The 144,179-nt window shown below is 42.3% G+C and overlaps 1 long non-coding RNA gene across 2 annotated transcripts; it reads left to right on the top strand.

Moving 5' to 3' along the window:
* The first annotated feature begins 47,896 nt into the window (after positions 1–47,896).
* Positions 47,897–79,826, top strand: LOC138762691 (uncharacterized). 2 transcript variants are annotated; one of them, XR_011357058.1, is made up of 3 exons: positions 47,897–47,973; positions 50,577–50,797; positions 79,740–79,826. It is a non-coding gene; the product is annotated as an uncharacterized lncRNA (long non-coding RNA). The 2 variants fall into 2 exon arrangements; XR_011357057.1 differs by having other exon boundaries at positions 47,903–47,977.
* Positions 79,827–144,179: the final 64,353 nt, after the last annotated feature.

The raw sequence follows: 144,179 nt of genomic DNA, 5'->3' as shown, positions 1-144,179 counted from the left end.
GTCCTTTCACAACGCTCAAGGCCAACGGCTGCCTCTACCGTTCCCTTCAGATCTCATTCGGCCTTACAAATGGGGTGCTGGTGTTCCAAGGGGAGATGGACCATATGGTGGAAGACAATACATTATTGGGATAATGCCGCCATCTGCAACCATAACCAGGAGGAACACGACGCAAACCTGCAGAGATTCCTTGCCATTGCTAAAGCCCTGAATTTAACATACAACAAGAAAAAGTGTGTGTTCCACACCTCGCATCTGGAACTCCCATTACCCCAAAACCACAAGCCCTTGAATAGGTACCTGTGGTTCTTCTTGTACTATGCCTATTGGGTACTCAATTTTGTGGACATGTCCACCCCCTGGTGAAAACTTCCATGCTTTCCCCATCGATGGAGACCTATAAGGCCTCTGAGGGAGATTGCCAAGGTGGCAATCCATGCTATTGATGAATCCATCCTTTTCCAATTGGAGAGCGATGCCTCAATATCACCTTGGCTGCCATATTGAACTAAGCAGACAGCACCTTGTCATTCTTTTCCCGGTCCCAAGGGCCCCAAGCTCAGGCACATGGCCATTGAGAAAGAAACACAGGCTATAGTCAATGCTGTGCACCACTGGAGGCACTATTTGGTCACCCTGTTGACAGACCAGAGAGCCATCACATTTATGTTTAACAATAAACAATGGGGGAAGATTAAAAATGACAAGATCCTGAGGTGGAGAAGTGAAGGTCCACCTATAATAATGAGATCTTGTACCCGCCTGGGAAGCTCAATGAACCACTCGATGCCCTGTCCTGGGGAATCTATGCCAGGGCACAGGCATATTGCCTCCAAGCCCTCCACAATAGTCTCTGCCACCCTGGGGTCACTAGGGTGAGGGTCCACAACCTCCCCTATTCAGTAGAGGAAGTCAGGGAGCTGACCTGTAACAGTTCGGTCTGTGCAGAGTTGAAGCCGCACTTTTACCAGCTGGAGCCCCTTTGAAGATCTTCACCACCCCATCTGCTTGTAAACCCAATTCTCTTCCTCCAGATTGTGCAGATATTGTAAACCCCAAGCTTAGTTTTGGTTCTCATTGATGGCCTTCGTAATCTTTTACTTTGGTGCAAAGTTGCATTCCAACTTTTCAGATGGATGTAGTTTTTCAACACAGTTTCTTTAATTAGCTAAATATTGGCCTTGAAATAACTGCAGTTCGTATATCCAAGCTAGCTTACTTCATTCTCAATTTGTAAATTTGTCTGAATTAAAAATACAATAACTCAGGAATTTCATATCGAAAGTTGAAACCTTTGCTCAAAGTTCCTCGATGCATTGCTCAGTCAAATCCCATCTGTTTGCAATCAGAGCAGTGCAGAGATAAAAAATAATCATGGGATCGCCTCAGTGGATTGATGGTCATGGTCACGGTGAACTTGTATCGTGTTGAAGTAATTAAAAATATCAGTACACTTTGCCATCTATCATTCATCAATTTATTGCAATGGTAATGATAGAGAACTCCATTCTTGCTATCTCATACAACATTGGTGTTAACATAAATTAGTGTGAGGCTTTGATAAAATAATCAATTAATGCTGACATATTGAGATCTGTTTATCTTTCTGATGTCATGGTAAAACTGTCCAGAGTTGCTTATACACCTGTATAAAATTTGAATGTCTATAGATGTGGAATGTATATGTGCAGGTCTTCTCAACCATTGGTCTTCCAGAGTTTCTTCTTCTTTTAAGACATTGTCAACCAAATGAGGATACTGGAAGCAATAGTATTGATTTGTAGCTTTCTATCTGTCAAAGATCAAGGTTTTGATGAAACAAATTGATTTAAAAGATTAAGATGCAAAATAGTTATTTATACTGAAAGTACATAAATTTTTTTTAAAAGGAGGGAATATTTTAAACACCATTACCACCTCCAGGAATATTCACAAAACGTTGTAAGTGAAGGATTGCCATGTTTGTCGTCACTTGTGAAGCCATGGAGAGCCAGACTGCTGAAATATGGTATTTTTCAAAGATATAAGCAACTGAATATTTGTTATTCTTTAGCTTGTGACCATGAGTTTTCACTCTTCTCAACATTTGGTTGGCATTTTCAAGGCTCCTTGTCCATTTCTTTCTCTTAGAAGAAGATGTACTTCAATTCTCCCCACACCCACCCCTTACTGCATAATTCTCATCTCCCTCCCTCTCTGGGTCTGACCATTTCCTCCCATATTTCTCTGACAAGACTCTTCCCCTTCTCCCCTGCCCTCTCCCTCCCACCAGTTCCATCTGATCCCATCTTTTCTTCATTTCTCCCCCGACAGTTTTAATGATACCACCATAATCACCTTCTCTCCTGATCAGAACCAAGCCCAACAGCTTTTGTCTCCACATCACCCCCATCCCCATCCTGTATGATTCATCTTCCATCACCTCACCCCTCTGTTTCTCTTGCCCCTCTCTCCTTTTGTTTGATACCTGTCAATCAACTGCCTCTGCCCATTATCCTGCACCACTCCATGGTGCACCAATCTCCTACTGGTCTCCGTCCAACCCTCTCACCCTCTTAACATTTTTCAGATGATCTCCCCTTTGCACACTGTCTGGATGAAGGGTTCCAGCCTGAAACAGCCTTTCTTTTCTCCAAATGATGCTGCTTGACCTGCAAAATTCCTCTGGCAATGTGGTTGTAGCTACAAATTCCAGCACCTGCCATCTCTGGTGTGCAGAGTTCCTCCAATAGATACCTGCAGTCTCCGGTGTGCAGAGTTCTTCCATCAGATTCCTGCAATCTCTGGTCAGCCTCCTCATTCATGTTGCACTGAGACAATGGTACTGACTGATGATTTCAACTGCTTCTGAAGGTTTTTGACGGTTACAAGAAGATATAGACAAGATGGAGTGTTGGGCAGAAAAATGGCAGGTGGAGTTCAATCCAGTTAAGAATGAGGTGATGCATTTTGGAAGGATAAACCAGAAAGCTGATAATAGGGTTAATAGGGTAACTTAGGAGTATTCCTGACCAGAGGGACCTTGGGTTTCAAATCCATACACCCCTCAAGGTCGCCGCACAGGTTGATAGGATAGTTAAGAAGGTCTATGAGATTTTGGGCTTCATAAATAGGGGGATTGAGTTCAAGAGGAGAGAGGTCATGTTGCAACCTTACAAATCTCTGGTAAGACCACACTTAGAGTATTGTGTTCAGTTCTGGTTACCTCATTACAGGAAAGATGTGGAAATCCTGGTGAGTGTGCAGAGGAGATTTACCAGGATATTGCCTGGATTGGAAAGCACATTTTATGAGGCAAGCTTATCAGAGCTGTGACTTTTCTCTTTGGAGAATAGAAGGATGAGAGGAGACTTAATAGAGGTTTATAAGGTTATGAGAGGCATAGATAGGATGGACAGTCAGAGCCTGTTTCCCAGAGTAGGAGTAGCAAACACCAGAGGACATATGCACAACATGAGGGGAGATAAGTTTAGGGGAGACATCAAGGATAAGTTTTTAACAGAGAGTTGTGGGTGCTTAGAATGCCTTGCCTGGGATGGAGATGGAGGCTAAAACATTAGGGACATTTAAGAGACTCTTCGACAGGCACATGGATGAAGGAAAAATAAAGGGAGAGTTTAGTACATTTTTGGGGGGATATATGGGTCGGCACAACATTGAAGGCCAAAAGGCCTGCACTATGCAGTAGTGTTCTTTGATCTATGTTCAGTGCTGATGTTGCTGATCACCCCACGTGATGTTTGGTGATGAACTCCAGGAGTCTGACAGCGTTGATGGGAATCATCATCAGGTTGGAGCATGTCATGCAATGGTAGAGCACAGATAGACCCTCATCCCACCGAGTCCGCATTCACCACCAACTACCCATTTATACCAATTCTAAATTCATCTTAGTTGTTTTATTTTCTCTCATTCTTTTCAGCTCCCCCAGCCCCAGGTTCTACCACCACCTCTGCTCTTGGGGCAAGATACCTCAGTGATTTAACACATCGTTTGGCATATCCTTGGGGTCTTGGAGGGAACGGGAGCACTGAGAGGTCACAGGAAGAAAGTACAAAGTCAATGCAAGCAGTGCTGGAGGCCAGATTTGATCCAGGGTCTGTGAGGGAGCAGCTCAACGAACTGCACCAGTGTGCTGCCCTGTGTTCTTCCCAGTGACAGGTGTCAAAAGGCAGAGAGATCTTGCTGAAATTAACCGAATGTCGAGTTAGATTGGTGAGTTGCTGCAGTTCACCCTTCAATACAGTATCCTAAACTGGGTACTATGGTTAGCGACTAATCACCATTCAAGCAGACTGTCTGTCAACCACTGACTGGGGTTCGATGCTCTGGTCCAAGCTGGGACGGATATGTTACCATGCTTCCATCATTTACTCATTCAGCAACATTAGACAACCTCTTTTGCACACTCACTTTCTTCATTCACACATTCAGTACTTGAATGCACATGTACGCATGCCCACTCACCTTACTCACTCTCTCACCTTCTCCTATTCTCTCCTGCACTTTCTCTCTCACTCTCTCACATTCTCTCACACTTTCACACTCTCTTTCAAACCCTCTCACATTCTTTGTCTCACATTATCTCTCATTCTCTCTCTCACATTCCGACACTCTTTCTGTCACATTTTCACTAACTTTCTGCCTCTCTCCCTCCTCTCTCTCTCTCTCTCTCTCTCTCTCTCTCTCTCTCTCTCTCTCTCTCTCTCTCACTCTCTCCCCCACCACCTCTCCCCACCCCACCCCCAATCCCCTGAAAACAGCACCGAATATACCTGGAATTGTCTGATCTCAGAAGCTGAGCAGGCGCAGGTCTGGTCAGTACTTGCAGGGAAGACTGCCTAGGAACACCAGATGCTATAGTTTCTGTGAGGGGCACTGGACAAAGTGGCGACCCTCTGTCTGCCTTACGGTAGACAAAAGTTAAAGAATTTAATGTATGTTACATTCTAAACATAGTATTACATAGCAATAATGGAACCTTTACCTTTACCTCTGTAATGGAAGATTTAAATCGTGTTTTTTACTTTTGCAGCCTTTGCTTCTGGAAGGCTGCGAACCTGCTTGTTTTTTAGAATCAGCAGACATAAGCTCAATTCCACCAAGGGGCCAGAGATGCAGTTATCTGACGAAAGGACATCTGTGTACCAAAAGCATTTAATCTTCCTGCTTGTTTTGGTCACAGACTGTCAGAGGCCTAGCCTTGATGCAAAATAAACCATTGTATTCAAAGTGATAAGCTGAAAATTATGTTATTCGATAGAAGCCTAGCATGCTAGCTTGCTCGCTTATCTTTCTTGCTGTGCTGGGAATAGGTGCTTGGGTAAGCAGTTTTTGGGTAATATAAGCCAAGGTCCTGCTGCTGAAGTTTGAGACTCTCCGAGTGGTGGCAACATCTCTCAGCAAGAAGAAGAACTTCTAGAGTCCAGCCAACTTTCTGGTCGGGGGAGGTGGAGAAGCTGCTACCGGCGCCCTGACAACCCACTACAAGTGTGCAGTCGTAGCCTCGCTTCGGCAGTTGGGACCAGTCCAGGCGTTGATAAGTATAGTTGGGAAAGGCTTGCATATTGTAGTTTGAAATCAGCTTTTGAATTTATAATAAACATTTGTGTAAACTGAACTGCTCTCGGTGTGTGTGTCTATTTTCTTTCGGAAGCTCAAACACTGTGACCAATCTAAAATGAACAAAATGAGAGGTATAAGTTTACCCAAGACAACCTCCAGGTCACTTTTCGTACCATCATATAGATATAGACAGAGGAAACCAAAGCAGCGATGAGATAGAGCTGCAGGGAAACCCGAGGTTAAGTGGTTCAGGCACTTGGATGAGAATGAAAGAGGTGAAAACACTTACTAAAATGGTGGAAAAGGAGGGCAGAATGTGGAATGAACCACGAGCTACTGTTTCCAGTGAGCCTGGTGGCCTAGGCCAATTAGGCTTAATGCACAAGGCTGGTCTGAGAACATTCTGGAATGTACCGGGAGGAAGAAGTACTGACAAAAATGACTGGGCAAGGGACCAAAGAATTGCCTTGGAACCTCAATGGTTGAAGTACAGTGACACTTGTAGAAATGTCCCAAAGGTGAGAGTCAGCAGGCTTGACAATGGAGAAGATCCAGGATTGATATCTGGTTGTGGGTTGAACACCAACGGTGCCAACAAACTTCTTACTGAGGTCGCAGCTGAAGGCTTGGAGGAAACAAAGTTCAGGCAGGGGACTGACTGCAGCAATGACTTCACAACCTGTTATGATGTGTGCAAATCAGAACCTCTGCAATCTAAGTCCAGGATCATTTGGCATTATCATTCCCATTGATTTAGGAGTGGTCCTGTGAAGTGTGAAATATCCTTCATGAGTTGACCTGAATGCATTTAGAGAGAAAAGCAGAAAGCAGGACTGATGCTACCAAAGTCTTAACCAGTTATGGGAGCTGCAAATCCAGCCTGATTCCCAAGGAAACAAATTGAGGACGAGTGATGGAGCCATAGAAACAGAATCTTCAGTCAACCATTTACACTAATCCGACATCATTCCCAATTTATATTCTCCCCACATTCCCTTCACTTTATTCAGATTCACCACCACACTAGTCCAATTCACCAACCAATGTGCTCATCCTTTGAAGGCCAGAGTACCCAAAAGGAACCCACCCGGCCACAGGGAGGAAGTGCAAATTCTGTACAACACCTGAGGTAGGTGGAGGGAAGCTCTGAAAGATAATTATGATGATGAGTTCATTGTGCAATATGCACATACAACGAACTTCTTACTTGCTGCAGCTGAACAGGAACTTTGCAAAGAAAAACTATAATCATCAATTACTGGAATGTAATTAAAAGAGACAAAGGGGTAATAGGTGATATAGGTGCGAGTGTTCACATGGGATTGGGCAATGATGAAGGTGTTTTGGAGTGAGGGGGAGCCTTGGTTAAGGTGGTTTTTACTGTTTCTCCACTTACAGCTGTTTTGAGAGGATTAGTACTTTCTCAACTTGAAAAAGGTCACAGGTTCTATCATCTGCTCAGAATAATTCACAACGGATGGTGGGTACCAAGCTAGAAGGTGGCTGCACACAAGTGGATAATGTTTTGTATGTGGGGTTTGTGCCAAATGAGCTGATGATCATGGTGCCTGCAGATGTTTTGTGAGCCATTTCACTCACTGTCTCTTGGATTCAACACGCAAAACTAGGGTCTAACTGCAAACATGTGCGTGCATTTAAATTGAAAAACCATACCAGCCACAGCAGCCTGGAGCAGACTGCAGCAATTTTGTAAAATGAGCATCTTTATTATTTTTGTATTGCTAAGGCAAGAGAGGCTTTGATCCTACTTTACAGAAAGTTGGCACAAGAATCCGATTTTTCTGCCTTGATAATTTATCGTTGACTCAAATGCTGGGATAGAGCCATTTATCCTTTGACTGCAATCAGGAAAAAGAGCAAACCAGGAGCATCACAGTTTAGAAGTTGTTGACGCATTGCAAGTTCTTCTAGTTATTGATTGTGATGGATAAATAATTGAACATGCCTCTGACAGCTGGGTGTTGTGTTACTGAGTCACTCAGCAGCAGGTTACCTGATTTGATCCCCAGGCTTTGCTGTGTTAAGAGAATGAAGTGCTGTGACTCTACATGAGAGGAGAAGGATTTGTCCCGGTCCCATCCCTGATTGCAATTCAGTGTGTTCCTTTCCCTGCAAATGTTCTTGGACAGAAGCAGCATGAGTGGACTTTTGATTCTCAACATCTAACTTTCCATCAGGAGATCACTTGAATGAAGATCCCAGCCAGTTGTGCCAGAGAAGGAGGAAGAATGGTGATCAAATTATTTTGTTGGCAAAGGGAGTTTAACAGGTAGCGGTGAGGGGAAAGAGGCTGAGGTGAGAGCAGCAAACTTGTTCACCACCACACCATCCCCCTCACTTGCTGAGGTTGGAGCACATTCCACCTCCCGGCCTGTCTCTGCTGACCCCAGGAATGACCAGTAGCCTTCACCCAGCCTGTCCAGACTGAGTAAAGGGACTCCCAGTGCTCAGAAGGAATTGGCACTTACTGAGGCTATGCTTGATCCAGAGCATCTGCCATCTGTAAGAGCCACAGATCTGACAACTCCAGATTCCAGTGATTGCAGTCACTTGAGTGTATCCACTCTAGATTTTGTGGCAGCCCATGTTCTCAAGCCACACTCTCCACATCATCCTGGCAGCCAAAGATGGGAGGATCCAGCACTGCCAGAACGATTAGATGATTATTCTCTCATTTAACGCATTGCTGTGGTTTTGCTGATCCTGTTGTTTCTAGGACAACTAACTGTTTGTGACCCAGTTTTCACAGTGATAACACAGAACCCCACTGACAACATAGTCAGGGTTAGCAGTTTTAAGGTCCTGGTACATATAAACATACCAAAAATGACAGAAGACATTTCCAGTTTTCAAGTTTCCCATCAAGTCTAAGTGAATTCAAAATTCAGAAGTCCTCGTACTGGATACCTTAAGGGTTAACCTCCAGATTAATTCAGTGGTGAACAAGATTAATTCAATGTGGGCATTCATATCGAGAGGAATAGGATATTCAGTGAGAGTAGAGATGTGATGATGGGGCTTTCTAAGTCACTGGTAAGGCCTCACTTGGAGTACAGTGTACAGTTTTGGGCTCCTTACTTAAGAATGGATGTGCTGGCATTGGAGAGGGTTCAGAGAAGATTTACAAGATGATTCCTGAACAGAAGGAATTAGTATATGAGGAATATTTGAAAGCTCTTGGACTGTACTCTTTGGAGATCAGAATATTGAAGGGGCACCTCACAAAAGTAAAACGAAAGTCTGAAGTAAAAGCACTTATGCTGGAGAAACTCAGTGTACTTTATGCGTCAAAGATAAGATACATATCTTGTTGAAGGGCTCAAGCCCACAATGCTGGTTTATGTATCTTTATCTTTGCCACATAGACCAGTTGAGTTTCTCCAACATTGTGTTTTTACTACAAGCACCTCGTAGAAATATTTTGGATGTTGAAAGGCCAGGACAGAATAGATGTGATGTTGGGCACTACCAGTTGCTCCAATAACCACAAGGACAAAGACTGAGGGGAACGATAGGCTTTATTGTACAGAAGACTTGAGCTGGCCCCGATCCAAGCAGGGAAGTGTGGGGAAGGAAGAGGTGGCCCGACCTTAATGGCCTAGGTCCCTGGGAAGGAGTCCAGGTGAGTGTGTCATCAAGGGGCGGGCCAGCCCAAGCCAAATAGCACACACAATCCATGCCATTATATATGGCAAAGATGCTTCCCATGGTAGGGGAGTCAAGGATAAGAGAACACAACCTCAGGATTGAACAGCACCCATTTAGAACAGAGATGCAGAATTTATTTAGCCAGAGAGTGGTGAACCTCTGGAATTTGCTACCATAGGTTGCTGTGAAGGTCAGGCTGTTGGATGTATTTAAGGCTAAGATTGATAACCATTTGAGTAGTCAGGGTATCAAAGGTTATGGGGAGAAGGCAGGAGAATCCCGCGACCACAGGGTCTGCACCCAAGATGGAGGTGCCTCTGATCGGCAGCAGTCATGAGGGGTTGCAATCTCCAGGGAGCGGAGGATTGCAGCAGGGCACCAGAAAATGGGAGACCATCCCCTTTCTGAGAAAGAGAAGCAGAGAGACAAACCCATGGGACAGCGACCATGAGGGGGCTCCGTGGCTGAAAGACCAATGCATGTGGCGGGCTGCTGGGGACTTGAGATAAGGAACCCATGGAGGCTGTGGGCTGCTGGAGACTGCTGTCAGGAGACCCATGCTGGGCTGAGGACTGCTAGAAACTGCTTCAAAATTGGCTGAAGGGGTACCTGGATGCAAGGGGTTGCCGAAGGCGCTGAAGTGTTCCTGACCGTGTCAGAGGTTCGGATCTGGAGCTCGGGTTGCCAATGGTTTGGACTGGACTCTGTGCGGCTGTGGAAGCTGCAGAAGCACTGGAGGTGAATCTACAGACACTCGGTGACTCTGAGGGGAGTCTTCTTTGCTTCTCTTTCTCTGATTGAATTGTTCTGTCTGGGAAAAGAGCAATCAATAATTGGTGAGTCATCTTATGAAGGCATTCATGAAGAGATAGCACCAACAAGGAACTGAAGTGAAATCAGGAAGAATTTGAAAAGATTAAAGAATGATAGAATGTTGAGAATATTCATGTTCCCTCCCAAGAATGAAGCAGAATTTCTAGGAGTTCAGTTGTGCAGTGGCAACCCAAGCTCGAGACTGTCCTCAGGCAGTGTTTGCATGGTCTGTACCTCCTCTCTGTGACCTGCATCTCAACGATGTGCTAGTTTCAGGTCGATGCTCCTGGTGTCAGTCATGGAGAGGCACTAAGGTTCCTCACCATGGCATCATAAGATTGCTTTGGATTTTAATGCATCACAAGTGAATCCTGTTGACAGCACACACTATGGTTTATTAACTACTAATATGACTCCATGCAATTACACTACAGGTAATTTAAAATACAAGTCCTGACACTGACTATCTTCTTCCTTCATCTCCTGAACACACACAATCTATGTTATAGGATTTATCTGAAGCATTTGATTTGAGTTCAGCTGGTCAGGAGTTCAATGGCACTTCAGAAAAAGCCCATTCAGTAAAAGCCACAGGCTCATAAAAAATTATTGATATATTTCAGTTTATTTGCAGACTTGACACCATTTCTTGTTACCACTTTGCCTTGAATAACGTTAAACATTGTCTTACCAGTTAGGGAAAGGAGGCAATGCCAAAGGTTCAAAGTGAGCATTCCAAGCATAATTTTATTTCATATGCAAAAAGCTGTACAGGCCTTTTAATGATAACTCAGAATTCTCATTCAATTCTTCATCAGTGTTGACCAGTTCAAGTGTCTGTGAGCCTTCTTGATCTGTATTGATGAAATTTTGTGGGAAGTGCAAAGGAAACCCATTTATTGAACAATGTAGCTCAGCTGACTTTGTTCCTACCCAATCTTTGCATATCCAAATTTTGCAATCAGATTTTGGAACACCACCAACATGAGTAACCAGGATGGATTTATTCTCTACTCCCCAAGGATCTGCCATTCAAAATGGGATTTTCACTATTAAAAAGAACATTAAATTCAAACTGTAAAAATTAATGTCTAGAACATGGAGAGGTTCTCTCCATGCAACTCCTCCTGGTTGCAATATTTAGAACAATATGCGAGTTTCAAAAGGAATTCAAAATCCAAGACCACTTGATTGGTGTGATGACTACTTCATAAACACAGATTGGTTGTTTAAGCATCTTTGTTACATAGTGGAAAGGAAGGCATTTGTGGTGGGAAGAAGGTAGACAAAGCCCCACTCTTGAAGAGGTGGATGATGATATTTTGGCAGGACCTTGTCAGAACCCAGCTGACACACCTGCCAAATAACATGAACCTGAAATATTAACTCTCTGCTCATCTTCACAGATGTTGAATGACTTACTGAGCGTTTGAAGCATTTATATTCTTTTTATCATGAATGTATCAAAAACATACAAAAATTAATTGTTTAAAATCATATAAAGTTAATAAAATTTAGAAGCAGCAGAAATACAAAGGAACACTAACTCCAATAACTGAAATTGCATTATTTGAAACAGACAAAGGAACACTAACTCCAATAACTGAAATTGCATTATTTGAAACAGGGTAAAGTATTTGGTTCCTCGCAGCCCATCTACTCCATTTGATTGTGCTGAGATGGTGTTCTTGCATCAGATCTAACTTGCAAGAGATACTCAAGCACATTCCCAGCCAAAGAGCTAAGGGATTTCTGCAGCTGCTCATCCCATCACTCCAGGTCCATTAGAAGTTGACCAGCAAGTTTGGTTCTCCAATTCTTCAATGACATCCAATTCCCTGAATTTGACCACCTCATTTTAACTATGGAAATCCTCAAATTTGTTTTTTTCCACATTTACACACATACAATGAAGTCTTAAACTCCCTTTAAATTCATTTTCACTATGGAAATCCTCAAAGTTTGGTTCTTCCACATACAATGAAGTCCCAAACTCTCTTTAAATTTCTTGGGACTCCATTTATTAAATTGCACTGACAATAACCACACCAGCAGTGCGGGTATAAGACAGCTTTAATAAATTAATATGTACACTTCTCTCTCTAAAAGACAAACCTGGAAGGCTAGACTGTAGCTCTGGACTGCTTTATTTACAAGGTCATTGGAATGAGCCCTGGTGACCTAATGGTGTAATTACATATCACCATATTCACCCCCCCCTTAAAAAATTGTTATCTCCCCCCACCCCCTACCAGCCTCCTTCCCTTGTTCATAAGTTCACAAGTCCAAAATTTTTTGTGGCTTCTGTTGCCTTCTGGCCCTCCTCGGTTGTGGTATAGGGGTGGGGAGTGCAGTCTGCCTTTCAGCCTTTCTTGGTGGAGGTGTGGGAGTGGGAAGTACTGGTTGGTCATGTGGTTGTGTGGGCTGGGGATCCTCTTGTATGAGATTAGGTCCTGTCATCAACTCTAGGGTGGTGATATTTTGTGGGGCGGGCGTACCCAGGGTCCTGATTTCCGGGGTGGGTGGTATAGTCCTCTAGGGTGACTCGATGGACGACTGTTCTAGTGACTGCTGCTGCGCTCCTTGTTGATCCGTAGACATCTGTGTTTCCTCCTCGTTGTTCACACATCTGGCCGGCGCGAGGTCCCTGGTGGCCACTGAGTCTTCTCTCCCATCTGGGAATGTGATGAAGGCGTACTGAAGGTTCGCATGCCTCAGCTCCACTTGATCCACCAGCAGGTCCAGTTTGTGGGGTCCGCAGTGCTTCCGGAGGAGAACAGGTCCCGGTGTCATCATTCATTTAGGCAGCACTGTGCCCGTCGTGGCTTTTCTTGTGTTGTTCATCCACCTTGAAATTCACTCTGCTTGCTTTAAACTCACCAGTTTCCTGGTTCACACACACTGTTTGAACACATTAGGCCACTGTTTTACACACACCTTTGAACTCACAGGGACCCTGTTTCCATCACTCTCTTTAAACTCACTGGGGCCTAGTTCCCCATGTCCCCTTTATTGGAAAATGTATGAGACTGCAGTTTGATATCTCAACACAATATGTGCGGGGTGATAATAGAAATAATCTCCAGTAGTTCATAAAATCTACTCGACCAGCACAACCAAAGTCCCTGGGATGATGGGTCATCAGAGTTTTACTGTATTTAGAAACTATAAGGATCATTTTGAGTTTGCAAGTTTAATTGTTCACACACATTGCTCTGTGCTTTCAATCAAAGGACAGGAGAGTGTGGACTTGTTGGATTGCATGAGTTAAATTCACTTGATTGAATTGTACGATGAAAATGAAAAGCCACTTTATGCAGAGTTGGCTCATGAACTCATATAGATTCTTTTTTTTCATATTTTATTTTATTAGTACATGTAACAAAATTGCATACAGAACTAGAAAGTTCTATATATCAAAATCAATACATGCTTTTTTATCATTTTCTTCCCTCTCTCACCCATTCCCTCCTACACGGAAATATTCCAAGAAGAAAGCAAAGGAAAAAAGGAAAAAAAGAAAAAAAGAAAAAATAGACTGATTTTTAAACAATACCGTATGTTACCTTATGAATAAATTGTGACCTAATTATTGTCACTCTTACAACTACCATTATATATTTTAAATATGAAGTATATCATAAAATAAAACACTACTGTGTAATAACACTTAATCACAAATTAAGTATATATAAAAACACACAAACAATAACTAATAAAGTAAAATAAAATGAAGTGAATGGAGGTGAGGCCGGGGAGTGACAAAATTCATACCAAATTATTCCAATTGGCATATTATAATTACTTGTAAATTTATAACACTAATATTTTGCATATATGGAAACCAAATTTTCAAGAAATTATCATATTTGTTCCTTAAATTATATGTAATCTTTTTCAAAGTATACAACTTCACATTTCACCATGCCATCTATCTAATACCAAAACCATATCCAATTTCCATGAAACTGCTATACATTTCCTGGCAACCGCCAGCACGATCTTAAAAAATTATTTTTGAAACCAATTTAATTTTAAATCTGGACTAATCCTTAATATATCCCCCAAAAGAAACAGGATAGGTTTCTCAGGAGTTTAACACCTATTACCTGTTGATGAAAATCTATCAAATTAGTCCAAAAAGAATTCAGTTTGGGGCATGTCCATGTAGAGTGTAAAAATGTGCCTGTGTCCTGTTTACATTATCCAAAAAATATTGAACTTCAATCTATTAAGCTTTTGTGGTGTAATATATAAAATTGTATTGCACCATTCTATATCTAACATTTATTGTATTTTTCATACTATCATAACATATTTGTGTCCAATTTCTATCATTAATGTCTATATCCAGGTACATTTCCCACCTTTGTTTAGATTTATAAAAATCTTTCTTCTTTAGTCCCCTCAAAAGTAATAAATACATAATGGATATTAATTTAATTGTATTTGGATTTGATATTATTGTTTTTATTTCATAATCTTCTAACAGTAAATAAGATGTAGTTAATCTTTCTTGTAAATAAGCCTTTATTATTTTGTATTCCATGTTTATCTTTCAATTGATTAAATGTCATTAAATATCTGCATTGATAACAATTTTTAATAAATTTTATTCCTTTCTTTGAATAGTTAATAAAATTTATTTTATTCAATTTATTTTCCACCAGTGGCATCCTCATTAATCCATACCACTTAACTCCCATCAACATATGTACCTTATGCCACATTCTGACCAAATGTTTTAATATTGGTGTACCTGTTTCTCCAGTTAATAATACTTCATTCCATTTATATAGAAATTCTTTGGATTCTTTTTCACTTATCTTATTCATTTACATATTAACCCAAGCTACTTTTTCTCCTTCCTCAAAAAATGAAGAAAGAAATTGTAATTGGGTTGCTTCATAATAATACTCAAAATTTGGAAGTTGTAGACCTCCCGATTCAAATCTCCATGTTAATTATTTCCATAGAAATCCTTGAAATCTTGGCTTTTCACAAGATTCTTAAAAAAAACTTTTTAGGAATATCAATAGGTAAAGATTGAAATAAATATTACACCGATGGAAAAATCTTCATTTTGATACAATTTACTCAACCAGTTAATGTAATTGGTAAATCAACCCATTTTTAAAAAATCCTCTTCAATATTCTTAAACAATGGTTCATAATTAATTTTAAAAGATTCTCTAACTGGTTATCAAATCTAAATCCTAAAAATTTTATCCCACATTCAGGCCATTTAAATTTTGTATTTTGTCTATATTGGGTATAGTCACCAAAAGTCAATGGCATAATTTCACTTTTATCCCGATTAATTTTATTTCCTGAGACTGCTCCATATTGTTCCAATTGCATATATAGTTTATCTAATGAATTTTCCAGATCTGTCAAATAAATAACTACATCATCTGCAAATAAACTAATTTGATGTTCGTTAGAACTCAGATAAATTCTTGACTATCAATTAATAAATTGAGCCAATAGCTTTGACAGAGGAAATGGCATTGCTAACTTTGCAGAGGACGATATGAACAAAGCAAATGCTGCTTTAATATTTTGCCTGAAATGTTCATTTTAATTTAATTATTTTTTTAAATTTAGAATCACAGCACAGTATCAGGCCCTCTGAGATCACAAACCCAAACTGCCCAAATCTCCCATGTTACCAATGAACCCGCTTACCCTGGACGACTTTGGAATGTGGGAGGAAAACAGAGCACCCAGAGAAAACTGATGCAGTCACAGGAAAGATTTACAACCTCCTTACAGACAGCACTGAATTCAAACCCAGGTCACCTGCACTGTGGTGCAGCCGAGATAGGTAAACTGGTTGACCGTTTTGAGTTTTGTGTGCCCGATGGAGATGTGGGGGGGCTGGTAGTCATGGTGGGGAGCTGGCTGATGGAGGACCTCAGTTTTCTTCAGGCTGACTTCCAGGCCAAACATTTTGGCAGTTTCCGCAAAGCTGGCTCTGAATGGGCAACTAAAGCGGCAACATCTGCAAAGAGTAGTTCACGGACAAGTTTCTCTTGTGTCTTGGTGTGAGCTTGCAGGCGCCTCAGATTGAAGAGACTGCCATCCGTGCGGTACCGGATGTAAACAGCGTCTTCATTGTTGGGGTCTTTCATGGCTTGGTTCAGCATCATGCTGAAGAAGATTGAAAAGAGGGTTGGTGCGAGAACACAGCCTTGCTTCACGCCATTGTTAATGGAGAAGGGTTCAGAGAGCTCATTGCTGTATCTGACCCGACCTTGTTGGATTTCGTGCAGTTGGATAATCATGTTGAGGAACTTTGGGGGACATCCGATGCGCTCTAGTATTTGCCAAAGCCCTTTCCTGCTCACGGTGTCGAAGGCTTTGGTGAGGTCAACAAAGGTGATGTAGAGTCCTTTGTTTTGTTCTCTGCACTTTTCTTGGAGCTGTCTGAGGGCAAAGACCATGTCAGTGGTTCCTCTGTTTGCGCGAAAGCCGCACTGTGATTCTGGGAGAATATTCTCGGCGACACTAGGTATTATTCTATTTAGTAGAATCCTAGCGAAGATTTTGCCTGCAATGGAGAGCAACGTGATTCCCCTGTAGTTTGAGCAGTCTGATTTCTCGCCTTTGTTTTTGTACAGGGTGATGATGGTGGCATCACGAAGATCCTGAGGCAGTTTTCCTTGGTCCCAACAAAGCTTGAAAAACTCATGCAGTTTGGCATGCAGAGTTTTGCCGCCAGCCTTCCAGACTTCTGGGGGGATTCCATCCATACCTGCTGCTTTGCCACTTTTCAGTTGTTCGATTGCCTTATATGTCTCATCCAGGGTGGGAACCTCATCCAGCTCTAGCCTTAGGGGCTGTTGAGGGAGCTGGAGCAGGGCGGAATCTTGGACTGAGCGGTTGGTACTGAAAAGAGATTGGAAGTGTTCTGACCATCGGTTGAGGATGGAGATCTTGTCGCTGAGGAGGACTTTGCCGTCTGAGCTGCGCAGCGGGCTTTGGACTTGGGGTGAGGGGCCGTACACAGCCTTTAGAGCCTCGTAGAAACCCCTGAAGTCGCCAATGTCCGCGCTGAGCGGACTCCTCAGACTTGACATCGACATAGCCGCTCTCAGTGAAGTCCGCCTGGCAGATGTAGGCAGCCTCCAAGAACGCGGCGCGGGCTACACACTCTACTGGTCTGGCAAGCCTTCGGATGAACGACGCCTATCTGGTGTAGGCTTCATGGTCAAGAGCTTCATTGCCTCCAAACTCGAAAACCTTCCGACAGGCCTCTCGGACCGAATCATGTCCATGCGACTCCCACTTCAAAACAAGCGTCACATCACCCTCATCAGTGTCTATGCTCCAACCCTCCAGGCGGAACCAGCAGAAAAGAACAAGTTCTACACCGACCTGCGCAACCTCATCCAACGTACCCCTACAGCCGACAAGGTTGTCATCCTGGGCGACTTCAACGCTCGTGTCGGCAAAGACTCAGAAACCTGGCCAGGAATCCTGGGCAAGCATGGCGTCGGCAAGTGCAACGACAATGGGCGCCTCCTGTTGGAGCTCTGCGCAGAACAGCGGCTTGTCATTACAAACACCCTTTTTCAGCAGAGGGACAGCCTTAAGACCACCTGAATGCATCCCCGATCCAAACACTGGCACCTCCTGGACTACATCCTGGTGCGAGAAAGTGACAAACAAGATGTGCTCCACACCAGGGTCATGCCTAGCGCGGAATGCCACACAGACCACCGGCTGGTTCGCTGCAAGCTCAACCTTCACTTCAAGCCAAAGCCCAGGAACAATAAAGCCCCCAGAAAGAGGTTCAATGTTGGAAAACTGCAGTCAGACGAAGCGAGAGGAAACTTCCAGGCAAACCTCAAAGCAAAGCTCGACGTTGCAACCCGCCTCACGGACCCGTCCCCTGAAACCCTCTGGGATCAGTTGAAGACTACCATACTGCAATCCACTGAAGAGGTACTGGGCTTCTCCTCCAGGAAAAACAAGGACTGGTTTGACGAAAACAGCCAGGAAATCCAGGAGCTGCTGGCAAAGAAGCGAGCTGCCCACCAGGCTCACCTTACAAAGCCGTCCTGTCCAGAGAAGAAACAAGCCTTCCGTCGCGCATGCAGCCATCTTCAGCGCAAACTCCGGGAGATCCAAAATGAGTGGTGGACTAGCCTCGCCAAACCTGCACTGTAATAGCATTGCACTAACTGCTACACCAATTATGCCCAAGTCTCTTCACAGGAATGTAATCAGTTAAGACTAGAATGAGGTGAGCAAACCCTTGGAGACTAAGCAGCACCTATTCAGAGGAGGGAGGCAAAAATGCTTGTGCAGGGAATTCTGAAGCTTGGATATAAACTCCAGCAAGTGAAGAGTGCACAGAACGCCATTCCTGGAGAAAGATGATTCTTCTTGCAAGGATGTCAAAATGGGAAAGGGAGGAGCTACAGTGATTTCAGATTCAGATTTCAGATTTATTGTTAGAGTACATACATGACATCACATACAAACCTGAGATTCACTTTCCTGTGGGTGAAGAAGAATTACCACTTTTTCAGTATTACCAGATTTAGATCAGTATTCTTTGATTTTGTGAGGAGATTTTAATTGTTGTTTGAATATAACTTTTATCTAATTTTGGTATTACAGATGTTTTGCATTTTCTAAATCCTACCTGTAGAGAGTACTCTTTTTTAACCTAATTGACATCATTCATAATCAATGATTGATCATTTTTTAATTGATAATTAATTAATCTCTCTAACTAAATCATGTGAGTATCAAGGAGTTGTTATTTTTGATCATGCCCCAGTTATTATATCTTTGAATATCTATGATAATTTCCACGTTTTAAAAAATCAATGGGGATTTGATACTACTCTTCTTGCCGAAAGTGAATTTTTTAATTTTATGGAGCAACAAATTTAATTATTTTTTGCTACTATTTCTTCCCTAACTTTATCTAACTTTATTGTTTGGGATACAATGAAAGCATACTTAAAAGGACAAATCACTTCATATATGACAAACATTAAGAAAAAGACTAATAAGGAAAGGGTAGATTTAATTAATCAAATTAAGCAAATTGATCTACAATTTGCACGAAACAAAAATCCTGATTTTATTAGATAAGAGCCGAACTTAAAACCAAATTTGAATTACTTCTACTTATCCAATTGAACTGCAATTATTAAGAAATAGACATCTTTTTTTATAGTCATGGGAAAAAATCTAGCAAATTACTAGATGGACAATTAAAAGGAATAATTACTAAAAAACAGATAAATAAGATTCGTATGAGCAATGGCAATATGACATCAGACCATTCCACAATTAACGAGACCTTTAGAGAATTTTACTCTAACCTTTATATTTCTGAATTTAAGAATGATTATGTTTCAATGTCAGATTTCTTGAATCAATTGAATTTACCTGTACTTTCTCAAGAGAAATGGGCTAGTTTGGAGAAACCTGTTTTGCAGGAGGATATAGCTGTGACTATTTTCTCATTAGAGTCAGGTAAATCTCCTGGACCCGATGGATTTCTTGCAGAATTTTATAAATTCTTCTCTAACCAGCTTGTGCCTCACTTTTCTTTGGAGTTAGCTGATTCATTTAAAGAGAAATTACCCTTATCATTTAACAAAGCTTGCATTTCTCTTTTTTTTAAAATATTTATATTTTCACACAAGCATGTATAGCCATATACAGAGTTAGGCCAGAGCAGGCATTTCTCATTCATTTTTTAAAAGGGAAAGAATCAACAGAATGTACTTCTTATCGACCTACATCATTACTTGATGTTGATATGAAGATTTTATCAGAGGTTTTAGCACTTAAATTGGAAAACATTTTATCAAATATTATAGACTCATACCATTATTATTCTTATTATAATATGCAGTACATTGGTACATTGATTACTGAATATTCTATATATGCCTTCTACTCCATCGATAGAATGAGTTCTTTCATTAGATGCTGAAAAAGCATTTGATCAAGTGGAATAGGGTATTTATTTGCTGCACTGGGTAAATTTTATTTCATCAATGTTATTACATGAATGAATTTACAGTATTATATTCAAGCCCCAAAGCTTTTACAGCAATCATCTATGGTTAATCTTAACAGGGGAACACAGCAAGATTGTCCTTTAGGAACATAGGAACATAGGAAGTAGGAACAGGAGTAGGCCAAAAATGGCCCATCGAGCCTGCTTCGCCATTCAATACGATCATGGCTGATCTAATTTATGACCTAACTCCACCTACCTGCTTTCTCCCCATATCCCCTAATTCCTCTATCATGTAAAAATTTATCTAACTGAATTTTAAATATGTTTAATAAGGCAGCCTCAACCACTTCCCTGGTTAGAGAATTCCAAGCATTCACTACTCTCTGGGAAAAACTATTTTTCCTCATGTCTGTCCTAAATCTACTCCCCCGAATCTTGAGACTGTGTCCTCTCGTTTTAGTTTCCCCGGCCAGCTCAAAAAACCTTCCTACATCTATCCTATCCATACCCTTCATAATCCTAGATGTTTCTATATCAAGTCCTATGCTTTTTGATATAGTATTGGAACCATTAGCTGTTGCTTTCTGACACTGTAGAGAATTTAATGGTATAATTGGAGGAGGAATTGAGCATAAAATATCACTTTTTGCAGATGATTTATTGTTTTTTATTTCCTATCCTGCAATTTCTATAGCAAGCATACTAATCATTTTTGATAAATAGAGTCAGTTCTCAGGTTATAAGTTACATTTATCCTCAAAAGTTACTTTACCCGCAAAAGGTAAAGCAATTTTCTGCTTAAAATACTGAAAGAATATTTTCAATATTTAGGAATAACAATTAAGAAAAATTTTTAAAACCGAGGGAATCTCTGGTTAGATTGATAGGATTAAACAATCATTATCAGGCTGGTCTCCTTTATCTAGTACAATGATGGGACATATAATTCAATTGAAGTGACTATTTTACCTAAATTTTTGTATCTTTTTCAAGCATTACCAATTTTTATCCCCAAATATTTTTTCAGCTTGCTGGATTCGGCTATTTCTACGTATATTTGGCAAAGAAAATAAAAACATGTATAAACAAAGCCAATCTTCAAAAGACTACATTAAATGGAGGATTATCACTTCCAGATTTTAAATTTTAGTTTTGGGTGATTAATATACATAATTATAATATTTGGATAAATCAGTTTAACCTCCTTCCTGGATAGAAATGAAATTGCAGTTTACTAAAAAAAAACCTTTATGTTGGCAATTTTAGGATCCTTTTTACTATTTTCCTTTTCCAAATGAACAAATCATCCGTCGATGAAAAATTGCTTGGGCTCAATTTAGGAAATTCTTTGGGATTAATGGTTTTTCACTGTTAACCCAATCGTAGTCACTATTTTTCGATCATCTTTGTTGGAAGCAGCTTTCAAGGAATGGCATAGAAAAGGTATGCAAAGTTTCAAGGATCATTTTATTCCAAATAATTTTGCCTCTTTCGAACAATTATCAACCAAATTTAATCTTTCGAACATGCTTATTTTTAGATTTTACATTTTGTTCAGTCAAAGCTTTCGGATTTTCCATGAATTTCTAATACTAAGACTCTTGATCTGCTTTTTAATGTATAATTTTATTTTCATGTTGGATTAATAGCGTGTATTTATAATAATTTACTGGACATAAATTCAGTCCCAATGGTTGGGATCAAAAGAGATTGGGAAAGGAATATAACATTTTCAGATGAAGATTGGTACTCTACTCTCAGTTGATTAATGATTCTTCATGTTGTGCAAGACACTGCTTATTACAATTTCAGGTGGTACACAGAGCTCATATGTCTAAACTTACATTATCCTATTTCTATGCAGATATTGATCTTTTTTGTGAGAAATGTAAAATTTTTGAAGCCTCTCTGATTCATATATTCTGGGAATGCCCAAATTTAGAGAAATTTTTGAAAGAGATTTTTCAAACTCTATCTGCAATTTTCAAGAGTAATTTGGAACCCTGTCCATTAATTGCTCTATTTGGCTTTTCTCGTGATTCAGATGAACCTCCATCAGCAACTCAGAAAAAAGTCTTAGCTTTTACCACATTGATAGCCAGATGAGCTATTTTTATTGAAATGGAAAGGAGATTCATCCCCTACTCATACACAGTGGCTATATGATGTAATGTCCTATCTAAGTTTAGAGAAAATCAGATATAATATTAAAGATAGAAAGTTTTAAAATATGAAATTGTGAGGCCCATTCTTAGAATTTTTTTAGAATTGGAAGATTCAATCATTATTATATATTTTGGTAATTCTTTGTCTGTCCTCTGGGGGTTTCCAGTGATTCCACATCATTATTGAATTTTTTTTCTTCATTATAAAAAGAGGTAACCTTTTAGAGGGAGGGGATAGATTAGTTTAGTCCATTGGTTTTTAGTTTTTTCTCTAATTCTTTTTATTTCATCTTTATTAATATAATGGGTCTGATGAGGTTGCATTCATTATGTTTATTACTACATTGAGTTATTATAAGTAACTATTAATGTAGATATGCAGATATGCATATTTTATTATTTACCCATTATTTTTTCTCTCCCTTTGTATGTTTTTAATTGTATACAATTTATCCATTATGTAATCCTCATTTATCATGTTTGTTTATATGTTAAACTCAATAAAAATATTTCAAAAAAAGAAAACAATCTACTGGAGTGAGTCTTATGGCACCTCTACCTCTTTCTTGATGGTAGCATGAGAACAGAGCGTGTGCTGGGTGGTATGGATCCTTGATAATTGCTGCTGCTCTCCGACAGCAGCATTTCCCATAGATATTTTTGATGATTGGGAGGCTTTGCTTGTGATATTCTGGGCTGTGTCCATTACCTTTTACCTTTTACAGGGCTTTGCGTTCAGGGTTATTGGTGTCCCCATACAAGACCATGATATAGCTGGGAAGCACCCTTTCCACCATACATCTGTAGAAGTTTGTAAGGCTTTCTGATGTCATACCAAATCTCTGCAAACTGCTGAGGAAGTGGAGGTGCTGACATGCTTTCTTCATGATTTTATTAGTGTGTTGGGCCCAGGAAAGATCCTCCAAGATAGTGACTCACAAGAACTTACCTACTCCATCTCTGATCCCTCAATGATCACTGGATTGTACACACTTGTGTTCCCTTCTTGAATTCAAAAATAATTTCCTTGGTTTGGTGAAATCGAGTGTGAGGTTGTTGTTAGTGCAATCTCCACCCTGTATGCTGACTCATTCCCTTCCTTTATATGACCCACTACCATGATTTCGTCAGTAGATTTGTAGATAGTGCTGTTGTCGTACTGACACACAGGCACATGTGTAAAGCGAGTAGAGCAGGGAGCGAAGAATGCAGTCTGGTTGTATTCTGGTAATTATGGAGATTGTGGAAGAGATGTTCTTACCAATCCTCACTGAAGGTCAAGGTTAGGAAATCAAGGATCTAATTGCACAGCATGGGAACTGGATGAAAATGTCAGCATTGATGATTGAAAGCAACATGGGTGGATAGATCTCAAGTGAGCAAAAATTGGACACCAGACTTTGGAGCAATCTCATTTGTGGAGTTTTCTTGATCAACTAATAGCTGAAGATAATTGAGAGAAATTTTAGTGTGTGGATGATTTTAAAACATTTGTACCATTGATAACAAATGTCAAACCCTATTGACTTTAAGATCAATCCTGCCAAACTTGATTCTATTACCATATGACAAACGTAGCACTCCCCATCTCCCTCACTTGTACACTGTGGCCAACTTCCAGTCACCTCCCAATTTTCACATCTTTGGGATATTGGAGGAGGCAATACCTGGGAAGGATGATGCAGTGGCAGGGAGGATGTGTGAACCCCACACAGCGAGATCTCAACTTCAGAGATAAACTATGGTCAGTGGATTTACCCAGCAGCAGCACTATTTGTTATGCTACTCTGCCACCCAACGAGGTACCTGGTGCAGACTAGCTGATGTTACTAAGAAAATCAGCCCCTGACTATCTGGGTAGCAACTGGGTAAAAGCACATGCATTCATGTCTTGTGTTCAATCCCTTATTCACCTTCATCCATACCTGACCTTGTAACATCCACCAATCTGACAAGCCTCTGAGGTCACATTCCTTTAGTTTGGCCAACTTTCCTACACTTTACTGCTGGCATCAGTGCCACAAACTCTGGAAATCCCTTCTGAAATCACATTGACCCTTTAGCCTAACCAATTCTTCCTTCAGACTGACCTTCTTGCCACTTGGCCCTGTTTTCTGAAAATGTACACTTGGACCTGGTCTTTAGCAGTAGACATCATTACAATGCAAAGTGTTCAAAGGAGAAGGGATTGGCTGTGAAACCAAAGCATCACAAGCAGCGGCCACATCTAGTCGGACTGCTGTCCGATGCCCTGCTCAATCTGAAGTACATGGACTACCTGTGCTGCCAAACTGGGTGAACACACAACATGGGTCTGCTTCCATTTTGATGTTGTTCTTCCTGTGTGATCTCTGAATCACAGCTGGTTTTAGTTCTGTTACAGGTGTGTGCTTCTGCCAAAATTTCAGAGACGGAGAAGGTAGTCATATTGTTTATCTGCACCAGTGCTAACTTGGGGAATCCATTCTGCTCTATGTTGGTTCACCTTGTGGAATATAGACAACACAGGGAAGCAATCCAGCCTGAATGGAATCATCGTGAAAGACCTCTGCCCACTCCTGGATGACATCAAAGCCAATGGTACCTTATTCTCTTCTAACTCAATTGCATGAAATGATTAGATCTAGGGTCATCACCATCTGTATTGGCCCCATCATTCACCATCATACACAGCAGTATTTACCACCCCTTGAGCACTGCTGTTGATTGATCAGCAGTTGGAGAGATATTTCCATTGGATTATTTGCCCCTATCTAATCACACATGAATGTGCAAAATAGCAGGTCCCTCAGTGTCATTCTTTGCAAGATGTCTCTGGGGAAACATCAAATGTCACCACATAATATACTTCGTGAAAAACTCACGGAACGATCATCAGATAGTAAGCAGGCAGAAACAAGTGAGGTAAATTGCACAGGACAGATAAATGAAGAACAGTAAAGCATCAGACAATGAAATTCACAGTTCTCCACTTGGGTTGATCAGAACAATAAAGATGGCACGCACTTTCTTTTTGAAAGCTGACTTCAAAAAGAAGCTTCCTGGCCATAGCTTCCATCTGGCAAAGTTCACCATCAGACTCAGCATCAAAATTTAAACCATATTACTCTTCAAAGTGTCAACAATGAATGCAGACTGCTGTCCATCAAGGCCTCACAAAGAGGGAGAGTGTTCTCTCGCTCATTTGATTGGGAACAGAGAACTTAATAGCATAGTGCAGGCCTTTCAGCCCACAATGTTGTGCCAACCTCTGTAAACCTACTTCATAACAATCCAATCCTTTCTTACCTCATACCCAGAACCTTTGATTTTATTCCAACTTTTCTGGACTCCTCTCAGGGACGGGTTTTCATGAATGTTGGCTGGCTTTCAGATGAAAGATGAACCTTCTCATCCAAAACACTGAACTCAAATAACTCCTTATCTCATTCAAAATAGCATTGTCACGTTCAATACAATGGAGAACCATGTGCAATACAGTGTCTTTGACCCCAGCCAGTACAATCTTCTCAACGTGCAAAATGTGCTAAATCTGTTGAATTTGTTGACACAGGCAGTTGTAGAGGCCAGATTTTTGGGTATATTTAAGGCAGAGATTAATAAACTCTTGATTTTCTAGGGCATCAAAGGTTATGGGGAGAAGGCTGGGCAATGGGACTGAATGGGAAAATGGATCAGCTCTTGAATGGTGAGGCAGGCCCGTTGGGCTAAATAGCCTATTTCTTCTACTATGTTTTATTGTCACCCAGTATCTGCAGTTTTGGATGCATCACTCAGTTGGTCACAGCTACCTTGAACACTCTCTGCCTTTCCTCTTTGTATATGTACAAATTCATTAAAAAATCCTTGGGATGATCGGGCACCAGCAATGGCACTAAGGCTCAAAGGATGGTCAAGTTGTCTTTGAAACAGGTACCTGTGGGTCAAAAATTACACCAGAAAAAAGAGGTGATTGCATAAAAACGGCTGCACTGAGGTGCTACTGCCTTCCAAGGTCCCCAGTGTTTTGGATCTTGAAGCACATTCTGAATTTGGAGCAGTATATTTCCAACCACAATTCCATTCCCATGCCCCTGATGCATGATCTCAAGGAGTTGCTATACATGTTATGACATGATGTGTAGTGATAGAACCTAGAACATTACAGCACAGTAAAGTCTCTTGAGCAAAAAAAAATACAGATACACTGGGCCTGTACAAACACTGTCAGGGGTGAAAGTTGAAGGTGCCCGTGTGCCTGGTCTATTGAAGGAAATGCAGGTGACCACATCCATGTAGCTCCTGTGTATAATTTTCAGGCAATTGCAGATCAAACCCCTGGGACTATCATGGCCAGTATCTAACTGGGTACCAGTTAGTGCAATGTGATTATGGCTCCAGAGACCCAGGATTAAATACTGCTTTCTGTAAAGAGTTTGTACATTTTCCTTATGACTGTTCTGGTTTCGTTCCAAGTCCCAAACACATCTGGGCTTAATGGATTAATTAGTCAAATGGGTGCATTTGAGCAGCATAGACTCATAGGTCAAAAGGGCCTGCTACTGTAGTCACCACCCTGACGCCCCCTGCTATTACCCCACCATGTCTGATCAGACCAGTCTCCACCCATAGGTCAAAATGGCCTGCTACTGTACTGTCACCACCCTGATGCCCCCTACTATTACCCCACCATGTCTGATCAGACCAGTCTCCACCCATAGGTCAAAAGGGCCTGCTACTGTACTGTCACCACCCTGATGCCCCCTACTATTACCCCACCATGTCTGATCAGACCAGTCTCCACCCATAGGTCAAAAGGGCCTGCTACTGTACTGTCACCACCCTGATGCCCCCCACTATTACCCCAACATGTCTGATCAGACCAGTCTCCACCCATAGGTCAAAAGGGCCTGCTACTGTACTGTCACCACCCTGACGCCCCCCATTATTACCCCACCATGTCTGATCAGACCAGTGTCCACCCATAGGTCAAAAGGGCCTGCTACTGTACTGTCACCACCCTGACGCCCCCTACTATTACCCCACCATGTCTGATCAGACCAGTGTCCACCCATAGGTCAAAAGGGCCTGCTACTGTATTGTCACCACCCTGATGCCCCCCACTATTACCCCACCATGTCTGATCAGACCAGTGTCCACCCATAGGTCAAAAGGGCCTGCTACTGTACTGTCACCACCCTGACGCCCCCTACTATTACCCCACCATGTCTGATCAGACCAGTCTCCACCCATAGGTCAAAAGGGCCTGCTACTGTACTGTCACCACCCTGACGCCCCCTACTATTACCCCACCATGTCTGATCAGACCAGTGTCCACCCATAGGTCAAAAGGGCCTGCTACTGTATTGTCACCACCCTGATGCCCCCCACTATTACCCCACCATGTCTGATCAGACCAGTCTCCACCCATAGGTCAAAAGGGCCTGCTACTGTACTGTCACCACCCTGACGCCCCCCATTATTACCCCACCATGTCTGATCAGACCAGTGTCCACCCATAGGTCAAAAGGGCCTGCTACTGTACTGTCACCACCCTGACGCCCCCTACTATTACCCCACCATGTCTGATCAGACCAGTGTCCACCCATAGGTCAAAAGGGCCTGCTACTGTACTGTCACCACCCTGACGCCCCCTACTATTACCCCACCATGTCTGATCAGACCAGTGTCCACCAATAGGTCAAAAGGGCCTGCAACTGTACTGTCACCACCCTGACGCCCCCTACTATTACCCCACCATGTCTGATCAGACCAGTCTCCACCCATAGGTCAAAAGGCTCTGCTACTGTACTGTCACCACCCTGACGCCCCCCACTATTAACCCACCATGTCTGATCAGATCAGTTCCACCCATTCTCAGCAGCTTCCTTGGGTCCCAATCCCACCAACTAATGTCTAACCATCATACCATCACCTCTGATCTTCTCCGCCAGCAGCCACCCTCTCAAGTGCCGCTTGCATTCAGCCTGAATTCCTCATTCATCCACCACTAATTTTCTCCCTCACTTCTAACTATTTTCCATTGCACTTCCTCAATTTCGGAAGTTTGTGGAGGAATGGTTTCCGCATAAATGCTGGTGCCTGAAGAACACTGGAGTCTTGCAGATAACTAAGGCAAGAGTGGCAGCATTCCAGTGTATACCATTGCCCGCAGGATAGAAATCACTGCATTCAGCCCAGTCCTCTATCATCTTTTTCCTTTTTCAACATTTTTATCGAACTTTTCAATAATGCACGAATGTAATCCATATATCAAAATTAATATGAAATAAGAAATACACAAAGAAAGTCTAATATAGGAATACTATTACATACGAACTAGATATCATATCAGTCAAACCGAAAAAAAGATAAACGAATGAAGTATCCATTTAAACAATAATAATATATGGCTAATTGTAAAAGATTCTTCAAAAGGTAATACTATATTACACCATAAATTCTATCCCATTCCCATCCAAACTTATTAGTTCAACACACTCAAATCCACTTAGGCATAAAAAAACCACAAATTCATAAAGCAGGATCTAACGATCTTATAAATTATGAAAAAAAATTGATAACAGGAGCCCACAATCTTACAATTTTTAAATCTGTTACATTGGTTGAGCTTCTGATTTTTTCCAAAGTTAGAAATGCCATCATGTCATATAACCATTGAGTATGAGTAGGACTCGATGCTGTCGACCTCTGCCATTTCGAGTACTTCCACGTTAGGGATGAATGTTGAGGATGGAGCGGAGACAACGCTGGTGGAAGCGTTCTAGGAGCCGTAGGTGATACCGGTAGAGGACCCATGATTCGGAGCCAAACAGGAGTGGGTCACGTCTCCAGAATGGAGGACCATCGCCTTCCCAAAATCGTGTTAATATGGCAAGCTCTCCACTGGCCACCGTGACAGAGGTGCACCAAAGAAGAGGTACAAGGACTGCCTAAAGAAATCTCTTGGTGCCTGCCACATTGACCACCGCCAGTGGGCTGATATCGCCTCAAACCATGCATCTTGGCGCCTCACAGTTCGGCAGGCAGCAACCTCCTTTGAAGAAGACCGCAAAGCCCACCTCACTGACAAAAGACAAAGGAGGAAAAACCCAATACCCAACCCCAACCCACCAATTTTCCCCTGCAACCACTGCAACCGTGTCTGCCTGTCCCGCATCGGACTTGTCAGCCACAAACGAGCCTGCAGCTGACGTGGACATTTACCACCTCCATAAATCTTCGTCCGCGAAGCCAAGCCAAAGAAGAATGAATAGAAGGGACAGCATCTTTCCATCTCATCAATATTGATTGTCTAGCAATAAGGGAAACAAAAGAAACAACATGGGATTGAGACACAATTAATTTCAAAACCTCTAAAATGAGCAATTAAAGGATTAGGTGTAAGATTTACATTGAGAACTAAGAATAAGTTGTGAAAGATATCTTCCCAAAATGCTTGTTAAGAAGGACATTACTGCCTTGAGGTGGCAGGATGGTATGGAGGGATCGTCCAGTGAGGCTGTTTGGGTGGAATTGAGGGGTGAAGGAGGCATGAGGGTGCTAATACAGACCACCAAATGGGCCAAGAAAATTAGAGGAACAAATTTGTAGGGAGATAACGTATATGTGTGAGAATCATAAGGTAGTGATCATGGGAGATTTTAACTTCCCTCACATTGATTGGGATACCCATACAGTTAGAGGGCTGGATGGGCTAGAGTTCGTTAAATGTGTTCAAGATTGTTTTCTAAATCAATTAGTAGAAGAACCGACTCGGGACGGTGTAATACTAGATCTCCTGTTAGGGAATGAGCTAGGTCAGGTATCGGACATTAATGTTGGAGAACAAATTGAGTCTAGTGATCATAACTCTGTTAGTTTTCGGGTAGTTTTAGGGAACAGCAGGAGGGGCCTAAAGTTGAGGTTCTGGATTGGAGAAGAGCAAATTTCGAAGGAATAAGAAGGAATTTGGGGAGTATTGAGTGGGACAGGATATTTTCAGGTAAGGATGTAAATTAAAAATGGAGGATATTCAAAAAAGAAATTTTGCGGATACAGAGTAAATATGTCCCAGTGAGGATCAAAGGAAAGGCTGGAAGTCATAGGGAGGCTTGGTTTTCGAGGAATATTGGAAATTTGGTTAGGAGAAAAAGGGAGGTGTACAAGAGGTATAAAGAGCAGGGAGCTGAGAGTTTGAAGGAGGACTACAAGGAGTGTAGAAGGAATCTTAAGAAAGAAATTAGAAAGGCCAAAAAAAGGCATGAAGAGGCTTTGGCAGACAGAGTAAAAATAAATCCGAAGGGTTTCTATAGGTACATTAAAAGTAAAAGATTAGTGAGGGATAAAATTGGACCCCTTGTAGATAGTGAGGGTAGGCTGAGTGAGAAGTCAGAGGAAATGGGGGAAATTTTGAATGATTTCTTTTCCTCGTTATTCACTAAGGAAAAAAAATGTTGAACCAGTTGAAGTAAAGAAAAATAGTGGGGAGGTCATGAAGCATATAAGGATAACCGAGGAGGTAATGATGGCTGTGTTGAAAAAGATAAAGGTGGATAAATCTCTGGGACCAGACAAAATATTCCCAAGGACACTTAGGGTGGCTTGTGGACAGATAGTGGGGCCATTAACAGAGATATTTAGGATGTCATAGGTCACGGGGATAGTGCCAAAGGATTGGAGGGTGGCGCATGTGATTCCTCTGTTTAAGAAAGGGTCCAAATTTAAACCTGGGAATTATAGGCCCGTGAGTCTGACGTCTGTGGTGGGTAAGTTGATGGAAAGTGTTCTGAGGGATGGTATTTACAAATATTTGGAGGTACAGGGATTGATAGGGAGTAATCAGCATGGTTTTGTCAGGGGTAGATCATGCTTGACAAACCTGATTGAGTTCTTCGAGGGGGTTACAAAAAAGGTTGATGAAGGGAAAGCTGTGGATGTTGTCTATTTAGACTTTAGTAAAGCTTTTGACAAAGTTCCCCACAGGAGGTTAGGAAAAAAGGTGGAGGCATTAGGTATAAATAAGGAGGTAGTGAAATGGATTCAGCAATGGTTGGATGGGAAGTGTCAGAGAGTAGTGGTAGAAAATTGTTTGTCCAATTGGAGGCCGGTGACTAGTGGAGTTCCACAGGTATCGGTCCTGGGTCCACTATTGTTTGTTATATATATTAACGATCTGGAAGTAGGGGTGGAGAATTGGATAAGCAAGTTTGCGGATGATACAAAGATTGGTGGTGTTGTGGACAGTGAGGAAGATTACCGTAGATTAAAGGGTGATTTAGGAAGGCTGGAAGTGTGGGCTGAGAAATGGCTGATGGAATTTAATACAGATAAGTGTGAGTTGTTACATTTTGGAAAGGCAAATCTAAATAGGTCATATGTATTAAATGGTAGGCTATTGAGATGTACAGAGCAACAAAGGGATTTAGGAGTGATGGTAAATAGTACCCTCAAGGCTGATACTCAGCTAGATGGTGTGGTGAAGAAGGCATTTGGAATGTTGGCCTTCATAAATCGGAGTAATGAATTCAAGAGTAGGGAAGTTATGATGAAATTGTGCAAGACATTGGTGAGGCCAAATTTGGAGTACTGTGTACAGTTTTGGTTACCAAATTATAGGAAAGATATAAACAAAATAGAGAGAGTACAGAGAAGGTTCACAAGAATGTTGACAGGATTTCAAGGTTTGAGTTACAGGGAAAGGTTGTGCAGACTAGGGCTTTTTTCTCTGGAGCGTAGAAGATTGAGGGGGGACTTGATAGAGGTGTTTTAAGATTTTAAAAGGGACAGACAGAGTAAATGTGGATAGGCTTTTTCAATTAAGAATGGGGGAGATTCAAACGAGAGGACATCGTTTAAGATTGAAGGGGGAAAATTATAAGGGGAACATGAGGGGAAATTTCTTTACGCAAAGGATGGTAGGGATGTGGAATGAGCTTCCGGCAGACGTAGTTGAGGAGAGATCATTGGTTACATTTAGTGATAGACTGGATAGTTACATAGAGAGGAGAGGACTGGAGGGGTATGGACCAGGTGCTGGTCAGTGGGACTAGGAGGGTGGGAATTTGTTACAGCATGGACTAGTAGGGCCGAACTGGCCTGTTCTGTGCTGTAAGTGGTTATATGGTTATATGGTTATATGTGAAAAGAAAAGAACAAGACCAAAACATGTGTAACAAAGTACCTTCCTCAGTCCTACAATTTGAGGAACTATTAGGATAAAATTTAGCCAAATGAACATTTGAAAAATAAGCTCAATGTACAATCTTAAATTGCAAAAACGAATGACTCGCATACAAAGAAGAGAAATTTACCCATTTTAAAATAGAATCCTATGTAGTGTCCGAGAATGAGAGCTGAAAATCTTGATCCCATAATTTTTTAAATCTTATCTATGGAGTTATCCCTAGACTTTAATAGTAAATCATATATAGCTGATATCAGCAATTTTTGACTTGGTTTAAAATTATAAATCATCCCTATCATATTTATAACAAGGTTTTAAGGGAGTCTCAACAATAATATGTTCAAAAAACTCCTAATTTGTAAATATCTAAAGAAATGATCATGTAATTTAAATTTCAAAATAGCTCTTCAAATGAAACTAAGCTATTATCAATAAATAAATCTTGAAAAGATGGATCCCCAAGTTTAACCATTCAAGCAGAATTTTGCGGAGAAGGTGGGATAAAAGAATTATGTAATGTAGAGCTAGCAAGCAAAAACCTATAATATCCAAAATATTTGCTAAAATGAAACCAAATTCTCAAAGTACGTTTGACAACAAAATTATCAGTTAGTCTAGAAGCAGAGAAAGGTAATGGCACTCCAAGTAACAAAATAAAAGAATATTTTTAGTTGAATTCATTTCTAAATTAATCCACTTTAAGGTGTCCTTTCTGCCCTTATAATGAATCCAAAAAAGAATACATCTGATATTAGCTACCTAATAATAAAATCTAAAATTAGGTAAGGCACCTTCCTTTTTAAGGTTTTGAAGGAAAACTTTATTAAGACAAAGATGTTTATTTTCACTGTCATTTTCATATTAAATAAAATTCCATCACCAGACATACCTTACCCTCCCCTTCTGTTTCAGCTTTTCAAAAAGACTGTTCGTTCTATAACTCCCTCATTAACTCTTCCATCTCCCCCTTCTCATTGCACTTTTTTGTGTGACCCTGGTACGTTCACCATGTGCCGCGTGACCTCGTTACGGGCCTCTCCCCCACCCCTTCCAGCAAACACCAACAGTTTTCGAGGTGAAGCAGCTCTGCAATTTCTCTGCTGACATTTTAATGCATTCATCTGATGCTCACCATATATCCTCCCCAGCACACGAGAAACTCAGCACAGAGTGGATCCCACTTGGCGGACACCTCCATTCATTCTTCAGGTGTGACTCTTGGCTTCCAGGTCACTATTCCTTCAGCCTTCCATTCCAACTCCAGACCTCCTGCAGTGTTGTGTCCGAGCCCAATGTTAACTTGACAAATGGTATTTTTAAATTTTAACTTTTTAAAAATGTTTAAAATGTAGACATACAGCATGGTAATAGGCCATTTCGGCCCATGAGTCCGTGCCCAATTTACACTCAATCTACACCCCTGGTACATTTTGCATGGTGGGAGGAAACTGGAACACTTGGGAAAACCCATGCAGACAGGGGAAGATACATATAACCTCTTTATAGACAGCGCAGGATTTGATCCCCTGCCCTGATCACTGGAGCCATAAAGGCTTTGCGCTAACCGCTACGCCAGCCGTGCTGCCCATTATTCTTGTCTTCTCTCTTGGCACATTATTATGCTCAGGATTTGATATTCAATTCAGAAGCCAATGAATTAGCCATTCTGTTTGTTTCCGAACTAGCCAGTTCTGATGTGTGCTCACACACTTGTAACCTCCATTTTTCTCTCTCCACCTGAACCTCTGCATATTCCCATCATTTTTTATTTCAGATTTTAGCGACTGCTGCCATTTACACCCTCTCAGTTCCAGCAAGGTTTTTTTTACCTCTCTCACTGACCTCTTTCATCTTCCTCCATCTCTGCTGCACCAGACTCATCCTTCTGCTGGATGGCACGAAAAGATTCTGTCTCCTGGACAACTCTGGGCTCTAGCCAATCACAGGCATTCTGCGTGTTTTTTCATTCTTCCCCTCTGTGCATAAGTCAAAATTTATTTTCACGCTTTCCCCCTTCTGATGCCTAGTTGTTGATCAGAACATTAATTCTGTTTTGCTCTCTATGAACACTGATTCACCTGTTAAATACTCTCCACAATTTCTGATTATAAATTAAATTCAGCCCTCTCTCCCCTGCAGCCTCCCTGTTCCTTGACAAAAACATTGCCACTTCTATTCAAATGATGAAATCTAATAGATATCTTTAAAACATCAAGTATCATTTTATTCTTTTTAGGTTGTAGTTTATCTAAAGCTTTCATTCTATTCATTTGCATTTTGCAAACATTTTTTGTTTCCTCATTCTCTCCTATTAGCTCATTGACTTTGATCTCTTCTGCAAAAATTGCTGATAAAATCTACAACTTGATCAATGGCTACATGAGTGAAGAGGAACAGCAAATAGCAGACAACACACTGATGGATCTGGGCTCATGCTCTCTACATTAAGTCAATTACTATTTTTCTTCTTTTTCTTCTTTGGCTTGGCTTCGCGAACGAAGATTTATGGAGGGGTATGTCCACGTCTGCTGCAGGCTCGTTGGAGACTGACAAGTCCGATGTGGGACAGGCAGGCACAGTTGCAGCAGTTGCAAGGGAAAATTGGTTGGTTGGGGTTGGGTGTTGGGTTTTTCCTCCTTTGTCTTTTGTCAGTGAGGTGGGCTCTGCAGTCTTCTTCAAAGGAGGTTGATGCCCGCCGAACTGTGAGGCGCCAAGATGCACAGTTGGAAGCGATATCAGCCCACTGGCAGTGGTCAATGTGGCAGGCACCAAGAGATTTCTTTAGGCAGTCCTTGTACCTCTTCTTTGGTGCACCTCTGTCACGGTGGCCAGTGGAGAGCTCGCCATATAACACGATCTTGGGAAGGCGATGGTCCTCCATTCTGGAGATGTGACCCACCCAGCGCAGTTGGGTCTTCAGCAGCGTGGATTCGATGCTTGCGGACTCTGCCAGCTCGAGTACTTCGATGTTGGTGATGAAGTCATTCCAATGAATGTTGAGGATGGAGCGGAGACAGCGCTGATGGAAGCGTTCTAGGAGCCGTAGGTGATGCCGGTCGAGGACCCATGATTCAGAGCCGAACAGGAACGTGGGTATGACAATGGCTCTGTACACGCATTACAATCAAGATTATAGCACTTCTGAGAATTTACTTGGCATTGCAAAGATACATTGGGACCAAGCTTTATGCAATATGACCAGTTATAGGGTTGACTCATCTTTATTGCTTGAGACATGTTTAGAAGTTGATCTCAGGGAGTGATGATCTGATCCATGAAAGCAGGGGCTAGCAGTGATGCAGGCAGCCAGAGCAGTTTGTTATTCTTAAAAATAATATGCATTCACAGTGACAGACCACCACAGTCTGCAGAAACAGGAACTTGTTCACAAAAGACTTGAAAGAAGAAGATCAAGATGAAATTATTCAGACCACCAAATGAATATGATTCTAGCTGGTGTACAAGGAATGGCCATTCATCATTTTCAAATTAAAAAGAAATGAAATAAAATTCTCATTCCTACATTTGCCTTGACTACACCTCTTCACATCCTGTCCTCTGAAAGTATTCTATTCCTTTCTCTTGATTTTTCTGATTCCATCGCATCAAATTTGGTCTTCCGTTCCAGAACATCCTAGGATGTCCTCCTTCAAAACAACATGTCTTCCCCTCTACTGCCATCAACTCAGCTCTTATCATCCTGCACATCCTGCCTGGGCTGCCTCTGCCCCTAGACGCAACAAGGACAGGATTCCCCTTGGCCTCACCTAAACTGCATCCAGCATATTATCCTCCTCAATTTCTGCCACCTACAACGTGCTCCCACCACCAGACACATCTCCTCTCTCCTCCCCTCTCTACATGTGGCAGGGATTCCTCCCTCTGTGACTCTCTTGTCCGCACAAATTTTCCACAAATTGCCCCGAGTACCTAACCTTGTGACTCCAGAAAATGCTGCACTTGCACCCACACCTTTTCACTCACCACCAATCAGAGACCCAAACAGTCTTTCCAAGTGAAACCATACTCCACAACATACTAACACTTCCTTTCCTCACAACTAAACCTTATTTTCTTACATCCATTTGCCCAAGTGTCTTCTGAATGACCCTACTGCACCATCACTCCCAGAAATGAATTCCAGCCATCCACTATTGTGGTGCACAGTTAGCCAGAATCAGACACACACAAGGTAAAGACTGTATCCACAAAGACTTCCACAGAGCCAGGCTGGCTGTAGCTGCAGCAACTCTGTTTGAGGCCTTGGGAGGCTAGCACAGGCTTATAATCCTGGAGGGTGATTGACACACGACTGGGTGGGGCTTGATCCATTCAGGCCAACTGATTGACAGCCAGCCAGGTGTTGTCTTGTCTCCTTAAACTCCTGCAGGTACAGAGGTTGCCCCCTGCAGTAGGCCGGTGATATACCACCACATTCACCCCCTTCTTTAAAATTGTCCCGGGGTGGGGGCAGTAACAAAGAATCGTACCCACTATACAAAATACAATATTTACAGATTGAGATGATCTGGTGGCCGCTGGGGTCTCTGTGACCGTCGTAGGACTGGCTCCTGGTCACTGGTTGGAGGGGAAGTGGGGGGGCTGGCGGCAGGGGTCTGTGTGACTAGTGTGGTGCCACGCTGAGGGGTGGCCAAAGGGGCCAGGGTCGACGTGTGAGAGTCATATTGGATGTGCGGTGTGGGGGGAAGGTTCATTCCCCAGGGCTGAAGCAGGCCCCTGGTGGTCAAGGAGGTCCTGCGCGCCCCATAGCTGCCTGGGGACGTGGATGCATGCCCAGTCAGCGTCGTCCTGGGCTGAAGGATGCCATGGAGTGATGCGTGCTGCTGCTGGAGCCAAGTCCCTGGTTGAGATGGTGTCCTCCCTGCCACTGCCGAACATAACATAGGCGTAGTTGTGGTTCGCATGTAGGAGGAAGACCTGCTCGACCAGGAGTTGAGCCTTGTATTTCCGCACATGGTTACGCAGAAGCACCGGTCCCGGGGACGTGAACCATGATGGGAGGGACATTCCAGTTGCTGACTTCCTGGGGAATATGAATAGAGCCGTAGGTGAGGGGTCTCGTTGGTAGCCGTACATAGCAGCGACCGAATGGCATGGAGCGCCTCAGGCAGGGCATCCTGCCAGTACTCAACGGCCCACCCTTTCGACTTGAGAGCCAGAAGGACTACCTTCCAGACCACCCCATTTTTGCGTTCCACTTGCCCATTGCCTCTCGGGTTATAACTCGTCGTGTGGCTAGTCGCAATGCCCCTCGCTATCAGGTACTGGTGCAGCTCGTCACTCATGAAACTAGACCCCCAGTCGCTGTGGATGAAAGCGGGATAGCCAAACATGGTGAAGATCTGCCCCAAGGCCCTGATGACGGTGGCCGTGGAGGTGTCCGGGCAAGGGATAGCGAAAGGGAAGCGTGAGTACTCGTCCACTACTGTGAGGAAATAGGCGTTTCAGTTTGTGGAAGGCAGTGGCCCTTTGAAGTCCATGCCGAGATGCTCAAAAGGCCGAGTGGCCTTTACAACATGGGCCTGGGGCGGGCGGAAGAAACGGGGTTTACACTCTGAGCAGACCCGGCAGGCCTCAGTCATGTCCTTGACCTCCCTGATTGTATACGGCAGGTTCCGGGACTTAATGAAGTGGTACAACCTGCTGACACCTGGATGGCAGAGGGACTCATGCAATGCCTGCAGCCTGTCGTCGTGCATAGACCCGCAGGTTCGAGGCAGGGTATCGGGGGAGTCGTTAAACTTCCCGGGACAGTACTGGATGTCATAGCTGTAGGTTGCCAGCTCGACTCTCCAGCGCAGGATCTTGTCGTTCTTGATCTTGCTCTTGTGGGTAGTGTTAAACATGAACGCCACGGCCCGATGGTCCGTGAGGAGGGTGAATCTCCTGACATCCACTTAGTGGCGCCAGTGGCGGACTGCTTCCACAATCGCCTGGGCCTCCTTTTCAAAGGCGGAATCCTTAGCTTGGAGCCATGGAGGATCTTAGAGAAGAAAACGATGGGACACCCCCCTTGGTTGAGGGTAGCGGCGAGGGCTAACTCGGAGGCATCGCTCTCCACCTTGAAGGCACAGTCCTCATCCACGGCCTGCATCGTGGCATCCATGATGTCCTGCCTGATGCAGATCAAGGCTGCCTGTGCCTCACGTTGGAGGGGAAAAGTTGTAGCTTGGGCCAGTGGGCAGACCTTGTCCGAGAAGACCAGGACCATCTCATGGTTGGAGTCATCGCTCTCTAGTTGTGTGTGGTGATTTATGGCATCCAGAGGCATGGGGAGGGTCTGTAGGACTGCCTGGTCATCACGTGTGTTGACCACATCGTTCTCATCGTCGTTGGGGGCACTCCATGTTGGCTGCTGCCTGACCCAAGATGGCGGCGGCACAAGGGGGCCCGCTGCTTGGCTGGCCTCCTTCACCAGTCGTGTTTATTGTGCCAGGGGAAGTGACATCGTCTCGGCCGGTGGCAGTGATGTCATTACGTCTGCCAGAAGTGACATCACGCCGTGAGCCAGATGTGACGTCGCTGAAGTTCTCGGCAAGTGGTGCTGACGAGGACTGGGGCTGGTCTGGGTGCTCGGAGCAAACGGTGTGATCGTCGCTGGCGGAGCCAGATGCTACACCGTCAGAGTCGGGGAAGGTGGAAGTTGTAGTGGGGTCAATGACACCACCTGGTACGTGCACGTGGAAGGGTCCGCGTGGGAGATGGGGAGGTCATAGAGGGTCGTTGAGCTGCCAGCTGAATTTGAGAGGCAGACTTTAGCAAAGTTCCTAGCCGGGCAGTTTCGGCGCGATTGTCGGTCTGACCCACACCAGGACCCACAATACTTACAGGGGCTCCGGGCGCTTGCCGCAGTGACTTTCTCCTCCCCAGCTCAGTCTGGGGCTGCAGCTGCAGTGTGAGAGGCCCATGAGGGAGCCTGGGGGAACCTGGAATCGAAGGCTTCGATGTGCAGGGCTTCCGCTTCCATGGTTTGGACCACTTCCACTGTCTTGGTCAGGGCATCAATACTATCTTCCAGCAGCTTCTGCCGGATGGCCCTCGAGCATAGCCCTCGGACGAAGGCATCCCGGATCAGCCTCTCGACCTCTTCTGTGCCTACCCCACAGACATGGTCTGGCCAACTCTCTCAGGTGTCCCAGGTAAGACTCAGCCGTCTCCCTGGGTTGCTGGGCTCAGGTGTTGAGGAGGTACCTTGCACAGACCGCATTCAAGGGGGGTTTGTACAAGTTCTCAAGTGTGTCCATTGCGCTCTTGTACATGGAGCAGCCTTTGGTTGCCTGGAAGGCACGGGTACCCAACTTTGACTGGAGTAGGACCAGCCTCTTCCGATCTGAGTCCAGTATGCTACCAGCATGCGCCTCGACGATTGCCTCGACCGCGTGCTGCCAGATCTCGAAGCGTGTCTGGGTTTCCGGGTGGCGTGGGTCGACTTTGAGGCTCCCTGTTCTCAGGAGTTTTTCCACTGCAGCCATAGGAAAATATTGTGGATTAAATTGTGGTGTGCTGTTAGCCAGAATCAGACACACACAAGGTAAAGACTACAACAGGCTTTAATCCACAAAGACTTCCACAGAGCCAGGCTTGTTGTAGCTGCAGCAACTCTGAGTGAGACCTCGGGAGGCCGGCACAGGCTTATATCCCGGGGGGTGATTGACACCCGACCAGGTGGGGCTTGATCCCTTCAGGCTGACTGACTGACAGCCGGCCAGGTGTAGTCCTGTCCCCCTTACTCTCCTGCAGGTACAGAGGTTTCCCCCTGCAGTAGGCCGACGGTGTACCACCACAACTATTCTTTGTGCAAAAAACCTATATAAATGTTCTTCCACTCACCTTAAACAGCTGTCCTCTAGTATTGGCCATTGCCACCCTGAGGAAAAGCTTGCTGGCTATCCACACTATCTCTGCCTCTCATTATCTAAAACTCTCTAGTAAGTCACTTGTCATTCTCCATCCCTCCAAAGGGAAAAGCCTAGCTTGGTCAACCTTTCCTCATAAGACATCCAGGCCGCATCCTGGTAAATCTCCTCTGCACCATGTCTAAAGCTTCCTGGAATGAGGTGACCAGAACTGAATTCAATATTCACCTTGCCACCATCCACATGATTGTTGCTGTAAGCAGTGCTTCACTAAGGATTGAAAGGCCATTGAAATAGGATACTTCTGCAAGGCTGGCTTGGTTTGCAGCCTCTTAGTGGAACTGTTTCTATCATCATAATGTTAACAAGTACAGCTCATGCTGAAGTTTTGCCCGTGCATGTCATTTAATTCACCTTGCTTTAGTTTCATCCAATTACATTTCTCTGCAAAACTCACCCTTCCAGAAGGTACTTTCATTCTTAACTTCCTGTTCTGTGGCTGATGTTTTCTCATATGTTCCCGTGGGCCAGTGGCATCCAAAATGACATTGTGATGTATCTGCAGGTGCGTGGTGATGTGTATGCTTGTAACTACATCTCTGGTTCCCAGATCTATTATAGGATTTTCAAGTTACTCTTTCTTCAGATTTGTATTACTCAAAGCATCTCATTTCACACAGACCTTTCACTCAATCAGGAAGATTAAATGAGTAAAGAGTGAATTCTGGAGCAGCACAGTATAGATGTGGCCAGCTTCTGTTTCGTTGGTTTGAGTTTTCAGTTAGACATTTCTAGAAACAATACTATAACAAGAAATGTTTCCCAGCATCTTTCAGTCGTGTGAGGGTTTACAGAGGTATAGGGGAGATTGTTTGCCTTGTGTCAGCGCAGCTTGTTTTAGTACTCGGCACTGTCCAATGGGAAATATCGCCTTGTAAAGTAAATGTCATTCCATATTTTCCAACTTAACATACATCAGGCTCCGCACAGTCCCTTCCCCTTTCTCTAATTCAATAAGCCACAAGAGCATTGTTGCACCACCCACTTTAATGAGCAGAGTGTGCAGAGCCAAGTCGTCTATTGGTGGCACTGTCATATCAATGCAGGTCTTGCTATTTAATGAGTGACAGGATTAACAGTCTCTTGGATTTTGATCTTTAAACTGTCTCTGTAATGTTTTATTATTGGGCAACACAATTAGCACAGCAGTTAGAACAATGCTGCGACAGCTCCAGCAACCCAGGTTCAAATCCAGCACAATCTGTAAGGAGTTTGTACATTTTCCCTGTGTCTGTATGGGCTTCCTCCAGGTGCTCCAGATTCCTCCCACCCTCCAAAAAAGTCTGGGGTTTGTACATTAATTGGGGTGATGCAGGATCGTGGGCCAGAAGGGCCTGCTTCTGTACTGTATCTTGAAAATTTACAAATATTTATTTTTAAAAAATCACAATTCTACAATTCCAGAGATACATGAGGGCACCATGCACTGCACAGATTAGTTAGGTACTGAAAGAAGTGAACTGTTGTACAGGAAGATTGGCACGGATTATTTGCAGCACAAATAGGCAATTTCCGTCACCCACTGCATACATCCACTTACACATTTCTGAAGAAAGCACGCTCTGACATTACCCTCTAAACCCCAGCATCTGGCACCTGTAGGGATTGCTAGATGCTGGAAAAGTTAATTTTCCGGATGCTTGAGATTCAGGATTGAGAGATTGGTGAACTAACCACTCGGGGGTGCCACTTTTAAACTTTAATATTTTTCACCTATTTACAAGTAATTTCTGTGATTTTTTTTTGCCAATTGCTTGTGACTGCGGGTTGTTTGCATTCTGGATAACGGGGATTTTACTGTATTCAACAAATACTGCAGTTAGCCTTGATAGATTTAAGCCCAAGAATCTAAGATAAATTATCAGCGAATATTTTCATTAAGGGAATTTCTCTTCATTCAGTTATTGAAGATTGGCAAGATTGTAAACTGCATGGCTCCATTATGAATGTGCATAGGGTATCACTGAAGGATCTGGGTGTGCGGGCTCCTGGGCCACCGTCTCCCAAGGCTTTTGTTTTGGGCTGCTTTGCAGAAGTGGACAGTGAGCTTTCATTGATCAGGCTGGCTGCCTCTTTCTCAAACCTGCAACACTCCTGAACCTTGAAGTTGTGAGTGAATGTATTGCCATTTGCATTCAAATGCACAGTGGTGTTATCATGGTGTTTATGTCTGTTAAATCCTGAGGCCAAATAAAGTCAACACTCATAGGTTGAGTTCAAACATTCTCAATTTTATTCCACCATTACTGTTTTTTACTCCCTTGTGGTCCCGTGCAACATGCCAGCCATTACAATCGCTAACCAATCTATATTATCCTGCAAGGCATTATAGTTGATAACTGAACTATATTATTTATCGCCACAACAATGTCCTCAGAGTTTTGATAAAACAGGTTTGCAGTGGTATATGTGCTGATGTAAAATGAGAGTTTGTGATCTGAAAATGTCAATCATTGTCCTCTTAACTCCATTGGCCATCACAACATAAAGTATTGATTCTGATATTGGCTGGTCTCTAATTTCTTCTTTGCTGCTGATCACAGCGCAAAAAGCTCCAACTACGTCAGGCCTTTCCCAGGAACCAGATGTAAATGTGAAGTGGGAAACACAAGGGAACAGAGCAGAGTTTTCGATTGATCTGGAAGCCAGCACTATTCTTTGCAGTTAAACAAGAAAGTCTCCAGATGTTGGGATGGAGTGCAATACACAAATGTGCAATACACAGCACCCATAGAAAGTCAAGGGCAATGAGCCTTTTGGGTTTGGGCCCCTTGTCAAGATACGAGCAAAATCAAATTCTCTCATCACGTTTTTATTCATGCGCTTGCTGTTTTTTTGCTCATATCTTGACAAAAGTATACAGACTTAAGTATGTTTCTTTTAAATGCTTTGTGATCTCCTGAGTTTCTCAGCGTGTTTGAGCATTGGTATTTTTCCATCCTGCTGGTTGGGAGTTAAATTTTGCGAAGACAGATCATTGATTTGGGAGGTGAATACGGCCCCACCAAAATCACCAGCTGAGATTCAGAAACTCGCAACAGAGCTGTGAGAGAGGAAGAATCAGAGTGTGTAAGAGAGAGGGTCAGTGAAAATGTCGATGTCTGCATGAGAGCGTGTGGTCATTGTATGTGAGGGAGACGATGTCTGTGTGAAGAATGAGGTTAATCAGTGTGTGTGAGGGAGACCATGTCTGTGTGAAAGAGTGTGGTCAGTGCATGTGAGGGAGACCATGTCCGTGTGACAGTGGGGTCAGTGGGGTCAGTGTGCATGAAGAAGATGTGTGTGTGTGTGTGTGTGGGTGTGTGTGGGTGTGTGTGGGTGTGTGTGTGTGTGTGTGTGTGTGTGTGTGCGTGTATGTGTGTGTGTGTGTGAGAGAGAGAGAGAGAGGGAGACATTGCATGAGAAAGTAGTCTGGGTACCTGCGAAAATCAGTGGGTGTAAGAGGGAATTTGAGTGAATGTGAAAAGAGACTCCAATGCCAGTAAGAATGAGAATGATGGTATGAGTGATATATGCATGAGAGAGGGTCAATGTACATCAGCAATGTGTGAGAGTCTCTGCCTGAAGAAGCCTTTTGGATTGATGACGGGGGTAAAATTTGGTGGCTAAGATGTGGTGATACAACCACTACACTGGGTGCACTCCTATCAGCCTACTACAGGGGGCAACCACTGAACATGCAGGTACATCCGGCTGGGAGCAGCGACTTGGACCCCGAGGTGGTCCTAGCATTCACTATGCTATTAGAGGACATTCCACATGGACTCGGGTGCTCGATGATGGACATTGCTGTTGACAGCATGGTCATAAAATGCCTCTTTGATAGTGGTAGTACTGAGAGCTTTGTGCACCTGAATGTAGTCCAAAAGCTGGCGCTCAATGTATACCCAGCAAACTTCGTTATCGCCTTCATGGTGCAGGACCACTCCATCATGGTACTAGAGTGCTGCTCGGTGAACTTGATGGTTGGAGGAGAGATATACCAAGGGTTCAGGCCACTGGTCATGCCTAAGCTCTGTGCCCTGGTTATCCTGTGACCTGACTTCCAGTGCCACCTCCACAGCCTCACCTTAGTCTTCGGTAGCCCATCCCCCCACTCACCATCCACAGCACAAAGTCCACACCCGGGATAAACCTTATATGGCCTTTACCAGTTCCGCCAGGTCCCATTTGGGGTCATAAATCTCCAGCAGGAGATTGGACTGTATGGTAGACTGGCACGACCTATGAGCATCCTTCCTGAACCTGGACAATGCCACCATTTGCAACCACGATCAGCAGGACCACAATGCCAACTTGGAGAGATTTCTCCAGACAGCAGAGGCACTAAACCTCACCTATAATAGGGAGAATTGCGTGTTCAGCCTCACCATCCTGGGGTGCACCATGGATCATGGTGTCATTGGTCCCGACCCCAAATGCACGCATCCCCTAATGGAACTGCCCCACCCCCACATGCTCAAGGCCCTCCGCAGGTACCTAGGGCTCTTCTCTTCTACTCCCAGTGGGTCCCTCCACATTTTAGACAAGGTCCATCCACTGGCCCAAGCCACCACTTTTCCCTCCCTGCTGAGGTGTAAGTGGCCTTCGCTCACATCAGACAAGACATCGGCAATGCCACGAGGCATGCCATGGATGAAAACACCCCATTCCAGGTGGAGTGCGATGCCTCTGACATTGCCCTTGGTGCCACTCTCAACTGAGTGGCAGACCCATGGCCTCTTTCTCCAGGACCCTCTACAGTTCAGAGCTCGGACACTCTGCCATCGAAAAGGAGACCCAGGCAATCGTGGAAGCGGTCCGCCACTGGCACCACTATCTGGTAGGCAGAAGGTTCACCCTTCTCACAGACCAGTGCACAGAGGCATTCATGTTCAGCAGCACCCACAGAGACAAGATCAAAAACGACAAGATCTTGCACTGAAGAGTCGAGCTGGCCACATTCAGCTACAATATCCAGTATAGGCCGGGGAAGCTAAACAACTCCCCTGATGTCCTGTCTCGGACCTGAGCCAGTGCACAGTCCAAACAACTGTACAGCAGGGATCATGTGCCTAAACCACTTTATAAAGTCCCAGAACCTCTCTTTCAACATCCAGGAAGTCCAGACCATGACTGAGTACTGCAGGGTCTGTGTGGAATGCAAACTGTGCTTCTTCTGCCCACCACAGGCCCACGTAATAAAAGCCACTCAGCCCTTCAAGCGACTCAGCGTCGACTTTAAGGGACCACTGCTTTCCTCTCGGTCATAGATGAATACTCTTGTTTTCCCTTCGCCATCCCTTGCCCTGACACCTCTACTGCCTCTGTTGTCAAGGTGTTGACGCCGATCGTCACCATGTTTAGATTCCTGGCATTCATCCACAGCGAATGGGGGTCTAGCTTCAAGAGTGAAGAGCTGCACCAGTACCTGGAGGTGTGAGGCATTGCATCTAGTCGTACGACTAGCCACAACTTCAGTGGCAATGAGCAGGTTGAACATGAAAACAGGGTGATCTGGAGGGCAGTCCTCCTGGCCCTGAGTCGAAAGGATGGTCCATAAATTATTGGCAAGGCCCTCCCCGAGGCACTCTATGCCATATGGCCGCTCTTGTGCACGGCTACGAATCAGAGCTCTCATGAATGCTTTTTCTCCTTTCCTTGGAAATTGGTGACTGGCATTTCCCTGCCAGTGTGGCTGATATTTCCCAGACCAATACTCCTCCATAAGCACCCATAAATCCTACCCTCTGGTCAAGCAGTTGCACATCCTCCATTCAAACCCAAATTGGTCCTTAGTCAAGTACCCCGATGAATGTGAGGACACCGTCTTAACCAGGGACCTGGCACCAGCAGGGGCCCAGCTCTCTTACCCTGGGAACCCCTGGCCCATCCAGGAATCCCCTGGGGCTGACACCCTCTCTCCACCTCTCCAGAGGGGCCCACTCCCTGTGGACCCACCTTGTACCTACAACCCCACACTGGTGGACACCTCCACTCTTCCCGCCCACACCACCGGCTCTCCTGACCACCCTGGACCCAGCCAACCTTCAGGCGCCCCTGCTCCCACCGACCATTAACCAGGAGCCTGTCCTGCGATGGTCCCGGAGAAAAAGAGAACCACTGGACCGCCTAAACATAAATATGCCTTTGGACTAATTGGTTCTAAGAACACTGCCACTCCCCCACCCCTGGGACTATATTAAGAAAGAGGTAAATGTGGTGACACAACCACTACACTGACCGCACTCCTTCCAGCCTACTCCAGGGGGCAAGCACTGTACCTGTAGGTAGGCAACCTGCCAGCTGTCAGCCACCAGCCCGTATAAAGACAAGACTCTAGCCAGCCTCTTAGGGAGCAGTTGGGCACGTGGGGCCAGGGGCTACAGAGACCTGATGTGCAAGTTTAAGCTGATTAAAGCCTGTGGCACAGTCTTCTCATTGTTTGTGCTTGTTTGTTCACACTGCAGCGCACTACATAAGGTTAATGCTTCAGAACTTCAGATGAAGTTAACATGGAAGATAGGATTCTATTTCATGGAGGTGCTCTTTGTAAGTGTGGAAGTCAGGATATGCTTTCATGGTTCTGCCTCAACATGAACACAACCCATATAACACATCAGGGGATCAATTTCAATGCCCAAACCTTTTTTAATATTTTATTTATAATTTTAAAACCACAATATATTTCAATGAATAATGAATTATATATGTATAAGAAAATACATGTGGTACATGAACCTAATCCCTCCCTACCTCCCCATCATCCTTTCCCTCCCAAGTACCCCTTAGAAAGAAAGAAGAAAAGGAGATATATAAATTCAAATTGACCGCAGTGAAACCGAGAACTAACAGCAGGCCAAGCTATTGAGAGCTTAAATTTTCAAACTAACATGTTGTAAATATAGGCTTCATATTTTCAAAAATAAAAGACTGATATTTATTACATAAACTATGCTATTTTTTTCAAGAGGAATTCAAGATCTCATTTCAGTATGTCATTTCTGCATGCCTAAATCCATATCTGAATTCCAAGTAATAACTATACATTTCCTTGAAACAGCTAAATCTAATCATAAAAATTCAATTTGCTACATAGTTAATCTTAATTTTAAACTAAACATCTTAATATTTCCCAACAAAAATAATATTAGATCCAATGGAAGATTAATCTTTAATATTTTCTCCAAAAAATACTTTAATTTGTATCCAAAATGGCTTAATCTTATGGAATGAAAAAAGAACCTGTCTCTTTATCATAATATATGATAAAGCCTGTAAAGCCTTTAAATAGAATTAATGCAAACAATTACGTTGTACTAATCTATACCTTACATTAATAATTTTAGTCATATTAACTTTACATAACATTCTCCAATCATCTTGATCTATTGTTCAAACTAAACCAGTTTCCCACCTTAATCTTGATTTATGATGTCCAACCTTGATCACTTCTATGGAGATAACTTTTTGCTAATCTTCCATGGCTGGTCACAGCTGCCTAGATCTAGCTTGCTTGGTGCATCCTGGTAACTGAACATAGAACAATAGGGCACAGTACAGACCCTATGGTCCATGATGTCATGCATTTCATCACAGTAGATCTGTGTGCAGCTGGATGATGTCATTGAGACAACTCACTCTGCTTGTCTTAGGCACCAGCATGATTGATGCCCTTTTGAAGCAGGTGGGAACATCCAACAGTAGCAATGAGAGATTCAAAATGTCAATGAATATTCCAGCCAGTTGGTTGGCAGATTTTCAGTAACCTGCCAAGTACACCATCTGACATGATCACTTGTAAGGGTTTACCTGCTTGAAGGATGTTTTGACGTTGGCCTCAGAGACAGATATCACAGGCTGGTCAGCTTCTGCAGGGATTTATTCATGACTTTGTGCTAATCAATGAACAGCATTGTGAAGATGGAAGGACAACTGCTACCATGCAATGGTTCATTGTTTGGTGTAATACTGGATCTCCTGTTAGGGAACGAGCTAGGTCAGGTAGCGGACATTAATGTTGGAGAACCAATTGGGTCTAGTGATCATAATTCTGTTAGTTTTAGGGTAGTTTTAGGGAAGAGCAAGGAGAGGCCTAAAGTTGAGGTTCTGGATTGGAGAAGAGCAAATTTCGAAGGAATAAGAAGGGATTTGGGGAGTATTGAGTGGGACAGGATATTTTCAGGTAAGAATGTTAATGAAAAATGGAGGATATTCAAAAAATAAATTTTGAGGGTACAGAGTAGTTATGTCCCAGTCTGGATCAAAGGAAAGGCTGGAAGTCATAGGGAGGCTTGGTTTTCGAGGAATATTGGAAATTTGGTTAGGAGAAAAAGGGAGGTGTACAAGAGGTATAAAGAGCAGGGAGCTGAGAAGTTGAAGGAGGACTACAAGGAGTGTAGAAGGAATCTTAAGAAAGAAATTAGAAAGGCCAAAAAAAGGCATGAAGAGGCTTTGGTTGACAGAGTAAAAATAAATCCAAAGGGTTTCTATAAGTACATTAAAAGTAAAAGATTAGTGAGAGATAAAATTGGACCCGTTGTAGATAGCAAGGGTAGGCTGAGTGAGAAGTCTGAGGAAATGGGGAAAATTTTGAATGATTTCTTTGCCTCGGTATTCACTAGGGAAAAAAATGTTGAACCAGTTGAAGTAAAGAAAAATAGTGGGGAGGTCATGAAGTATATAAGGATAACCGAGGAGGTAGTGATGGCTGTGTTAAAAAGGATAAAGGTGGATAAATCATCTGGACTGGACAAAATATTCCCTAGGACACTCAGGGAGGCTAGTGGACAGTTAGTGGGGCCATTAACAGAGATATTTAGGATGTCACTGGCCACGGGGGTGGTGCCAAAGGATTGGAGGGTGGTGCATGTGGTTCCTCTGTTTAAGAAAGGGTCTAAATGCAAACCTGGGAATTATAGGCCTGTAAGTCTGATGTCTGTGGCGGGCAAGTTAATGGAAAGTGTTCTGAGGGATGCTATTTACAAATTTTTGGAGGTACAGGGATTGATAGGGAGTAATCAGCATGGTTTTGTCAGGGGTAGATCATGCTTGACAAACCTGATTGAGTTCTTCGAGGGGGTTACAAAAAAGGTTGATGAAGGGAAAGCTGTGGATGTTGACTATTTGGACTTAAGTAAAGCTTTTGACAAAGTTCCCCACAGAGAGTAGTGGTAGAAAATTGTTTGTCCAATTGGAGGCCGATAACTAGTGGAGTTCCGCAGGGTTCGGTCCTGGGTCCACTATTATCTGGAAGTAGGGGTGGAAAATTGGATAAGCCAGTTTGTGGATGACACAAAGATTGGTGGTATTGTGGACAGTGAGGTAGATTAAAAGGTGATTTAGGAAGGCTGGAGGTGTGGGCTGAGAAATGGCTGATGGAATTTAATACAGATAAATGTGAGGTGCTACGTTTTGGAAAGGCAAATTTAAATAGGTCATATACATTGAATGATAGACAATTGAGGAGTGCAGAGTAACAAAGGGATTTAGGAGTTATGGTAAATAGTACCCTCAAGGCTGATACTCAGGTAGATGGTGTGGTGAAGAAGGCATTTGGAATGTTGGCCTTCATAAATCGGAGTATTGAATTCAAGAGTAGGGAGGCTATGATGAAATTGTACAAGGCATTGGTGAGGCCAAGTATGGAGTACTGTGTACAGTTTTGGTCACCAAATTATAGGAAAGATATAAACAAAATAGAGAGAGTGCAGAGAAGGTTCATGAGGATTTCAGGGTCTGAGTTACAGGGAAAGGTTGTGCAGGCTGGGGCTTTTTTCTCTGGAGCGTAGAAAATTGAGAGGGGACTTGATAGAGATGTTTAAGATTTTAAAAGGGACAGACAGAGTAAATGTGGAAAGGCTTTTTCAATTAAGAAAGGGGGAGATTCAAACGAGAGGACATGGTTTAAGATTGAAGGGGGAAAATTATAAGGGGAACATGAGGGGAAATTTCTTTACGCAGAGGGTGGTGGGGATGTGGAATGAGCTTCCGGCAGACGTGGTCAAGGCGGGATCATTGGTTACATTTAAGGATAGACTGGATAGTTACATGGAGAGGAGAGGACTGGAGGGGTATGGACCGGGTGCTGGTCAGTGGGACTAGGAGGGTGGGGATTTGCTACGGCATGGACTAGTAGGGCCGAACTGGCCTGTTCTGTGCTGTAAGTGGTTATATGGTTATATGGTTTTATATGATTTGAATGCGGACAGGAATGTGAGGAATTGGCAGCTCAGTTTCATTTGGATTGTTTGCAATTACTGTGTTGTTTTCTATCTCTTCCGCAGGTGCGGAATTGCCTGGGTTAAGTTCCTTTGGACGACTGGGTCTGAACATAAATCGCAAGGACCGTAGATGATCTGTGCTGGGGGGGAGATGACAGTGAATGAAGAGAATGTTACCTCATCTGGATCAGTTTGGTACTTGCTAACAGGTCGACATCTAATGATTAAACATAGGAGCTTGTGAATTTGAGCACTTTTTGAAGCACCAAAGGACACTGTTCTAGGTAAGAGCAGAATAACAAGCAAATAGTTTTCAATATCATTTGAAAGAGTCCCTGTAAAGAGGTTATGGTTGTTTTGAAAGTCTGCATTGCATAAGCATGACAGGAATTTCATGCCTCATCATTTCTGGGGTGAAATTGCAAAGGGATGAATAAATCCATCTGACTAACACATCAGATGAGGTGCAGTCTCAGGATGTCATTTTGAAACAGGAAACTGCCCTCAGCACTTCTCTGTCAAAGACACAGACTTGGATCCATTGCAGTCTTCTTCTGATGCGTTTGCTTTGTATCCTTGTAAGCAACACTATCCAAAAGCACTGTCTTTGCACGCAGATAGGAAAAGAGCACCATGGTCTGTCTCGAGCATTTCCACATTCTTGAGATGCAGCACATTTCACAACCATTGTGTTTCAGTTGCAGGGTAAGGCCTTGTTGTTTAAGCAAAGAGGGAACGTGACAATTGGAAGTAACTATTGATGTAGCTTTATATACTCTTATTTTTTTCTGTATGTTTATTTGTTTACGAATTAATTACTATTTAATTGTCATTTTTTATGTATGCTTATATGTTAAACAATAAAAATATTTTAAAAGAAAAAAAAACTCCATCCTCATTCCCACTGTTGGATTGCAGCCAGAAACACAATCCCAGTAATTGACTATTCCCTCCTATTGATGATCATATCCATAGCAACAAATTACTAAATCAGAAAGGTGGCAAAGCAGAAGGAAAACTAACGTGGATGTATATTATTCTCCATTATTGATTGATCTTGATGAAGTTCCATTTTTGACATTTTTAATGCAGTTTTAATGCAGTAAAATGTCCCAACGTGTTTCACAGGATCAAGAAGTCCAACTTTGAAATAGTTAAAGAAAGATCAGAACTGATGACCAGTCGCATAGTCTGAGAGGGACTTTAAGATAAACATTGACTCAAGGGGGAATTCAGGACCAAGGCAAGGTCATCAATAACAAGGCAAAGGAAATTGGACAGACACAAACCAGTTGGAGGAGTGCTGGGATCTTGGAAGGGTGTAGGTCTGGAACAGATCCAGTGACAGAGAAGAAGGAGAATGTGAAGAAATTTATTAACGAGTTAATGTTGAGGCTTTTTCTGTTCCAGGAGCAAGTGTAGGGCAGGTTCAGAAACAACTGTCTGTACTATGCTGAGGCAGAACAGAGTGTCCAATCTCATGGGATAATGGACTGTGAACTAATGCCAGCCACCGAAACTGTTGCTATTTATGCCCATATCATACCAGACTCCCATTCATTCCACACGCAGGGTCAGGTCTCAGTTGAAATGAAACCAGACAGACTGCTGTTTCCAAATCTGCTAACTGAATGTGGCAGAGTAGTGTTGCCTTTGTTGGAGACTTACTGTCCTGGAGAAGAGATTGCACAGCTAAATTGTCACTGATGGGACTGGAAGGGCACTGCTGGTGATGTGACAGCCAGAGTACCATAAACATCTTAGCTAAATGAGTGTTTGTTTCACCAATAACTACAATAAAACTGAAGGCAAAGCAAATGGAGAGACAGGAGATAGAGCAGCTGGGATAAAAAGCACAAATAATCATTGAACGGAGAGGGGCAGGCCACAGGATTGCCACAAATTTGATTCAACTGTGGTGTTTGCATTTGATCTCAGTGCTTTCTTGAAGTGTAGAAGAATGGTGGGAGATTTGATGAAGGTATACAAAATAATGAGAGTTAAAGATGTGTAAAGGCAAGCAGGCATTTCCCATTGAATTTAGATGAGGCAAGAACGAGAACAAGGGTTAAGGATAAAGGGGAAATCTTGAAAGGGCACATTTGGAGGAAAAAGAATCTCAGGAGTGTATGCGATATTATGTATATACTCTGATAATAAATGTGAACTTTGAACTTCACGCAGAGTGTAGTGGGAGTGTGAATTGAGGAACCAGATGAAGTGGTGACTGAAGGCTCAATTTTGAAATTAAAGCAAAACCTAGATAGGTACATGGATGGGAAGGGTATGGAAGGATATGGACTGGATGCAGTTCAATGGGACTAGGGACAATAATAGTTCAGCAGAGACTAGATAGGCTGAAGGGCCTTTTTATGTGCGGTAGTGTTCTATTGGTGGAATCGGCTTGTGGGTGGTCCAATTGCAGATGAATTTGGCACTTGCCCTCCAGTTGCAGATGTCATCACAACTCAGGTTAGGTTTGGAACATCCTTGAGTGAAGTTGGTCAGGCCCAAAATTCCCTTTGGAACTGATTCACATTGAGAACCGTTCAGGAAACCTGAATCCCTACCCTTGAAAGTGGTTCAAAATTTCACAACATTGATTATGAACCCACAGTTGATTCAGTGATATCCATATTATACTTTTAAAATACAGTCTTTATAATGTGGTGTGGACCTGCACCCCAACCGGTTTTGTCCCCTACCTTCATTACAATGATAAGGTGGGTAAACGTCGGCTCAGAAGCTCCTCTGGATTTGCACACTTCACTTTGCAATACTGATTTCGAAGGTCCACTCCGATTTGATGTGTACTGCCCAAACCAGAAGGTTTTTTTTTTGACACACCTCTATGTTGAGTGTCTGCTTGAAGCATTGATGATATGTCCCAAGCTCAGTTGGGAAATATAATATACCATGAGGGGAGCTGAACATCCAACAGGAAGACTAGGAGAAAGGCACAGCAACATTAGTATTTCTCCAGGATGAGGAACTGCATTGAGGTCTGACCACAAACGGTGACTTTCGCCTCAGGCTGGACATTCTCATGTTGCCAAGTCAGCAGTAGTAGTGAAGAAGAGCCAATCCAATACAGGGAAGAAATGTGTTCAACCCCCTTCCATTCTGGATGCTCCCTCCATTCAATATAACTTTCTGGTGCAGTAATTGAACCAAGCGGGATGGGCATCAGGCAAACTGACAACAACAGAGAGCAAAGACTGGGCCTGACAGTGACTGAGAATGGGGGTGCAGGGAGTAAAATGGACAGCTCAGTTACCATTTTGTTCTTATTCTGTCCGAAGGAAGTTAATGTTTACAGGGAAGGAGATGAGTGGGACCAATCAAATCACTCTTTGGGACCGCTAACAAAGGAATGTTGTTCTTCTGTCAGGTATCCGCTTCCATGAACTAGGTTAGTGGTTTATTGACATGTTTGCTTTCTTCAGAGGACTTATCCTACTCCACTATACTGATATTATAATGAGGATCAACACCTGTGCCAAGGTTTAGACATCCATTTGATGCTGGTTTTGGTTTGACAAATGTAGGTGAAAGAGTACAATTTAAATATTGCATGTCACTATTAAATCTGGCGGAAAGGTCATTAAAGCCGTGGGCAATATGGGATTGCAGTCATTATCCTTTTGAAGGGCAGTGCAGACTTGAGGCTCCAGTTCTTCATTTGTACTTTCCTAGGTATGCAGTTGTACTGCTGTTATCCCTCAGTATTCTGCCACAGCCACCCTGAGAACCACACTAAATGTCAGCACTTGTTGGGAATGAAGTGAAGAGAACCCTGTGAGTGGACCTTTTTGCATTGGATGTGAATGACACTTGTGTTCAAGGGTGAAATGCCAAAAGCAATGGTAACAACTCACTGTACCAGCCGATCACAGTCAATTTTTAAATTTGCCCCACAACTCTGCTCTTTCCTAAGATCACCTCATCCTTTCTTTGGTACATTTAGCAGAAGATTATCTAAAAGCAAGATTAACTAAATGGTGTAGTTTAAAAAAGGAGGGCAAGAAGAAACATGGGTGAATATACAAAATAATAATGAAACTGGAAGGATAAAATGATGAGACGAAAACTGAGTGGTGCAGTCCTCTATAAACCAGCAGGCAGGTCTCAGTGAACTCTGTATCAAAGACATGAACAGGTTTCAGAAAAGACCTAATGCATGCAGGACCACAGATTAAGGACTTTGTTGGAGACCCTGGAGATTGGTGAGGTTCTGTCTGAGGGAAGTTCAAAGGTTTTGTCAGGTGTTTCAGAATTGTCAACAGCTTGAATGCAGTAAACGAGGAGAACCTGTTTTTCCTGGCAGTAGACAGGACATTTGTACAATGATTTCTGATGGAGCTGAGTCGACTGAGCACAGCATGTGGTGAGCTGATATGATCTAATCTGTGCTGACTGAAAAGGAGCAACATTGAGAGCAAATGTTAGAAGCAAATTGTTGAGTGCATTTGTACAGTTATGAATGGAGAGGCACAGGATGATGAATCGGATACTTCAGCACTGAGCATGCTCAAAGACATAAAGCTGAAGAGCCCCTTCTGTGCCATGTTGTTTGACAGCTTGACCCAATTCCCATGTTCAGATCTGCATTGGCGTGGTTCGCTGCTTCTCTTTCTGCTTTTTCAATCAAAAGGCTTCAACGCTGGAACATAAAGAATATAAATGGAGAATAAGAAGCCAATTAGTTACTCTGGTAAACAAAATCTGGAACAGTCTTCATACATTCTGTGGAGAGTGAAGATGAGCTTGGCCCATGGTTTTGGGCAGGGTTTTTAATTATTCATTTCAAATGCATTTGCCAAGTTGTTTGTGAATATGATGGAATTAAAAGCTGCTCCTGGTTGTAACCGGCAAATTGGTATTTTTATCAAGAATAGATGCAAAACTAGTTTGAGATGCAGTGGCATGTCTGAAGAGGCTTTCATCTTGGTTTTGTATTTGTCACCCCGATCAGGTGACTGCGCTGCCACAACTGATCAGCCATGGAGCACAATTTGTGGCATCATCGAAGACTATTAGTTCCCCAACTCGGATGAAGGAAGGCAGTGAGTGAGATTGAAAATTAATCAGGCACATTATTGGTAAGCAGGAGTGGCAACAAAGCTTGTCCTGAAAGTGGGCAAGAAGTCCAGTGGAGGTGAGGATTTTGACAGCGGTCTTGGGAAGCAGAAGGAGAAGATGTGTGGTGAGCAGCGGTGATGTAAATTGGAGAGGGGGGGGCGGCAGGAGGATCATGAATCAAATAAAAAACTGGTATTGGATCTCACGCAAATAGTCTGAGCAGCGACAGTCTGATTCCTGCACTGACTGGCCTCTCGGTGTCAGAATGAAACTGTTCCATTAATAATTTTTGTGTCCATTGTTAAGACAGTTTATAGCATTTCTCACCCTGACCTTCCCAAATCCACGGAGAGAAAAGATTGTTGCTCTCACACCTCCTGCTTTCATTGAACGGAATATGTTTGTGACATTATAGCTAGTGTGAAGCCTGGACTCTCCTGACTGGATGAGATGTCTATTCCTCTTCCATGTTAATGGAATTCATCTCTCTGAAGGTTCTCTTCAGTACTAAGGACCCAGCAAGTGCATTCATCCTCACAGTTAGCAGCAAAGGGGATGACCTGCCGGGAAACAATCAGAAAGGGAAGGATTGAAGTGGAAGGATTTAAAGGTCAATAACAACAAAACCACAGAGCAGTGAAGCATGTCCAAATTTGGGCTGAAGCAGAGAAACACAGATGAGGAAAGTCTAACCAGCATTTATTTTGAGACCATGCTACTTCAAACAGGAAGAAGGTTCCAGAAATGTCAGGCATTCCAGAAATGTCAGTCCTGTGGGAAGGGAGTATGTTACAGGGCATTTTTCTGCACTTGGCCAGGATGACACTGGGGGAAAATTGAAGGAGAAGCATTGGAGATGATGAATTAAGCTTTATTCAAGGTATCCTGTCAGGAATGATCCATTTGGAAGGGGAGGAGAGGGTTTGAATGATGGCACCTTGAATATATTTCCAATTTTTGTGTATTGGAGAAACTATGAGTATAGTTTAAAGTTCCAGTAGCCAATGTACACAGTCAAAAAAACAGAGACAAGGCACACATGACTTAATAGAGTGAGATCTAAACCTCAAGTGGTTTATTCACATAGCACATGGACCAAGCAGTGGTCAAGTCACATTCCAATGCTGTCCATTCATAGCTGTAGAGAGCTTACATTTTACCATATATGGTCATAGTGGACATTCTTTGATACTAATTACGCAACAGGTCATTGATAGATCATTGATATAAAACAATGAGGTTAATGACTTAGCATAATTGCATATTCATGAGATACTTATAATATATCAGCATGGATGCTGACATAGGATACTACATTCCTCCATTCGAGATCATGACTTCCATAACTCTTAAGTTATGCGTCTTCAAGAAAACACATGATCACATTTTTCAACTTGGTACAAGTGCGGCTTTCGCGCAAACAGAGGAACCACTGACATGGTCTTTGCCCTCAGACAGCTCCAAGAAAAGTGCAGAGAACAAAACAAAGGACTCTACATCACCTTTGTTGACCTCACCAAAGCCTTCGACACCGTGAGCAGGAAAGGGCTTTGGCAAATACTAGAGCGCATCGGATGTCCCCCAAAGTTCCTCAACATGATTATCCAACTGCACGAAAACCAACAAGGTCGGGTCAGATACAGCAATGAGCTCTCTGAACCCTTCTCCATTAACAATGGCGTGAAGCAAGGCTGTGTTCTGGCACCAACCCTCTTTTCAATCTTCTTCAGCATGATGCTGAACCAAGCCATGAAAGACCCCAACAATGAAGACGCTGTTTACATCCGGTACCGCACGGATGGCAGTCTCTTCAATCTGAGGCGCCTGCAAGCTCACACCAAGACACAAGAGAAACTTGTCCGTGAACTACTCTTTGCAGATGATGCCGCTTTAGTTGCCCATTCAGAGCCAGCTCTTCAGCGCTTGACGTCCTGCTTTGCGGAAACTGCCAAAATGTTTGGCCTGGAAGTCAGCCTGAAGAAAACTGAGGTCCTCCATCAGCCAGCTCCCCACCATGACTACCAGCCCCCCCACATCTCCATCGGGCACACAAAACTCAAAACGGTCAACCAGTTTACCTATCTCGGCTGCACCATTTCATCAGATGCAAGGATCGACAATGAGATAGACAACAGAATCGCCAAGGCAAATAGCGCCTTTGGAAGACTACACAAAAGAGTCTGGAAAAACAACCAACTGAAAAACCTCACAAAGATAAGCGTATACAGAGCCGTTGTCATACCCACACTCCTGTTCGGCTCCGAATCATGGGTCATCTACCAGCACCACCTACGGCTCCTAGAACGCTTCCACCAGCGTTGTCTCCGCTCCATCCTCAACATCCATTGGAGTGCTTACACCCCTAACGTCGAAGTACTCGAGATGGCAGAGGTCGACAGCATCGAGTCCACGCTGCTGAAGATCCAGCTGCGCTGGATGGGTCACGTCTCCAGAATGGAGGACCATCGCCTTCCCAAGATCCTGTTATATGGCGAGCTCTCCACTGGCCACCGTGACAGAGGTGCACCAAAGAAAAGGTACAAGGACTGCCTAAAGAAATCTCTTGGTGCCTGCCACATTGAACACCGCCAGTGGGCTGATAACGCCTCAAACCGTGCATCTTGGCGCCTCACAGTTTGGCGGGCAGCAACCTCCTTTGAAGAAGACCGCAGAGCCCACCTCACGAACAAAAGGCAAAGGAGGAAAAACCCAACACCCAACCCCAACCAACCAATTTTCCCTTGCAACCGCTGCAATCGTGTCTGCCTGTCCCGCATCGGACTTGTCAGCCACAAACGAGCCTGCAGCTGACGTGGACTTTTTACCCCCTCCATAAATCTTCGTCCGCGAAGCCAAGCCAAAGAGAAAAAAGACAAGTGCATACAATAGATATTGTACCTTATCCTTTTAACAATATTAAAGTCTTAGTTTCTGCTGCTTCAATTCCAAATCAATTACTCAATGATCGAGTATTATTGCTTATTACAGTACATTTTTATTTTATGTGGGAGTGTACTGGATCATTTCAGATCTTACTTTAAATCTGGAATTATTACATAACAAAACATACATAGGCCGATCATTACACAGTTCAAGGTTTAATGACTCTGCCTGACTATGAGCGGGATTTCTTTGTTGACTTGAGCTGGGAGTGATTGGTCACTAAGATCAGAATTAGGATTTGAGGGTGAACTGTGTGTCGGGACCGCATCATCATCTAAATCGATAAGTGTGTGGTTCAGACGAGTCGTCTGCAGGTTCATTACTCCTAGAGCCATCAGGGATCAGATGATCTTCATCTCGAGTCCTAGAGTCATCTGGGGTCAGATGATCTGCATGAACAACTCTTCTAATTTTTTTCCTGGCTCTCTAACCAAATATATGTGTGGCCCCTTTATTGATACTATAGTCCCTGGTAGCTATTTATCCTTCCCTCCTCTCATGTTTCTACTCTAACTGATTGATAAAGATCAAATGATTGCATTTTGGGATGAGCCCCATCTCTTTGATCTTAGGTTGCAATTGGTTTCTCCTCTTATTTCTGTTTGAGACTGGGCTTCACTAAAGATGGTTGAGATTGCGGAGCGAGCTTGAGGAATAAATCCGCTGCAGTTTTTCCAATGGTTGTGTGCGGTGTATTTCTGTAATGAAACACATGTTTGCTACCTTATGTTGGATGGGTAGCTTCTTGTCAGATTTTTCAAGCAGCCGCTTGAAAGTCTGAACATGCCTTTCGGCTAAAGCATTGCTGGCTGGATGTTATGGCGGGCAAAGGGTTTCCTTGATGCCATTACCCTTGAGGAATGATACAAACTCCTCAGATGTAAACTGCAGGCCATTATCACTTACTACCTGTAAGGGCAATCCAAAATGGGCAAATAGGTATTGCAGTGCAGTGATGGGAGCAGCTGATGTAGTGCCACTCATAAGAAATGCTTTCAGCCACTTAAAATAGCTGTTTACTACAAGTAGAAATTGCTGACTTCGGCAAAGTCAATGAGAATTCTCTGTCATGGATCCATGGCCCATGACCAGAATAGCAACAGAACTTGTTCAGGTGTGTTAATGAGTTTCAACACACATGGAACAAGTGTGCACTGTGTCTTCAATATCCTGGTTGATACCAGGCCACGAAACAAATGATCATGTGAAAGCCTTCATTCGGCTCATGCCAGGATGACATTCATGTAACTTATTGAGTAGGTGCTGGCGTTGCACATCTCGGATGACAACTCGCCTACCCCAAAGAATGCATCCATCTTCCAAGATAGCTCGTGTTGATGTGTGAAATATGTTGCAGCAACACATCTTCACTATGAGTTGCCCGTCCTGACAGGGTGCATTCATTCACCTTTGCAAACACCTGATCTTTTCTCGTTCAATCTGCAATTTGCTGCACAGTTACTGGTACTTGATCGACATCCGGATGAGGAGTAGCAGTAGTTTATTGCAAGACCAAGATTGATATTCAATCTGATATCGATAGCCAGAGAGGAGCAAAGCCCATCTCTGCATGAGAGCAGCAGTCAGAGGGGAAATCCCGATTTTGGATTGAAAATGCTGGTAAGAAGCTGATGGTCAGTAACGAGAGTTAAATTTCTACCATAAAGCTAGAGGTGAACCTTGCATGCGCTGAACATAATCAACAAGCCTTCCTTGTCTATTTGCGCATAGACGTTTTTCAGCAGTGCTCAGCGTTCTCAACACATATGGCTTTTCTGAACCGTCACCCAATTTGTGACTTAAGACATCCCCTAGTCCATAGGGACTTGCATCCACACTCAAAACTAGTGGTTTGACGGAAAAGTCCTCCTCAGCGACAAGATCTCCATCCTCAACCGATGGTCAGAACACTTCCAATCTCTTTTCAATGCCAACCGCTCAGTCCAAGAATCCGCCCTGCTCCAGGTCCCTCAACAGCCCTTAAGGCTAGAGCTGGATGAGGTCCTCACCCGGGAAGAGACATATAAGGCAATTGAACAACTGAAAAGTGGCAAAGCAGCAGGTATGGATGGAATCCCCCCAGAGGTCTGGAAGGCTGGCAGCAAAACTCTGCATGCCAAACTGCATGAGTTTTTCAAGCTCTGCTGGGACCAAGGAAAGCTGCCTCAGGACCTTCGTGATGCCATCATCATCACCCTGTACAAAAACAAAGACGAGAAATCAGACTGCTCAAACTACAGGGCAATCACGCTGCTCTCCATTGCAAGCAAAATCTTCGCTAGGATTCTCCTAAATAGAATAATACCTAGTGTCACTGAAAATGTTCTCCCAGAATCACAGTGCGGCTTTCGCGCAAACAGAGGAACTACTGACATAGTCTTTGCCCTCAGACAGCTCCAAGAAAAGTGCAGAGAACAAAACAAAGGACTCTACATCACCTTTGTTGACCTCACCAAAGCCTTCGACACCGTGAGTAGGAAAGGGCTTTGGCAAATACTAGTGTGCCTCGGATGCACCCCAAAGTTCCTCAACATGGTTATTCAACTGCACGAAAACCAACAAGGTCGGGTCAGATACAGCAATGAGCCATCTGAACCCTTCTCCATTAACAATGGCGTGAAGCAAGGCTGCGTTCTCGCACCAACCCTCTTTTCAATCTTCTTCAGCATGATGCTGAAACAAGCCATGAAAAACCTCAACAATGAAGACGCTGTTTACATCTGGTACCGCACGGATGGCAGTCTCTTCAATCTGAGGCGCCTGCAAGCTCACACCAAGACACAAGAACAACTTGTCCGTGAACTACTCTTTGCAGACGATGCAGCTTTAGTTGCCCATTCAGAGCCAGCTCTCCAGCGCATGACATCCTGTTTTGCGTAAACTGCCAAAATGTTTGGCCTGGAAGTCAGCCTGAAGAAAACTGAGGTCCTCCATCAGCCAGCTCCCCATCATGACTACCAGCCCCCCCACATCTCCATTGGGCACACAAAACTCAAAACGGTCAACCAGTTTACCTATCTCGGCTGCACCATTTCATCGGATGCAAGGATCGACAACGAGATAGACAACAGACTCGCCAAGGCAAATAGCGCCTTTAGAAGATTACACAAAAGAGTCTGGAAAAACAACCAATTGAAAAACCTCACAAAGATTAGCGTATACAGAGCCGTTGTCATACCCACACTCCTGTACGGCTCCGAATCATAGGTCCTCTACCGGCATCACCTATGGCTCCTAGAACGCTTCGACCAGCGTTGTCTCCGCTCCATCCTCAACATTCATTGGAGCGACTTCATCTCCACGATCGAAGTACTCGAGATGGCAGAGGCCGACAGCATCGAATCCACGCTGCTTAAGATCAAACTGCGCTGGGTAGGTCACATCTCCAGAATGGAGGACCATCGCCTTCCCAAGATCGTGTTATATGGCGAACTCTCCACTGGCCACCGAGACAGAGGTGCACCAAAGAAGAGGTACAAGGACTGCCTAAAGAAATCTCTTGATGCCTGCCACATTGACCACCGCCAGTGGGCTGATATCGCCTCAAACCGTGCATCTTGACGCCTCACAGTTCGGCGGGCAGCAACCTCCTTTGAAGAAGACCACAGAGCCCACCTCACTGACAAAAGACAAAGGAGGAAAAACCTAACACCCAACCCCAACCAACCAATTTTCCTGTCTGCCTGTCCCGCATCGGACTTGTTAGTCACAAACGAGCCTGCAGCTGACGTGGATATTTCCCCTCCATAAATCTTCGTCCGCGAAGCCAAGCCAAAGAAATAATGGGCTAAAACGTGGTGACTAGCTGGCATGTTGTTTACATACTCAAAGGCTTCTTGACATTTTATGCACTATTTCCCCTCTGTGGAGTAATACAGCAGCACATAGAGTGGGTGTCGTTTTGACCTCCGATTCAGAATGAATTTCCCATAGTAATTTGTCATTCCGAGGAAAGATTTCACTTCAGAGACATTCTCTGGTCTTCTCGTGTTTTTGATCACCTCTACTTTGTCCTGCAATGGCTTAAGACTGTCGGCAGTGAGAATGTGTCCAAGGTAACTGATAGTCAGCTTCAGAAATTGGCATTTCTCATGATTGAGTTGCACATTATGTTTGTCCAGCCAAGGAAATAGCTCTGCTAGCACCTTCATGTGCTGGTCGTAAGTATTGGTCGCGATCAAAATGTCATCGACTTAGCAAAAAACATTCTCCATGCCTGACAAAATCTTGTCCGTAGTTGCTAGGAACAAGATTGGTGCAGTTTTCACTCCAAAGCACATGTGTTTGGTTGCAAACAAGACTTTATGAGTGTTGAGCACGATTTCAGCCAACGCCTCATTGAGAAAGAGTTGGTTAAACGCATCAACTTGGTCATTGACATAGTACCATCTTCTGCAAGTTTCACGAACAAATTTTGCGCAGTGGGCAGCTTCCAGCCATTATCCTTGATGACCTCATTCACGTGCTTGTAGTCCCTTGGGACTTGGGAACGTGAACTGCGGGTGAGGCTCACTCACTATGTGCAACAGGTTCAGTATGAGTGACCTCTTCAAAGGAGGTCACTCATACTCTTTATTTATGGTTTCCACCAGTGCATAGGGCACGGGTCATGCTTTCTGAATCGTCGTTTTTGCACCTGGCTTGCATTTAACTGAAGCAGTAAACCCTTTTATGCTCGATCCTTCATTCCCGAACAATTTGTCATGCTAATTCCAGTTGGAGTCTAACTCCAACTGGGCAGAAGATGTGGCAACCCATTTATGGTGTGATTTATGGGTTGGCTTGGGATTAAATTTGGTCTCATTACCCCAATCCCTAACCAGCAAAATGTTATCCTAATTCTATCTGATTTTGGTAAGCCAGACTCTCCCAAAGAGAGCTGGACAATTTCCTTTCACAATCAACAATTCCAGCCTGAATGTTTCACTATTTTAATAGCGCACTGGGACAGTTATCTTACCGAGGAGTGGTACTATCTCCCCACAGCAACTCCTAAGGATGATATTTGTTTCCTCTAATGGAAACTCTGACAATTTTGTATAGTACACCTTGTCAGACAGGGTCGAGCGGGAAGCTCCTGTATCTACCTCCATCTCAATACATGCATTTCCTACATTCATGTTAACCTTATATGGTAAAAATGTACGGTAACATTCACCCTCAAGCTGAAACAAACCAAATGCCTTGTCCGTTTGTATACTCTCAGTCTTCGAGTCATCATCAGAATCAGTTTCAACAAATGTTGTCTTCCCATGGCCGTGTTTTGAGGAGAAACACACCAAACGAATATGTCCTCTCTTATTGCATCTGTGGATTGTAGCACCTTTGAATCAGCAGGTGTCAGCCCAATGGTTTCCTCAACAGCACTTGCACTACATCCCCTTGTTGAATGAGTTAGAAGGGAATTTTGACATCTACTTCTTCCTCCCATGTCCTAGCCAATGTGCCTCTCTGCTGCTGGCTGCTTTCCCCATGTAGTCCTGGTTTGCTGCCCCTGCCATCTCATCAGTGAAGCCTTTAGCCCTTGCACCGTCGAACATTAAATCACGTACTGAAAGAAGATGCCACTGAGTACGGAATATTTTGTGATGTAGTCCCAAAACGAGTCTGTCTCAGAGTGCCACCTTCAAAAAGGAGCCAAAGTAACAAGTTGAAGCCAACTGTTTCAGTCTGATGGCAAAGTCTGCCACAGACTCTCTATCTCCCTGTAGTGCCATCCAAAACTTATGCCTCTCTGCAATGACAATAGGTGCCGGGTTAAAATATTCAGTAAGCAGCTCGTCCCACACTTGCAAGAAATAAACTTGCTCTCTTGCCCTCAGTAATGGTATTGGCCTTGAAAAAGGCAGCCATGTGATCAGCATAGTCTTCAAAAGACTCCACAGTCTCCGCAAAAACAGCAACATTACTGAAAACTGCCATTGTGTGTACTTTAAAAGTCCTCGTCGTCAATTTTGTGGATGGTTTGAAGTTCCAGTAGTTAATATACACAATCAGAAGAAAAGAGACAAGGCACACATGACTTGATAGAGTGAGATCTAAAACTCAAGTGGTTGATTCACATAACATATGGACCAAGTGGTCATCAAATCGCATTCCAAGTCATAGCTCTACAGAGCTTACATTTTACCATATATGGTTGTAATGGACATTCCTTGGATACTAATTATGCAACAGATCATTGACATAAAACAATGACAGCATTATTGCAGTCACAAGGTATTTATGATATATCAGCATGAATGTTGACTTATTGGATACTACACCAATGAAGATGTTGGCAGAAATCCACAAGTTTGGGCTAGATCACAGAATCTGAAGCAAGATCTCAGCATGGATTTGCTGTGACCAGAGAGAGTTTTCTCAGCTGCCAGTTTCTCTACTTCTATGACTGTTTCTATTAGAATATCTGTGTGTGTGTTGGAGATGGAAGTCCAATGATTTGTACACCACATGGGATAGGACGAAGATGAAAACAAAAAAACCTATCATTTTTTTCTGGATGAGAGGAGAACTGGAAGAAACCTTGGGGTTCAGCACAATCAACACTGCCTTATTCCGGCCCCAGTTGGTTTGCCACAGCAAGAGGCAAACATACCATTTTGCACCAAGCATTTCACACTAAGTCTTCCTGATCCAAGGCTAAATTATTCCACAATGCGAGAACTTGAACTGCAAACTGGAGTCTGTTCTCAAGTGAAGCACCTGAATACAAACTACTCAAGTAATGGAATGCCATCTCAGGATAGAAGCAAGTTCATATATATTTTCAGGAAATATGTTGTTGCTGAGTTGATTTGGCAACCAGCTTAAAATAAAATTTGTCCAGAGCCAAAGCATTTGAGATATTTCAAAGACTGTGCTAAGTCTTGGAATTTATCTCATTGGTAAGACATGTCTCGTGTTGGGTATGAGAAATTCCATTTCTAACTCTCCTTAAGATTCAGGTTTGCCCAGGCTACAGAAGATACCGTGGGTTAGAACATAAAAGCACATACAGGCCCTTCAGCCCATGATGTTGAGTCAACCTATTCCACAACAATCTAATACTTACCTGCCTCACACACTTAACCCTCTATTTTTTTTATATCCATTTGTCTAAGAATCTTTTAAGCTCTTTGCCAAATAAACCATCATTTGAAGTTTTCTTAAAATAATCAAACCATAATGAGCTGAAATTCTTTCCCAATAAAGAACAACTAAACTGGAGCAATCTGTGACAATCCTGCAGCCGTGAAGTCCTGCCTGATTGCTCCTTTGCATTTTATGTGTTTCACTTTGTTAGAAACAGAATTTACCTTTAAAGAAATTGCTCGAGACAAAAATTGAGAACAAAGAACATTTATTATAACAGCAATGCAAAGTTGGGTGCTTCCCCTTACCTTGGGAATACACACATACACTGGGGCTCACCCAACTTTTATACAGTCAATTTCAGTATCAGAATACTTTCCCCCTTACATTCTTCTGCCCCCTGGATGGGTTTGGCATAGGCAATCCTTCCTGCCTACATGCAGTTTCAGTATACTTGGAGGACCAGGGGGTATCCTTGTCGGTGTCCCTTCATGTTATTGTCCTTATTCACACCTTCCTGATTCTCGGGGCTACAGTCTCTTGGTATACAGAGTTGGCTCATCCTGTCTAGGGTTGGCTAATTTAATATTTATAAATCTGTGAAAGGTTAACTAATTAGATATGTAGGACTTGGTACTTCTGTCTAGGGCTAGGAGACCCTTATCTGATCCAAACTACCTCAACTTCCTACATTCTATTGTTCCTTACCACTCCTTATCTTAGTCTTATGGTGGCTCTTGTCACAAAGACTAGAAGATTCTTATGTTAATCATGCTGACTCTGCTTTCCTGCATCCTAATTCCCAAGCTCATCCTGCTTGTACCTGTTACAGCCATTAACTGATGTATGAATTTTAGTTTCCTTCATGTTCATAATTTTAGATCAGTTTTCCCATCTCTCACAACTTGATAAATATTGTTGCCTGAAACTCAGTCCATAACTTTAGTGCCTTAGAGATTGGTTCACTGAATGAAAGCCACACAGCCTCAATTCAAAAGAGATCAACATTTCATATGTGGACCCGGAGCTCCTCTGCAGCAGACCCAAGATCCTTGAGATTGGAAGGTCATTCTGCAGGAACCAGAGGCACTGGAGGAAACAGGAAGCAGTTGATGTTGAGGTGATCCAAGTGCAAGGCAATGAGCAGTATTCTCCTTTCCTCCAGCCACCTGTCTCAACACTATCCACACCACCTCTTCCTCAGTGAGTGTGTGCATGATACACTCTTCTCCCCAATCTTGTACTAGTTCTGTCTCACTATTAGCAATGCTCCCTTCCTCCCACTCCAAGCACCTTTGAAGGTAGATGCACACCTAGTTTTATGTTGTTTTTTTTTCAAACTTTATTTATTTGAAAAATTATTGGTAATCATACAAAATACAAACAATAACAAGACATTTATATATATATATTTAAAAAAATTAAGAATTAAGAATAAAATAAAAAAAGAAAAAGTAATCTAAATTTTTCAAAATTAAATTCTCACCCCACCCCCACCACCCCTTCAGCCAGCTCTCTTAAGGAGAGTCCAAAAAAATATATAAAGAAAAACTAAAAATAAAATAAATCTAAATGCATATAATCCAAATATGGTAACCACTTATTAACAAAAAAGTAATTATCATGCAAAACATATGTAATTTTTTCCATAACAATATAAACTTTCAATTCATTTTGCCATTGCATTATATTACTCACTGTATTATCTTTCCATGTACTTGCTATACACTTTCGAGCTATGGACAATGCTAAATATACAAATGCAATTTGAAATTTATCCAACCCCAATCCCTTTAAAGGAATCACATAACCCAATTAAAAAAAAATGGATGGATCTAATGGTAACTTAAACTTATACAATTTTTCCAAAATTAACTTAATTTCTTCCCAAAATGGTTGTACATACATACAGGACCAAACAGCATATAAAAAAGTTCCAACACATGTACAACATCTAAAACAAGAATCTGAATTACTAAAGCCACATTTTTTCAATTACTCAGGAGTTAAATTTAACTGATGCAAAAAATTGTAATTAACCATTCCATATCATACATTCGTCAATCTAGTAACACTATCATAACACATATCCGTCCAATATTCTTCAGGTTAAGCTTAGATTTCTCCCATTCCAGCTTATCCATATTATCTTGTAGTACTTGATACATAACAGAAATATAGCCCTTCTTTGGTATAGAAGAAATCAAAGACTCAAATTCAGACAATACAGGTAAAATCATCTCTCTACCATACATATTTTTTGCCAATGATCGGTTGATAGTAAACAAACGAAGAATTTTCTGCGATACCAAAACATTCTATCATTTGATTAAAAGAAAGAAATTGTCTTTCTACAAAGCAATCCTGTAATGTTTTTATACCCTTAAAATCCCAATTCTTTAAGTGACTATTAAATAATGAAAAAGGAATAAGCTGATTATTATATAATGGCGTTAAAATAGATAATTTACTTTTTGATCCTATAATCTTATTCTTTTTTGTCCATAACATCAATAAATGTTTTAATATCGGCATATTATACTCCCGTAACAAATTTATATTCCACCGAAATATAAATTGATGTATTGCAGTTTCAGAAATACATGCCATCTCAACTTTAGACCAACTTGGAGGCCGATCCAAATCCATTAAACCACTAATAAATTTAAGTTGGGCTGCTTCATAATAGTTCTGAAAGTGAGGTAATTGTAATCTACCTAATGCATACTTCCAGGTAAGTTTATTTAATGCTACCCTTGGTAGTTTACCTTCCAATAAAAATTCCCTGGTGATTTTATTTCAGTCGTGAAAAAAGTTCTTTGCAAGAAAACATGGTATTGATTGAAACAAATATTGAATACGTGGAAAATATTCATGTTAATACAATTAACCCAGCCAATTAGAGTTAACGGAAGGTCCTTCCACTTAATTAAATCTGCTTTAATATTTTTCAATAATGGAACAAAATTTAATTTATATAAAGATTGATACTCAGTATTCACAATTATTTAATTTTATCCGACCATTTCAAATTAGTAACATTTTTATTAACTGAATGATCTCCTTCACCAACTGGCAAAATTTCACTTATATCCCATTTAACTTTATATCCAGACAATGATCTGTACTGTGTTGGAATCTAGGGGTTAAAACAGTAAGAAATAAATGATTAATTAATAAGTTTATTTGTACTGCATGAGTCAGGGAAAGAGGAATGTGGCTAAGTGGCTGTCACAGCATGGAGCAAAGTTGGCTGAACAGAAATTGGCCGCTCCCAAGATACAGGGAGAGGATATGCATAAAACGATTTAGGAGGTATGCTCAACTGAAGGAGGTGGGAAGTAGCACAGGAGACACAGGCCAGATCAGAACAAAGAATGGCCCGCAAGAATCAAAGGGAATGGAAAACCAGTCTAGGAAGAAGATTAAGGCACGAGGAGGTGTTAAAGAGAACAGCAGAAATTGGCCAGACAGGGACCAAATGGTGATTAGAAATATCTGGGGATGAATTAATTTCAGATCTAAACAACAGGATAGTCTGGCCTGGAGGATTAACATGGGAAGGCTACACCCCAGAAATCTGCAAAACAGGAGATGACTTGTGATAACCCTTATGCAAAAAGATCTAGCAGGGAAAACAACTTTTGTTCTGTGTGATAAGATTGACCTATATAAACTGTGCCAACTGGACAATAGGGGTCAGTCTCGGGGAGTAGCTCACTGGCAGGTGACCTATGAACTAACAGACTGACCCAGAGCTCTGATAAGTTTTATTCTTGTGCTGTGCTGTGCTGTGTGGTGTAATAAACTGACTGTTGAACCGAATACCTTCTCCTATCACTTCATTCAACGAACGCGCTGGACTCAGCTCACACATAGACTAAATTAAGAGTAAATAAATTAAAGCCAGAGTCCAACAACTGTAATAAACATTTGTGTAAGTGTGGCAAGGATTGTTCTGGGTTTGTTAAATATATCAAAACATCATCTGCAAATAAATTAATCGTATACTCTTCATCCAGAACTCTCATCCCTTGTATCTGTTCATTTTGCCTTATTAATTGAGATAATGGTTCAATGGCCAATGAAAACAGGGCTGGTGACAATGGACAATCTTGTCAGGTAGAACGTGTCAATTTAAACGACGACAAAACTTGTCCATTTGTCACCACCCTAGCAGTCGGGTTTGTATATAAAGCTTTAACCCCAACCAATAAAAAAAGGGCCAAATTTAAACTTTTCCAAAACCTTAAATAAAAAATCCCATTCAACCCTATCTTTTTCTGCATCAAGTGGAACCACCATTGCACTTGATTGCTGCTGATGTGCATTGACCAAGCTAATTAATCAAAGAATATTATCTGAAGCATGTCTATTTTTAATAAAACCCATTTGATATACATGTATCTTTCTTTTTTTTCTCTTCTTTCTTCTTTTTGGGCAGATTAGAGGTGGGTGGGTTGGGGTGTGGGTGAGGGAAGGGGGGTGAGGGGTTATAGGGGGTTTGTTTCCAAATATCATGTATGTATTTTTGAATAGTTTTTAAGTTTTATTTATTAATTGTATGTTTCAATAGATGCATTGTGATATAATAAATAAATTGTTCAAACAAAAAAAATTGCCTTCCGTCTCACATGCAGCCATCTTCAGCGCAAACTCCGAGAGATCCAAAATGAGAGATGGACTCGCCTCGCCAAACGAACCCAGCTTAGCGCCGACATTGGCGACTTCAGAGGTTTTTATGAGACACTAAAGGCTGTGTACGGCCCCTCACCCCAAGTCCAAAGCCCTCTGCGCAGCTCAGACGGCGAAGTCCTCCTCAGCAACAAGATCTCCATCCTCAATCGATGGTCAGAACACTTCCAATCTCTTTTCAGTGCCAACCCCTCAGTCCAAGAATCTGCCCTGCACCAGCTCCCTCAACAGCCCTTGAGTCTAGAGCTGGATGAGGTCCTTACCCGGGAAGAGACATATAAGGCAATTGAACAACTGAAAAGTGGCAAAGCAGCAGGTATGGATGGAATCCCCCCAGAGGTCTGGAAGGCTGGCAGCAAAACTCTGCATGCCAAACTGCATGAGTTTTTCATGCTCTGCTGGGACCAAGGAAAGCTGCCTCAGGACCTTCGTGGTGCAATCATCATCACCCTGTACAAAAACAAGGGCAAGAAATCAGACTGCTCAAACTACAGGGGAATCACGCTGCTCTCCATTGCAGGCGAAATCTTCGCAAGGATTCTCCTTATTAGACTAATACCTAGTGTCGCCGAAAATGTCTTCCCAGAATCACAGTGTGGCTTTCGCGCAAACAGAGGAACTACTGACATGGTCTTTGCCCTCAGAAAAGTGCAGAGAACAAAACAAAGGACTCTACATCACCTTTGTTGACCTCACCAAAGCCTTCGACACCGTGAGCAGGAAAGGGCTTTGGCAAATACTAGAGCACCTCGGATGCCCCCCCCCCCACCCCAAGTTCCTCAACATGGTTCATCCAACTGCACGAAAACCAACAAGGTCGGGTCAGATACAGCAATGAGCTCTCAGAACCTTTCTCCGTTGACAACGGCGTGAGGCAAGGCTGCGTCCTCACACCAACCCTCTTTACTATCTTCTTCAGCATGATGCTGAAACAAGCCATGAAAAACCTCAACAATGAAGACGTTGTTTACATCCGGTACCGCATGAATGGCAGTCTCTTCAATCAGAGGCGCCTGCAAGCTCACACCAAGACACAAGAGCAACTTGTCCGTGAACTACTCTTTGCAGACGATGCCGCTTTATTTGCCCATTCAGAGCCAGCTCTCCAGCGCATGACATCCTGTTTTGTGTAAACTGCCAAAATGTTGAGCCTGGAAGTCAGCCTGAAGAAAACTGAGGTCCTCCATCTGCCAGCTCCTCACCATGACTACCAGCCCCCCCACCCCACATCTCCATCGGGCACACAGAACTCAAAATGGTCAACCAGTTTACCTACCTCGGCTGCACCATTTCATCTGATGCAAGGATCGACAACAAGATAGACAACAGACTCGCCAAGGCAAATAGCACCTTTGGAAGACTACACAAAAGAGTCTGGAAAAACAACCACCTGAAGAAACACACAAAGATAATTGTGTACAGAGTCGTTGCCATACCCACGCTCCTGTTCAGCACCGAATCATGGATCCTCTACCGGCATCACCTACGGCTCCTAGAACGCTTCCATCAATGCTGTCTCCACTCCATCCTCAACATTCATTGGAGTGACTTCATCACCAACATCGAAGTACTCGAGCTGGCAGAGTCCGCAAGCATCGAATCCACGCTGCTGAAGATCCAACTGCGCTGGGTGGGTCACGTCTCCAGAATGGAGGACCATCGCCTTCCCAAGATCGTGTTATATGGCGAGCTCTCCACTGGCCACCGTGACAGAGGTGCACCAAAGAAGAGGTACTAGGACTGCTTAAAGAAATCTCTTGGTGCCTGCCACATTGACCACCGCCAGTGGGCTGATATCGCCTCCAACCGTGCATCTTGGCGCCTCACAGTTCGGCGGGCAGCAACCTCCTTTGAAGAAGACCTCAAAGTCCACCTCACTGACAAAAGACAAAGGAGGAAAAACCCAACACACAACCCCAACCATCCAATTTTCCCTTGCAACCGCTGCAACCGTGCCTGCCTGTCCCACATCGGACTTGTCAGTCACCAATGAGCCTGCAGCAGACGTGGACATACCTCTACATAAATCTTCGTCTACGAAGCCAAGCCAAAGAAGAAAGAAGAAGAATCATATATGTATCATGTATGTATTTTTGAATAGTTTTTAAGTTTTATTTATTAATTGTATGTTTCAATAGATGCATCGTGATATAATAAATAAAATGTTCAAACAAAAAAAGTTAGTCAGGTTCAGTTCTTTATTGCTGGTTAGAGGATATACCGTCTTTGTCATGGCCCTGCATAATTTCCTTCATAAAATGTCAGCCTCTGGTCCTTGCCTTTGTGCTCACTACCCAACATAAAATATTTTCATTACAAAATTATTCAAGTGATTATTTCCATAGGCCAATGTTTCTGAGCAAAAATGTGTCCAACTATGTGCTTCGTTAAATGGAATTGTCATCCAGCTAGTGGGTGGCAGTGGGATTCTAAACTTGAATGCAAAGCTCAGACGTACTAATGAAATGTGGAGTGCTGCAGTTACTGGCCAGACAGCATGGAGCTTCAGTTGCATTTCCCTGAGTGTTCCCCACTGTGCATGCAAATAAAACAGTCACAATAAAGAGCATTACCATAAATTTAACTTCATAGCTTCAGGCAACACCCAACTGGGCAATCCTTCAAAACTTAAAAATTAAGGCTGAAATAAAAATAGTGACTCCACACTGAAGATTTCCCTGCTTTCTTTGCTTGATACCAAAAGTGGGAAAATTACATCATTGTTTTTATGAATGGATTGATAAGCCTCATTTTAAAAGTTCTCTGTCCTCAGCAGCCTCAGCTGGAGACGCAACATTGGCTGCACCCCCCCCCCCCCCCCCCCCCCCCCCCCGAGAGGGCTATTTGCTTTGCATTCTGATTGCTCATCATCAGGAAAATACCAGACCCTACTCAGGTGATGACTGCTTCAGAGCAGGTCAGTGATCCAACCAACCTTTCACATCTGTCCACTTGACCTTTTCTGACCTCCTGACATTGCTTCCAACTGGTCAATTCCTTCCACAGGCATCAACTCAATCTCTGTGCTTTCAGGCATGCTTTGCTTTAGTGCTGTACATATTACATTTTGGTGAACATTGCTCTGTCAGACATTCCAGCGCAAACTGCCTGTTTCCGTAAGGCTTCTAGTTCTAAACTTTCCAAAACAACCTGAACTAAAATATGGAGAATGTATTTGTGGGTTAGATTTAGTTTAAAAATTATAGTTTTGCAAACTGTCTTATGTATTGATTACATAAAGGATGCTGCTTGAACAATGAGACTGTATTAATTTAGTTCATTCAATTAATATAGTTTTTTACATCAATTGTATCTTGAATAGATTGAAATCAGATCTATCATATCAATGTTTTAGGTGTGTTGAAGATGCAAGATCTTTTTATACAATCAATGTGGTCTTCTCCCAATGTGAAACCTCTATGGGTGACGATACATAACTTTTTGGAACAAATTACAGGAGTTGATTTTCAGCTAAATCCCAATTTATTTTTATTAGGAAATATTGAGGGTACAAATTCTAAATTAGCAAGAAATGTATTGCAATCACTTAGAAATTGGATACATCTTCAACCATGCCAAGGTGGCATGCTGAAATTCAAAGTTGTATTCCTTTGGAAAAATTTAATGATAATTTAGGAAATAAGTACTCTATTTACAAATTTGGCTCCCATACACTCAATGAGATTAAATTTGTTTTGATATCTTTTGTGTCCCTCTAGCCCTGTGGAATTCTCTGTATGTTTATATTAGAACTGATGGGTTGTACTGCACGACATCTCTCTCTGCAATCCGAAGATCCTTTTTTACCTTCTTTTTCTTTCTTCTTGTCTTTTTGTTCCTATAAATGTTTTTTTTTTAACTTTTTTTCAATTTGTATATATTTTTGGGGGGAGGTTGGGTGGGAGGAGGGGTTTTGGGGTGGGATGAAAACCATCATGTATGTAATCATCTGTTTTTTTATATCTGTAGTATTATATAATCATTGTAGTTACTGCATGTATGGAATATTAAATAAAAACAATGAGGCTCTGTGTCGATCCTGATATTGCCTACTGTTAAGCAACTGCATAGAGAAAAACAAAAGCTGCAGATGCCAAAATCTTGAGCAAAGACATGCTGGAGAAACTCAGAGGGACAGACAGCATCAATGGGTAGAAATGATTCATCAGCATTTCAGTTTGGGATAGTTTATCAAATCTAGTCAAGTTTATTGTCATTTGTTTGTTCAAGTACATTCCAACAAAACAGCATTCTCCGTCCTCAGTTCTAAACATGCAGATGCATAATCAAACATAACACATATACAGACAAGCAATACATATGCAAGGCAAGTATTTAATCTATACAAATAAATATTGTTTCATGAATATGAGTCTCGGATGGTTAGTGTGGGTTGCTCAGCATTCTCACTGCCCGTTGGAAGAAGCTGTTCCTCAGCCTGGTGGTGCTGGCTCTGATACTCCTGTACCTCTTCCCCGACAGGAGCAGCTGAAAGATGCTGTGTGCAGGTTGGAAGGGATCCTCACTAATTTTGTGCACCCTCTTCAGACCACGATCCGTGTAGATCACATCGATGGGGTGACAGGGAGACTCCAGTGATTCTCTTTGCCTCTTTTATGGTCCTATGGATTGACCCTTGATCCATTTCTCAGTGGCAACACTGTGATGCAGCCGGCCAGGACACCCTCGATAGAGCTCCTATAGAATGTTGACATCATGGTGGCCGGAAGCCTTGTCCACTTCAGTCTGCTCAGGAAGGACAGTTCCTGATGCACCTTCCTGACAAGTGAGTGTCCACGATAAGTCACTAGTTAAGTGAACTCCAAGGAACTTGGAGCTCTGCACCCGCTCTGTTACAGAGTTGTTGATGTGTAGAGGAGGGTGGTCGTTCTAGACCTCCTGAAGTCCACAATCATCTCTTTCATCTAGTCCACATTGAGATTTGGGTTGTTACTCTCTAACCATTTCACAAGATCATCCACTTCTTCTCTGTAGTCTGACTCAAGATTGTTGCTATCAACACAGAGTTTTGACAAAAGGTACAGACAAAAATATATTGACTGACCATTTTGAACCATGGATCATATCTGTCCTGCTGAGCTCCTACACCAGTTCTTTGTCTGAAATCAATTGCATCTGTATTCAAAATTGGACAGTAGAGTGGGTCATAAATTTGTTCAAGAACAGAGTACAATTCTTGTTTTGTGTGTTGGCCAGCTTTGCTAGCAGAACATCTCAGGGATCAATGCACAACATTCAGCTCTTTAAAATCCACACTAATCTCAGAGATGGAGAATGCAGTGTGCAATGCACCCAGGGTTACTGGTGAGGTGAATCTAAGTGGAAAATTGAGACATGCAAACTTTGGACAGTAATGATATCAAGTAGGAGACCAAGAAGGTGGCAAAAATTTAACACATTTGGTAATGAGACAACATGCAATTAAAAGGTCCGCTCAGGGCAAGATGAATTTGGTTTCATTAAAGACACCATTAATGGCTTACCTGTACAACTTATTTCATCAGCATTAACTTTCAACTTTGTTTAGGGCCAGGAGTTTGAAAAAGTTAAATTTATTATATTCATTCTTTATTATTATGGCTGTGCTTTGGGAATTCTTATGTCTGGTTATTCTCACCATGCTTTTCTTTGACTTTTAAAAAAAAATCTGTAGCACATTCCATAATTGTACTGTACAAACATTATTACTGAAAATCAATAAAAATATTTTAAAAAGAAAACCCATCAAGACTACGCTCAGGCCGGGAAATGAAATGGGAAAACGGCACTTGGGAGTATCTCATTACTCTCTAGACCAGAAGATTTATATGCTGCTAAAAAGCAATAAAAGAACTGTTTATGTTCCAGAGTGGCAATTCATTTTGATTTCACAGATATTCTATCCATCGATGTCAAGATACAGTTTCCTCTCAAACACAGTCCCTTTGTAGTGGTGGATTTTTCAACTCCACTCACCAGCGGTATCCAGTTCTGGTGTTAAACAAGAAAATCTGTAGATGCTGGGGTCAAGTGCACCACACAAATGTGCCGAGAAACTCAGCAGGCCACACAGCATCCATAAATAGTAAAGGGTAACCAACACGCAGGCCCAAAACACTCGGTTATCCTTCTCTTCCTGTGGATGCTGTACGACCTGTCGAGTTTCTCTAGCACACTTTTGTCTCCGGCTGCCATGCCAAGATTTGGGGTCCTGCATCTCCTCCTCATCTGCATTCTGCAGCAATGTGGACTGCATGAATTGTGGTCCTCCTCCCACACATCATCAGCTTTTTCGACTCCCCACAGTCTGCCTAATGTTCACTTTCTGTCTGACAAGTTGAAAAGGGATGAAAAGAAAATGGACCTGACCACATATTTCATTTGACATGGATATTCATCTACTATTAACAAGTTGATGGCTTATTCTGGAACTTGCTTGGTTGTTATTTCAAGACACCTCAGCCCTTTTGATGTATTTTCTGACTTCTGTCTGCGGACAGAATCCACACAAGAGTCATTTTGCATTCACAACACAATGTCCTTCAAATCAAACTGGAGTCAAACTTTATTGTTGCTGTCAACTAACAATCAGTAATGATAAATACAAGATGGATTTGCATTGAAAAAAATCACACTGAATTGTAATCCAACAATCCTGAATGGGAATTTGACATGAAATATGTAGGAATGTAAAATATTTTTAAAAATCTAGTCTTGTTCAACATCTTCATTCAAAACAAGAAATAAAGTCAAATGAACACAATGAGAAAACAATGAAAAATTCAGCAAATCAGACCCATCTTTTGATTTCTAATGCTGAAATTGAACTGTATATTTTATCCCAATTATGGGATTGCAGGGCACAAACACTGGAACAAGAGATTACCTCAGCAATGAGGCATTGTTCGAGTTTTGGGAGAAAATGAGAATACATTAAAATGTGATATGCCCTACAAAAGGGAATTCCGAATGTGCTCTTAGCTGATGCTGATCACAGACAGAGATTTAGAAAGCACCATCCTCCCTGGGTAGACACTCGGACGGCAGATGCTGGAATCTGTAGCAGTGAGGGACTCAGCAGGTCAGGCAGCATCCATGAAGAGAAATGGACAATGTTTGGGTACTGAACCCTTTCAAGACTAAAGTGGGAAGGGGAGATGGCAAGCATATAAAGGTAGAGGGGAGGGAGAAGATGGGGAGTGGCCAAAGTGAGAGGTGATGTGAAGGGGGGGGCAAGTAAGATGGAACAATGAGTAGAGGAAGAGATTGTAGGTGAGGAGGGGCGAAGGCTTGAGGGAAAAGTGAGAATGGGTGAAGGACAGACAAGAACAATGAACCTGAATTTACGCCCCCGCTCTGATCGGGGGCGTAAATTACCTGAAGTTACACTGCCACACTGATCAGGCTCCATTTTGACTCCACAATCAAAATAGTCAGTATTGACGTGTCCATTACTAGATTGAAAAAGATTTTGTGGCCTTGTGATAGTCCAGACCTATCACCAATGTATATAGTGTATATAGTTACAGTATCTAGACTGTGCTTACAGCGATTGGCTGAGAGCTAAGCCATGCCTACTGTTTGGGCTTTAAAGGGTTGTGTCCCTAGCCAGGTCGGATCATTCCGGACTGGTCGCCCACCTGTGAAGAGCTCCTGTCTTTTGCTAATAAAAGCCTTGGTTTGGATCAACAAGTCTTTGATTCTTTCGACGAGCTCTACAGGCCTAAAATACATTTGCCATCCAAAATCTACAAATCCTGCTTTCCATCCCAGTGTCTATTCATTGTGTATCATGTCACTATGCACCATGTTCATGCCAGTGTCACTGAATTATTTTTAATTCTGTCATTCACATTTATTGAAAGAAATCCTTATCTCACCATTATTTTCTCCCTTCTATCTGGCTACATTCAAAATCAAACACATGTTTCAAAGCCACAAAATATCAACACTCACAGTCCAAGTTAAACAGCCTCTTCACATGTAAACCATCCAAATCTCTCAGCATTTAAAATAATCTGGATCATGTTCAAATTCAGTCCTTTCTCTGATGAAATCAAATCCCCCTTGGCCCATTTTATAAACAAGAGGCAATCCCTAAGTATCTGATTCATCGCTGTTGCTAATCTAGAAACATTTGCCAGTGCAATCGTCTCCTTTTGATGCTAGGGTTTCCAAACTGAAAATCAATTTCCCAAATGTGCCATCACAGAGACATCTGGCTCACAAAACAGAAGGTTTCGAGGCACTTCCAATTCCCAATTATACTTCCTGATAAAGGAACACATTGACTGGCTAGTTAACAAATACCCTGTGATCATGACCAATAATTCAACTCCATGATGGACACCACTTTATTATGTGCATACCTGAGACTTTGAAAGTGTCTCCCCTACACCCCCATTTGCTTCCTGCTATTTCATATTGACAAATAATTTGTTTCTGTTCAATTAACTAAACTTCCATAATTGCAATACGTCACTAACATTGTTGCTTCACATTACAGAGCTTTATTCTGGAGGCCTTTTCAAATTTGCATGCATCTATCGTCTTGTTATTTAATCTCATTGCTTTCTCAAGTTACTTTGAATAATTTAACACAAATCTGATTTGCTGACAAGAGCATACTTACCACAACAGGCACGTTCCACTCCAAGTTGATGCTACTCATGTTCTTGATTATTGCTCCCTGAGAATTTGGGGTCAAGTGTGTTATAATCCCTTAACTCCAGCCTCACATTTCTGACTATCTGGTTAACATCAGCTTTTGAAAAGAAAACGGCCATGGAAGCTGAAATTGGAATAAAAGTACACAAAATTCTGGAAATACTCAGCATTGGTGTGGAGAGATGCATGTGTAATATCTCAGTACAATGGCCTTAGTGTTAGCAAGCAATTTTTGGAGAACAGGGTGTGAGTATGGAAAACAAAATGTCTACCTGTGATTGAGAGGAAATCACCAGTGTCACCGGTGGTGTTGGTGCTCGCTGATGGTAAGGCTCATTCATCATGGCTCATCTGTCCGGAGGAGGTGAGATGAATGAGGGCAAAATGTGAGGTAAAAGACATGCAGCGATTCTGGGATACAGAACGCGGCAGCTGAGGAAAGTCTGATCTGATAATGCTGGAAATCCCCAGGTCAGGGACCATCCATGGAGAGAGAGAAAAATAAAAGTTAATCTTAGACTAATTGCATTTCATTACAAGTGGTCAGGTTCAGAAAACAAAACAAATAATAATCTATGAATAAGAAGCCTTCACCATTCACCTCCTGTGATGTTCAGTCTCCCTTAATTGACAACCTGACATTCCCTTTATTCTTTCCATCCTTCCCCCTTTTCTGCAATTTAAAACCACTTTGATTTCTGACTTTTTCCAGTTCTAATCAAAGATCATTTAACTGAGTTATTGACTTTCATTTTCTCTCCACAGTTGCTGCTCGACTTGCCAAATATTTCCAAAATGTTCTGCTGATATTTGTGCCCATCTTTGGACCAGAGTTGCTGTCACTTTAAGAGTATGGAGTATATTCTAAATATTGCATGTGTTGTCCAGATGTTTAAGTTTGATAATCTTAATGAAAATGCTTCATGGGTCAATACACTTGAGAGTTGCCTCTACCAAATAATTACAATTAGGAATCTTTCCAGACTTCAATCAAGGCTCAGATGAACAATTATTTTTTTAACACATCTATTATTTCCTCATCAAAACTCATGGATCTGCCCAACATGACCCCAAAAGTTAGGACAAAGGAAATATGAAATTATGGATTTGAGGTGGATCTCAGTTTTTTTTAAAAAAATGCAGATAAAAGAGAAGTACCGTCTTCTCAGGAATTGTCAGCATGGATTTGTGAGGGGAAGGCTGTGCCTCTCAAGCTTAACTGAGTATTTTGTGGAGGTAACAAAAGATAATGTTGAAGGTAGGGCAGTAGATGTGGTGTATATGGATTATAGGGTCCCCCATGGTAGAAAACAGAGAGCAGTTATGGTCAGAAAGTAATCTGCCTGGATGTCAGTGACTAGTGGAATTCTGCAGGGATCTGCACTGACAACATTGGTCTTTGTGAATTTTTTTTAATGACCTGGACAAAGAAGTAGAGGGATGGTCAGTAAATTTGCAGATGATATGAAGGTTGGAGCTGTTGTGGGTAGTATTGAAGGTTGCCACGGGTTACAACAAGATATAGACAGGATGCAGAGTTGGGCAGAAAAGTGGCAGATAAGAGTTCAATCTGGATAAGTGTGAGCTTATACATTTTGAATGGACAAACGTGAAGGCAGAGTACATGGTTAGTGCTAGGATACTTAACAATGAGGCAGATCAAAGGGACCTTGGGACCAAATCCATAGATCTCTCAAGGTTGCCGAGCAGGATGATAGGATACTTAAGAAGGCCTATGGTATGCTGGACTTCATTAGTCAGAGGATTGGGTTCAGTAGTTATGAGAAAATGTTGCAGCTCTATTAATCGCTGGTGAGACCAAATTTGGAATATTGTGTTCAGTTCTGGATGCCTCATAACAGGAAGGATGTGGAAGCTATGGAAAGGTTGCAGAGGAGATTCATCAGGATGCTGCCTGGACTGAAAAATATGTCTTATGAGGCAAGGTTAACAGAGCAGGGCTTTTCTCTTTGGAGGGAAGAAGGGTGAGAGGTGACTTAATTGAGGTCTACATGATTTTGAGAGGCAGAGACAAAGTGGACAACCAGCACCTTTTTCCCAGAGTGGGAATAGCAAACACCAGAGGAGATCTCTACTAATTGAAGGGAGGAAAGTTTAGTGGAGACATCAAGGCTACATTTTTTGTAATGTCTTGCTTGAGTTTGGAGAAAATTAGATATAATATTAAAGAGATCAATGTTGAATTTGACAAGACACGGGCCCCATTCATGGACTGCTATCATAATTTGATTACATGGGCAGGGATGCTCTGGGGGTTTTCTATCTGATATCCAAGAGCCGATATTCGATTCTTTACAATTTATTTGCTGGTGACCGTGTTTAGTGGGAGGGGTTAGATTAGTTGGGGTTTTTTCTTCCCTTTTCTTTGTTTTGTTCTTATTTTTTTTTCTCCAACTAGGTCTATTTAGATAATCACAACGTATATCTCGGTATTACAATATGTGGTGAAATTCTCATAAGGATTTTTCACTTTTTTCAAGAATTATGTAAGTAATGTATCAATTATATAAGACTCATTCTGTATTGCATTATATAAAAGCTATATAATTAATTAATGGCTAAATCATATACATGTAATATTTCTCTCTATCAAATTAGTAAAAATATTTTTTAAAAGGTACATTTTTGCACAGAGAGTGGTAGGTGCCTGGAATGGATTACTGGGGTTGGTGGTGGAGACTGGAACAATATAGGCACATAGATGAAAAAAAATAGAGAATAATGAAATAGAGAGGGTTTAGCTTTTTTGTTGTATAGGTATATATAGGTCAGTACAACATTGTGGGCTGAAATGCCAGTACTGTGCTGTAATATTAACCATATAACAATTATAGCATCGAAACAGGCCAGTTTGGCCCTTCTAGACTGCACCGAACTAAGTACTCTCCTCTAGTCCCATCTACCTGCCCCCTGCCCATAACCTTCTATTCCCCTCTCATCCATATACCTATCCAATTTTTCCTTAAATGGCAAAATTGACCCTGCTGCCACTATTTCTCCCGGAAGCTCATTCTACACAGCCACCACTCTCTGAGTAAAGAAGCTCCCCCTCATGTTACTTCTAAACTTTTTCCCCTTAACTCTTAACTCATGACCTCTTGTTTCAATCTCTCCTACTCTCAAAGGAAAAAGCCTATCTACATCAACTTTATATATCCCTCTCATAACCTTAATTACCTCTATCAAATCCCCTCTCAACCTTCTGCACTTCAAATATTAAATACCTAATTTGCTCAATCTTTCTTTTTAATCTAGATGCTGAAACTCAGATAAAATCTTCGTAAATCTTCTCCTGGGAACGATGAACCATTATTCCTAGATCTTTCTGCTCCACTGCATTCTTCAATGCCCTCCCATTTACTATATATGTCCTGTTTTGATTATTCCTACCAAAATGAAACACTTCACATTTCTCACCATTAAACTCCATCTGCCATCTTTCAGCCTACTCTTCTAAGCAGTCCAAATCCCTTTACAATCTTTGAAAACCTTCTTCATTATCCACATTTCAACCTATTTTAGTATTACCTGCATATTTACTAATCCAATTTACCACCCCATCATCCAGATCATTAATGTATATGACAAACAACCATACAGATCCCTGAGGGACACCACTTTCACTGGCCTCCAACCTGACAGATAGTTATTCACTACGACTCTCTAGCATCTCTCTTCCAGCACTGTTGTATCCATTTGATTATTTCAAAATTAATACCTAATGACTGAACCTTCAATGCGGAACCTTGTCGAAGGCCTTACTGAAGTCCATATAGACAACATCCACTGCTCTACCCTCATCAACATTCTTAATCTCCTCTTTAAAAAATTTAACAATATTGGTCAAACATGACCTTGCATGCACAAATCTGTGTTGAGTGCTCCTGATCTAGACCCTGTCTATCCAGATACTTACAAATACTATCACTAAGAACGCTTTCCTTTAATTTACTTACCTCAGACATCAAACTTGCAGGCCTATAATTGCTAGGTTTGCTCCTTGAACCTTTTTTAAACAACAGAACTACATGTGCAATACGCCAATCCTCCGGCAGTATACCCATCTTTAATAACATTTGAAAATTCACTGCCAGAGCCTCTGCTATTTCCTCACTAACTTCTCTCAAGGTCCTGGGGAAAATCCTGTTGGGACCTTGAGATTTATCCACCTTTATATGCTTCAGAAGCTCCAGTACTTCCTTTTTCTTAATCACTATAGTTACCATAATTACCCTCTTTGCTTCCTTCACCCTGCATAGTTCAATATCCTTCTTCTTAGTGAATACCAAAGAAAAGAAATTGCCCAGGATCTCCCCCATCTCTTTTGCCTCCACACACAGTTATCCACTCTGATTCTCTAAGGAAACAATTTATCCCTCACTTTCCTTTTACTATTAACATATTTGTAGAAATACTTTGGATTTATTTTCACCCTGCTTGCTATAGCCAGCTTGAACCTTCTTTTAGCTTTTTCTAATTTCTTTCTTGATTCTTTTTACATTCAATGTATTCTCCAAACAACTCCTTTATTCCTTGTTTCTTATATTTATTGTTGGTCTCCCTCTTTTTTCGAACCAAGTTTCCAATATCCCTTGAAAACCATAGATTTCTCAAACTTTTGACACTACCTTTTCAACCTAACAGGAACATAAAGATTTTGCACCCTCAAAATCTCACCTTTAAAAGACCTCAATTTCTCTAATACATCCTGCCCATAAAGCAAATTGTCCCAATCCATTCCTTGTAAATCCTTTTGCATCTCCTCAAATCTAGCTTTTCCCCAATCAAAAGCCTCAACCCTAGGCCCTGACCTATCCCTTTCCATAATTACATTGAAGCTAATGGTACTATGATCACTGGACCCGAAGTGCTCCCCAACACATAGCTCCATCACCTGACCTATCTCATTCCCCAACAGTAGATCCTCCACTGCCCCTTCTCTAGTTGGTACCTCTAAGTATTGCTGCAAAAAACTATCATGCACACATTTTACAAACTCCAACCCATCCAGCTCTTTCACAGAATGGGTTTTCCAATCTATATGTGGAAAATTAAAATCTCCCATAATCACAACCCTGTGCTTATTATAAATATCTGCTATCTCCCTACAGATTTGCTCCTTTAGTTCTCGTTCCCCATTACATGGTCTATAATACACCCCTCTAAGTGTAACCACCCCTTTCCTATTCCTCAATTCCACCCATACAGCCTCCCTGGACGAGCCCTCTAATCTATCCTGCCTAAGCACCACTGTAATATTTGCTCTGACAAGCAACACCAACCCATCTTTCCCCTATTTTGGGATCTGTAATGAAGAACATGGATGGCAACCAGGAGAAAATAAAACAAACACTGAAGAAAGGGAGCTATGGAGAAGAATATTTGCAAAAGTATCAGAAGAAAATACATCATGCATTTTTGTATGGGCAAAGAATGCCAACATATATATATATATATATATATAAATGCCAGTAGCAACTTCATGAGACTTTGATTCTCATCTCCAAGCAGGTGATTTTAGTAAAGGGTTGGTCTCATGACATTTGTTTATGGATTTATCACATATGTGCACACAAAACCAAGTAGCTCAATGCTATTACCGCACCAGTGGCATATCTGGCATTGTCTGTAGTACGTTGTACATTCTCCACATGATCATGTGGGTTTCCCCGGGTGCTCTGATTTCCTCCAAAACACACAGGATTTGTAGGTTAATTGGTATATTTGGGCAGACTTGTGGGCTGGAGAGGCCTTCTGCCATGCTGTATCTCTGAAATCATTCCGTTAAAATCACAAATGAAATATGGTACACCACCGGCCTACTGCAGGGGGAAACCTCTGTACCTGCAGGAGTGTAAAGAGACAGGACAACACCTGGCCGGCTGCCGATCAGTCAGCCTGAATGGATCAAGCCCCACCCGGTCAGGTGTCAATCACCCTCCGGGCTATAAGCCTGTGCCGGCTTCCCAAGGCCTCACACTGAGTTGTTGCAGCCACAGCCATCCTGGTTCTGTGGAGGTTTTTGTGGATTAAAGCCTGTTGTTCAGTCTTTACCTTGTGTGTGTTTGATTCTGTCTAACAGCGCACCACAAAATAACTCAACCATGAGCTGCTGCTCTGCCACTTTTCCAACTTTCTCTGGTTTCTCAATAATTTTGTAATCAAATTTTCTCATTCTTGGGAAGGTTTCTGCAGCCTGTCTAGGATGTATACCTCAACTACAAGTGGAGTGAAGAAAACCAGTGCAATACTGTGGTTGTGGCCAAACCAGGATTTAACAATGATTCATACTGTTTACTTGGTTCTCTACATTAAAGTCTGCAGGAGCTGTGATTATAGTGCAATACACACAGACACACTGGGTAAATCAGCAGGTCACACAGCATCTATCAGAAATAAAGGGTAACCAATGTTTCGAGCTTGAGCCCTTTGTCACTCTATGAGCAAAAAGCAGGCAGGCACCTGAATAAAAAGGAATGGGGAGAGGAGAGGAGGAAGGAAAAGGCAGGGGGAGAAGTCCAGTCTTACAGGTAGGAGGTCTCAGATGGCTTAGTCCTGAAACATGGTTACCCTTTACTTCCTATGGATGCACCATGACCTGCTGAATTTCTCCAGCACTTTTGTGTATTCCTTTAGTTAGTGCCTTGAACTCAGGATCCAAGATTCTTTATTGACTGATTTCTGCCCTCAAAATATGAAAGGGTTATACATGAGTACAACCTGTTTCCTTAGCGTCTGCACTCCATGTTCTATAATGTCTGCACAATCTCCACCCTTGTTCTTCTTGCCAAGGTGTCCCTTTTCACACATCTCAAAAGTATTAAGCAAGTGATTATTGAAAATAAACATTCAGATTACATTTTTACGTGAAGTACCCACCCTATTCACAAAACGTACAGAAAACATGTCTCTGACCCAGTGATTTAACAAAATATTGTCATACTTCAAATGTTTTCTCAACTGCACAACCAGTGATAGAGCACAGACAGCATTTGTACTGGCGCTGTTATGGAAATGATGCTCCAAAAGATCAGCTGCAAATCAATGCTGATTAAAATAAACATATTCTAAATTACACCGTATCTTCACACTGGGATCATTTTTTTTTTAAACGAGAGACTGATATCACTGGCATCTGTACAATCACAGCTTTTACTAAAAACAAAAAGTCTGGAAATTCAATCTCTTGTAAATGCCAAACATAAAGACTGCAATGCGTGCTCGTTGATCTCAGAGGGACTGAATTGACAAAGCATCGTTCATCGGCAGAGGATGAGCTTCCCCAAGTGCCTGGTCAAGCTCAATTGACACCAGTTTTACTATCAGTTGGTGTGCCTCCTGACCAACTCTCATTGACAATTTATCACCAGAAATACTTTGAGGAAAGTAAATGATGTGCATTGTAATTCAAACTGATCATTGAGGTTAAACAGAACGCCAAACTTGTGTCACTAAAGATAGGCCTGATCACAAACCAACCCACCACCTTTAAACCTCTCAACAAAACAGCAACCACATTTGACAGTTATTGCAATATTACAGGCGCAGAGCTGCTTGGAACAGCCAACTTAGGTGGTCAAGATGATGAATGTGGTGTTTGGCCAAACTTAGAGCACTGTGTGCATTCCTAGTCAACCAGCAATTGGAAAATTTTCAATAAATTAGAAGAGGTGCAGACACCCTATTCACAAAACTGTGAATAGGATGTCCAAGTGGATAGGCAGGGCCTTTATTCCCTGGAGCGATGGAGGCACAGTGGTGATCTCATGGAGGTCTATAAAATCAGGAGCATGGATAAACTGAATCCCCACAGTCTTTTCCCCAGGAGAGAGCATTCTAGAACCAGAGGGCATGGGTTTGAGGTGAGGGAAGAGATTTAAGGAGGGACATGAAGGCAACCTTTTCATTCATATGGCCTGTATCTAGATTGATCTGCCCAGGGATACTGCAGGAATGTGCAAAATTCAGACATCAAAAGATATTTGGACAGGTGTATGGCTGTTAAGACCCTTGAAAGAAATGGACCAAATGCAGGTAGGCGGGACTAGCCCAGAATGACAACATGGTCAGCATAGATGAGTTGGGCTGAAGGGCCTGTTCCTTGCTGGGTGGTTCTACGGTTATAACTGAGTTATCAAACAAGCAACATGCTGCCCGTTTAATCATTAACTGCTAATCAAGTTTCTTGGCATCAGGCCAAACATGTGCAAGTAAACATAGTATGTGCTCTCCAACAGGCAATAAGTAATTCTTCTTCATGATCACCAACTCTTAGAAGATCCGAGAGCAAAACAATTAAACATCCATCTCCAAGCAGGGCTTGGTAGCTCCACCACAGACAAAGCCAATCTCAATCTCCAAGGACAAGGATTTCAAACACAGTTGGAGACCTATACCTACATGTTGGAGACCTATACCTACATGTTTCCCTCTCTTGGAAACCCATCACCACCCCTATATCATCTAAATACTGGAACTCCTTCCTCAACAGCACCAGAGGACACAATCACAAAGGAATCTGCATTCATTCAAGTTGACACATCCTCCAAGTGCAATTCAGGTGGACAAGAAATGCCAGCAGTGCCAGTGAGAAAAAATTGACTGTGGTAAGGACTGACAGGATAGTTGATACATTGCCTAAGGCAAGTCTGTGATCTTGAGTAATAGCTATTTTTTCTTGATTTCCTTCATGCATCAGATAAGATATACTGGTCATCGACACTTTAGGCATTGATTTTATTGCAACTAAAAGTCACTATGTGGTGGCCTAAATTGAGGAAACAGAAACTATTTCCTTTCATTTTATCTTTGCCTGTACTCAGACTATTTCTGGAATATCGTGTGATCCATTAATTGTATGAAGTATGTCTGCTGGGCTCCATAACTCAGAGCAGAGAATCAGTGGAGACTGACTCTCTCTCTCTGCTTGGTACCAAGAAATTAAAGCTGATCAGGCCGAGTATCGGAGTCGAGCGATGATTGTACAGAAAAATTATTCGAACACCAGTGATGCCCAGTCCCAAAAAAATGTATGGGGTTTGTAGACTAATTGGAGTATATGGGTAGCATGGTTCGTGGTCTGGAAGGACCTGTTACCATGATGTATCTCCAAAAATAAAGTTAAATGCATAACTAAAAATAGACTCTGGAATTTTCTCTTTGTAGCCAAATGGAAAGGTATCAAACAGCAAGTTGTTTAGATCCAAAATGCATTGAAAACTTCCAAGGTTTTGCATTATTGAGAACAGTAACCCAGCATCATTCATAGACAATGAAAGACAACGTTTGCTGCCTTCTCAGTAGTATCTCAGTCAGATTCAGCCAATAATTTCTTATTCCCGAATCAGGATGCCATAACTTGAGTATTCAGAACTTTAAATAAAAGCACATCACCATTAACTTAAATGTTTGTTAAGCTCCAAGGCACAGAGCTTATCTGATTACTCCACCCACCACATTTTTTTTTTGCTTTTTTAAAATTTTTTTTATTTTTCACACTATAAACCATATTTGATGCAATTGTGATGACTACAAAACTACCAAATTTACCTAAAACTCCATCAGTTTCACAAACATTCTCTGGAAGGAAATCATCCATCCTTGCCCAGAATGACCTACTTGCAACTCAAAAAAAAACTATTTATTACCATTCTACAACTCAGCAGGATATTCATCCCTGAAAAATGTGTAATATTACAAAATTATTCTTTATGAGCTTGCATTTCATATTTCGTTGATCTTGGTTGTTGCTGCTTCTCAGGTCACCTGACCTCTTTTGCTCCAATCAGCTTCTTCCTCCAATCATTTTTTTTAGCTGCTGCCTCATGTCTTTTTAAATTCTAGCTGCTGTCATACTATTAGCTTTATTTTCATAGTATTTACATCATATACTGTATAGAAGAATTAGTTTAAATTCACTTAGGTTGAATGTGTTGTATGAGCTAAGCAATTTTTATTTGTCATTATACAATTAAGTTGAGTAAAGCTTGGAAAGCAGCCACCAAGTTTTTAATTCTTACAACAATTTACTCATCTTAATTATCAAGCATGGAGATGGCGTGGAGGCCCAAGTGCTTAGACATCAACCCCAGCTCACCAACAGCTGCCAAGGAGTGGTGACACTGACATTTGATTTTCATAAACTACCTTGGGGACAAGATAACAAAGAAATACTAAACACTATTAGGCTGTGTGTGTTGCAACGTTTTCAAATGCATAGAAGGGTGTGAACATTTTGACTCAGTTATCTCTAAGTTTATATGTGAAGGAACCCAATGAGGTTTTTGCCAGATATTTACTGGTTACCAAGCAGCAGAAGCCAGGAGAATCAATAGATGATTTATTCAGGGAGTTGGAAAAGTTAAAGAGAAACTGTAATTTTCGAGATCATAGTATGGAGCAGTGTGGAAATGAGGCAATGCGTGATGCGTTCATTGCTGGCCTTGCCTCACCTGTAATACACCAGCATCTCTTAGAAAACAAAACACTGGGCTTACAGACTGCTTATAACCAAGCTTCTGCTTTAGACATAGCACAACGAAATAATGATGCATACGTTATCCCAGCGACCCATACAGCTGCAGTAGTGAACCATGAACCATTAAAGGTACCACATGTATGTGAGAAGGATTCTTTGTCAGGGCTGCCTGATAACCTTCAAGTTGCTCTTGAGAAACCAGCTGTGGCTGCCACTTATAAAACAAAACTGAAATATTTCTTTTGTAGCTTCTCTTACCATTCACAGGATAATTGTCCAGCACGCAAGGCTACTTGCAATAAATGTGCCAAGAAGGGACATTATGCCTCGATGTGCAAATCCAAGGCCTCGTCAAGCTCAGTGGCACCAGTGGTCAGCTCTCATGTACTGGCTACACTTACTGATGTACCACAAGGACTCACTCAAGCCGCAATCTTTGTGAATGTGAATAGTGAAAGGTTATGTGCTGTATTAGATTCTTGCAGCAGTGATAGTTACATTAGTGAGAAAGTCTTGTGGGAATTAAAACTAAAAATTCACCCATCCAGTAAAGACATTACTCGGGCTCAGGAAACTTTAAACATTAGTTCCCAAGGATATGATGTTGATGAATATTTTATTTAAATTTTTTTCCATACATGTAATTAATAAACAATCATATAAAACAATAAGAGTTAAATTTAAAAAGATTTCAATCATTACATGATGGTTATTCCCCCTCCCCTTCCCTCCCATATCCTCCCTCCCTAAATCTCCCACCAACAAGAAAAATATATAGAAAAAGAAGAATAGCTTCCTGGATTGCACAGAGGGTTACTTAAACCCCAGCTCACCAACTTCAACAAGGTTTATATGATCAATTTAGGGAAGAAGATTAATACAGGATTCAGGAGGCTGGAAGAACACCTCTACATATTTATACCTAAAATTTGCATGTTCAGGCTCCAAATATGCAAAAATATACTGTATTTGTTTCTCAAATTATATGTTATTGTCTCCAAGGGGATACAGCTTTGAATTTCTGCATTCCCGCTTCTCATACCCAAGTGTGAATCTGATTTCCAAGTCACTACAATGCACTTCCTTGCCACCGGTAATGCTATTTTGACAAATTTCATATGGTACATTGATAGTTTCAAATTAGGTCTTGTTCATTCTATATTTCCCAATAAAAATAAATCTCTGTTATGTAGAAATACAATACCTGCAATTTGCTCTAAAAAATTTCCTAAATGTACCCAAAAAGTTGAATGCAAAAATGTTCCACTCATCACTACACCTGAAACATTGATCTAATAAATCTGATTTCATTCTATTCAATTTTCATACTGTCAGGTATAAAATTATATTGAACTAATCTGTACCTTAAATTAATAGTATTTGTCATACAATCTCAACAGTGATCTGACCATCTGTGCTCATCAATTGTAATATTCAAATCCATCTCCCATCTCTGTCTAGATTTATGCACTTCCTGTTTGGTAGTTCCCATTTGTAATAGAAGATATATTGCAGAAGTAAATTTCTTAGTATTTCCTCCCCTAATAAGAGTTTCCATCTCTCTACAAGTAGGTAACAGCATCACTGGACCTACCTTTTCCCTCAAATATCCTTTCAGATGAAAATAACAGAAAAGGGTATTATGAGTTATTCCATATTTATTCCTTAATTGTTCAAATTACATCAATTGGCCTTGTTCATAACAATGTTCCATATTTTTAATACCTTTACTAAACAAATATTTTAAAAATCGATTGTCCTTTTGAAAAGGTACAAGATAGTTTTGAATCAGGGGCATCTTGGGCAATATACTTCCTTTTGTTGTTTAAACAATGGTGTTTCTTTAACACCAATTATTAATTTTTAACTGATTTGCATATAAATTCCTCTGCTAATCTCTCTCCTATATTATTTAATTCAATTTTGACCCACGCTGGTTTTTCTACTCCTTCAAAAAAAGAAGCAAGAAATTTCATTTGAGCCACTTACTAATAATTCAAAAAGTTAGGAAGTTGTAGGCCTCCCAATTCATATTTCTACATAAATCTTTCTATAGAATCTCTTCACATTTTCCATTTCCAAATAAATTTCCTTACATGTTCATTTAATTCTTGAAATAAAAACCTTTGTGGTAATAATACAGGTAAGATTTGAAAAAGATATTGTATTCTTGGGAATATGTTCATCTTAACACAGTTAACCTTTCCTACTAACATTATAAGTAAAATCATCCATTTTTAAAAATCTTTTTGAGTAATTAAAAATAATTCAATTTTTATAAATTATTTAGTTTACTGACTACACAAATCTCTAAATATGTAATCTCATATTTTGGCCACTTAAATTGAGTATTTCTTTGTCAGTGACTATAATCTCCTTCTATAAGGGGCATAATTTCATTTTTGTCCCAAATTATTTTCTAATCCAAAATCTTACCACATTCTTCCAAATTAAAATGCAATTTTCACAAGGAAGTCTCAGGTTCTGTAAAATATATTAAAACATCATCTGCAAATAAACTAATTTTATGCTCTTCTTGACCAATCTTAAATCCCTTAATTTTCAAATCACTCTTAATTGCCTCTGCTAGTGGCTGTTTAGCTAATATAAACAAAGCTGGAGATAAAGGACATCCTTCTCTACTTGATCTCATCAAGTGGAATGGAGTGGACATTTGTCCATTAGTTACTACTTTAGCTTTGTGATCATTTCTGATGCCTTAATCCAATTTATAAAAGTATGACCAAACCCAAAGTTTTCCAACACCTTGAACAAAAAGTTCCATTCCAATCTTTCAAATGCTTTTTTTCTGCATCTAAAGCCACTGCAACACTTAAATCTTTTTCTTTTGTGCTAAATGTATAATGCTAATTAATCTAACCATATTGTCTGTCAATGGTCTCTTTTTTACAAAGCCTGTCTGGTCCATATTTATTAATTTATGTAATAATTTAGTCATTCTATTCACCAATATTTTGGCAAGAATCTTGTAATCTGCATTTACTATTGAAATAGGCCTACAGGATGAGAGTTTAAAAGGTCTCTTTTTTTTGGTATCACAGTAATTATTACTGTTGAAAAATATTCTGGGATCTTATGAGTTGTAGATGCTTGAACTAACATTTTCATAAAAATAGGAATCAATATTTTTTTAAATTTTTCATAAAATTCAGCAGGAAACTATCTTCTCCCAGAGAATTAATACTTTGTCATGAACTCATTGCCTCCTTCATTTCTAGCTGTTTAAAATGAGCACTCAATTCTATTTGTTCATCCATATTCAATCTAAGTAGGATATGTTGCTGTTGACCTAACTCTTAATCTTAATAGCCAGTCATGCACTGCCACATGACTTGGTGTACTGAAGGACCTATGTTCTGACTTAATACTTCTCCAGCATTAGCATCTGAGTGTGAAATTTGAATAGGAAGGACCCTTGTCTGAGCCAACTGTGAATGGTGCTGATCATTACTGGGCATTAACAGCAGCAAAAATAGAAGAACCATCCTTTTTTCTAAACTTATTACCAAGCTGTAAACCAATCGCTGCCAAATCAAGACACTTTAGCAAAGATAATCAGGACTTCATTGCAGAGGAAATTCACCAGTTATTTTCAGAAGGCATAGTTGGGAAATGTATATCACCATGGTGAGCCAAAGTGGTTGTGGTGAAGGAACCTACCTACCGACACAAGAAGCAAATGTGTGTGGATCATTCTAATGGAAGATTCTAACCATGTTTTTTTAACTTTTGCAGCCTTTGCTTCTGCAAGGCTGAGAACCTGCTTGTTTTTTAGAATCAGCAGACATAAGCTCAATTCCACCGAGGGGCCAGAGATGCTGTTATCTGACGAAAGGACATCTGTGTACCAAGAACATTTAAACTCCTGCTTGTTTTGGTCACAGACTGTCAGAGGCCTAGCCTTGATGCAAAATAAACCATTGTATTCAAAGTGATAAGCTGAAAATTATGTTATTCGATAGAAGCCTAGCATGCTAGCTTGCTCGCTTATCTTTCTTGGTGTGCTGAGAATAGGTGCTTGGGTAAGCAGTTTTTGGGTAATATAAGCCATGGTCCCACTGCTGAAGTTTGAGACTTTCCGAGAGGTGGCAACATCTCTCAGCAAGAAGAAGAACTTCTAGCGTCCAGCCAACGTCCCGGTCGGGGGAGGTGGAGAAGCTGCTACCGGCACCCTGACAACCTACTACAAGTGTGCAGTCGTTGCCTCGCTTTGGCAGTTGGGACCAGTCCAGGCATTGATAAGTATAGTTGGGAAGGGCTTGCATATTGTAGTTTGAAATAAGCTTTTGAATTTGTAATAAACATTTGTATAAACTGAACTGCTCTCGGTGTGTGTGTCTATTTTCTTTCGGTAGCTCAAACACTGTGACCAATCTAAAACGAACAGAGGTACAAGTTTACCCAAGTTTACCCAAGACAATTATTCACAGACAATTAATCAATACATGGAATTAGATGCTTACCCCTTGCCAAGAATTGACAAAATAGTGAACGAACTTGCAAAATATAGTGTGCTCTCTACATTTGACCTGAAAAATGCCTTTCACCAAATGTCACTGAAGGAGTCAAATAAGTATACTGCTTTTGAAGCCAATGGACCCTTTATACCAATTTTTTAGGATTCCATTTGGAGTCACAAATAGGGTAGCCACCTTTCAGTGAGCTATGGACAAGTTGGTTAGAGAAGAAAAACTGCAAGATGCCTTCCCTTACCTTGATAATATCACTATTGCTGGACATATAGAAGACGGACATGATCAAAATGTAAAGAATTTCTTAAAGATCATCAGTCAGAGGCACCTACACTTAATGATTCAAAAACTGTGGAGTATGTGAATTCCATTAATGTTCTTAGATACTCTGGGGGAAATGGTATAATTAAGCCAGATCCTGAGAGACTTCACCCACTACAAGAGTTTCCTCCACCGGAAAATTTGAGATCCTTAAAAAGGTTACTTGGGATGTTTGCTTATTTTGCCAAATGGATTCATGGGTTTTCTAACTAGATTCAACCGATGGTAAATACAGAGAAGTTCCCAATGGAGGAAAAGGCCCTGAACGCCTTCAACTTACTAAAGAGAGAGCTGGAGGAGGTCATCCTGTACTCAGTAGATGAAAACTTACTCTTTGAGGTAGAGTCTGACACATCTAATGTGGCCATTTCTGCTGTCCTTAACCAAGGAGGACAGCCTGTTGCATTCATGTCAAAAACGCTACAAGGAAGTGAATTGCATTACCACATTGTAGAGAAAGAAGTGACTGCCATCATTGTGGTAGTGTGCAAATGCAGCCAGTACCTGGCATGGCGCCACTTTAGCTTGGTTACTGATCAAAGGACAGTCGCCCTTATGTTGGGCTGTAAAAGGCATACAAAGATAAAGTACGCATTTAGTTACACAATAAAGTATCGTCCTGGGAAAGGGAATGTTGTCCTTGACTCACTTAGTCAGGCATACACTTGTTCAGCCTTTACTCCCTCCACACTCCCTAACATTCACAATGGTCTTTTTCATCCAGGAATAACTCAGCCATTGCATTTTGTTAGAGCAAATAATCTCCCCTTTTCTACAGATGTCAAAAAGACATACTTGATGCAGCGTCTTTGCTGAACTAAAACCTCAGTTCTACCACCCACTAGGAGGGACTCTTATCAAAGCAACAAAACCTATGGAATAGCTTAGTATTGATTTCAAGGAACCCTTACATATAGCTTCATGTAACTCGTATCAGTTTATGAATACTCACACTGCTCCTTTGCCTTTCCATTTCCCAATATCTATACTACAACAGTGATCAGATCCCTGGATCTGCTATTTAGTCTATGCGGAATACCAAATTACATACACTCTGATCGGGCATCACCTTCATGTCTAAGGATCTGAAAGATTATCTCTCCTAGAAGGGGTTTCCCACAAGTCATACTACCCCATACCACCCATTCGGGAATGGACAGGTAAAGAGGTTCAATGGCATCCAATGGAAGGCAGACTGTTTTCCCTTAGATTACACAACCTGCTTGAGAAGCATTGGGAACTGTTTCTTCCTGAGGTTCTACACTCCCAAAGATCGCTGTTATGTACAGCAACAAATACTACATCTTATAAATTTTTTTTGCATTTCAACACTGCTCATCTCTTGGAAATTCACTGCCCTTCTGGCTAATGACCCCTGGACCCCCATTACTAAGGTTTACTAGCAAGAACAAACCACTTGTAGATCAAATTGAACTACTTGACAGTAATCCAACATATGCAAACATCAGGTACCCAGATGGATGGGAGTCTACTGTTCATGACTTGGTACCTTGTCCAGAAGCCCAGGCATTCCCCATATCTCCTAATTTGGAACATGATAAAAGAAATCTGGTGCTACTAATACTGGAGGAAGAGGAAGATATGACATGCCCTAGGATGATGAAACAGTAGCTCCACAAAACCTCCCAATCGATATGGATGGAAATAGTCCTGTAAAGTGTAACTTGATATGGCTAGTGTTTTATTTAGGAGGGAAGAATGTGATATTACGATGTTATTCTTCAATTGTTAATGAGCATTGCATTTCATTTATAGTTGATTCTAGTGGCGTTTAATATTTAATTGATTCTGGCTGTTGCCGCTCCTCAGATCACCTGACTTCTCTTGCTCCAATCAGATTTTAGCTGCTTCCTCGTGTCTTTTTAAATTCGAACTGCTGCCCTATTAGCTTTATTTTCCTAGTATTTAGATTGTATATGGTATGGAAGAATTAGTTGGCATCCACTAATGTGGAATGTTGAATGAGCTAAGCAGTTTTTATTTCTCATTTTTAGACTGTAACTATACAATCAAGTTGAGAAAAGCTTGGAAAGTAGCCACCAAGTTTTTCATTCTCACAACAAAGTGTTCTTCAGAAATGCTTCACAATAAAATGAAAAGCATTTCATCAAGGTATGATTGAGAATGAAATCACATCCATTAGAGTTGCAAAATTAACAAATGGAAAGAGAGGGACCTCATTAAGAGTGGTGGCAGGGCAAAGTTGGATGCATCGCTCTCCACCTCCATACATTGCTTCCTTTGTGATGTCGACTTTGATACGGTTGAATGCCTTGCAGGCTTCTGCCGACAGGGAGAAAACAGTGGCTCTGATGAGGGGGTCGGGCCTTCTCCACGTAGCTGGGGACCCACTGAGCGTAATAAGATAAAAAGCCCAGGCACCTTTTCAAGGCCTTGAGGCAAAGGGGGAGTGGGAGTTCTAGCAGGAGACGCATGCATTTGGGGTTGGTGCTGATGACTTAATTCCCCACAATGCAGCCAAGTATAGCCAGGCGACGTGTGCCAAGACACATCTCCATGTTATACGTCAGATTTAGGCATTTTGCAGAGTGGAGATATTTATGGAGGTTCCTATCATGGTCCTGCTGGTCGTGGTCACAGGTGGAGACATTGTCGATGTATGGGAAAGTGACCTGCAGCCAGTGTTCTTCCACCATTTGATCCATTTCCCTCTGAAAGACTGAAACTCCATTCATGACTCCAAAAGGGACCCTCAGGAATGGGTAAAGCTGACCATCCACATCAATGGTAGTATAACGGTGGTGAAAGGGGAGCTGGTGGTTGGCAGACTGAAGGTCTATGGTGGAGAAAACCTTGTATGTGCAGAAAACGGGAAATTATAGACCGGTCAGCTTGACGTCAGTGGTGGGGAAGATATTGGAGTCTATCATAAAAGGAGTAATAGCAGAACACTTAGGCAGAAATAATAGTATAAGGGCTAATCAGCATGGATTCCTTAAGGGTAAGTCATGCTTGACTAACCTTCTGGAATTTTTCGAGGGTGTGACAAAGAGGGTGGACTTGGGAGAGCCAGTGGATGTGGTGTATTTGGACTTCCAGAAGGCCTTTGATAAGGTACTACACGGGAGACTAGTGGGCAAGATCAGAGAGCATGGTATTCGAGGTAAGATGCTGACATGGATAGGAAATTGGTTAAGAAATAGGAAACAGAGGGTTGGGGTAGGCGGGTCTTTTTCAGGATGGCAGGATGTGACAAGTGGAGTGCCGCAGGGATCGGTATTGGGTCCTCAGTTGTTTGTGATTTATGTAAATGATTTGGATGAGGGGATTATTAATAACTTGAGCAAATTTGCAGATGACACGAAACTGGGTGGCGGTGTGGGGTGTGAGGAGGATGTCAGGAAAATGCAGAGGGACTTGGACAGGTTGGGGGAGTGGGCTGCTGAATGGAAGATGACGTTCAATGTAAGCAAATGTGAAGTTATCCATTTTGGGGGCAATAATAGGAAAGCTAAGTATTATTTAAATGGAGACAAGCTACGGAGTGGGGAGGAGCAAATGGATCTGGGAGTACTTGTTCACCAGTCACTGAAGACTAGCATGCAGGTTCAGAAAGCTGTGAAGAAGGCAAATGGCTGTTGGCTTTCATAAAGAGGGGATTGGAGTATAGGAACAGAGACGCCCTTCTGCAGTTGTACAGGGCCCTGGTGAGACCCCACCTGGAGTATTGCGTCCAGTTCTGGTCTCCAATTTTGAGGAAGGACATACTAGCTATAGAGGGTGTGCAGCGCAGATTTACAAGGTTAGTTCCAGGGATGGCGGGGTTGATATATGCTGAAAGGCTAGAAAAACTGGACTTGTATCCGATGGAGTTTAGAAGGATGAGGGGGGACATGATTGAGGTATACAAAATTATCAGGGGGATAGACAGGGTGAAGTCGGATTACTTGTTCCCAATGATGGGGGAGACGAGGACTAGAGGGCATAGTTTAAGAATACAGGGTAGGCCCTTTAGGACGGAGATGAGAAAACGTTTTTTTACCCAGAGAAGTGTGAATCTGTGGAATGCTCTGCCACAGAGGGTGGTAGAGGCAGATTCGCTGATTATGTTCAAAAGAGAGTTAGATAAGACTCTAGTGGGCAAAGGAGTTAAGGGTTATGGGGATAAGGCTGGAAAGGGGTACTGATGGTAGTGATCAGCCATGATCTGTAAAATGGCGGTGCTGGCTCGACGGGCCGAAGGGCCTACTCCAGCTCCTATTGTCTATTGTCTATTGTCTATTTTTATCTGATTCACTATGTTGGCTATGCGGGGCAGGGGGTATGCATCCAGCTGGGTGAATCTATTGATGGTCTGGAAGTAATCGATAACTATCCAGTGTTTCTCCCCACTCTTCACCACCACTACCTGGGCTCTCCAGGGGCTCATCCTTTGTTCTATCAACCCCTGTCCTGCCCTGTCCCCGGTGCTATATCGCTGACTTTTAGTGGTAATGGGCTTACAGTCAGGGGTGAGATTGGTGAACAGGGGTGGGGGAGAGATCTAGAATATGAAGAGACTGTATGTTGGATGCGATGATTGGGTTTGGGGCTGACAGTTGGCGATCTGGTGAGAGGAGGGCGGGTGGTTTAAAAAATGCTCAATGCAGATCGTGAGGGGAGGATGGGGCCCATCATACTCCATGGTGATGATTTTCAAGTTGCACTGGAATTCTAATCCCAGTAGGATGGGTGCACATTGTGGTAATACGAGGACTTTAAAGCCCTGGTATACTATGTCCAGGACAGTCAGTGTTACTTTGCAACTGCCATAAATCTTTGCCAGGTAAGATTTGGATGCCATGGAGATACAGTGGCTCACAGGCTTCACTCCTTAGTGCTGTAGTGTCTGGGTGAATGAAGCTTTCAGGGCTTCCACTGTCGAATAGGGAAGTGGTGGTGCAGCCGTTTACCTGGATGTCCATCATGGACCTGGAGAGTTGATGGGGTCCACCCTGATTGAGGCTTATGAATGCTAGTGTTGGCTCGTCATCTGAGGAGTTTTGTTGGCTGCTGGCGGTCCAGTAAGATGGTGCACAAGATGGCAGCTCACATGGCGCACACGCGACCTCATCATGGTTCACGAGAAGAGAAGGGGAAGAAGGCAGAAGTGATATCATCATGGGCAGCAATATCTGTGGTGTGAGTGCGGTGGCCGTCCCAGGTCCCTGGAAGTGACAACATCAAGGATGACTGCCCCCGCTTACACACATCGCTGTTGGAACTCGGGATTGGTTTAGACTTACAGACCTTCGCAAAGTGTCCTTTCTTCCCGTGTTGGAGCAGATGGCGTCTCTGGCAGGGCAGCATTTCCTCAGATGTTTAGTCTGCCCACAGAAGTAGCACTTCAAGTGGTCACTAATGGCAGCGGAGGTCAGTACAGAAAAGGAGGAAGCTCAAAATGGCGCCCTGTGTTCCCCACAAGGCAGCCGCATGTTCACTGGAGAATGATTCGGCATTGTGGATGGCTACCTCTAAAGTGTTCGCCAGTTCGATGGTTTGAGGTAGGCTCAATTATCTCTGTTCAAGTAGCCTCTCCCTCACGTAGTCAGAGCAGACCCCTGTTATGCTGGCATCTCTGATCAGCAGCTGGGTCTGCTGTTCTGCCCTCACAGCCGGGCAGTTGCAGTCCCTCATGAGCTCCTGCAGGGCTCTGACAAAGTCATTGAAGGTTTCCCCCAGTCGCTGCCTACGTGAGTGGAGTACATACCGCAAATAGACCTCATTCACCTGAACTTTATACTGGTCCTTCAGGATGTTCATTGCGGCTCTGCACATCTGACAGTCCGGATCATCCGGTAGACCCGAGGCCTGATGTATGAGTACCACAGATGGAGTTTGTCCTCATCATTCTGGATAGATGCAGAGGCTGTGAGGAACTCTTCGGCACAGTGGCGCCAGAGTGCAAACTTATCAGCTGCCTCATGTTCTCTCGGGTCAATTTCCAGGCAATCCAACATCCTGTACTTGTCCATGTTTTCAAAAAAAATATTGTAAATAAAATTGAAGCACGATCAATTACTCAAAGACTGAAGTTGCCAAGACTGAAGGCTTTTATTTACAAGATGGATGGCATTTCCGTGTTAGTCGCTCACACTGACCTGGACTCAAACTGGGGGCAGGATTGTGGCTGGCCAGTGAGAGCAGGTTCAACCAGGAAACATCATGCCATTTATATATGGCAAATATATACAATAGTGGTTTCAGCAGACCCACGTCCACCGTAACTATTCTCAATTCAAATGAATAGGCTGCTGTTCCTGCAGCAGATCTCATCAGCGAAGATTCACTTGGCAAATTCTCCACCAGAACTGCTGGGAAACTGAAGCAAGTTCAGACCTCGGGATCCCACGAATGCAGCTGCAAATCATCAGCTGAGAGCCTTCAGCCAATTCAGAACCTCTGCATCATTCAGAACACAGTGGTAGTCACACGAAGAAACACCAGCATGTTGCTGAGAAATTGCTGGCATCTCTCAGCAGATTTTGGCCCGATATTTTTTTTGCCATCCTTTCTCCAGGACAAATTCTGGTCAGATAGATACAGATTGAGCCAATAGCTGTTCCCTCCTCAAATCAACCGACCAGTTTGCCATATGTAACAGAAAGGGGTTTCCCTGTACCTCTCACCAGAGCCAGTACAAGTCAGGCCTTTGGTACCCGAAGTTCAACTAACTTTGCAGAAGCCTTTTGAAACCAACGTTGAAATGCAGATGTCACCTCGTTTGCAGAGGATGCCCCATACTTTCTACTTTATTTCAGGCTTCTACTATGAACAGTTTTAGTGCTTTTCCACTAAAGGTCAGACGTTCATCTCATGAACTAAGCTTGTCTTTGAGCTTTTATAAATAAAGGAACTCTCACAGAAGGTGGACAGCTCACCATAGCTACTTTCTTTTAAACACTCTAGTTTGCCAAACATCTAAATTCTTTTGATTTCTCCAGTTTCTCTTTTCGATCCTGTTTCCCAATGGGCTCCAACTGGTGAAGCTACAACTTTAGCCCAAGGTGTCTGCACTTGGACTTTGATTTCTATAAAGGCATTGACACTACTTTGTTAATCTGTTGAGATGTGATTGTAATATTACTACACCAAATAAATATCCGATGCTGTGAATGGTAGAATTCTTAGATGTAAACCAAAGACTTGGATTTGGTCTCATTGATTTAGTTCTGAAGGTTAGCATTAAAAGAGAAGCCTCTGTGCTTGTCCTAGAGTTCCCATGTTCTATCCTCCATCTTGTCTGGACACTGAATCCCTTTAGTGCCAGAATTGACTTTTACTGGAAGTTTTGACCATACATTTGCTTGGGTTCAGAAAGGGACTCTGCACGGGGTATTTCTACCTGCACGCAATGATCAAATCAAACACTCTCTACCACAATGTCAGCTGAGCAAAGCATAAACTCAACCTCTGCCTGCAGTGTTCTGTTGATCACCAGCTGTACAAGTTCATGCGTCACCAACAAATGCACTGATATCCTGCCTTGAAGCACACAGTGGCATGTGAGGAGGAGAATAATTGACACCAAGCCAAAGGAATAAATATGAAGAGAGGTGAGTGAAATGTGTTGGCTACTATCCTCCCAAGTTCAGAACTCGAGCAGAAGCACCAACATTGCACTAGAGTGCAGCAAAATCTTGTCCAGTCTCCAACCACACAGAGGAGGTCATCTACCAGCTGGATGGGCCATGGAGGAAGAGCTGAGGGAAAAGGGTGGGTGCAAGGTAAATAGCTTCACTTTTCAGTCTCATGTTTAAATAATTAAATATATTATGAAGTTAAACAGCAGACGCTGTGATTGTAGAGCAATACCCAAACACGCTGGAGAAACTCAGCATCAATAGGAAGTTAAGGATAGACATCATTCCAGGCCTCTGCCCTTTGTCATGGTATGAACAAAGAGCAAGCAGCCACCTTAATTAAAAAAATGGAGAGGAGGAAGGAAGGGTCAGGGGGAGGAGTACAGAACAACAGGCAAGAGGTCATAGGTGGATATGGTGGGAGAGCAGAAGAGAATAAAGCTGAGAATAAAGCTGAGAAGTTATAGAAAGGGAAGGTTGTGGGGAGCTGGAAGAAAGGAGACAGATGGGGAGGGAACAAGAGAGAGAGAGAGGAAGGGCCTAACGTAAACCAGAGAAGTTGATGTTAATGCTGCCTGGTTGGAGAGTGCTCAGATAGAATATAATGTCATTGCTCCAATTTGTGGGTGGCTTTGGTTTGGCAGGGCACGTGGCCATGGACAGACACATTGATGTGGGAACAGGATGTGGAATTTAAATGGTTGGCCACTGGGTCCCTGATATTGCTGCAGACAGAACAAAGCTGCTCAATGAAATTATCTCCCAGTCTGCGTCAAGTCTCTTGATGTAGAGGAGGCCACATTGAGAGCACCGGACACAGTAGATGATCCCTGCAGATACACAAGTGAAGTGTTGCTTCACTTAGAAGGACTGTTTGGGGTCCCAAATGGTGATAAGGGAGGAGGTGTGGACACATGTGTAGCAATTTTTACAGTCATGGGTGTAAGTACCGAGAGGCAATTAGTAGGAAGGGATGACTGGATGACGGAGTTCCGAAGGGAGAGGTTACTGCGGAAAAGCAGATAGGGGAGCAGAACGAAAGATGTGCCTGGTGGTGGGAACATGTTGCAGGTGGTGGACATTGCAAAGGATAATGTGTTGGATTTGGAGGTTCGTGGGGTGGTAGTTGAGGACAAAGGGAATCCTTTCTTTGTTGCGTCTATGGGTGAAAGGGATCAGAGTAGATGTGCAGGAAATCAAGCAGATGCAGGCTAATATTGATGGCAATAGAGGAGAAGCCACATTTTTTTTAAAGTAGGACATCTCAGATATTCTGGAATGCAATATTTCATCCTGGAGCAAATCCAACAGAAACAGAGGAATTGAGAGAACAGGATTCAATCTTCACTCAATGTCAGCAAGACCAAAATGCTGGTTACAGACTTGCAGAGGAGGGTAAATTTCAGGCACACTGTACACATCGATAGTGATGAGATGGAGTTAGGAGGCAGCTTTCAGTTCCAAGGGGTGAATATCTCCAGGGACTTGTTCTTACTTCACCCACGATGACATAAAGGCTAAGAAAGTCCATGGCACTTCTACTTACTCTGAATGCTGTGGAAATTGGGCACACCACCATCATCCCTAAACAACTTCCATACATGCACCATTAATTGCATCCTATAAAGGTGCCTCATTGAAGCAGCCACAGTAAGTGGCATTGGGCTGTGAACGTGGCTCAGTTCATCACAGAAAGCACCCCCACCTCTCCATCAACTCTCTTCAGCGTAATTCCATCAGAAAGAAGATTAACAAGTGTAAGCTCAAACACAATCAGATTCAAAGACAGTTTCTTTTCTTCCAATATCGGACTCCTGAATAAATGTCAAAACACTAAAATTATGTTCCCTGTACCCCGTAACAATTTATTTCTCTGTAACTATGCATTTTTGTATGGTCTTACTTATTGCAAAAAGTTTGCTGGTCTGCTGGCATAACAAACTCTATCACTGTATTTTCCATACATGTGATAGTAAACCACAACTGGAAATCAAAAGTGTGGCAAGAAAGACTGGGCAAGGGAAAGCCATCAAAACAGAGATGTTTCTACCACAGATCAGATACACAAGGAAGGAGGGAAAGGAACTCAGATGATCAACAGAGTAGAAAAGACCAGAAATAGTTGCTAACATAAATGGAAATGAGGCATGGAGTGAAGAGCAAGATGAGACAAAGAGAGGGGACTAGAAAAGAATCACCATGAACACTAAAAAAAATACCAAAATAGATCAAAGGCATCTGAAGACGAAATAGATAGGAAGAGTAGAGCTGGAATGAATCAGAGATGTTGCTGGAGTCTGTTTGAAAGAAGATGGAATTGAGACTTTATATGATCTCAACTTTGAGAAAGAGGAAGTATAAGAAAAGTTTGTTGCACTTAGTGGTTAAGGCACCCGAGATTAATGTTCATGGGCCAGTATTCAGAGTTTCGAAGGCTGAAGAAGGATCTCACAAAAACATGAAATTACAACATGAATACAAGTAGTAAAAATCCTAAAATTTGGAATGCTTGGGGATTGGGACAGTCCCGATTTTCATATTTTACAGATTTTCAGGTAATACTTTTAAAATTTAAATTTAGGGAGGAATAAAGAAGAGATGAACAGGTAAATTTTGATCAGAATCAGAATTTATTATCATGAACAAGCACAAAATTCATTGTTTTGTGGCCGCATCGTAGCACAAACATTTATATAAACCACCTAACAACAATAAATAAAAATGGTAATGCAAGTAAAGTAAGGTAATGTCTTTGATTCGTTGATTATTCATGAATCTGATGGCAGCGGGGAAGAAGCTGTCCTTGTGCTGTTGAGTGCTTGTCTTTATGCTCCTGTACCTTTTTCCCGATGCCACCAGAGTGAAGAGGGAATGGGCTGGGTGGTGGAGGCCTTTGAGGATAAAGGCTGATTTTTAAGACACTGCCTCATGTAAATGTCCTCAATGAAGTGAGGTCTGGCACCTGTGATTTCCAGGTCAAGTTAACAGCCCTCTGGAGTTTATTCTTGTCCTGAGAGTTGGACCTAGAATTAGGGGACAATCTCAAGATTCAGGACGCTGGATTTAAGAGAGAGCTGTTTCTCCCAGAATGTAGTGAATCTGTGGAATTCTCTGTCCAATGAAGTTGCCAAAGCTGCCTCATTAAATAAAAATTGTGAATACAGGAGAAATTAAAGGATATGGGAAACAGGCAGGCTGGTGGAACTGAGTTCATGGCCAGATCTGTCATGATCTGACTAAGAAGACTCAATGGCCAACTCCTACTCCTATTTCCTATGCACTTGTGTTAAAAGAGCACTTGACAGTTGACACAGAATGGGTGGTCCAGAAGGAAAACACCTTTGGCCACAAGTCCATCAGGCTGCAGGAAGCACAAAACTTGTGGGAGGAGGACACAATAGATCCAATGAGATGGTTTCCCAAGGTCACAGTCAAAACCAATTGGAAGAATGCCTCATTGCCTGAACTCACCAATAAACAACGAGACCACACTTGGCTGACAGTGAGAGGAGCCCACACCATCAAGTATTTCCTGCAAGACTGGAGTCTCACCTAAAATGCCCAAGGCACAGCTACAAGGAAGATGAGGTAATCAACCATCTTTTTGTAGTTTGTGCATTTGCAACAAAAAATATTTGGAAAAAGACTCATCCTTGTCAAGAGAATTTAGCTTATCTTTGAAGTCAGGAGAAGTAACAGATCCATGATCCAGACAATTTATTCCTTCTCCGAGGAAACCATTGCAACAAATGTGCATCATATTAAGTTTTTGGCACTGAAATCATCTCACCCTTCAGGTTCATTTTAGGTGGAATGAAATTCAGTGTGATCTCACTTCCATGAAGAGCAAGGAAACAAGATGTTTTCTTTAAGGCGGGTACTGATATAAATAGTCAAAAGTCCTCTAAAAATATTTGCTTCTTATCAAAACGTACCTCTACCGGCATCACCTACGGCTCCTAGAACGCTTCCACCAGCGTTGTCTCCGCTCCATCCTCAACATCCATTGGAGCGCTTTCATCCCTAACGTCGAAGTATTCGAGATGGCAGAGGTCGACAGCATCGAGTCCACGCTGCTGAAGATCCAGCTGCGCTGGATGGGTCACGTCTCCAGAATGGAGGACCATCGCCTTCCCAAGATCGTGTTATATGGCGAGCTCTCCACTGGCCACCGAGACAGAGGTGCACCAAAGAAAAGGTACAAGGACTGCCTAAAGAAATCTCTTGGTGCCTGCCACATTGACCACCGCCAGTGGGCTGATATCGCCTCAAACCGTGCATCTTGGCGCCTCACAGTTTGGCGGGCAGCAACCTCCTTTGAAGAAGACCGCAGAGCCCACCTCACTGACAAAAGGCAAAGGAGGAAAAACCCAACACCCAACCCCAACCAACCAATTTTCCCCTGCAGCCACTGCAACCGTGTCTGCCTGTCCCGCATCGGACTTGTCAGCCACAAACGAGCCTGCAGCTGACGTGGACTTTTACCCCCTCCATAAATCTTCGTCCGCGAAGCCAAGCCAAAGAAAAGAACATTTAGATTTATAGGGCCATGGTTACAATTGTATTCGATATCTGTTTTAAATAAGCAGTGGGAGATATCAAATGAGGTTTGATTGTCTCAGGTTCAACACTGTTTGAAATAAGTTGGGGGGGGGGGGGCTTAGAAGGTGAAGTGCATGACACAGTAAGATAACAGAACATTATGTTACTCATTACAACACACACATTAATAACGACTTGCTATGTGAAAACTGCCCAGGAGTTTACGGTTTGCATTCAGTGAGCAGGTCATTGGATGTAACACAGAGGGTGACTAATCTTCTGCTAACTCCCACCTCCTTGTGAGAACCATAGACTACTTGCCAGAGAATAGTGGGATCAGGGCTGATAAACAAGTTGCCCCCAGTCTAAATCCATGTGGAAAAGCCAAGTCTGCAATGTAGGAAAAATTCCAAATGACACCTGACAGAAAGAGCAGATGCATGGCTGATAATGTTTAACACTGAAGTGTGAGGTCATGTATTTTGGAAGGAAGATTGCAGAGAGGCAATATAAACTAAATGTTAAAATTTTAAAGGGACTGTAGGGACAGTGAAACCAGAAGATGAGGCAGGAATCTTTGAAGGTGGCAAAAGTTTTTTAAAACCTATCAATCCTTTGCAACTCTTAGGTTAGGCCTGAGCTGGAACAAGTGTCTAAATCTAAACATAACACTTCAGAAATGATGATAACTTTTGAAAAATACTCACAGAAGATTTGCTTGAATTGTGCTAGTGTTCAGTCTTTCATTTTATGGAGAATTTATACTCCTTGTAGTTGAGAGTTTTGACACAAGGGTTCAAAATAATGAATGATTTGGATGAAGGGGATAAGTGGAATGCTTTTCCACTGCAGGGATGTCAATGACCAAAGGACAGATTCTGGGCAACTGGCATACAAAGCAGAAGAAAACGTGGTAATTTGTTATGATTTCAATTGTTCTGCCTGTAAGAAAGTTGGAAGCACTTTCAGTCAGAACATTGAGATTGAATTGGGTAAATATATTTATGAATAACAATGGAATTAAATGCAGGCAAAAGCAACCAGCTCAGAATGTCAACTTGGTTGGTATGGACGAGTTAGGCTGAATGGCCTGTTCTGTTTCCCTATGTGGAGGAATGGGCTAATTTATTTAAAAGAGCAGGCACTGGCACAGAATCGCAAACAGGCTTCTTCCAAGTCAACTGATTCTTTGATGAACCAAAGAATAAATAATCATTCTAAAAAAAAGTGAATGATCTGAATTAATTTCAGACAAACCAATGACTAATTAAAACCTAGAAACATAAAATGACTATGGCAATGGGAATATTTTAAGGTTCAAATTTTTGACAAGGAAAATTCGATGCATTTTGAAATTTCTGTCAATCATTTTGATTGTTAGACATGTTCCATTCTTGGCTGTACAAGTTCCTGCTTCTATTTGGGAGGTTACCTCACAAAAATAGACATACGTGGACTTAATAAGTGGTGACACAGAGGGATAACATAATAATATGGATTAATCCATAATGGAACACGATGACAACACTGAGGAATGCCTTTCAAGTGACTGCAAGGCTGAATGTGAAGCTTAATAAAGATGTGTGTTTAAAGACACAAAGCAGATCTCTGTTAGTCCTCTCATCACAAAAGTCTGATCCGTTATGCACATGTCATGCCCGCAGTGCAGTAAAGACATGCAAAAATTCTGCAGAATGGCAAAATTGGAGACTTCTTTTTGGACAATGCTTCATTTCTCACTAACCTATTCCTGTGTAGTTGGCTTCAACAAAAGAAATTTTAAAGTTCTCAGTCCTCCAAAATATTAGGTTCTGGTGATGTTTATGACCTTGGAGTCCTGAGAAATAAATATCAAAATAAGCTCACAGTTGTAATGAGACACAGCATGTATCCAACACTGTGGACAAGGATTTCCCAATGACCACAACCCATGTCAGTGCAGCCGAATCTCGTGATGTGGCTTTTCATCAGCTGCCTTCAAGTTGCTGTCGTGACTCTAGATACACTGATGTGTGAAGCACACTCAGTAATTCAACTGTTTTCCTGTCATGGTTGAAGATTACTGGGCTTGCTATCCTGACCTTGTTCTGACTCACTCTTGAAAAATGTACATTCACAGCCATTGACTGATCTTCACTGAACAAACCAGCAGTTGCTTTGCATCTCAAATTAACCTAGCCAGACTATTGATTAACACAGACCAGGCAGACATATATTCCCATACTACCCTCAATGAATACAACACAAGCTTTGCTTGCCTTTCATTCTTTATAATCACATTGAGTCATGAAGTTTATATCACTGAAACAGAACGAGGATTGGGATAAGTTGTTTTCAGTTAAGAATATACAAAGTAAGTGGCAGACCTTCAAAGGTGAAATTGTAAGTACAGAATTTATATGTTCCTGATTAAAGGCAGTGCCAGCAGGCACAGGGAACCTTGGTTTTCGAGGGATATTTGGCATCTGGTTCAGAAGAAGGTAGAGGTGTATAGCAGGTATAGGCAACAAGGAGCAAATGAGGTACTTGAGGAGTATAGAAAATGCAAGAAAAACTTCAATAAAGACATCAGGAAGGCTGAAAAAAAAGATACAAGGTTGCTTTGCCAGACAATGTGAAGGAAAATCCTAAGGGTTTTTACAGGTATATTAAGAACAAAAGGATAGAAAGGGACAAAATTAGTCCCCTTGAAGATCAGAATGGCCAGCTTTGTATGGAGCCAAAAGAGATGGGGGAGATCTTAAATGTTTTTTTTTTCATCAATATTCACTCAGGAAGTGGGAACAGAGTTGTGGGAAGTAAGGAAAACAAGCTGAGAGATCACGGAACCTATAAAGAACTGTTATTGCTCCAGTCATTTTTTTTCAGATTAAAGAGGAGGAAGTGCTTGCTGTCTTAAAACAAATAAAGATGAATAAATCACCAGGGTCTGACAAGATATTGCCTTGGACCTTGAGGGAGGCTAATGTAAAAATTGCAGGGGCTCTGGAAAAAATATTTAAAATGTCCTTAGTCAAGGATGTGGTGCTGGATGATTGGAGAGTAGCTCATATTGTTCCATTGTTTAAAAACGGTTCCAAAAATACTGAAATCAATGAAATTATAGTCTGATGATCCTGACGTCAGTAGCAGGTAAATTATTGGAAGGTATCCTAAGAGATTGGATATACAATTATTTGGATATCTAGAAATTAATTAGGGATAGTCAACATGGCTTTATGCGTGGTAGGTCATGTTTAACATATCTTACAGAGTTTTTCGAGGTTACCAGGAAAGTTGATGAAGGAAAGGCTGTGGATGTTGTCTACATAGACTTTAGTAAGGCCTTTGACAAGGTCCCACATGGGAGGATAGTCAGGAAGGTTCAAATGCTTGGTATTCATGGTGAAGTAGTGAAATGGTTTCGACAATGGCTGAACGGGAGAAGTGGTGGATGATTGCTTCTCAGACTGGAGGCCTGTGACTAGTGGTATACCTCAGGAATCATTTTTGTTTCTCATCTACATCAATGATCTGGATGACAATGTGGTAAATTGGATCAGCAAGTTTGCAGATGACACTAAGAACGGAGGTATGGACAGGGAGGAAAGCTTTCAAAGCTTGCAGAGGGATCTGGACCAGCTGGAAAACTGGATTGAAAAATAGTAGATGGAATTTAATGCAGACAAGTGTGAGGTGTTGCAATTTGGAAAGACAAACCAAGAAAATACATAGATGGTGAATGGTAGGGCACTGAGGAGTGTGGTAGAACAGAGGGACATAATTCCCTGAAAGTGGCATCACAGGTGGATAGGTTTGTAAGGAGAGCTTTTGGCATGTTGGCCTTCATAAATCAAATTATTGAATATTGGAGCTGGGATGTTATGGTAAAGTTGTATAAGACATTGGTGAAGCAAAATTTAGAGTATTGTGTGCAGTTTTGATCACCGAACTATAGGAAAGGTATCAATAAGATAGAGTGCAGAGAAGATTTACCAGAATGTTGCCGGGACTTCATGGCCTGAGTTGCAGGGAAAGGTTAAAGAGGTTAGGACTTTATTCCATGGAGCATAGAAGAATGAGGGGAGATTTGATAGAAGTATTTAAAATTAAGAGGGGGATAGATATAGTAAATATAGATAGGTGAGATACAAGCCAGAGGACATGGGTTAAGAGTGAAAGGGGAAAAGTTTAGGGGGAACATGTGGGGGAACTTCTTCACAGCTGAAGTGGTGAAGTGGGCTCAATTTTAACAATTCTAACAAGAATTTTGAAGAGGTGAATGATTTGGGAGAGGTATGGAGGGCTATCGACTGGGTACAGGTCAGTGGGGAAAACCAAAAAATTGGTTCGGCGCAGACGAGGAGGGCCAAAGAGGCCTGTTTCTGTACTGAGTGTTCTATGGTTCTGTAATGTTTGAAAGCTGATTCAAGGTGATGTACACACTTTGATCAAAGTTATGTTTACATATAGCATCTGTGAAAATGGAAGGCTCTATTTGTGCAAGAATTATCAACATGATTTGTTTCACTACCTATTCCATGGCCAATAGCATTACAATGCTACACCAAGTTCAGCTCGAGAGGTGGCATGCAATTTTCATGTACCTAGTCACACAATGTAAATTCTTTTGTACAAGTGCCATCATTAGTGCAACAAATTGGACCCTAAGGAATGAAGTCAACGAGCTAACATATGGGCTCCTTGATTAAGAGAGCAGTGAGAAAGGGAGAACAGATTAAACACCAGAAAAATCAGATGCAGCTACACATTCAATGGAGTGAAGAACAAATGATACAAACAAGAGTAGTAATAGTGTGTTGCCCCAAAACAGTTTGGCACAACATAGCTCAACAAGTGACAGAGGAATTCAGTCCTTGCATAATGTTCATTATTGTGCCACAGTAAGATAAAAATTGAAGTGCTGAAGACAGAACTGTCCTCCTTGATCAAGGATGGAGATTAACAAGTTGGGAACAGTTCAGAGAGGTTTTCCAGACTGAGCTGGAAAGGAGAGGTCACTGCAGATAGAAGGGATTGTGGAAATGAGAAGACATCAGATCAGACTTGATCCTGTTAAACAGCAGGGAAGGCTAGAGGGGGATGAGTGTTTTATTATTTGCTCCCGATTCGTAATCAGTATAAACATTAAAAGGAGTTTGGAAGATGAGTTTATAAAATATAGTTAGAGTTTTCTTGGGCACAAAATTCAGAAATCATAGAGGTAAAAAGCACATATAGACAGTTTAAAAGAGACAGGGTTTAATGCATAGCTTATTGTCAACTATCACTGAGTGAAAGGCAATCATTATAACCACTTTTAAACAAAGTATGACATTTTAAACTAGCTTTTTAAAAGCCAATTATGTGTGGAAGATAAAAATAGAAAATGCTGGAAATATTCAGGATCTGTGCAGGGAGATACAGAGTTAATAGCTTGGGTCCAAGAACCTATGTCACCTGAATCATGAACCCATTTCTCTTTCCACACAAGCAGACTAATCTGTGAGTGTTACCATCATTTTCTGGTTAAATTTGCATCGGCGATTCACATTTATTTTTCAGCTATTTAAATAAATCAGTTAGGTTATAATTTATTACAGCACACAAGTTCTGGAAATGAATAGATCTTTCAAGGGATAAAACTTCCAGAAGGGAAGTGTTCCAGCTGTGACAAATTGAAGGTGTGGCATGTTATATAGTCAGGATAATGTGAACTGTTCTGTAACCGTGTAAAAATGCACCATTCTCACTGTAGTGAACTACTGTGGGATGTAGGTACATGTATATGGGAACGTGTGAACAGTTTCCTGAGATAGTGGAAGGCATCAGTAAGTAAGATCTCTTTTATTGTTTGAATCTTGCATCTCTAAGGTATTTAAGAAGCCTCCCAAGTAACACAGAGCCATAACATGGTGGCAGTGGTACAAGAAAACAAAAATTAAGCCATACAATTGATTGTAAGTCACTGAAATATGAAGGGGAAGAAGAAAAAAAAAATTCTGAAAAAAAAATGACCAGAGCAACAGCAGTTCACCCAGTGACGGACGGGGAGGCTGAAAACATAGATGAATCATTTAAAAAGTTTTAGCAGAAGTGCAAATTAGCATTCAAAGGCTATTTTAAAAATGAAACAGCAGAGGAGAAGGTCAGTTATATACTTCTCTGGACAGGGGAGTGAGGCCTTGACTTATTTAATAGCTGGGAACTTACAGAGGTGGAGAAAAATGATCCAGACCAGATATTTGCAAAGTTTCCTTCTCACCTTGAACCCAGGTCTAATCATAGAATATGAATTTCAAGGCTTAATGCAAGAGTCTGATGAAACTGTTGATAACTTACACACTAGACTAAAAATTGTTGCTGCAAAATGCAGATTTAAAGATATAGAGGAAAGATTAGTTGATCAACTAATATTGAGGAATACCCATCCTGAAGTTCAAAAGTCTCATATGGGGAAGGATAGCTTGAAGCTGGCCGAAGCTATAGACACAGCCAGAGTCTTCGAAGCTATGAGGATGCAAATGAAATGCCTATCTTTGCAGACTCACCCACAGCAAAGAGAAAAGGTTGATGCTATAAAGAACACAGTCAGAAAAGTGCAAACTCTCAAGACCTGCAGGAAGCACAGCAGACAACACCCCTTCGATGACCGAAACAAATGCCCCACGTATGTAGAATGTAGAGCCTGTGGTAAAGCAAACCACTGGGTGAAGATCTGATATTGAAAAAGAAAGAAAACATTTACATAAACAGACAAGTTCAGCCTTAGATTAAATGGTTGCCAAGCCTGAAATCTGTGAAAGATGTATAAATAAGCAAAGATAAAAATGGCAGTGATGATAAAGTTGGAATAAACATAATAAATATTAAACAGAAAGAAATGTAAAAAGAGGACACAAGTGTCTTGTCAGATTAAAAACAAAGACATTCAAGACCCTTACAGAGGTAAGGCTTCCCTGTCCAGAGAAGTATAGAACTGACCTTCTCCTCTGCTGTTTCATTTTTAAAATAGCCTTTAAATGCTAATTTGCACTTCTGCTAAAACTTTTTAAACAATTCATCTATGTTTTCAGCCTCCCCGTCCGTCACTGGGTGAACTGTTGTTGCTCCAGTCATTTTTTTTCAGAAATGTTTTTTTTTCTGTTCACCGAGGGCACAAAAAAATTGTGGGTCAAAGGTTAATTAGAGCTCAAAACATTCACAAAATATAAAGTCAAAGAATTATCTTGATACAGGCATCGAGTCTACAAGATGGTCAGGGACTGCCAGACATACGGAGACGCCATGGACACCCTGAAAGTCTAGTACAAGGTACAGGTGAATGAAGTCTATGCACTCATGCAGGCAATGACCCAGGGAAACATTCAATGACTTTGTCAGGGCCCTGCAGGAGCTTGCAAGGGATTGAAACTGCCAGGCTGTGAGTGCAGAACAGCACACTCAGTTGCTGATCAGAGACAACTGTGTAATAGGCGACCACTCCAATTACGTGAGGCAAAGACGACTCAAACAGAAATAACAGGCTACCTCAACTGGCAAACACTCTGGAGGTGGCCATCCACAATGCTGAATTGTTCTCCAGCAACCATGCAGCCAGGAACACGGGAGCCGCCATCTTGGCAGGCGGGATCACAAGCTCCCTCCCATCCTGAGCTGACCTCCGCTGCCATTAAGCAACCACCCGGCATGCAACTTCTGTGGGCAGGGCAAGCTTCCGAGGAAACACTGTTCTGCCAAGGACGCCATCTACTCCAACTGCGGGAAGAAGGGACATTTTGTGAAGGTCTAAGCAAACCCCCAAGCCCTGCAGCGCCACGTGTGAGCGGAGACCACCATCTTTGATGCAGTCACTTCCGGGGACCTGGTATATTCATGCACCACAGAGACCATAATGATGTCACTTCTGTCTTCTTCCTCTTCTCTTCCAGTGAATGACGATGTGGCCGCATGCACACCATGAGGGCCACCATCTCGACTGCCATCTTACCAGACCACTGGCAGCCAAAGGAACTCTAGCAGATGGAATAATATGAAGATTGTTGGACTTAAAGAAGGGGATGAAGGTCAAGAAATGAAAAATTTTTTGCAACGGTGGAGGCTGGAATCTTTGGGTCAGGCTGAATTTCAAGCAGATCTGAGATTGAACAAGCCCATAAGACATTGAGACCTAAACTTCAGCTTGATCAAAGGTCCCGTTCAATACTTGTCAGATTATTTCGATATGAAGTAAGAGAGAAGATATTGGAGTTGGCAGCAAAACAAGCTAAAGAAAGACCATCACCTTTGATTTATAATGGAAATAAGACTTTTTTAAAATCCAGACACAAATTTTGAATTGTTGAAGAAGAGAAAAAGATTTTAATATGGTTAAAAACATGTTATGGAAAAAAGGCTATGCCTTTGTTTTGAGATATCCGGCTGTATTAAAAGTATTGAATGAAGGGTGGTCGGGGGATGAACGTCAAAATCAGAGCTGAGCTGAGTGTTGTCAATGGGCTTCTACTCAGACAGAGCAGAATTGTCATTCCTCAATCACTGTGACAAAAGATGCTGAAAAGGGTGGATGAGAGGCCTTGGAATGGAAAAATGCAAGGGGAGGGCCAGGGATAAATGCTGACATTGACAAGGATGGTTTCAAGCTGTGAGACCTGTTTGAAACATTATGCAAAACAGACAAAGCAACCCTTGATCATAACTGACTTACTAGTGTAACTATGGCAGAAATTTGAAACTGATCTGTTCCACATGGATGGAAATAATTACTTGCTGGTTATTAATTATCTATTGAACCATCCAGAGATTGTGCTGCTTCTGTGATCAAATATATGAAATTGATCTTTGCAAGACAGGAAATTCCTCAAATTGTCTACAGTGACAATGGACCATGATACAGCTGTAGAGAATTCCAGAAATTTGCAGAAGAATGTGATTTTTGACATGTGATTTCAAGTCATCTGCATCCACAGTCAAACTGTGAACCAGAGAAAGGAGTTCACATAGTTAAACAGTTGCTCAAAAAAGCACAGACAGTGGCCTAGATACGTTTTTAGCTCTATCGAGTTACAGAACTTCACCACTTGAACATGGCATGTCACCCACTGAGCTCCTGATGGGACACAGACTACGCACCACGCTTCCCTACTCTGCCGAACCAAACAAGAACGAGCGGTTTCGGGCCACAGGCACAACATGACCCAGTGAGACTCAGAGATTCCAACACTTGGGACAAAATGGCTACAGTTCTGGAGGAAGTAAATCCAAGATCCCTCACTGTCAGAACAGAGGAGGGTAAAATACTGAGGAGGAATTGAAAGAGCCTGCTGAAAAAGCAAGAGACACTGCAGGAACAGACAAATGCAGAGGATCCCAGCCTGCACAGCAACAGAGGAAACAGCACCAGTGCTGGACAGCAGTGGACCAGCAGAGTCGAGACAAGCACCTGTGTTAAATACATCCACATGCAATATCAAAGCATCTGACAGGCTGAATTTATAAAAGGAAATAAACTGCATATTTAAAACTTTTGTGCTGCTGACGTTTGTGTTACATTTGTGTTGAGCCTTAATTGAAATGAATTGTATTCGTGAGTCATGTTTTTAGATTAAACATCTCAAGGAAAGGGGATGCAATGATAGAGTGCTAGTGATAATCCTGACCAGTAAAGGGAGTCAACAAAGAGTTGTTGCAGCTAGGAGTAGATTCAAATGGATGCTTCCACAAGGTCGTGAGTACTGCAGCTAATAAAATGTAATTGTTATAAAAGAATGCAAGTTTCTTTATTACAATAAAAGAAACATCACACTTGCTGTGCAATCAGCCCTTTTATTACCTGCTTACACAGGATCTGTGACACTAATATGGACAGTATACATAATCTCAGTCAGTTTGGCAGGAAGCAGCAGAGCTTTTAACAGATTTATGACAAAAGGATCATTACTAATGGGAATACCAACGGGACTATTCCAAAAGTGTGCATGCACGCACACGCACCTAGTGATTCCTGTCAAAAGGGTTAATAACATTATATCACTCTGCAGTGAAATAATTTGCCTGTTTACAGAGCCCCCACCTCCCAGGTATACAGTGCCAATGCTTTTCAGTATTGCTGCCAGATTAGATGCTGTTTATGGTTTAGTTAATTTGAATGATCTACTATTTTATTTCCTAAAATGCAACTATTTGCTAATGAACATTGAGGGGAAAATAAATACACATTTAGGAAAATACCTCACTATCCCTCTGAGGAGGGGTATTATCTACACTTGGATGTCACAGGGGAGGTTCAGAAGGGGAATCAGGAATGGGTGGGGGGGGGGTTCGGGGAATCCAATTATTGTCAGTTTTTTCACTCGAACATCATGGGGATGAGATCCCACAATTGATTATTACCTGCTATCATGAACTAGTCCTTTCCTTCTTGTGGTTTATCTTTCAGTTTTTTTTAATCTACTTGGTACCATTGTCTTTTTCCAATGCCACTCACAAGGCTTGTTCTCCTCTTCCCATGGGCAATACTTTCTAGCCCAAACATTTAGTCAGTACTACACTTAATCTTAAATTTCTCACTTTATCTTTCATTAGAGATTATCTGCACCCGAGACCCTCTCCACTTTTATCTAATATCTGTCCCATTGTGTTACATGATATGGAACATTATGAACTCGCTGTCCAATTCCCCAGTCCCACAATAGAATGAACCCCTAGCTCACTGGCCAATTCCAAATTTTCCCAATAGATTGAGCCCCATTTAATTGACTGAGTAGCTCAAACTTGCTACCAATTAAAATTCTCCAATCTCATGCAATCTACTCTCTTCCCTGCAGGTCCTTCTTTGGATCCCATCAAGGCAATCTGGTCAGCCTTGGGCGTGCCATTGGGGGATTGATGGAGGGAGATCAAGGTAATTTTACCTTGAGGCCCCTACCTCCCTCTGCTTCTCTAATAACAGCCAACCACTTATTCAGCCTGAACTTGATCCGTGATTTTTGGTTGGGATCCTGCCAACAATGCCAAATGTTAACGTGTACCTGAAGTTGCTTGAAAATACAAATAACGATTTTTAATCGCTTTGAAAAGCTTGAAAACTGCTTTTCAACAAGAAGCACCACCATGAACAGCTCAGCTCACCACAAAAGAGTCTCCTAATGGCTTACAAATCATACATTTATACCCTCAGACCTCTAGGTTTCTAGAACATTTGAATAAGCTGCTCAAAGTAAGTACATATTTTGTGCAATTCTCTTGGGATTCGTTAATGAGGGTCATATCTTATATTGTGATGGATTATATCATATTTTATATTACATATAGATATGTTTTTGAAAGAGATAGATTGTAGAAGTAGTGTACGTCACAAACAAACACTTCACAAAACAGATCTCATTAAAATGCCAGAGCTTTGCTCAAGCCAGACAGTCCAGGCTCTGAGTGCTTTTGCAAAAACTTTGAAGAATGCCTATAGAGACTTCACAATAGGTGTTAATTGGACATGCTGTGGAGTAATGGATTATTGTTCTGAAAGCAACAGATGAACGGACTCAGAAGTTTGAGTCCAATGCCGCAAACAGCAGTTTGCTGTTCTAAGAAGGTCATATGGTTTTGCAAGGAGAGAGAGAGAGAACTGGTTTCTGCAGTCATGGCAAGGGATCAGCTTGTTGAAACCCCATTTTGAAGACTGGTTGCAAGTTCTGAATTTAGCCTGTTGAAACAACCCATGTGGTCCATAGAAGAGGAAATGGCTGGCTAGAGATTTTCACCTGAAATAAGGGAAACAAAAGGAACTCTGTGATGACCTGCAGAAGAAGTTATCATTTGAAAAACCCTGATGGGGCAAGTTTCTTCAGCAAGACACTGAAGTGACTGATGGAAGTAAATCAGTTTGTATGTGTCCAATGAGCAACAAATCTCTTTCTGAAATGGACAAGAACCTTCCTGAGCGGTAAACTATTTAAGCACTAGACCTTGTTGAAAATTCATAAATGTTAAATTTATTGTACAGTATATAAATTAACTGATACCGGTGAACTTGGAGGAGTGAGAAGTGAGATTGGACTGAGAATCAAAGAACCTTTCTGATCTTATGCATGTTACATACACATATGCTTAGAATTAGTAGGGGGTTAAATTAGATAAAGTTAATAGTAAAAAGTTAAAGTTTGATCCTGATTTTATGTTTAAAGAAAATTAAAAGTAACTTTTGTTTAAGTAACTATTTGTCTTGGTGAATTTCTATTGCTGCTGGGTTTTGGGGTCCTCTGGGCCCGTAACACGTACCCAATGGTCTTTCACTTCCTTGCCAAAAAATGAGGTTGTTATCAGCTTTAGATGATACCAAGAAAGAAAAATGCAGCTTGCTTCTCTCTTCCAGTCAGCTCTTTAAAACTTGCATTCAACAGTTATGGTTCAATATTGGTATCCACAATTGAAAAAATAAAATTAATGCAAGTGACATGAGATCCCCAGGCTGAGCAGCATTAAATGGTTCATCCCAAAATGCCCTTGAGAATGTGGTAGGGACATGCCTTCTCCAACCACTGTAGTGCTTGAGGTGTGGGTACACCCACGGTGTTGTTCAGGAGGGAGCTCCAAAGTTTGGATCTAGTGACAGTGAAGGAATGGGGATACTTCTGGAAATCAGGATGGTGTATGGCTTGGGGGGGAACCTTCCAGGTAGTGGTGTTCCCCATGCTTCAGCTGCTGTTGTTCTGCTCAGTGGTGCAGGTGGTAAGTTTTAGGAGTCATGATGCGCTGCTGCAGTCGATATGAATGTGCAGCTTAGGATCGGCAGTTCCAATGGGCACTGCGTGCATTCAATGGTCATCTATGATTGGGGAACCCGGCTTCCTTGACAGATCCCAAAAAGTGAGATAATGATTGATCAAAAATAGAACAAAGAAATTCACAGCACAGTACAGGCCAACTCAATAACCTATTCTAACAATTGCCTGGAATTTCCCCCACTGCATAACCCTCTATTTTTTTCTAAGTTCCATGTACCAATCTAATCTTCTCTTAAAAGATCTTATTGTATCAAGCTCCATTACCATTGCCAGCATTGCTTTCCATGCACCCACCACTCTTGGTGTGAAAAATCTTACCTCTTGCATTCTCCTTGTACTTATTCCCAAGCACCTTAAAAAGATGGCCCTTTGTGAGAGCTATTTCAGCCCTGGGAAAAAGCTTCTGGCCATCCAATACAATCAATGCCTCTCATCATTTTGTGCAGCTCTATCAGGTCACCCCCTCATCCTCCGTCTCTCCAAGGAGCAAAGAGCAAGCCACTGAACTTAATTCTCAGAAGGCATTTTCCCCATTCAGGCAGCAGCTTTGTTAATCTCCTCTGCATCCTCTTTGCGGCATCCACCTCCCTCCTGTGGTAAGATAACGCAACTGAACACAATATTCTAAGTGGGATCCAACTAAGGCAGGGGTGGCCAAACTTGCTTAACATAAGAGCCACATCCAATAAACTTCAGATGTTTGAGAGCTGCCAGACATGAAAAAATATTACAAACACATTTTCACTCTTATTTGCATATTTCATTGCAAAACATAAATATTAAGAAATTCATGTACGTAATAATATTAATGTGTGTAGTTTTTAAACAGCTAATTGGTAATATTTTCAATTATCAGAAAGCACACATACCAAATATTTTCAAAATCCTGACTGATTTCTGTGGAAATCTCTGCGGATTAAGGATTATGGGGGAAAGACGGAGCTCAGTCCATGGCCAGATCAGCTGTAATCTCCCTGAAATATGGGATCAGGCTCATCAGGCCAGATGGACTATTCCTGCTCCTGTTTCTGATGTGTTCTCTTCAGGAAGGTTGCTGCCACTGGTCTCTGCAGATACCTTCACCATTGCAGCATCCACAGCCAAGCACATGATGCAGGATCAGGAGCAAAGCTGCCTCCTGCGGCGGGGGAGGCCAAGGGGCCCACAACTCTGATCCTAGTCCCCTCTTCCCAGTTCCCAGGAGGATGGGGGGGGGGGGGGGAAATCAGCTGCTGGGAGTAGAGGCTGGGGTATGGAGTGGTCTAACCTCTGCACTTCCTGGTACTGACTCTGGAACCAGGGCTACTCACAGAGCCCTCACTGCTGCTGCCAGCTCCAGATCTGTCCTGACTTGATGTCTGGATGAGGTCCTCATTGGGGACCCTCTCCAGCTTCTCCCCCCTGCCTCCATTATTTTGGTTCCCCCCACCCCCCGCCAGAATGCCCACCTTGGACAGACACGCCACCTCTAGGGTGGGTGATGCCACATTGGAGCTCTTCTGCCCCAACCCCCACTTCCCAATCTCTGCGGATGCTCCCTGCCTAACCCTCCTACCGCACACCCCAGATTGGTGGTCCTCTGCTATCATGTGACCAGACCGAGGAGAATCCGACTCCCGTCTGCGCAGCTCACTCTGCAAGGTCCATTCCTCCAGCACCCAATCCCTCTTTCCTCTCCTTGTCCCGCAATCTGGGCTGTGACCATTCTGGTACTTCCTGGTCTGACTGCAGGGAATCAGAGTATTTCCTGAATGGCTTCGGAAGTGCTGGTATCTCCTCCAGCCAAGATATTTCTGTGAACTGCACATTACATGTCAAAGAGCCACATGTGGCTCGTGAGCTGGGGTTTGGCCACCCATGACATTTTAAGATAACACACATCCAGACAAACAGACTGACAACAGAAGTGAAAATGGGTAATACAGATAGTGTAGTGGTTAGCACAATGCTATTAGAATACCAGTGACCCAGGTTTGAATCTGCCTCTCTCTGTGAAGAGTTTGCACCTTTTCCCTGTCTCTGCCTGGGTTTCCTCTGGGTGATCCAGTTTCTTACCATGTTCCAAGGATAAACGGGATTAGTAGGTTAATTGGTCACAAGGGTGACCTGGCTCATGGGCCAGCAGGGCCCGTAACCTTGCTTTACTTCTAAAAATCTAAAATTAAATTAAAATTCCAAATGTGATCTAGTTCAAGGCTCCAGAGCAACACACAAGATGCTGGAGGATTCCAGCGGGGCAGGCAGTGTACATGAAAGGCAATAGACAGCCGATTCCCTTCATTGGGAATTCATCAGTTCCAGGTGTCTGCTTCTTGTTAAGCTGATGAAACATTTACAAACCCAAACAGTACATTTGAGGATCAGTGGATCTCTTTGGGATGTCCGATGCACTGATCAAAATGAACAGGTGAAATGAACTTTTATACTGATTAGATCCAGCGGGAGAAAGAGCAACTGGACAAACAGAGGTTTTCTGTGTTAGCTTCACATCTCAGGATTTCAAAGATGCCTCTTGCCTCCGTTTGACAGGATCACTGGCCTTTTCCATTCTGCATTGGATTAGAAATACCACCAAATTAAAGGACAGCTGCTCTCACACTCTTGAGCAGACATTCACTCCATATAATATGACGGGATTATCATAAACTACCTCAGCATGGACCTTGCAATGTTTTACCTGCACTTTTCTATGTCACATGATAGTCTGCGCTTCTGGGTTTATTTTGGCACAACCTCATGCCCAAGGACAGGACGACTTACAGGGATAGCACACAAAATAATAATTTTAACTGTATCTCAGTGCATAATGTAATAATAAACAATTCAAGATTAAGAATGAACGCATGTCTTTCCTCACCAGCATATCACAACTTCTCACCCTTCAATTTTTTAAATTTTAGAAATACAACACAGTAACAGGCCCTTATGGCCCATTAGCCTGTGTAGCACAAATACACCAATTAAACTACTAACCCCACACATTTTGAAGGGTGGGAGGAAACTGGAGCACCTGGAAGAAACCCAGGCAGGTCATGGGGAGAACACCCCAGAGTACAGTTTGAGATTAAAAACATATTCAGATTGTTTAGTAGATGGAAACCAGATATCAGTTGATTTTGTCCAAGGTTATATGAGCATATCATGATCATTTTGTTTCTCCTGGGTGCTTCCCAATCTTCCAGTGGAATACAATGAGTTGAATTGTTGACTAACATGCGCAGCAAAATACAACAGAAAAAATTATTTTTATTTCTATCCAGGAAAGTCAACATATCCTAAAGCTCAACAGTTTGTGCAAAAGTAAAGGGCAGTGAGCAACAAACAAAGAAAAAGTTCAGTTAAAACAGTCCACATTATTTTACAAATGAGAACACGATTCAAAAATCTAATAACTTGTCCTTGAATCTGGTAATGCAAGTTTTCAAAATTGTGTATCATCTGCCCAATGTGTGTGTTTGGGGGGGTGGGGGGATGGGTATGGCCAGGATTGGATAGGTCTTTTAATATACAGTCTGCTTCCCTGAGGCAGGTGAGTCAATAGAGGGAAGTAAGCGGTATTGATTTACCAGCAAGTTCTTTTTCTCTGTTTGTTGGACGTAGTTTTGTGCTAGTTTGTGCTTGTCATGTTGTTTAATTGAAATAAATGTTTTGTTATAAAAATAATGGAGTGCGGTTGGTTTGGGGGATGGAAAATGAAAATGAAGCAGACCTCAGCGTTCAATGGCCATTTTCCTGCTGCCTTGACAGACAGCAGCATCACCACTGAGTCACACATTGACCTTGCACATGATGCAGAATTTCACAGTGGAGCATGAAGAGGGAAGGAACGTCTCATGGCAGGGAGGGGAGAGAATAGGGCATTTTTGGCCCTTTGCTTTATTCTGTTCTTTGACAGGATTCACAAAGATTGGAACAACTCTCACATTGCTTGAGCACTAACCCAACTTTTATCCTGCAAACCTGGAAAGATTCACAGACCAATGAATTCCAGAATCAAACCTATGATTTCATTACAGCATAAAAAATTTGGGCAGAAGGTACAGTACTGATGCCTGAAGACCAGAATCTCTCATTTCGAGAACAGTATCTTTCCAACAGTTATCAGGCTCCTGAATCTCTCCTTATCACATTGATCAGGAACTGCTCCAACACCACAAAAGGACAGTCTGCATTTTAGCTCAGTCATTTCTTTTGCACTGGAATAACTGATTATCACCTACATTTTTTGTGCATTAATTTTTTTAATTCAATCAATAATTTAACATGAAGTGTTTCTGAATGGTTTTGTAGGTTTTTTTTAATTTAAGAACATACCCGTTCGGCTGCAGCAAGAATTTTGGTACATATAGCACGTACCTTGCACAACAATAAACTCTATCACTATTTTTGAAATTCACTTGCATGGCGAGTTGCAGAAACCAAAGTGTTCAAGAAGGGTAATAGAATTTCATAGCACATTACAACACAGTACAGGCCCTTCAGTCCTCAATGTTGTGTTGACCCATGTAAACTTACTCAACAATCTAAACCAGTGGTTTTCAAACTCCCCCCCCCCTCCCAAACTCACATTCCACCATAAGCAATCCCTATGCCATTGGTTCTCTGTGATTAGCAAGAGATTGCTTAAGGTGTATGTGAGTGGGAAGGGATGGTGAGAACCATTGCTCTAGACTCAATGTTACTGAAATATTTTGCTTGCGAAAAATTATCATTGCCCATTTCCTTTGGAGTTATGAAACCGTGCAAAATCAAGTCAATTAGGTACGATTAAAACAGTGGTTCTCAAACTGTTTCTTTCCACTCACATACCACCTTAAGCAATCCTTTAATACTCACGGAATACCTATGGCATAGGTGGAATCTGAGATTTGGGAAGAGGTGGGGGGGGGGGCGGTTTGATCTAATCCTTCAATACATAACTTTCTATTTTTCTTCCATCAGTATGCCTTTCTGTTTGTTTAAATGTCCTGATTGTAGAAGCCTCAGCCATCACCCCAGCAGTACATTCCAGCACTTGTGACTCCTTGTATATAAAACTTTTTCCTAACATCTCTCCTGAATGTTTATCCCCTCACTTTAAACAAATCTCCTCTGGTATTCACTACTGACACCACAGATTGATAGATTTTTGGATATTAAAGGTAGAAAGGAATATGGGGTATACAGAAGAATGGTGGTGAGATGTCAGATGGGCAGAGCAAGTGACAGAGAGCAAGTGACAGAGAGCAAGTGACAGAGAGCAAGTGACAGAGAGCAAGTGACAGAGAGCAAGTGACAGAGAGCAAGTGACAGAGAGCAAGTGACAGAGAGCAAGTGACAGAGAGGCTTCTTCCAAAGTCTTTCACAGAAGCATTAACAAACAAAGTTCAACAGCAATGCAGCTGAGCTGTTAATACTAGTGAAAACAGTTGAATCAAAGTGTCTAGTTTTGCAGAGTGTAGCAGAGGAGGAAAGCAATTAAGAACTTAGAGATGTTTTTCCAGTGATTCCAGTGATCAGGGTCTTATTAACTGCTGGAACCTCTGAAGAATAGAAACATAAACACAAGCAAGACTTGGAAAAGCAGCCACCATATCAAAAGGTACATTCCACCCCAGCCACACTCTCGTCACACCTCTTCTTGTCGAGGAAAATTCACGGGTATGAAAATTCACCACCTGATTAAAGGACAGAATTTTGCTTGCTGTTAGAAGACTCCTGAATGAACCCCAGCAGAAAAAAAATCATATTGCCTTGGCTCTGTACCAACTGACTTCTCTGCAACTTTGTGCTTCGCATTGTTTTACTACTTGCATCATGTATGAGAGGTTTACTCATCTGTTCATAAAACAATGCCTATCACTGTATCCTGGCAGCTGTCACAATAAACTTGAGCTTGAATGTCCAAACTGAACATTTAATTTGAAGTCAGTGAATCCCCAATAGTCCAGCCCCAGTATGTCAGGTTCCAGCAACCAAATTTAATTTAATCTGGAACCACCACTTGAATTGAATGTTTATCGTCACAGATACTGTTTTGTGCACTATTCAGGCAAGGCAACCCATACTTCAGTACACCAGGTGATGCAATAACAAAACAGAACTGTTGTAGAAAGTCAGTTTTTGCAGGATGCTACATTACAACAACTAAGTGTTGGGTGCAGAGAAAAGTTCAGTCAAAACAGTGCAAGGGCTCAATCTTTTTCCAATGAGTCCATTCAATGATATGATAACAGCAGGAAGGAACTGTCCTTGAATTTGGAGGTGTGTTATTGTGATGCACTGTGGTGCAACAAGCAGACACAAAACACGAGAAGACTACTACAGGCTTTAATCAGCTCAAACTCTGAACACAGCAGTCTAATATCTTTGCTGGCTTTCTTTTGCTGGCTCCAAGTGACCAACTGACCCCAGGAGGGACCAGCTCCAGTCTATATACAGGCTGCCAGGTGGGGTTAGCCTTCCAGGTTGCCTACCTTCAGGTACAGTGGTTTCCCCCTGCAGTAAGCTGGTAGGAATGCAGCCAGTGTTGTCAAGCACACATACCTGTTGCCCCTACCTGCTGATGGAAGGGGAGAAAAGTGAATGACCGGAGTGATGTGGGTTCTTTAATACATATACTTTAAGTATTAACTTACTTCCTGGACTCTTGTCCTTCTTTCCATGTAGGTAGTAGCTATGGAAACATTTGCATCTGCAGGTGGAACCAAATTCATGAGATTCTTGCAGACATCTTGGCACCAGCAGCCTGTCATTAGCTACTGGCAGAGAGGCATGACATTCCCCCTTGCAGTAGGCTTCAGGGAACAACCAGAGGTGATCTTCCACACACTTCAGGGAGTCATCATCACCTAAACACAAAAGCCATGAATACAATTGCAGTTCCTACATTTTCTTTGCGCTTCCCCACCATCTAACTGCCAGGAAAGGTGTCTCCACAGATGGAATCAGATGCGATGCAAGGGGGAAAAAATATTCATAAATTATAGGAGAAAAGAATGGTGTGGAAAGTGCACAATAATTAGTAAGATTTCAGTCACATCAATCAAGATTTTTCAAGGTAAGAGCATACTGTACGAAGCCTTAAAATGTAGAACAAATCCATAAATGTGAAGTAAAGATTGAGCAATTAATTGGTTAAGGCATGATTTGAAAACTGAGTTTGGTTCAAAGCGTTTGACTGCAGAGTGAGGTCACCGTCAAGTAATATGTTCACATCCAAGGTTCCGGGGCCTGTTCCAAGGAAAAGGCTTTCAGTTTTGAAGAAAGGCTCCAAAATGTTAAGATTTAGCTCTGAAATGAGAAAAGGAAAATGGAATTAGACATCCTGAAATATTTGCAAAGATCAAATAGGAAAGAGGGCCTGCCAAGGATAACAAAATAGTAATGGAGAAAAGTAGGTTTATCAGCAGAAGATTAATTGGGAAAAAACAATGTTTTTAAACATGTTAAAAGCTGATTCTGGCCATTGAAACCCATGCTGCCCAATTACACAAAAAATATTACAGCGTCATATGTTTTAAAGGGTGGAAGGAAACTGCAGCACATGGAGAAAACCCATGCAAACAAAAGGGAAACATATAAACAAGTTGGGTCATGGGTGCTGTAGTAGCATCACGTTAACTACTATACTAACCATGCTGAGCAAATATTTTACACGAAATGTGATAACAATGTTGGGTCACATTTTAGTAAAATCACCAATTGATCATTCAAAAAGAAATTGGATTGGTATTTTTTTTTAGATTTTTGACATACAGCATGGTAACAGGTCAGATTGCCTCGCAAGCCCATGCCGCCAATTACACCTAAGTGATTTACAAGCCCTGATACATTTTGAATGGTGGAAGAAAACTGGAGCCCCCGGGGTAAATCCACACATACATGGGGAGAATGTGCAACTTCATTACAGACAGCACAAGATTTGAACCCTGGACCCAATAAATGGCTCTGCAACAGCACTAACCGCTACGCCAACCATCTCGCCCTAAATAAATGATAAGAGGGAAAATCCATGAATAGAACAACAGAATTCAAGCATTAACATGGACCTGATGTATTTGAAGAGATCAAACTTATATGAATATATCGGAGTCCATGTATGTTTGAGTGGAATGAAGTGAGTGCAGTTTCTCAATGAGAACATTCAGTTTAATCAACATTTTACTTCTATAACCAGGGTACTGTTTATCCCCCAGCCACTTTTTTAAAAAATTATAACAATACTAGTTGTTTATTTAATTTATGGATCGTTAACAAAATTGGAAAATGAAAAGGATATGAAAATAAAGTAAATAAAGTAAATATTTCTTTCACTGCTGTTCAGATAGGATATTCATTCCCTTAATATGTGCTTCCCTTTCTCATTGAACACCCAAATTCACCTCAGTACCAAGCCCAATGCTGCCCGTTCTTGAGTCAGTCCGTCCACATATTGCTGTAGAAATTTCTCCTGGACACACTTCATAAAGTTCACTGATGCCATCTGCTAACACTTTGGCATTCCCAACCAATATTGGGGAAGCTGAAATCATCTTCAATAACTGCTTCACTATTTTTTTTTCAGACATCAAACAATCTATATATTTGTTCCTCTATCTCCCAGTGAATGCTGGCCTACTATGTATACACCCATCAAGCTGACTACTCCTTCTCAGTTCCTGATTCCCACCAATACTGCCTCATTTGATAGTTTTCCAGCAAGATCCTCTCAAAAGTCTACTCAAAATGTCAACCATTCTTCTGATTACCCTGAATGCTGTTTGACCCAATGAGTTCCTCTATCATAAAAGGTGCAAGGAACATATAAAAAAATAATTGTTGACTGCTGTTAAAATTGAAATGATGATACATGTCTGGAAAGAGGTTTTTGCAAATAGCCCATGGACGATAATTTATTTGCATTAATCCACTGCAGTGGATGACCCAGTAATTCTTTTTTTTTATATTTTATTTTTCATTTTTTAAATAAATATACATAATAAAATCTTCAATTTAACAAGATATTAAACTTTTTTTATACAAAAAAAACAAAGAAAAACCTCTTCTTTCATCCTACAAAATATAAAACCACACACCGTCAGAACTCACCCTCACACTTATCCATAAAAACAATCTATGTGGGGAAACCACATCTGTTTATAGTGTAACAACATCTGTTATTATCATTATTACAAACATCCCCCTATATAATCCAAATATGGCTGTTATATCGTGACAAATATGTTATATTTGTGTTTTAGATTGTATGTAATTTTCTCCATATTCATCTCTGCAGTTCATTGCGCTGTGAATAAGGGAGAGTCGAACTTCCAAGTAGTTGCAATACACTTCTTAGCCACAGCTAAAGCAACTTTGACAAAAGAAATTTGGAATTTAGTTAATTTATTTCTTATTTCAATAAAATTACCCAAAAGTTAAAGCTCCAAGTTGTCTGCGAAGGCCACCCCTGTTATCCTTGTTAAGGTTTCAGCAATATCCTGTCAAAAAGGCCTCACCTTCACACATGACCACATAGCATGTAAAAGTGTTCCTGTTTCAATCCCACACCTAAAACACATCTCCAATATTTCACATTTTGACCTATGTAGCTTCTATGGCATAAGATATAATTAATGAAGGAAGTTATACTGAATCGATCCATATCTTGCATTTATAATTGATGTCATACTATCCAAATTCCAATCAGACCAATGTCTTCCTAATATTACAACACCTAAATCTGACTCCCATCTCTTCCACGACCTCTGTGATCCTGGTTTTGCTCTTTCACTCAGGAGAGCATAGTACATTTTTATTATGAACTCAGGTGTATTCCCCAGCCAGATGGTTTGTACAATTTCACTAATTTTAGGTGGAACCAACATTAGCCCCATCTTTCTCTCAGGAATGACCCAGTAATTGTTGATGCTGACACAAGGTGATCCATGTCCAACACTAATGAACAAGTCTTCATCCTGTCTGAAATTTTTAAAAGGGCTTAAGGATCAAGGGAGTGCAGACTTACAGACCCAGTGCCTTTGCTTGTGGTCCTCCATCCCTTTCGCTCTGCATAATTGCATGTCATGGCTGAATCAAAATGATTATTGGTGCGCAGGGCCACGCCAGAAACAGCTACAAGTGGTGAGGACATTTTTTCAGCAGTACTGATCCTCTCTTATAGAAGTTGAGGTAAATGTTGTGAGTTACATTTATGATTAGCGGATTCTTCTTGCAACTCAGCTCATGAGAACCTGGAACCAAATAAGACAAGCATGTTGAAAGGAGTTCTGACAGGAGAGAAACAAGCAGCTACGATTTACCCTCTTCATCTTTGAAGAAAGAAAGCCTCCAAGAGATGGTCATTTTTATCTCAGCACTAATCTAGCGGTACAATACATGTTGTGATTTGTTGCCAACTGTCTGGTCTGTAGCTATTCAGCTGTGACCTCGTGTACTTGTACCCTGTTGACTTCTTGTGGGCGAAGCAGAAAAGTAGAGCTTGCACTCTGCTCACGTTTGTATTACCAAGTTTCACTTAGGGACTACTTGCGGGAGCACAAACGTTGTCTGTCACATGCTTATTTTCAGATGGATTTTCAATATGGTCCTGGTCAACTCTGAGCAGTAGAGAGGGCAGGAGTTACAGAGGAAGATCAGTTAGAACTGAGAAAATGCTAACATTATTTTACTCATGAGCTTTATTCAGGAGCCTGACAACGGAGGGAAAGAAATTGTTGTCAATTCTGGTGCGGTGTGACTTTGCAGTTTTGAATGATCTTCCGAATGAGAGAAGAAAGATGAGACTATAGTTACAGTGGGATGAGTACTTTGGGATATTGGCTCTTTTTGGTAGGTGTAGATGGACAAAGGAGGAAAAACCCAACACCCAACCCCAACCAACAAATTTTCCCTTGCAACCACTGCAACCGTGTCTGCCTGTCCCGCATCAGACTTGTCAGCCACAAACGAGCCTGCAGCTGACATGGACATTTACCCCTCCATAAATCTTCGTCCACGAAGCCAAGCCCAAAAAGATGGAGTCAATGGACACACTTCTCAAGAAGTGTTAAATGCAGGTCTCATTTAGTTGCCCAAATTATGAAGCCACAACATTATTCAAAGATCAGGAACATTCTCCAAATGTTCCTTCCAACTCTTGCCTCAGAACCTGGTTATTTATTTAATGGCTACACCTGGTGTTAAACCATGTGCAAACAAGCTCTGATGCAACTACATTTCCAAAGTGCTTAGTTGGCTTGAAGGCATTGAGGATGTACAAATTTCCAAAATTGACTTTACTTTTTTCCCAGTCACACCAGTATTCAAGTCTGAAACTACCAGGAGTCTTTGCTGGTCAACATGACACAGTTGCACACCAGCCAGTCCACCTGCCAAGTGAGCCTTCAGAGAGGCAAGAACTCACTTTAAACTTTTGCAGCCCCTCTGTTGCCAGTTAAAATGTGTACAACATCAGCGATGAGTTCCAAAGTGTTGCATAAATGCTCCAAAGTTATGCAACCAACAGTCCAAATTACAGCATAATTTATTACTCAATGTGTCACACATGTTACAGAAATAACCATCATGCTTGAAGGGGAAACAACTTACTCCCCTCCCACTTTAAACCACATTTTTGTGGCATATTGAGCCACTTAACAATTTTTTACTGTGGAAATGATGACTAGCCAGCCAAGGTGACACTGTGCATCAAAAAACAATATATTCTTTAACCACTTGATTGTGTAGTTCAGATACTGATCAGTCGATCCTCTGCAGCCTCTTCCTGGCTTTCATTCAGGTAGTGGGGCTGAAGGATTTGGATTATAGAAGGGACATTTAGAGTTTGTCAAAAATGTGATGGTTTTGATAAGCAGCAGTGGGAAAGGGATCAGTGACCTGCAGGTTTAAGAAGGAAATGAAACTGGTGAGCAGCTCTGAAAATGAGTGCAAGGTGTCAACACATTAAATTTGGCAATGACACCAAATGAATATGTTTTGGGGAGGGGCCTGAGAGGAGAGTCAGACAGAGAAGTGGAGAACAGGAATGTAAGAGCTAAGGACCAATGCAGCAGAAGTGACCAACTGCAACCAAGGGCAGCATGGTTCATGTCGTGGTTAGCACATTGCTATTACAACCTCACCAACTCAGGTTCAAATCCAGCATTGACTGTAAGGAGTTTGTGTGCTCTCTCCATGTCTGTGTGAGTTTCCTCCAAGTGCTCTGGTTTCCTCCCACTCTTTTAAAAAAAATTAGGGTTCTAAGTTAATTGGGGTATTTGGGCAGCATGGGCTCATGGGCCAGAAGGGCCTGATACTGTGCTGAATGTCGAAATTTTAAAAAAATTTAAAAGGGAGGGGCAACAACATTCTGGATGATCAGACAACCAAAACTGTGAGAACATGGCGTTTGTTATTTCTGTCAGAAGTCGGAGAGTGAGGAATGGTCAAGGCTGCAGAAAGAATTGAAAATTAGGTGAAGAATTTTAAAACTGACGCATCTTTAGAATGAATATCAGAACTAATATAGCAGTCCAGTTCAGTTTGATACAAGACATTTTTTGATGGGTTCAGGTTTATGGAGGTCAGCAAGTGACAAGGTCTCCAGGCAGGTGACAGTTGTCAGTCAGAGAGGGTACCAAGGAATGGATGAAGATTGAAATACCAGATGATACAAGATAAGTGTTGGGTGAAGCTGAACTCAATGTTTTAGTGAGAAAATATGTTTGAGGTGATGAACTGGTTCTGTTTCAGAAGGATGAAAGCTGCTGGTCCTAATGGGGAGAGCTGAATGAATCAACAGGAGAACCTACACATCCTTTCTGATCTCCTGGTGGCAGGTGTATCCATCCATAAGACATAAGAGAAGAAATAGGCTACTTGGCCATCAAGTCTGCCCTGCCATTCAATAATGAGCTGATCCATTTTTTGACACCCCCATTACACAGCCTACCCCCCTAGCCTTTGATGCCTTAGCTAATAAAGTATCTCTCAATCTCTCCCATACTGCACCCAATGACTTGTCTCCACAACCGCCTGTGGCAAACAAATATCACAGGTCCACCACCCTCTGGCTAAAGAAATTCCTCTGCATCTCTAGATGCCATTCAATCTTGAAGCTGTGCCCACTTTTTCTAGACTCCCCCACAATGGAAAACACCCTTTCTTCAATTTACTTTTTCAATGCCTTTCAACATTTGAAATGTTTCAATGATATCCATCCCTCATTCACCTAAATTCCAATAGGTACAGCCCAAGAGCCATGAAATATTCCTCATATGATAACCTTTTCATTCCGGGGATCATTCTTGTAGATCTCTTCTGAACCATATCTAATGTCAGCACATTCTTTCTTAAATGAGAAGCCCAACATTCTGTGAGGTCTCACCAGTGCTTTGTAAAAAGCTCAACCGTCACATCCCTGCACTTCTATTCCTCATGAACTGAATGCCAGCATTGCATTTGTCTTCTTCACTGGAAACTCAACCTGCAATTTTACCTTCAGGGAGTCCTGTACGAGGACCTCTAGGCCCATTTGCACCTGGGAGTTTTCAATGTTCTCCCCATTTAGAAAATATTCTGTCCATTTATTTCTTCCACTAAAGTGCATGATCATATACCTTCCAACATTGTCCTTCATTTGCCACAACTCTGCCCATTCTCTTAATCTATCTGAGACATTCTTCACCCTCCCCGTTTCCTCAACATTACCTGTTCCTCCACCTACCTTCATATTATCTTAGCACAAAGCCATTTATTCCATAAACAAAATAATTGATAAAAATACAACCAGAATATGATCTCTTTATGCCGACCCTCTGCTTCCTTCCAATCAGCCAATGCTTACCCATGGTAGTATATTTTCTGTTATAACCATGGGCTGTTATCTTGTTAAGTAGCCCTCATGTGCAGCATCTTGTCAAATGCCTTCTGATTATTTAAATACACAACATTCATTCTATCACCCATATCCAGCCTACTTGTCTCTACTTCAAAGAATTCCAAAAGGTTCATCAAGCAATATTTTCCCTTAAGGAAACCATTGTAGCTCTGACACTTGTGATCTTCAGGTCCTCTGCGACCATGCTAGAATACATTAATTCACGCGAGATAATTACCAATGCATTCACAATCTTTCCATCTACTTCTTTCAGTACCTGAGGGTGCAATCCATCTGGTCTGGGAGATATATCTATGTGTAGACCATTCAGTTTTCGGAGTACCTTCTCCCTTGAAATAGTAACTGCACTCATTTATCCTCCACCATTTCTTACAGAAACTCGATTTATTGTTGCTCTGTTGACTTCCCTTCTACTTTCCCCTTCCAATCGACTTTGGTCAGTCCCTCCCTCATGCTATTGTAATTCCCTTTACTCCACTGAAATACTGACACATCTCACTTTTGTTTTTCCTTCTTAAATCTCAAATTGTACTGAATCATATGGTGATCACTGCCCCCTAATGGTTCCTTTACCTTAAGCTTTCTAATTGCTTCCGGTGCATTATAGAACTGCCTAATCCAGTACAGCCAATCCTCTAGTGGGCTCATCAGTAGGCTACTCTAAAAAGCCATCTCTTTGAGATCCACTCCAACCAAGTTTAAAATCCCACATGACCACTATCACATTGCTCTTTTGATGCACCTTTTCTAATTGCAGTTGTAATTTGTTGTCCGCATCCTGGCTACTTTTTAAAGGTCTGTATATAGTAAAAAAAACCAAAATGCTGAAGAAACTCAGCTGGTCAAACAGTATCCTTTATGTAGCAAAGGTAAAAAGACATAACCGACATTTTGGGATTGAACCCTTCATTATGGAAGAATGTCGGCAGGTGTCTGAACAAAAGGATGGTGGAGGGGAAGGGGGGAAGTGGGTGGAGGGGACAGCAGGGATCGGGGGAGGAGGGATGGCTGGATGGGTAGAAAGGGAAGGGGGAGAATGGGAAAAACTGGAAAGGGGATGGGGAAATGGGCAACTAGGTTAACAGAAAGCAGAGAAGTCGATGTTAATGCCATCTGGCTGGAGTGCCCAGACGGAAAATAAGGTGTTGTTTCTCCAATCAGTGGGTGGACAGGGTAGGGTAATACATTAGGCCATGGACAGACATGCGAGTATGGGAGCGTGACTCAGAATTGAAATGGTTGACTACTGGGAGGTCTCTGTTGTCGTGAAAGGAGCAGGTATGCTCAGCAAAGCGAATTACCAATTAGTGACCTGTCTCTCCGATGTAGAGAAGGCCACAAAGGGAGCACCAGATGCAGTAAATCAGTCCTGTGGATGTACAAGTGAAGTATTGCTTCACTTGAAAGGCCTGTTTGGGGCCTCAGACCGTGGTGAGGGAGGAGCATGGACTCAAGTGTTGCACCTCCTACACCCAAAGGGGAAGGTGCCAGGTGGGGAGTGTATGAGGGAATCACAGAGGAAGTGGTCCCTGTGGAAGGCTGAGAAGGGAGGAGAAGGGAAAATGTCTCCTTTGATTGGGAGGAAGTGAGAAGAGTTAAAGGAGAAGCTATTTAAAGTGAGGACAAGTTCTGCCAGGTGGAGGAGCGTGGTGGTAGAGGGTGACTGGTCGGGTCATTGGTCCAGAAAAAAAGAGAAGTGCTTTCAGACCTTCTGTGTCGGGGATGGAGGTATAAAGGAACTGGACATCCATCGTGAATACGAGGCAGTACACTTTGGAGAATCTGAAGTTATTGAAGAGGTGGAGGGTATGTGAGGTGTCACGGATGTAGGTGGGGAGGGATTGGGCCAGGGGAGAAAAGATAGAGTTGAGGTAAGATGAAACTATTTTGGTGAGGTAAGAGCAGGCAGAAACACTGGGTCTGCCTGAATGGTTGGGTTTGTGTATCTTGGGCAGAAGGTAGAAATAAGCAGTGCAGGGATGGGAGACAAAGAGGTTGGCAGGCATGAAAGGGATGTGGCCAGATGTGATGAGGTTGGAGATGGTGTTGGAGACAGTGGCTTGATGAGCCACGGTGGGGTCCTATGTGAAGAGTAGATAGGAGGAGGTGTCTGAGAGCTGTCGACTGGTCTCAGCAAGGTAGAGGTCAGAGCGCCAGACCACAACAGCACCACCCTTGTCTGCAGGTTTGATTGATGGTGAGGTTGGGATTGTTGTGGAGAGAGTGGAGGACAGTGTTCATAGGAGGTCAATTAGAATATGAGAGGGGGGTGGTAAAGTTAAGATGGTTTATGTCTCACTGGCAGTTGGAAATAAAAAGGACCAGAGTGGAAGTTGGCCAGGACAAGGTGTCCAAGAAGAGGAAGAAGACTTGAAGTAGGAGAAGTGGTCTTGGGTGGGGGATGGAGAGATACAATCATAGAAGTAGGCCCAAAGGCAGAGGCATGGGCGGAGGGGGATGAAGGTGAGGTCTCTACTGAGCAAACTATGAAGTGAAAGGTTTGAAATATTTCCAATAAGGAAGCTGATTATTGTATACAAACTGCAAAGAACCAGTGGGATAAATTCATGTACAAAGCAGTGCCTACTAAAATCCATGAAAAGGCTGAGGACCCTGTAATATCTGTCTCCGAGGGGAACATCAGACATCGTTCAAGAGACTGAACGCTTGCAATGTGTCAGGCACTGATGGCGTACTTGGCAGGTGTAATGTGCGTCAAAAGAACCAAAAACTTGTTGATCCAAACCAAGGCTTTTATTAACTAAAAGACTGGAGCATATCACAAGTAGATCGACCAGTCCAGAATGACCTGGTCTGGCTAGGAGCAATCCTTTAAGACCTGCCAGTAGGTGTGGCTACACACTCAGCCAATCACAGTCATCCTACACTACCTTCTGTACATATGTACATATACACATTGGTGATAGAATCTGTACCATCACAGCAGGGTGCTGAAAATCTGCTCCAATACTCACCAAATTACCACCTCTTTAACTCCCCTTCACTTCCAAAGGTACCCCCTGTCATGATAATGAATATGTATGAGATGTACCGGAAGTCACGTGGTATGAGAGAGAGATAAGAGCACAAGCAAGAGAACAAAGGAAACGGGAAAATAAAGCCACTGAGAAGTTTACCTGATAAAACTTGTGTTTAATGTTTTATTAACTTCACATTTCGGGCCACAAATGTGACATTGGCGACGAGGATGGGATAAGCTTGAAGAAAATTAAAGACTGAACAAGATTACAGAGGATTACAGACAACTTCAAGGTGATAAGAATTTTCTCTTGTCTCAGTACTTTTGGGGCTTGAATATTTCCTCATGGCTGGTGCAAACGGTGACTTTCTAACTCATAGTGGAATTGCTCATTTTGACCCGACTGGTGATGCAAGCACTGTAAGTGTGAAGTGGAAAGCATGGCTGGAAGAATTTGAATCCTACGCCGACAGTCGTGGCCTATTTCTAGATACCGGTACGGTTGAACAAAAAGCGCAGAGGAGGGCATTACTTCTTTTCACTGCGGGACCCTCAGTTCGGGAAACATTTAAGACACTTTTAAATACTGGAAGAAAAGATGAGTACCGGAAAGCGGTAGATGCATTAAATGCACACTATGTAGTGACACCGAATGCTACATTTCAACGCCATTTGTTTTGGAGAACGAGACAAGAAGATGGCCAGATAATTGCTCAGTACGTGACGAGACTACGCCAGCTAGCTGTTGGATGCAATTACATGCCAGCTGATTTGGACAACCAATTATTGGATCAAGTCGTACAGCACTGCAGATCAGATAAACTCAGAAGACGTCTACTGGAAAGAGGGAGTGAGTTGGAACTCACTGATGCTTTAACCATTGCTGCTGCATTAGAGGCTGTTGAAAGGCAATTTCATACCATGACCCTGAAAGACAACTCAAGCCAGCAAATTAAGAGGCTCTCACATCGCCATAATCAGCCAAGATATACGTCGACACAGGACGTGGAGTGTTATCGATGTGGAAACCGAGGTCACTTTGGAAAAGACTCATATTGCCTGGCCAAAGGCAAAGTTTGCAGAAAGTGTGGAGGTAAGGACCATTTTGCAAAGAAGTGCAAAAGCAAGTCCAATGCAGACCAGAAGAGGAAGAGTACAACTTCCAAAGGCAAAGCCTGGAGGAAAGGAAAGTATCCTGGAAAGAAAGATACCATTCGCCAGATAGACGGTGACGATGATGATACCCAGGAGGAACAGAGTTGTTACCAATTTACGTTGAATGAAGTACATCATGAGAAGGTCCCAGTGATCATTGGTGGAGTGACAGTGCAGGTCATTGTAGACCCAGGCAGTGACAGTAATGTGATTGACATTTATGGGAGAAGTTGAAAAGGAAAAAGATCATCTGTACCTCAAAGAAATGTTCCAAGCCATTGCAGACCATTGGATGTTTTACTGCAACTGTTGAAGCTGGAGATAAGTACACCAAAGCAGAGTTTATGGTCATAGAAGAGAGGGGAGAACCATTGCTGAGTAGAAGCACAGCGCAAGACCTGGCAATACTTCATATTGGAGCTTGTGTCAATTCAATTCTGTCATACGAGGATATGAAGCAAGAATTCCCCGCAGTCTTCCAAGGAGTAGGAAAGCTGAAAGGTCGACAATTGAAGCTAGCGGTAGATGAAACGGTCAAACCCAAGGCACAACCAATGCGCCGAACTCCGTTTGGACTTCGTGGGAAAGTCGAAGCCAAAATTAAAGAATTGATCGAACAAGACATTATTGAACCGGTGGAACATTCAACACAATGGGTCAGCCCAGTAGTGATTGTGCCCAAACCAAAGGGTGACATAAGACTATGTGTTGACATGAGAATGGCCAATGAAGCTATAATTAGAGAACGACACCCTATACCAACAGTGGAGGAAATACTTCAAGAACTAGCTACCAGCAAGATATTCTCAAAAATTGATCTGAAATGGGGCTATCATCAATTAGAGCTGGATCCAGGTTCCTGAGATGTAACAACATTTGTGACTCACTGTGGATTGTATTGTTACAAGAGACTATCATTTGGAATTAATGCAGCTTCGGAGATCTACCAGTATGAAATCCATCGAGTGATTCAAGGCATTCCTGGAGTTGCCAACATTTCTGACGACATCATAGTCCATGCACCAACGAAGGAAGAGCATGACAAACGGTTGAGGCGTGTACTATCTAGACTACAGGAGGCAGGCCTTACCGTGAATGGAAACAAGTGCCAGTTCGATGTGTCAGAAATGGACTTCATGGGACACAGACTTACACGGGAAGGACTAAACCCTGCAGAGGCCAAGGTGAAAGCTATTGCAGAGGCACGTGCACCTCAGAACGCAACAGAGGTGAAGAGTTTCCTGGGATTAGTCAATTTTTGTGCAAAGTTCATTCCTAATTTCGCTACAGTGGCAGAACCACTAAGGAAACTAACCAGGAAAGGTGTACCTTTTCATTTTGGATCTGAGCAGAAGAAAGCATTCACAGCGCTAAAGCAAAGCCTGACAGATGCAAAAACTCTTGGATATTACCATCCGGCGGCATCAACCAAAGTCATAGCGGATGCCAGCCCGGTTGGTTTAGGAGCCGTGTTGGTCTAGATGCACGATGGAGGACCAAGAATCATTGCCTATGCCAGCAGATCATTATCAGATGTGGAAAGAAGATACTCTCAGACAGAGAAAGAAGCACTCGGACTTGTATGGGCCTGTGAGAGGTTCCATGCATATTTATACGGCATTGAATTTGAACTCATCACAGATCATAAGCCATTAGAGGTGATCTATGCACCTAGATCCAAACCATGTGCCAGAATAGAGAGATGGGTACTCAGACTACAACCCTACAAATATAAAGTAATCCACATTGCAGGGAAAACAAACATTGCTGATCCACTGTCCAGATTGGTGAAGGATGGAGGTCCACAATCCAAGTCAGAATTGGGAACAGAAACAGAGAGCTTTGTACGCTTCGTAGCTATTCAGTCGACACCGAAAGCTGTGACTACGAAGGAAGTCGAGAGAGAATCTGAACGTGATCCAGAACTCATGGAAGTAAGAGAATGCATACAGAGTGGACAATGGGACAAGTGTACTCACAAGGCTTACATTCCCATTAGAGACGAACTTTGTTGCATCGGACAGTGTGTATTGAGAGGTTGCAGATTGGTGATACCGCAAAGATTGAGACCGAAGATCGTATCCTTAGCGCATGAAGGACACCTAGGTATTGTTGGTACCAAGCAGAACCTCAGGACCAAGGTATGGTGGTCAAGTTGTGATAAAGACGCAGAGAAATTTGTTAAAACTTGTCACGGATGTCAAATCACAAGTAGGAGTAATCCGCCAGAACCGATCCGGAGTATGCAACTCCCGACAGGACCATGGATCGACGTAGCTGTTGATTTTCTTGGACCTTTACCGACGGGTGAATCAATTATGGTAGTGATAGATTACTACAGCAGATACTATGAGTACGTGGTGTTGAAGTCCACAACCACTGAAAAAACAATACAAACGTTAGCAGAGATATTCGCAAGATATGGATTGCCTGTTACATTATACTCTGACAATGGTCCACAATTCATTTCAGAGACATTTGCTGAATACATGAGGACCACAGGTATCCACCATCATAAAGTAACTCCGAAATGGCCGCAAGCCAACGGAGAAGTAGAGAGACAAAATCAGTCCATTGAAAAACGATTGAGAATTGCACACGCAGAAGGACAAAATTGGCGAGAAGCATTGCTATCTTTTGTGGCTGTCTATCGAGCAACGCCTCATGCAACCACTGGAAAAAGTCCTGCAGAAGCATTTTTTGGGAGAAAAATCCGCACAAAAATGCCAGAAATAAAGGAAATCCGAGACATCATGCCAGGAGATAATGTTCTAGTGAGGCATGAAACTGGTGGTAAGCTAGACACACCTTATTACCATCAACCCTATACTGTCGTATCCAGAAGTGGCAGTATGGTGACAGTCAAGTCTCCGACTGGAGTCCTGTATAAGAGAAATGTCTCAGGTGTAAAAAGGTACCAGTCCAGAGATACATCGAGCGAAGAGGTTGAAAGGCCAATACGAGATGCTGAAACTGAGAAACCTGATGATGTTCCAGAGGCAGTTACCAGCACTCCTGATGAAATGACTAGAGCGCCAGAAACACCCGAAGCCGTGGCGAGCAGTATTGCCGACGCCGAGAGTGAACAACCGAGAAGCGACGACAATATCGCAGGCAGGCCGAAACGAAACTGGAAAGTGCCCAAACGATACGAAGACTTTGTGCTATAGTTTTGATAAGAACTTTGGGACAGTATTTAATCTTATATCATAAAGTGCATGTATGAGTGCTGTAGGAAGTAAATTTTATGTAGTTGAGTTATAGTATTACCATTAGTTACGATGTTTGTATGTTTCCGAGGGATATTGGTAAGTGAAGGTAAAGTTTATTTCTGATTAAAGGAGGGATGTCATGATAATAAATATGTATGAGATGTACCGGAAGTCACGTGGTATGAGAGAGAGATAAGAGCACAAGCAAGAGAACAAAGGAAATGGGAAAATAAAGCCACTGAGAAGTTTACCTGATAAAACTTGTGTTTAATGTTTTATTAACTTCACATTTCGGGCCACAAATGTGACACCCCCCACCTCCAAAACTACCCTCCACCTCCTTAATTTCCCTCCATTTCCACAAATATCCCCCACCTCCACGGCACACCACCTCCTTAATTCCCTTTCACTTCTGCAACTAACTCTCACCTCGACAACTCCCCTCCACCTCCACTATTCCACTCCACCATTCCCGTCCACTTCCACAACTACCCTCCACCACCGATCGCTACTTCCACAACTAATCACCGCAACTCCCTTCCATCTACTCAACTCCCCTCCACCTATGCAACTGTCCTCCAAATGCACAATGACCTTCCCACCGCCACAACTATCATCCACAATGATAGGTGGTCTTGGAACATCTCTGGTTTTCAATTTACCCCCTGCCACTTCCCCATTTCTTCACTATCTCACCAACTTCCCTCACATTCTGCTGAGAGACTGGGTCTGTGTGCACCAAGGGAAGTACACCAAATTACTCCCAACTCCATCCCAGTTGTGCATCTGTAACAGGTTTGCATAGGGTGTAGAAGTGACGACTCATGGAATTGTTTTCCAGCATTTAGTTTCTCCCTTTAGAAGACAAAACAATACAACCATCATTGTCTTCTTGGTTTTCTTCCTTTTTTTAAAACCTCTTTGCTCCCTTAGCAAGGTAACAGCAGTGTGTATTCAAGTCATCCTTTTCCTTAACTACACATGTATACTTTATTTTAACATTTCAATCTGTAATCAACTCTGTGTCCATGGTATGAGCTGACAGCTTTTAAGATTTTCCCAGGAACACATTTTTGCATTTTAAAATATTTTCAAACTATTTAAAAAGAACTATATTTACAAGGTGAAAACAGTGGCACCTGGTGGGTGAGTTAAGAACTGCATAGAAAAATTAACTTGCTATACAGTGAATAAAGAAATTCTTTACCTTTAGAAAACCACATTGTCTTCTTTGTTTTCACCCCTTTGCTCCAAAGCATGTAAACTAACAGAATTTACACTGTAAATCTCAGCAGAGCTACATTGATCTCATGACCACACAAGGTAATGGAGTCAAAACACCAGTAAGATAAAAACATCCACAAAACTTACATAAATGGTTAAAACAATAAACCAACTGCAGAGCATAATAATATTAGTATTGTGATAGTACAGATCTATCACCAATGTACATAGTGTATATAGTTACTGTATCTAGACTGTGCTTACAGCGATTGGCTGAGAGCTAAGCCACACCTATTGTCTGGGCCTTAAAGGGTTGTGTCCCTAGCCAGGTCGGATCATTCCGGACTGGTCGGCCACCTGTGAAGAGCTCCGGTCTTTTGCTAATAAAAGCCTTGGGTTGGATCAACAAGTCTTTGGTTCTTTCGACGAGCTCTACAAGTATTGAACAATATACATTAAATTTGACAACATAACCAATTCATTTTCCCAGGAAAACATTTAAAATAGCCCAGTAGTAATCTTCACCCCCACTTACCTTGAGCAAAGTAACAACAATGTGAGATAGGAAGGGCTTAGGAGGTGCACAAGAGGTGTGCACAATTAAACTCATTCCCACTGGAAACATTATTAAAAGGACAGTAAAGACAATGAGATAAAATTTACAAATATTGAATTCAGAAGAGAAATTATGAAAACCCATTTTTTAACTCTGTTACACATAAGCAAAGGCTTCAGAAGGTGATTCATGGCAGCATTGGTTAAACCGTGACTATTAACCCAGAAGCCTCACTACGTCTTGCTTTTGAACTTGCTAGTTTACTTTCCATTTCCTTCTGATTAAATTACTCCATATTACTCCATATTATGTCCATATACTGCAAGATGTTAAGGGCTCCCCTCCTTTCCCCTCCCCCTCCACCCTCCCCTTTCCATCCCCTCCCATCCCCTCCCCTCCCCTCCTCTCCCCTACCCTCCCCACCCTTTCACCACCCCTCCCCTCCCCTTACCTACCCCTGCCCCACCCCTCCCCCACCCATCCCCACTCTTTCCCCACCGCATCCCCACCCCTCCCCTCCACTTCCATACCCCTTCCCCACCCCTCCTCTCCCATTCCCCACCTCTCCCCTTCCCATCCCTCCCTTCCTTTTCCCTTCCCCTTCCCCACCCCACCCCTCCCCTCCCCTTCCTCTCCCCTCCCCTTCCCCTCCCCACCCTTCCCCTTCCCTTCCCCTCCCCACCCTTCCCCATCCCCTCCCCTCCCCTCCCCTTCCCACCCCACTGCTCCCCTTCCCCACCCCACCCCTCCCCTCCCCACACCCCTCCACTCCCCTCCCCTTCCCCACCCATCCCCTTCCCTCACACACCTCCCCTGCCCCACCCTCCCCTCCCCCACTCCTCCCTTCCCCACCCCACCCCACCCCTCCCCACTTCCCCACCCCTCTCCTCCCCCTCCCCTCCGCCTCCCTTCCCCACCCCTCCGCTCCCCTCCCCTCCCCTCCCCTTTTCCATCCCTCTGCTCCCCTCCCCTCCCCTTTGCTCCCCTTCTCCCACCCACCCCTCCCCTCCCCTGCCCACCCCTCCCCTGCCCACCCCTTCCCCACCTCTCCCCTCCCCACCCTCTCCCCTCCCCTACCCCTCCCCCACTCCTCTCCTCCCCTCCCCTACCCCTCCCCCACCCCTCCCCTCCCTTCCCCCACCCCTCCCCTCCCCACCCCTCCCTTCCCCCACCCCTCCCCACCCCTCCCTTCCCCCACCCCTCTCCTCCCCACCCCTCCCTTCCCCTACCATCCCCTCCTTTCCCCTCCCCTCCCCTCTCCACCCCTCCCCTCCTTTCCCCTACTCTCCCCTCCCCCCCCTCCCTTTCCCTCCTCTCCCCTCTGCTCCCTTCCCTTTCCCTCCCCTCCCCTCCACTCCCTTCCCCTTCCCTCCCCTCCCCTCCCCTCCCCTTGAGAATCATTGATTTAAGATCAATATTGATGGATGTACAACACTATTCAATTGGACTATATCACAGGTAAAACAGAGATGTGAAGTCCAAAATGGATGGAGACCATATCAATTCATCCATTCTGAGTTCAGCAAAGACAAGGCATTTATGCTGTGTCAACTGCAATGAAACAAGAAAGGCTAAATAGAAGTTAAGGAGAAAAGACGCTGTGATTAATGTGCAATACACAAAGGTGCTGGTGAAACTCACCCCAGTGACTTTTCAAAACGTTATGGTTGGAACGGAGTCGAAGAATTTTCTGTGGTTAAAAAGGTACAAGGACAGGATAGGTTTCGATGTGCCGTTATTTTCATAATGGGATGGATTCAATATAATCTTTCAAAATGGAATCTAATAAGAACAAGACAAAAGTAGTTGGGGAAATAATGGGCTGGGGGAATCAGGGAAGATGATAGATTTGTTTTCAGGAGCTGGGGGAGATTTGAAGGATGAAATAATCTTGTCTGAGACTGCACAACTCCCATGTTAACCACAAAGTCAAGCATAAGGCAATAAATAAGGTTTCCAAGTACCACAGACCACCTGCGAATGAATTTAACATTTAGTTAA

Source organism: Narcine bancroftii, chromosome 5, assembly GCF_036971445.1.
Source record: "Narcine bancroftii isolate sNarBan1 chromosome 5, sNarBan1.hap1, whole genome shotgun sequence".
NCBI lineage: Eukaryota > Metazoa > Chordata > Chondrichthyes > Torpediniformes > Narcinidae > Narcine > Narcine bancroftii.
The sequence above is the reverse complement of the archived record's forward strand: the minus strand, read 5'-3'. Positions and strand labels throughout refer to the sequence as shown.